The 121,851-nt window shown below is 45.3% G+C and overlaps 3 protein-coding genes across 4 annotated transcripts; 2 read left to right on the plus strand and 1 right to left on the minus strand.

Moving 5' to 3' along the window:
- The first annotated feature begins 6,392 nt into the window (after positions 1-6,392).
- pex13 (peroxisomal biogenesis factor 13) lies at positions 6,393-10,769 on the plus strand. Its single transcript, XM_056292096.1, has 4 exons — positions 6,393-6,532; positions 7,312-8,039; positions 8,529-8,651; positions 8,869-10,769. The coding sequence occupies exons 1-4, from the start codon at positions 6,459-6,461 to the stop codon at positions 9,240-9,242; spliced, it is 1,299 nt and encodes a 432-aa protein (XP_056148071.1). The 5' UTR covers positions 6,393-6,458; the 3' UTR covers positions 9,243-10,769.
- Positions 10,770-15,776: 5,007 nt separating this feature from the next.
- On the plus strand, positions 15,777-39,182 carry sanbr (SANT and BTB domain regulator of CSR). Its single transcript, XM_056291995.1, is given in 20 exon segments — positions 15,777-15,926; positions 16,083-16,269; positions 16,417-16,504; positions 16,679-16,917; positions 17,155-17,213; positions 17,912-18,072; positions 21,336-21,422; positions 21,995-22,105; positions 22,443-22,566; positions 22,776-22,928; positions 32,070-32,218; positions 33,059-33,155; positions 33,332-33,364; positions 33,654-33,753; positions 35,854-35,939; positions 36,228-36,256; positions 36,595-36,668; positions 36,838-36,926; positions 37,249-37,331; positions 37,651-39,182. Coding segments are annotated over 20 exon segments (2,136 nt in total). The 3' UTR covers positions 37,688-39,182.
- Positions 39,183-43,137: 3,955 nt separating this feature from the next.
- On the minus strand, positions 43,138-77,676 carry xpo1b (exportin 1 (CRM1 homolog, yeast) b). 2 transcript variants are annotated; one of them, XM_056291309.1, is made up of 25 exons: positions 77,312-77,676; positions 75,682-75,813; positions 75,081-75,182; positions 72,428-72,500; positions 71,061-71,122; positions 70,638-70,682; positions 69,494-69,675; positions 69,157-69,205; positions 68,937-69,056; positions 68,599-68,727; positions 68,329-68,487; positions 67,833-68,030; positions 66,425-66,563; positions 65,793-65,974; positions 64,267-64,423; positions 63,741-63,904; positions 63,418-63,552; positions 62,820-63,003; positions 62,197-62,303; positions 61,315-61,509; positions 58,240-58,408; positions 57,605-57,739; positions 51,914-52,073; positions 51,653-51,749; positions 43,138-44,548 (listed from the first exon to the last, which is right to left on the minus strand). In XM_056291309.1, the coding sequence occupies exons 2-25, from the start codon at positions 75,805-75,807 to the stop codon at positions 44,402-44,404; spliced, it is 3,216 nt and encodes a 1,071-aa protein (XP_056147284.1). In that variant the 5' UTR covers positions 75,808-75,813; positions 77,312-77,676; the 3' UTR covers positions 43,138-44,401. The 2 variants fall into 2 exon arrangements, with proteins under 2 accessions (XP_056147284.1, XP_056147285.1); XM_056291310.1 differs by having other exon boundaries at positions 77,601-77,650.
- Positions 77,677-121,851: the final 44,175 nt, after the last annotated feature.

Consider the following 121,851-nt stretch of genomic DNA (forward strand, 5'->3'; position numbering starts at 1 on the left):
CGCAGAGGAGCGTCCTGCCCGCATCGAGAGTAGACATCCTGTCCTGCGGATATGCCCCCCCCCCCCCATGGATGCCGCTAACGGCAGCCCCAACCGCACTTGTGGCACTAGGTACGTGGAGCTGTGTTTCGGAGGACAGCGGTCGGGACTTTGTCACGGCAAAAATGGCCGTCCCCCTGCTCGGCGCGGATTTCCTATGCGCCTGTGGGCTGCTGGTGGATGTCAAAAACCGCCGCTTGATCGATGCTGTCACTTTCAGTTCGTATGTGTGTATTTTCAGCGGAGCGGACGCCATCAGACTGTCTACTACTTCATCCTGAAGCCTTGCGGCGGGTGGCACCCGTGATGTGATTACCGCCGACTCAACAATACGACACCGGACTGCTGCCCAGTCCGACACATCCAGGATTTTTCCGCCCACCTGGCTGGAAAAGTCATCTTTTCCAAAGTGGACCTCGTCCGTGGATACCATCAGGTGCCTGTCCACCCACTGGATGTCCCCAAAACGGCGGTGATCACCCCATTTGGACTGTTCGAGTTCCTGCGCATGCCTTTCAGCCTCAAGAACGCCGCGCAGACATTCCAGCGCCTCATGGATTCGGTGCTACGGGACCTGCCTTTCGTTTTCGTCTATCTAGACGGCGTCCTCGTCGCCAGCACCTCCAAAGCGGAACATCTGTCCCATCTCCAGAGTTCAGACTCTTTCCGAGCAGCTCAGCCATCACGGGCTGATCATCAATCCAGCCAAGTGCCAGTTCAGGCTGACCACCATCGACTTCCTTGGACACTGAGTCAACAAAGATGGGGCGGTACCCCTCCTGTCAAAGGTGGATGCTGTCGTGAACTTGTCGCGACGGCTCGCAGTCAAGTCCCTACAGGAGTTTCTCGGCATGGTGAACTTTTACCACCGCTTTATCCCCCGAGCTGCTCAACTTATGCAACACCTGTATGAGGCCCTGAAAGGCAAGGCCACCAAACACACTGTGGACTGGTCTGCGGCGAGGGACAAGGCATTTGTGGACACTAATGCTGCTCTAGCTGACGCAACAATGCTTGCGCACCCGTCACCCAAGGCTCCAATCACCATTATTACAGACGCTTCGGACTATGCAGTCAGGGCGGTGCACAAGCAGTGGGTGAATGGCGCTTGGCAGCCGCTTGCTTTCTTCAGCCAACAGTTACGCCGCAGCAAACAATAGTATAGTGCATTTGATTGGGAGCTCCTCGCACTTTACCTTGCTGTTTGGCACTTCCATTCCCTGCTGGAGGCCCACCAGTTCATGGAGTTTGTGGACCACAAACCACTGACATTCGCCATGGCCAAAGTGGCTGAGCCGTGGTCCGCTGACAGCTCTCCTACATCTAGGAGTTCACCACGGATATACAGCATGTTGCTGGCAAAACCAACCTCATCGCCAACTGCCTCTCCCGGGCCAATACGGGGGCCGTCCACTTGGGTCTTGACTATGCCCACATTGGCAGCTGACCAGGCTGCCAACCCGGACGCGCAGGCTTTCAGGACGGCTGTCACAGGGCTGCAGTTAGAGGACATCACTTTCGACGACACTGGCACCATGCTCCTGTGCAACGTCTCCACAGGTCGGCCCCGTCCCATCATTCCCACTGGCTGGAGGCGAAGTGTTTTCAACACTGTCCATGGCCTCTCCCACCCTGGCTAAAATCCATCTCAAAGACTAGTGGCAGCCAAGTTTGTCTGACACGGGCTCAGAAAAAGATGTGAGAGACTGGGCAGACACCTGCATGGAGTGTCAGCACTCTAAAATGCACCGCCACACCAAAGCCCCCCTGGCACAGTTCCCAGTACCCGAAAGGAGGTTCGACCACGTAAACGTGGACCTAGTGGACCCCTGCCCCCTTCCCACAGTTTTACTTATCTCCTCACCATGGTGGACAGGACCACTTGATGGCCAGAAGCCATCCCACTGTCATCAACGACGTTCACCAATGTAGCCCGGGTGTTCATCGGGAACTGGATCGCCCGGTTCGGCACCCCATCTGACCTATCCTTGGACTCGGGCTCACAGTTTGCATCTAAGCTCTGGAATGCAATCGCAGAGAGTATAGGGGTGAAGCTCCACCGCACCACCGCGTACCACCCACAGGCAAATGGGTTGTGCGAGCGGTTTCATCGCTCTATAAAGGCCGCTCTTCGGACCAGCCTCAAGGATAGCAGCTAGGTCGACAGACAGGACCACCCCTAAAGAGGACCTCCAGTCCTCGTCCTCTGAACTGGTTCACGGACAGCCACTGCGGGTCCCAGGGGATTTCATCCCCGAAACCACAGCTCCATGGTCTGCAGCCCATCAGCAGACCACACTCCTGGATAACGCCAGAGCTTTCGCACCGGTCCCCACTTCGCAACATGGCCTCCCACAGTCTCACATCCCCGCAAGTCTGCAGAGGGCAGAATATGTTTTCATCTGCCACAACGCCCACCATGGACACCTGCAGCCTCCCTGCGACGGGCCGTTCTGCGTCCTCGGGACCAGAAACAAGCACTTTGTTGTGGAAGTCGGCAACAAGCCAGAGCGCATTTCAGTAGATCGCCTCAAACCGGCTCACCTGGACTTGGACCGACCGGTTGGACTTGCCCAGCCCCCACGGCAGGGCCGTCCTCTTATCCTGCCCCAACCCTCAAACAAGGCCCCTAAGGTTCTTCCACCACCCGCCCTACCCCCATGCCACTGCAGGGTCTTTAAGGCCCCTCCTGTAGGCACCTCGGCCCCCGCACCTGTTCAGCGAAGCTGTTGCATCCAGGCCATCTGCCCCCCCCCCTCCACACTGACTTTTTTTATTATGCTGAATTCTGGGGGGACGTATGTACCAGACTATATGGGCACAATTCACCATAATTGGTAAACACGGGCCCTTTAATAAAGGGTTTCCGGTTTGAGAGGGCAGAGCGAGGATGAGATTGGTTGGGGCAGTGCCATCTTGCTCGGGCCATGGGTTTGGTAAAAAGAAATTAAAAGACACACACATTCGTCTAGTCAACGAGAGAAATTGTCCGTCTCTACTTTCCTGCAATTCCTGCAAGTGAAAGTTTAGAGTTAAAGTGGGGTCTGCGTTATCTGATGAGTACAATGTAGTTAAAGGAAACCCTCAAGTGTCATTATTCCAATTATTTAACATTAAGATCAACGATATTTTTATGAATGTAGACAGGATATATTCATCACTATGTGCAGATGATGGTGCTATATGTAGTTATGGGGGGAGGTGATGCAAGTGTGCTGAGAAAGATTAAGGGGGCTGTTCTAAAGGTAGAACACTGGTCATACAATTGGGGATTTAAACTTTCAACCATTAAGTCTTGCTATATGTTCCTCACTAGGAAGAGAAAAATAAATTATCAGATTCTCCATTTATATAGACAACCGAAAGAACTTAAATATGTGGGAATTTGGCTTGATGAAAGATGGACATGGAAGAGACCTGCTGAAAAGCTAGAAACAAAATGTAAAAAGGCAATTAATGTAATGAGATCTAGTATATCTGGATAGTCAAGTCAATTTTATTTGTCTAGCCCAATATCACAAATTACAAATTTGCCTCAGGGGGCTTTACAGCAATACAACATCCTGTCATTAGACCCTCACATCGGATAAGGGAACAACTCCCTAAAAAGCCCTTTAACAGGGAGGGAAAAAACAGGGAGAAACCTCAGTGGGGAGCAACAGAGGAGGGATCTCTCTCCCAAGACGGACAGACATGCAATGGATGTTGTGTTTACATAATTTACAGAATACAACATTGAAAGTGGATAACAGAATTGCAATGGAATTATAAGTCAAGTCAAGTAGGTTTTATTTGTCCCCAGAGGGGCAGTTGTTGTGTAGCAGCAGCAACATTTAAACACACAAACACTCCACAGAACACATAAGGCAAATAAATACAAAGATATATGAAGAATATGATGAGGGGGATGCCAAGCAGTGTCCAGACACCACCGGAACAGCCCAGGACCTGAGCCACGCGACCACCATCACCATGTAGACAAACACACACACACACACACACACACACACACACACACACACACACACACACACACACACACACACACACACACACACACACACACACGTTAGTCACACATCTTGGTGGGAACATTGAAACAGGTTAACAAAATTATATGGATTTATAAGAGATATAAAAAGAAAATGTGATGAGGGGGATGCCAAGCAGTGTCCAGGTGGCGACCACTGTCACCATGGAGACCTGGGAGGAGGACAGAATACACATGCACACAAGGGGAGACTCGCGTCACACCATTCACACACACAGAAGAAGAGAAAGGAGAAGACGTCATTCAGAGAGGGAGGGAGAAAAGACGTGAGAGAAGAGAACAGTTTGCCATAGTCAATAATCTACACGCTATAGTCTCGTCGGCAGAACAGTGCTTGGAAAATTCATTGAGACAGAAACTGACCGCCATGCAGTACAGGTTGTGAAGTACTCAATTTAAAGGCAGCTAATTGTAGGTTAAGTCAAATAGATTTAAGTTTGGATTTAAAGGACTCAGCGGATACAACTGGGGAGCAGATAAGCAGGCACTGATATATATATATATATATATATATATATATATATATATATATATATATATATATATATATATATATATATATATATATATATCAGGGTGTCTCCCCACCTGCCGCCCAATGACTGCTGGGATAGTCTCCAGCGTCCCGCAACCCTGAGAGCAGGATAAGTGGTTTGGATAATGGATGGATATATATATAGGGGGGGGGGGGGTGAGAGAGAGAGAGCTTTGATGAGATCAGCAATTGATTATGGGTGTTTTGTTTATGTGGCATCAGCCAAATCTTACTTGTATAGAATTGATAGAATGCAAAATAAAGCCTTGAGACTTGGCACTGGTGCAATTAGATCAATGCCAAGTAATGCTGTGCTGGTAGAATCGGGAGAAATCCCATTGGAGCTCGGGAGACACCAACTGGCATTAGCTTACTGGACTCGTCTTAGAAGATGTGGCGATGAAGATACCACCAAAAGTGTCCTAAATGAATGCTGGGCATATAACAGATTTAAGGCAAATGGTTTTGGACGGAATATAAAAGATAAAGCAGAAGTATTTGACATTAAAGAAATTAGGTTTAATTCCCCTAATCTAATAAGTGATGTTCCCTCATGGCTGTCTCTTAAGGCTACAGTTGATTTTGGCATCATGGAACTAAGGAAAGAATGGGTGGAAAGCGAAATAGGACACTGTGCAAACCAGTAAATAAGGAATCATTTTCACAACTACCAACAGATATTTACTGACGGCTCAAAAGATCAAAATGGTCATGTAGGAACAGGAGTATAAATCCCACAACTTCAAATACATTTAGGGGGTAGATTGACAGATATCGGTTCATACAGCTGAGATGATGGTGGTGATCGTTGGTGATCAGTGGGTGGAGAAAGTGAGGCCAGACAGGGTGGTGGTGTGTGCTGACGGCAGCAGTGCTTTTAATTTTACAGAGTATGAAATCAGTCAGGGAAGATCTTGCGTTGGAAACTTTTCAATGTCTATTTAGAATTCAAAGATTGGGAATAGATGCAGAATTTTGCTGGATACCCGCTCATGTGGGAGTAAAGGGCAATGAATTTGCAGACAGGATGGCTAAAAGATTACTAAGTATGAGGCATCTAGTTATTGACATACCATCTGGAAAAGGGGAAGGTAAACCATTAATCAAAAAGAAAATATCTGAACTTTGGCAGAAAGAGTGGGACATGGTGTTAAAGGGAGAAGTGGGAGAGAGGGTGTAGTTTTGTCCAGGTTAAGGTTTGATCACACTAGTTTATATAAAACTCTATTTCTATTGGGAAAGGTAAATTCACAAGTGTACGTGTACTGTAATATGGACCGGCCTGTCCAGGGTGTCTCCCCGCCTGCTGCCCAATGACTGCTAGGATAGGCTCCAGCATTCCTGCGACCCTGACAGCAGGATAAGCGGTTTGGATAATGGATGGATGGATGGATGGATGGATGGATGGATGTTGAACACATAATAATGCACTGCGACAAATATAGTAAAGAAAGGGAAAGGTTGCGACAAAGGGTGAGAGAGGCCGGGCGAGGATGGGATTTGGGAGGGATATTAGGACCAAACGGAGATAATGTGTAGGAAACACAGAGAGGGGTAATCGGTTTTTTTTTTAATAAATACCGGGTAGTTTAATAGTTTTGTTTTGTTTTTTGTTCTTTTTGGACTAACGTACACTAGATCCCGTTCTACATACTGCTGTACGGTAGATGGCGATATGCGCCTAAAAGTTGGTATTGCAATCCGCCAAAAGAAACGCAAGGAAGAGGAAGTAGCGGCAGCAGTAGAAGAAGACGAAGAAGAAGACGAAGACGAAGAAGAAGACGAAGAAGAAGACGAAGAAGAATTGCGCAAGCCCTGTAAATATTTTCCACAATGGCTTCGCAGCCTCCACCTAAACCGTGGGAGAGACGGATTCCCGGTCCCCTTGGAGCGCCTGTTAGCTTTCGGTACAGAAACGTTATAGATGTGTTAGTGACCATTTTACTTGTTTATTTATTGCTTGTAACGTAACCCTCCGCGCCCAGGTTGGGCTTACCGACCAGAGCCGGGCAGGGGGTGCGTTTCAATACCCTTCGGTGCTCTTCGTTTGACAAGCTTACCTTGTTTACTTTCGCTTAAAAAGTCATGTACAGGTGCTGTTTTAATCGTTTGCTAACTGCGGTTAGCATGCTACGGAGGTTCACAGCAAGGCCCACTGCCCTGGCCAGCTAACGCCAGCGAACTACTGTCCCTACTTATTTATAGTTTGTTTTGTCGTTACTTACGAATGGGTTATTTGTAATTATATGACGAGCTTACAGATCTTCAGTATTTACTCCCACTGCTGGTTTTGATTTTATTTTTATTTATTTATTGCTGTGGACAGGTCACCTTTTGAGAGGAGGTCTCAGTGGGTTTTCCTGTATTAAAGGTTCATCAATCAATCAATCAAACGTTCATTACTTTGAGTAGGTTAATAGAGTAGGTTGAGATCATCACTACTCATGGTTCCTGATATTGCTGGATGAAATATTTCAAGCGTTGTTAGATGTTTTGCGAGAAGGACAGATTGGTAACAATGTATATGATGCCTACATTTTATCGTTTCATTCAAAGAGTAAGGCACTGTGTGGATTAAAAGCCATCCTATGCTATTCTGTGGCAAACATTTGTAAGCATAGACTTACTGCATGTGATTTGAGTCTGATTCTGTGATTTGACCTTCTCTCTAAATGCTTTTTACTAGATCTACAGATTATGGACCAACCACAGGTATAACCACCTCTTCAGGCCCTCCTGTCTTGACAAGGATGGTGCCTCCGGTGCCCCCTCGCCCTGTTCCGCAGCAGTCCTACCAACCAGCGTACAACTCTTTCACCTCCTCTTACAGCCCCTTTGGGAGCTCCATCTATGGCGGATACAGCCCATATAGAGGATACAACTATGGCGGATCCTATGGCCTCGGAGGATACAGTCGCTTCCCCGCCACAGAGGATGTTGCCCCCAGCCGTTTTGTACAGCAGGCAGAGGAGAGCAGTCGTGGGGCCTTCCAGTCTATTGAGAGCATAGTACAGGCCTTCACTTCAGTAAGCATGATGCTGGACGCTACATTCTCCGCCGTCTACAACAGCTTCCGTGCTGTCCTGGATGTAGCCAACCACTTGACACGACTACGAGCACATTTCACTCGGGTTCTGTCTGCATTTGCTCTGGTGCGCACCTTGCGCTACCTCTACAGACGAATCCAGAGGCTGCTGGGGCTGAGGTCAGACACTGAGGTTGAGGACCTGTGGACGGACAGTGCAAGTGACGCCTTAGCCACTAGTGCATCCAGAGGTTATGGAGCAGGGATGGACGATGGCAGTGCCAGACCAGTGAAGTCTTGGCCAATCTTCTTGTTTTTAGCAGTAGTGCTGGGGGGACCCTACCTGATTTGGAAACTGCTGAGCTCCAACACTGAGGCTGAAGAAAGTGGTGAGATGCTACATTTATGTTTGTGCCTAAGTGCACCTGCACTTGTTTCTTTGATTTAACAAAATTATATCCACTTTTTACCCTCCATCCACCATTAGGGCTCAGGATTTGTTCATGTTATAGAGTATCCATCCTTGAGTATCCAGTTTTTTCAGGCTCTTATTGTACTTGTGATATTGAACAGGACAAATAACTCTCTAAAAGTGCATTGTGCACATAGAAAGAGTAACGTTGGGGACCACATGGTTATAGATTATTTGTCAGAGAAATAACTTTTTGGTAGGAAAATAACCGTGAATGACAATATAACGGAATACTAACACCATCTAGTTTTGTTTTTTTAAAAACACATCGCAAAGTATTGCATTAAAAACTTCATCAAGATTTTGGTCCAAAAGCTCTTGGCTCTCAGAGCATTGGAACAAAGTAATTCTCTTCGTGAAAGAATAACCTGACTGTTGTAAACTTCTTATGTATATTTTTGTTTAGCCACCAATTGGGCCGGTGGCGAGGATGACCACGTCGTGGCAAGAGCAGAATATGACTTTACAGCTGCATCTGAGGAGGAGATTTCTCTGCGGGCAGGAGACATGATTAACCTAGCCCCTAAAGGTGAGAGCTCTTATTTGTCTATCGGTTATCACTCTTTTAAATGAAAACCAGATCATCCTGAACCATACATGGAATTCTGAGTCAAAAGTCTTCCTCTCAGAATTAGAGTTCTATTTGCATGAGTATGCAAGCGTTTTGCAATCATTTGTTTTGCCCCTTCCAAATTCAACCATTTTGACAGTACAAGGTCATGTTCCTTCCTCTCTCTTGTTTTTAGAGCAACAGCCTAGGGTGCGTGGCTGGCTGCTGGCCAGTGTTGATGGCCAGACCACAGGGCTTGTGCCAGCCAACTACGTAAAGGTCCTTGGAAAAAGGAGGGGCCGTAAGCATGCAGAGCTTAATAGGCTTGTCCAGGCCCAGCAAGGAAACCCACAGAACCCAAAGTCAGCCCTTGCTACTGGCCCACCGCCAAATCTAGCCCCAGGTTTCACTCCAGGTCTTGGTTCAGCGTCGGTGTCAACCACAGCTGCCTCAGAAGAACTTCTAGAGTCAGTCTACCGAGAAACACCAACATCATTGAGTCTGGACCCAACCAACTCCAGTATCCCATCCTGCACAGTTATAGATATTTCAGAGAAGATTGACCTTTGATGCCTGTGTGTTTGCACAACTGTATGCATATATATATGCAAGTTTGTGTGTTTGCATAATTAGTTTGTTTAGTCGATATGTGTTGTGACCTTTTAGCTATGAAGCTTGACTACTCAACAACTGACCCTACTTATTTGTCCAGCCATGCAAGCTAATTGTACCATGTATCACAAGATGTGGCTCACAACTACCCAGGGAAGAGAAAAACAACACAAGAAGCAGACTTTGGACCCTATGACAGAGTGAAGTAGGAGGGGGTCATAAATGGTTGTCATTATACTTGTGTTACCCTCTTTGAAATGAGTGTGTTTCAAATTGAATGTTTATTTCTTTAGTTTAAGACAGGGACTTATGTTTAGTTAGAAGAAACAATGTTTTTGTCAAGATCATGTCTGGTCGGCTTGGCTATCTGTAGATTGCAACAGTTTGATCAACAGATGTTATTTACTGTAAATGTGTACTGAAGTTCACTCTAGATAATGTGCTCAAGAATTTAGTGCAATATCACACAAACTGTACACTTGATTTTGGAAGGACAAAGCCAACCAATACAATGGTATTTCAAAAATTATTTACACCAGTTGAATGTAATAATCCCACAAAATCCTTGGCAGTCTGTTTTTGGTATGGGCCTTGGCTTGTAGACCACCTTGTTCACTGCATTTTCTTTACTTTTTTTTTTTAATTCAAACTGGGACGCTGTCATTCAAAACAGGGAGGGTTGACTGCACATTTTGACTATTACAGTTATAAAGCTGCAATTTTGTAAACACGTAAGTAAAATTATTTTGAAAATACAATTATTCCTAAACAGTCATTATTTGCCCCATAAATAAATCCTGTTGTAGATTTATGAAATAAAGACATGTGGCTCAATTATGATGGTACATCTCCACCTCGGGGTTCAAGTCCACTTCGCTGGAGTCCATGAAAGAATGGAAAACGAAAATCCTTTTCAACAAAAGAAAAGGCATCCATCTGCCAGGAAAAGAAGTGGATTTCAATTGTGTTCTAGTGGTCAGAGTTATTGATAATTACTCAAAAGGAAAGATTTAATTTTGTTAACCCCATTTTCCATGTAGAGACCTCAGTGCTGTCTACTGGGCTGGAAAACACTTGGCCAATAACGTGGTGTTGAATTTTGGTAATTTCAAACTGTTAATACAAATGATATTTTTGGAGAGAAAATTTGATCAGGAAAAAAAGCAATTTCATTCTAATATTTATATACTTATATTTGTAAGTATATTTCATATTTTTGACGAGCTGAAATGATGGAAGTGATACTCCTAACAGCAATATTTCTACTTAGATGAAAATAGTTTCATTTACTGACACCATATTTTTTGATAATTTGTGTCAGTAAAAAGTGAAATTATCAAAACAAAGGGTGCGAAATGTATTAGAACTATTTTCACACTGAACTGACTTCCACCCAGAGGTATATAATATATTTGATTTGATTTAATTTATTTTTATTTTGAACATGTAAAAAAGAAAAACGAAACAATAATAAAATGAAATGAACAATAAACCTATACAAAAAACTCAAAAATTCTCATAAACGCAAATGATAACATGTTCAAAAAAGGAGTAGAACTAAGTATACACTTATTTATTCCTCCCCTTCTCCACTACTCATCAATTAACTCATAATCTTTTATCTTATATGCAGTTTATAAACAATTATCCCAATTCTATGTACAACCCAAATATCCAGTGAATAATATAAAACTTAAAACAGTTATCACAGCCCTTCCTCATTCCTATACCTCTTAAAAATATTTTTTATAAATCTTTTTGAACTAAATGTTTGTACTTAGAGTTTCACATCCAAACTATTCCACAAATTCACCCCACAGATCAAAATACACATACTCTTCATAGTTGCACGAACACAATTTCTTTAAATTAAACTTTCCTCTCAAATTATAACTCCCCTCTCTGTCGAAGAACATTTTTGTATATTACCTGGTAGTAAATTGTTTCTTGCTTTATCCATTATTTGTGCTGCGTTAGATTCCACAAGGTCCATGGACTTCAAGGCATGTGACTTTAAAAACAGCATGTTAGTGTGTTTGTGAAATCCTATATCGTTAATGATCCTTATGACCCTTTTTTGCAGTATGCATAATGGATGTAGGTTGCTTTTGTGGGTGTTACACCATACCTCCACACAGTAATTCAATTATAGCAAGTGAACAATACAGTGTGTACAATGCTTTATGATCCAGAATGTGACTTGTTTTTCCCAGACTGCAATGCTCCTTGCCAGCATATTTTACACGAGGTTTCCAGCGGATTTTGTGGTCTATTAACACACCTAGAAATTTATTTGCATATATTCTTTCTATGTGACATTGTCATCATTATTTGTACTTGAGTGTTTATCTTACCATTTCCAAACAACATGATCTTTGTTTCTGTCAAATTTAATGATAATTTGTTTATGTCAAACCACCTTTTTAATTTTCTCATCTCTGTTAGGATCACCTCCAAAAGTTGCAGTAAATTCCACCAGAACAGAAAATATGTGTGTCGTCTGCAAATAGACCAAATTTCGATATTTTCGACACTCTGCATATATGATTTGTGTACAGAATAAAAAATGTTTGGGCCTAATACTGGCCCCTGAGGGAATCCACAATTAGTATGCGCACATGTTGATTTATGCTCACCTATCTTCACAAATTGTTGCCTGTTTCTTAAATAGCTTCTCAACCAATTCAACACAACTCCTCTGATACCATACCTTTCCAATTTATCAGTTAATATATTGTGATCAATGGTATGAACATATTTTTTAGATCTATAAATATTCTTTTTGCAAACTTTTTTGTCTATGCAGTTAGTTAGTTCTTCTATTAATTGTATTAATGCCATTGATGTTGATCTGTTTGTTCTGAATCCATACTGACTGTCAGTCAGCAATTTGTGCTTCTCAATGAATTTGTCTAATCTTTAAGCAAAGAGTTTTTTCCAATATCTTGGAGAACTGGGAAAGTAAAGAAACAGGCCTGTAATTTGTGACGTGTTGTTTATCCCCAGTTTTATATAATAGCATAACTTTTGCAGTTTTTATTTTGCTTGGAAATTTACCAGTTTTAAATGACAAGTTACACATATGAGTTAGTGGTTTTGAAATTACCATTGATGACTTTTTTGACTATCGTCATATCAATTTAATTACAGTCAGCAGAAGTTGTGTTCTTACATTTGCTTATAATATCCATGATTTCCTTTTCTTCTATTGCACTAAGAAAAAATGAGCTTGGATTTTTGGCACTACAGTCATCATCAGTCCCGTCTTTGGTTGTTTCTGGGTCATTGATTTTTTTTCTGCCAATTTTGGTCCCACACTTAGAAAGAATTTATTAAAACCACTCACCACATCATCCATATTATTAATGGTCTTATTGTTAGTGATAAAATACTGAAGGTAACTTGAGTCTCTAGATCAATTTTTAATAATGCTGTTTAATGCACTTCACATACCTTTAATGTTGTTTGTATTATTCCCTAAATATTTTATTATGACGTGATAATGATATTTTATAATCGATGAGGACAACCAACTGCAAAGTTTTCCTCAAGCTTAACTGAACACCAGAGGACGCAAAGGTGCTCTACATCAGAGAGATCGCAGAACTGGACCAGTACCAGTAAATACAAGTAAGCAAAGTAATTAACAAGTTTGACTATGTACTATGTTGCACAATTGGACACTAAAACTCATGAACCTTGAACAAGACATCGACCCTGACATTAACTTCTTCAATAATTTAAACGATAATTGTTGTTATCACACTGAAGAACTATTTAACACAAATATTAATTTGTCAATCATCCACTTTAAAAGTAGAAGTCTATATGCTGACTTTGAAAACATAAGAGAATAATGAAATCTATTCAAGAAACCGTTCAGTATCATAGCGATATCTGAGACCTGGCCCAACGATGAGAAAGGGGTGGATTTTGAGATGGATGGATAGGACTTAAATCACATAAATAGGACGAACAAGAAAGGAGGTGGTGTAGCTCAAGTGTCATTTTTTCTTTTATTTTGCATGTTCGAAATAAAGACATTTGAATTTGGGGACATTTGAAAATTACAGTATTCCTTCTTAAATATCCTCATAATATTAGTTACCTTATATTTATACTTTTTACATTTTTTCTGCCTCTTTAGTTCTATACTTTATGAATTCTCTGTATAGAGTATTTTTCTTTTTTCAAGCATTTTGTAATCCCATTGTGAGCCACGGACTATCTGTATATTTTTTATTTCCTACTGTATTGCTTTACTGGGCAATTTTTGCCATCTAATGATTTGAATACTTTTTAGAATGTGTCATATGCTTTGTTGATATCTTCTTCATCGTATATTATTCTCAAATCTTGTGTTAGTAATTCATTTCTAAACGCATTCATGGATTCGTTTGTCCTTCCATTTGTATTTCAAGTTATTGGCACCCTCATCCTTCTTGTAGTTACTATCAAAGACTTCAAAAATTGGTAAATGGTCACTGATGTCATTTATTGATAGCCCTCTCTATTGTCTTCCACACCATTTGTGAATATATGATCTACTAGAAGAACCCCGCTACAATGTAGCGGTTTGGTTATCCACCCGTCTAAATCTCCCTCCTCTTCATCCTGCCAGCTAACCGCCTTCCCCCTGCCCCTAAACCCCCCCCCCACTCCAACTCCCTCCCCCAAATGCTCAGAATCATCTGAAATGCCGAGAAAAGTGGTTTTTAGCCATTTTTAGAAAATGCATATTTTGCATAATTATGCATAATTATTATAATTATATTTTAATTTCTGCTATTTTTCTGGTCCTCTCTGGAACAATACCTACCACCTCCAAAAAAAAATGAGGATCATAAGTGCATTTTTGCAAAAATGCATATATTTTGCATAATGCCAAAACATTTCTAAGTCCCAGAAATTTTTTTTATATGGGTGAAAAAAATCAAAGATGCTCAGAATCACCCGAAATGCCGAGAAAAGTGTTGTTTTTTTAGCAATTTTTAGAAAAATGCATATTTTGCATATTTATGCATAATTTTAATTTTCTGGGATTTTTCCCTTACTCTCTGAGACAATACCTACCACCTCCAAAAAGAATTAGGATCATAAAGTGCTTTAGTTTTCGGTCCCGCTATCTACTAACACCCACTAACACCACACACACACACACACATTCCGAAAATATATGAGTAGATTAACGCGGCACCGTGTGACGTAATTCTGCCAGGTCTAGTGGTTTTTGGATATGAGCTCATGCTATACATTGCACTGATAAACTCGTCTGTCATTTTGTGCTTATTTGGATTGAACATATCTACATCGAAATAGAGCATGAAGAAACTGCCAGTGGCCATGCAACTATTTTGTTTCGACGAAATAGATTTTGAGCGGTCCGGCATCAGCTGCGAGGTACGCGTCGGTCCAAAACAGGAACGGACATCTGGAGGGGGCGGAACCTCTGTCCGACAGTCAAGGTTCACGGCAGAGATTAGAGCGGACGGCAGGCGTAACTAGGCAACCGAGACGCCCTTCCTCACCTGCTACTGCACTGCGACACAAGAACGGTTGTTGTCAATCATACCAACTCGGAACCCGATTGGCTGCCAAAAGGACACCAGGATGTTCCAGTTTAATGGCTAACTTCTGATCGTGTACTCCCGTCTGACCGGGTTTGCCCCCGCCACATAAGGCAGTTAAGCGTTTAACTTGAGTAACGTTAGCCACCGTCCCCCTTAAATCAAGGGCAACGCCAGTTTTGGTGGGCTAGTTGATTGAACGCTAAGTTAGCTAGCAGCGTTAGCCGAGGCTGTGTCCGCAGGTTGCTGATGAGAGGAACCCACCGGATCGTCCCAGTCCAGCAGGATGCCATAAAGGAGACGTCGTTTTGAGTTTCCCTGAGGACGGAGGGGGACATTTCTCCAACAATACGTAGGCATGTGGTCGTTTGATTGGTCTGGCTCTCTTTGTATGTGCGTGTTTTCGAAAATCGGCTAAGTTTACTTGACCCCACATCATGTTAGACTAGTGCAGTTGGCCAGGGCTCAGGCTAGTAGGACAGATGCTTTCGGCCTGGCGTGCTACCCTCACTGCTAGTATCCATCTATCAGACGTTATTTAAAATAGCACGGTTTTCACATTAAAATGTCATGCAGTGCTATTAGAGGAGTCTGATAGTACTTCTCATTTACTAGAATGTATCCTGTGCACTGCTATAAAAAAAAACCTCTATCCCATGTAACCGGTACTGCTATTGGCACTGTCTTTAACTGATTTACGTTTAAAAGAAACCTCCATACTTGGAACATTATTGGTTAAAATGAAAATTTCCTCTTAACTGTGTAGTAGGGTCGGTCTAGGTGATCAGGGTAAGTACTTGGTTGTCTTAGGTCAGACTCAAAGAGCATATCTATGTATTTTGCTGGGGGGGGGTTCTACCTTTATTTACCTTTCTGTCTCTTCCTCTCATATTCTTTATCTGTGCCTTTCCTGACCCTTTTAGAGATGAGTCGCTTCTGCTCAGACAACAACAACTTTCCATATGACAACAATGTCCTGGTTTTGGATATGGTGCTGAGTTCTCTGTGGGGAGTATCTCAACCCATAAACTGGGACAATGTAGCCAAACTTGTTCCTGGCTTCGGTCCCAATGAGGTAACCGTGATGTTTGGTTACATGTGAGGTCACCCATCCATTCTTTCATGAATATTTAGACTTCTGAAATGGGGCACTGTTTGTAGATATTTGAACTCACTGCTTTCAGACCACAATGTACTGCAGTACTGTTTTTGTCCCAATAACGATTTACAGTGTGCTCGTCGGTTCGAGGAGCTTAAGAACACAGGGAGTTTTCCACATTTGGACAACCAGTGCAACTCCCTGATGGCAGAAGGCTCCTCCCCGTCTGACAACCTGTCCTCCTATATTAAGTCAACGTTATTGGACACGGAAGAGACGGTGAAGTTAGAAACCAGTCAGAGTGCCAGCAAAGTTACCGGTCAGTTCATGCCACGTTGATTAGCACATGTAAAGTTCTATGATAACTAAAGGCCTGCTACATTAGCAGGGTTTTACTATGTCCCCACGTTCAGTATTGACTCTAAAAAGATCCTTCATCTTCCTGTTCTTCCTCTGGTATGAGCAGGCTTGAAGACGACCCCCTCCGGAAGGATTAGTGCTGCGGAGAAGAAGGTTCCAGCAGAAGAAGAAAATAAACCTCAGAAGCCAAGGGAGTAAGTTAGCAGAAATCCATCAAGTACTCTTTTAAGTCTAAGTCAAGTTAATTTGCAGCCCTAAGCTACAGTTACAATTTTAGAGGGCTCTGCATCCACACAACAAAATTTATTTTCAACAGTTTTCCTCAATCTGTAACGAAACACTTCACACCTTCTGTACATCCCATCCAGTCCCAACATGGTCATCCACGTATGTGATGAGGCCAAGAACCTGAAGCAGGACTTCACATGTCCGAGAGATTTACTCGTCAAAGAGATGTGATACTTCGCCGAGTATCTGTCTGTTGACCCCCAGAGGTGGGAGGAGGTGGACATCTCCGTTCACTGTGACGTGCAGATCTTTGACTGGCTCATGAACTATGTCAGAAGGAATACAGCCGGGGAGGGTCACAGAGAGAAGCCCAGGCTCGGTAAGATGTAAAGGAGAACTTTAGAACAACGTTGCATCTCACATTTATACACTTGTGAATGCCTGAGCTATGATATAATTAAGTTTGTGTATGTGTGTGTGTAAATCTGTGGATGTTGCCTTGATCTTTTTCTTTGGTCACTAAAGGTGGTATATGTTTGGTGGATCACTGGCTGTGTGTTCTGTGTTTGTTTGTTTGTTTGTTTGTTGGTGGGTTGTGGTGTTTTGTTGGTTGCAGAGCCCAGCAATGTGATCTCAATCCTGATCTCCTCCGAGTTCTTGAAGATGGATACGTTAGTAAGTGTTGTGGTGTGAGTTGGCTTTGCCACTGTGGTCACATGGTTTGGGTCCCTGTTTTTGTTTGTTTTGTTTGTGTTGTTTTTTTTTACTGGTGTAGTATGGAGAGGGTTTAAACTGGTGAAGGTGAACTGTGGAATTACATTTGAGCAGATCTTCTATTACATCCAAACCACACTGTAAGAACAGGGACACACCGGACAGTTTTGGGAAATGCAGGTGCACAACATGACCAGCAACAGGCAGCAAAGTGATACAGGATCAACAAACCATTCAAACATAGTCTGGCAACATCCTTTTTTTTGCACACAGAATATAAGATTTCCCTGAATACATGTGCATTGCTCTGGTAGTTTGCTAATTTCAGTTCTTTTGAAATTGATCAGTTTAAATGCTCTCCTCATCTTGGAAAAAACAAGGGGTCAGTATGCAGAGTTGATGTGGCATGTTTGTAATGAGTAAATGTTAGACAGTAAGTTTGCAGTAAACATTTCTATCACCACTGTACTCATTCTATCTCTGCAGGGAGGCATGACAGTAGAGTGAAAGTATCCGCTGCAGTGTTTGATTTGGCAGTTGTTTTAGGTTATTGTAGTGGTAAGACCTTTCAAATAGAAATAACATTTTAAATTATTCATTTTTAAAAGGGGTTGATGAGGTGTGTGTGTGTGTGTGTGTGTGTGTGTCCCCATTGCTAGGTAGAGGAGTGTATCCAGTACTGCCACAAACACATGAGTGCCATTGTGGCCACACCCTGCAACATGAACTGCATCAACAGCAACCTGGCCACCCGGATCGCTGAGCTCTTCAACCACAATGAGGCCGATGATGTTAGAGACAAAAAAGACAAGTTCAAAAGGTCTGTGGTTGGGAATACAAACAATTTGGGGGCGGGTTAACAGTTATTCGGTGTTAAATACAGTTGATTGTACACCAGAGGGCCAAAAGTATGTGGACACTCTCTCTAATTCGTGGGTTCAGCCACACCCATTGCTAACAGGTGCATAAAGTCAAGCACACAGCCATGCAGTCTCCATAGACAAACATTGGCGGTAGAATGGGTTGTACCGAAGAGCCAAGTGACTTTCAACATGGCTGTGTCATAGGATGCCACCTTTCCAAATTTCTGCCCTGCTAGATATGTCCTGGTCAACTGTAAATCTGTTACTGTGAAGTGGAAATGTCTCAGAGCGACAACAGCGCAGTTGTGAAGAGGTAGGACACACAAGACCACATAACGGGACCGCCGAGTGCTGAAGCGTAAAAATCGTCTGTCCTCGGTTGCAGCACTCACTACTGAGTTACAGACTACCTCTGGAAGCAACATCAGCACAGAAGCTGTTCATCGAGAGCTTCGTGAAATGGGTTTTCATGGTCCAGCAGCCGCACACAAGCCTAGGATCACCATGCGCAATACTACGCGTCAGCTGGAGGGGTGTAAAGCACACCACCTTTAGACTCTGGAGCAGTGGAAATGCATCCTCTGGAGTGATGGATCACACTTTACTATGTATCAGTTTGATGGACTAATCTGGGTTTGGCAGATACCAGGAGAACACTACCTGCTTGAATGCATAGTGCCAACTGTAAAGTTTGGTGGAGGAGAAATAATGGTCTGGGGCTGTTTTTAATGGTTTGGGCTAGGCCCCTTAGTTCCAGTGAAGGAAAATCTTAATACTACAGCAAGTCAAGTCGAGTTTGTGTAGCCCAAAAGCACAAGGTAGTCCAGAAGGGCTTTACAATCAGTGCAATGTACAACAATAAAGAACATATGACACCCTCTATCCTTGGACCCTAGACCCAAATGAGTGAAAACTCCACAGGAAAAACCTTATCAGGAAAATATGAGAGAAACCTCAGGAAGAGCAACAGAGGAGGGATCCCTCTTCCAGGATGGACAGACATACAATAGGTGTCAAATACACAAAAATAACAGAATTATAATGTATCATTATGGATAACACACAGAGCAAGGTTATGTAGAATGCATACAGTTAATGCATAAAATTGAGCAAATTCAAATGTGCTGGGTAATAAAATTGCAAAGAGAGAGTGTAAGAAAAATTTTGTGAATCTGTGACCATCCAAGACAACATCAGGAAACCCCACAGATGAAGTCAAGAGCTGGCGGAACCCTGCGCCACAAACCAGATCTGCCCAGTGTGGTCCTGCAGAGATGATAGACTTCACATGCACACAAGAGGCAGACTGACACAGCATTCACACAGAGGGAGGGAGAAGATGAGGGAAGTGATGAGAATGATGCTGAAGTTAACATAGCTAAAACAAACGGTATAAAAGCAACTTTAAATGGGAACAGCACAAACAATATTATACATCTCCAGCAGACAGAACGCAGTACAGTCAGGCTCCGGTCATCAGGAGGTCGAGAGAGAGAGGGGGAGAAAGATGATCCATGGTCATCAGAGAGTCCGTAAAAGAAGAAAACCGGTCCTGGAAAGAGAGAGAGACGGAGAGCAAGAAAAAGAAAGTGGGGTACAGGTGCACAACATGGGTACACATGAGCTCAGAGATACAAACAGGAGGTTAGGATGGTGCGATGGATTCAGAAAGTTTAGGAACATTCTCGTCGGCAGAAAAAGACCACGACATAACTGCTAATCCATACAGTCATAAATACATCAAGGCTGAGACTCACAGATTGAAATGGTTCGAAGTGCTTGTCGTTGGAAAGATAGGCTGAACGTTGATCAGCTACAACTCTTTCCAAAATGTTAGAAATGAAAGGTAGATTGGAGATTGGTCTATAGTTATTAAGAACCCCCAGATCATAATTTTGTTTCTTTAAGAAAGGTTTAACTAAGGCAGTTTTTTTTTCTTTTCCCTTTTTCTCCCCAATTGTATCTGGCCAATTACCCCACTCTTCTGAGCCATTCCAGTCGCTGCTCCACCCCTTCTGCCGATTCAGGGAGAGCTGCAGACTACCACATGTCTCCTCTGATACATGTGAAGTTGCCAGCCACTTCATTTCACCTGACAGTGAGGAGTTTCGCCAGGAGGACGTAGCGCGTGGGAGGATCACGCTATTCCTCCCAGTTCCCCCTCCCCCCCGAACAGGCGCCCTGACCGACCAGAGGAAGGGCTAGTGCAGTGACCAGGACACATACCCACATCCGGCTTCCCACCCGCAGACACGGCCAATTGTGTCTGTAGGGACGCCCGACCAAGCCGGAGGTAACACAGGATTCGATCCACGCGATCCCGTGTTGGTAGGCAACAGAACAGACTGCCATGCCACCCGGATGCCCCTAAGGCAGTTTTAAAAGTAGTAGGAACACTGCCAGAGGTAAGAGATGAATTTATATTAATTAGCATACAATGACATTCTAGAGAACTGTGTGCTTCCAACTTTTTTCAACAGTTTGGGGAAGGCACTTTTCTCTTTCAGCATGACAATGCCCCCATGCACAAAGCAAGGTCCATAAAGACCAAGTTTGGTGTGGAAGAACTTGACTGGCCTGCACAGAGCCCTGACCTCAACCCCATCCAACACCTTTGGGATGAAGTGGAACGCTGACTGTGAGCCAAGCCTTCTCCCCAATGTCAGTGTCCGACCTCACTCATGCTCGAATCGTCACAGCCATGTCCCAAAATCTAGTGGAAAGCCTTCCCAGAAGAGTGGGGGCTGTAAAAGCAGCAAAGGAGGACTAACTCTATTAATGCCCATGGTTTTGGAATGATATCTTCAACAAGCACACATGGGTTTGATGTTCGGTTGTCCACATACTTTTGGCCGTGTAGTGTATTTTAATTTGTACATTTGAAATTGTAGCCCTTTTTGAACAGACAAGGTAAATTTAGTGAATCTTACATAGGTAGTCGTGATGAACAATGACAGATTACAATGTAGTCATCAAGACGACAACTCGAAATATAAACCAATATTTGTCTTTGCAGTGGATTAAAATAGTAATTTTTCTCAAATAAGGCACTAATTTGGTTTTTATTAAATGAGCCGTCTGATTTAATTAATCAGATGAAACACATTTATACATGTATTACATGCACTTCAGGTACTTGACTATAGTGGCTGACATCATAAAAGCTGTTTAGTGTGTTTATGGTCTGGACGGAGGTGTGTTGTTTTTGTTCACACCACAGCAAACTGTTTCAGAAGAAGATCGAGCGTCTCTTTGATCCCAACTACCAGAACAAAGATTCACCCGGAAACGCTTCCACACTCTACAGGCAAGTACAATCAATGATGATGATAGTAATGTTATATGTGACATGGTGAAGTTGTGGTCGGCACTGTGCTCTCACTGCAAGAGGATCTTGGGTTTGACCCCAGCCTTTGTTAATTTAATGAAGCAGGTGTAGAGAATTATAAAGCAGTTCTTAAAGGGTGGGTTTTTAGCCCTGCAGATGAGGGGCATTAGCGAGAATCGCAGTCTCCTATTCGGAGGTGCAGGCTGTTGCTTGGCTGAAGGATGTGGATGGAGGGTATGGAGGTTACAAGAACATACTTAATTTAATCCTCAAGGAGATGAGCTGGAACAGAGAGTGAGAACCTTCTTCTGCCACGATGACTGTTTGCATCCTCCCAGTGGAACTCGGACCTCAGCATGGTTCTGGTTCAAAGTAATTCAACTTTTCATGCAAAATATCCACCAAAAGAGCAATGTCCTTCAAACAAGGTTTCGGTCGCTATGCAGCAACAGTAGTTACAGTTGTCGCATCCCACTTGCAGCTGTTTAACAACAACAGTGTTTCTGTCCTTGTCGAGTGTATTTATCTTATTTCCATGTCTCCTGACACAGATGTGGTCTGTGCCTTAAGATGCTGACCAAAGAGACGGAGAGGAGGATCTCTTGTGTTCCGGGGAAAATCAACATCGATGCACGAGGAGAGATTACTTACTCCCACACAAGGTATTACAGCAGTAACACCTCTTGTGCACTCTGATACGTTCTGTGAGTCAGCGTCAAAAAAGATTTTACTGTCATAAAAACGACGTCTTTACTCATTGCACCTGCATCTGTTTATCTCCTTTGTAATTACACACAACAAGAACACAAACATCTTCTACTTGGCACCTTGTAACATTGTTTAGAAAGGTACAATGTAAATAAAGATTATTATTATTACTTATTATTACTTACTGTTTTTCTTCCATAATTCCCAAAAGTTTGTGTTGCGAAAAATCCCTTTCTTCAAACATGTAGCTGTGTGTGTGTGTGTGTATGTGTTTTATTTGTCTATCTCCAGACAGAAGAGCTGGGATGTGCATGACTACATCACAGGTCTTTATGAAGAACTGAAGTCCTGGGTCTTGGTCTACTGGAGAATCTGGGGTACTGTCAACCACCTCACCTGCTTCCGCTGCCAGCAGGTTTGTGTGTCTACGTGTGTTTTTGTACATTGTTCATAGGCGTATGAGTGACTGTGATAGTGTCTACGTGTCTGCTGTTGTATTTTGTGACTATGTGCATGTGTGTGTGAGAGGAAAAAGAGAGATTGCTATTTACATATCACACCCAATTGTTAAATTCCACAGTTAACAGTGAGTGTGTGTGTTTGTGTGCGCCTGGATTTGGATAGGCATTTGTGTGCGCTGAGCTGACCCATTGCAAGTACCACCCCGAGGGTGTGTTGTACCCTGGCATGGGTGCAGAGAAAGGCTGGCATGGGTCAGGCATCTATCCCTGCTGCAATCAGAGAGTGCTCCGCTTTGATCCCACCGGCATGTCCAAGGTAGACACACACACACACACACTATGCAACAAAAGTGTGAATGATGTCAAAAATCAGCATTACTGTTTGGGCACGTCATGTTAACAACTTTGTTACTGTTATTTGTTGAAGACCAGGTCAAAACCTAACATATGCCTGGACCGTGCATGTTCAATGTTCAAAATTGTGGCCAGTTTGTTACAGGGATAGTCAGTGGTCGTCTTTAATGTGAATTTCTGGATATTAAATGTTCATCTGCAATTTTCTGTAGTGGTCCTAGTAATATTTGTTGTTTAATTGTAGTAGCATATCAAATGACATGGTTAAGCTACGTTCGAGTAAAAAAAAAAAAAGAGGTTATAAATACAGTTGCAAGAACAATACTCTCGATTCATAGCTTGGGATGTTTGATTTCAAATAGAACTTAATGTAATTATTATAATTATTTTAATTATCTGTTAACTCCCCCTCTTTCTTCTGTTTCTGTCTGCGGGATGTATGGTTTTTCTAAGACTCACTGTATTGACAGGCAAATTCACAAAGAATGGATTGCAGCAGCTGATAGCACCATGAATTGCGCATCACTTGCATTCGCTATCAGCCTTGTCTCAAGGTCCGATTCAGAAAAGATATTGATCAAATGATATTACAGCGCAACACACCCATAAAGTTTTGCAGCTTAGCGTAAATTGCCCTTGTTTTGCATCTGATTACAATTATCCATGTGGCAAAGAATAAATGGTGGCTTTGTGCCAAGAACACAGTAGGCTGGGTCAGTGTCACCCTTGATGTCATCAAGTATAGCAAGAATTGTTTGACCTGGCAACCTCTATCAGTGAGGGATTTTGGTCTCAGTTAAGTCAAAAAGGGACATTCTCCTGCGATATATCTTTGGGTTACTTAATGTAATCCCTGGTACTCTGATAACAGAATGAAATGTTTCACTATGAGAATCGCCTCGGCATGACCAACTACGGAAGCTCCAATGACACCACGTCTGTCAATGACAGACAGGTTGAATTGTGTTTGGGGCACGCCATCTCATATTACCACAGTTGGCCATGTCTATGCAAGTAGGGCAGTGATGGTGAAACACGTCACTCTGTTATCAAAGAACCGGGGATTACGTTAAGCAACCTAAAGTTCTTTTTGTAACGTTGTTCGGTGTTTCACTATGGGAAATATAGACCTCTTGTGGATTGCATAAGTTACGCAAAAAGCCACAAGCAATGTTGAGCCGGGTAGTGTTTATCACATGGACCCTGGCACGTTTGCCTCTAGCACTGCTTGTGCCAAGGATAGCCCCAAGACATTCAGCCTGTAAAACCTTACAAAAGTGTGAGGCGTAGCCTGGCTCACCTCAGCACAAATGTCCTGTATAGAAACTCCCCTGAACAGGGCCAATGAAGTGGCCGCGACCCCTCATGGAATGAGCCCCCAAACCCTGAGGCGGCCACAAACCCTTACAGCTATAGGCCAGTGATATAGCCTCCACAATCCACTTGGACAGCCTTTTGCAAGACAATGGCTTGCCTTTATGGGGAATGGCCCATAACGTAAATGGCTGCTTCTGTTTCCTGAACCCTGCTGTCCTGCTCGCATACATATGCAGAGCCTGCACCAGGCATAACGTGTCAAGCCTCTGCTCCTCCACTGTGGAGAATGAAGGTGGGTGAAAAGCCAAAAGCTCCACTGTGGGACATTTGTAGGCTGATTCAACCGCCTTAGGCACAAAGGCTGGATTGGGCCATAAGCAGACCTTGGGACAAACTACACGTAGAAAGGGCAGATGGACAAAGCCTGTAAGTCGCTCACCTGCTTTGCTATGGGTAAAGTTAAGGGTAATACTCTTTTCAGTGAAATAAACTTCATCAAGATCGTGCCGGGGATGGCAGCCTCGGTACAGTGATATAACAAGAGCCTCTACCAGGAGTTGTGCTGCATGCTCAAACAGGTAGGGGCTAATTTTCGTGATGTTGTACAGGGCAAATCGGCATGACTGAGCAATTGAGGCCACGTGAATCTTAAAGGTTAGTTGGTCATCAATCATGACACCCAGCTTTCGGGTAGACTTTGTGGGCATGAGTTGGGTTGATCCAAGCTGGATATTGATCTTTTGTTGTAAGGATGGACTGACTGGGTGGGATGACAAGGAGCTCAGTCTTAAATAGAACCTTTCATCCATGCAGAGATATCAGCAAGGCATGACGATATCCGTGCTGAGACTGTGAGGTCATCTGGCGGGAATGATAGGAAGAGCTGGGTACCATCAGCATAGCAATGGTATGAGAAACCATGGGAGCAGATGATTGCACCAAGTGAGGTGGTGTATATTGAGAAGATAAGGGGACAGGTGTCCGGGTAGCATAGTGGTCTATTCCATTGCCTACCAACAGGGGGATTGCCAGTTCGAATCCCCGTGTTACCTCCGGCTTGGTCGGGCATCCCTACAGACACAATTGGCCGTGTCTGCGGGTGGGAAGCCAGATGTGGGTATGTGTCCTGGTCGCTTCACTAGTTCTTCCTGTGGTCGGTTGGGCCGCCTGTTTGGGAAGGAGGGGGAACTGGGGAGAATAGCGTGATCCTCCCACCTGCTGTGTCCCCCTGGTGAAATTCCTCACTGTCAGGTGAAAAGAAGCGGCTAGCGACTCCACATGTATTGGAGGAAGCATGTGGTAGTCTGCAGCCCTCCCTGGCTTGGCAGAGGGGGTGGAACAGTGACCAGGAAGACTCAGAAAGTAGGGTTATTGGCCAAGTACAATTGGGGGGGGGGGGATTAAAAACAAAAAAAAGAGAGAGAAGAGAAAGGGACCGAGCACTGACCCATGAGGGGTACCCCTGGGGATAAGCCATGAGGTTTGGACACTTCTCCCCTCCAAGATACTCTAAAAGATTTCCCAGGGAGGTAGGACATGAACCAGCGGAGGGCAGATCCTGAAATACCAAGCTCAGTGAGTGTGGAGAGGAGGATTTGGTGGTTAACCGTGTCAAAGGCAGCTGACAGATCTAGCAGCAATAGAGCTGAGGACTGACCAGCAGCTCTAGCCAAACACAGTGATTCTATTACCAACAGAAGTGCAGTCTCGGTAGTGACCCTGCTTAAAGCCAGACTGATTCGGGTCATACAGATTGTTCTCAGACAGGAATTCAGCTGCCTGGTTAAAGACCATGCGCGCAAGTATTTTTGAAAGAAAGGGTAAGAGTGAAGCTGGTCTGTAGTTTTCAATCTGGGCTGGGTTGAATGTAGCTTTTGAGCAGCGGGGTGACCCGAGCTTGCTTAAATGTGGTAGGGAACACGACCGTTGTAAGCAAGGAGATGATGTTGTGTGTGATTGCAGGGTTAAGTGTGGGGGATGTATTCTATGATGTACACTACCTCTTTAAACCAGATGTGTGATACAATGTTTGTGCAATACAAATGTACAATTGTAAATACTTATTGAATTGCTGTATACTGGTTACAATTATTGCTGTTATTGTTGTGGTTGTAACATAGGTACAGTATGTAGTTGTGAAGTGGATGGTAGGTGAACATATGGTGTATACTTCTGGTACGTAAGGTAATATAGTGTAATATAGTGGGAGTATATAGCATTGTATATGGGCATGATGGGTTGTAGAGTCGTGGTATGGTTTAAAGTATAGTGTATGGGCAATATAGTATATAAGCAATATGATATAATATATGAGCATAGGTTGTTGATTGCTCAACCATAATAAAACTCTGTATAGTAGCGACATACCTGTTGTGCATACAAGCTTGCCTCCAGTGTCCTTTTGTTCCATTTATTTTTTCTGTTTTTTTGTTTGGTTTTTTTTTTTTCTTCTTTTTTGTGTGAGTCTGCAAGTGTTAGAAGCTGCTGTGTACCGGAGTCAAATTCCTCATGTGCATAGGCACACTTGGCCAATAAAGCTAATTCTTATTCTGATTCTGATCCCTACCGCCTCTGTAAGCTCAAATGGATGATGAGAGAGGGTGTCCAACATGACTAACAGGTCCCTCAGCAATCTTGGAACCCAGAGGCTAAATCGTCTAATGGTGATTTATCATTGGGGACAATGGTCATATTTTGGGGCTTCCAGTGTAGCCGCTGGCTGCTTGCTTCCATTTCCTGTGACGACTTCCTCTTCCGTGCACCCGTCATTGTTTACAGTCGGATTAGCAAATTGATACACGAGAATGGAGTTGAGAGACAATGTCTACTTTGTTCTTTGATACACCATGTGGTACAACCTGGACACCTCATCAGTAATGAACCCGGGGTCAGTTGGTGTTTCAGGTCTTAACATCAGACACCCTCGCCTGAGTTATCCAGCTGGGGGGGATCAAGTCCCGATTTATGTCCAGGTAGCGCATTATGCCACACATCACTCCTCTTCACCCACAGCCAGTGGGAAGCCTTTTCCACAGCTTCCAAGGTGTTCCTAATGGCTCGTCTTCGTTGCAGTCCACAAATCCCCAAGAGTCCCAGGACCTGGTGTAGAGACTGGTCTGTAAAGCCCCTGCAGCTCACTTCAACTGGCTCACAGTGGGCCTTCCAACCATTCCTCCGACACTCAGCTACCAGATCTGTATACCTGGCACCCTTCCTTTCTTGCACCTCCTCCATTCAATCTTCCCAAGGGACAGTTAGTTCTAGCAAAACCACTTGCTTGGTTGCCATGGACATTAGGACCATGTCTGGCCTGAGTGTGGAAGCTGTCTGGGAATCTCAGTTGTCTCCCGAGGTAGACCAGGAACTGCCAGTCCCTTGCTGTTGCAAGCAGCCCACCCTGGGCCTTTGGCTGGGGCTGGGGCTGGGGCTTCGCCCCTGCTCGGACAAAGGCAATGGTGCGTTTTGTTGAGTGTTGCTGCTTGCTGTAACTGATCCCAGTGCAGATGGTGTCTGCTACTACTCACAGAACTTGGTCATGGCACCAACGATACCACCCCTCTTCCAAGGCCTTTGGACAGCAGCTCAGGATGTGCTCCAAGGATCCCCTTTTCTGGCAGAGTTGGCAAGCAGGTGAGTCCACCAGGCCCCAGCTGAACAGGTTGGAAGGGCTCAGGAGGACATCATACACTGACTGGACCAAAAACTTGAATCGGTGTGATTTCGCCTTCCAGAGTTCTGCCCAGGTGATCTTTGGATTGGTTGTATGCTCCCACTTGGTCCAGGCCCCCTGCTTACACATACCCACCATTCTGCTGTAGCAAGCTTCCTCCACCTCTGCGCATACCTCCTCCTGGATCAGCTTTCACCTCTCCTTTCTTCAGGCTTTACTGTAGCCAGGTCTTGAGTTGATCCTGAGCCTGGCATGACTAGTTGCCACAGTGCCCATCAGGATGCTGTGCCGCAACCTTGCCTCAGCCCACTCAACTGCCTCCGCGTACCACTTCCTTTCTGTTCTGACCTCAATACCCACATAGGAGACCTTGGTGTCGGTGGAATCTCGGTAGAGCAGGACTTCTCTGGCTTGGGTGACCTTGAACTCTTCCAGACTGCTGAGAGGAAGTTGTAGCTTGGTTTTATGCCCATAAAGGCCGATGCTGCTTAGGCTCCATGGCAGGCCCAGTCACCTGTGCAGGAACTGGCTGATCTTCCTTTCAAAGCCCTCCACGATGGTAATTGGGACTTCATCGATTAGCAGTGGCCAGAGGAGTCGAGGCAGGATTACCTGTTGATATATCCAGGTCTTGAATTTTCTGGGAAGCCCTAACTTGTCCACTGTGGAGAGCCAAGTGTTGAGGTCGTCACTGGTTTCCTGGCATGCCGCTATGTCCTTCAGATTGCTGGTGAAGATCTTACGCAGGCTCTTGACTGGCCTTTCAGTCACAGATGGAATTTGGGTGCCTCCCAAAGAGAAGCTGAACTGATCGGTTATTCCTCCTTTCCTGAGGACCAGAGACCTGGATTTTGTGGGTTTGAAGCTCATTCTTGCCCATGTAATGAGCCGTTCAAGTCCTTGAAGGAGCCACCTGCATCTGGGCACTGATGTAGTTGTAACCGTTAGTTCATTCATGAACATTCTGATCGGGGGTTGTCGGGTGCCAGATTTGGACTGGGGACCTCTGCACTCCACTTCCGCAGACTTCACAAGCATATTCATGGCCAGTGCAAATAGGGACACAGAAATTGTGCACCCAGTGATGATACCCTTTTCTAGTCGATGTCACACTGATGTCGAGGTCCCAGCGGACACCCTCAGGCTAAAGTTGTTGTAATAGTCAAGGATGAGGTTTTGGATCTTCTCTGGGATGTGGTGTCTGATCGGGGCCAATTCTACCAGCTTATGTGGGATCGATTCGTAGGCATTAGCAAGGTCCAACCACAACACTGCCATATCCTGTGAGGCGATTGGCAACAATCTTGAAGATCTTACATTCCACACTGAGGAGCCAAATCGTCCTACATTACTAAATATTGCTTGTGTTCTCCTCCTAATGAATCCTCACGCCTTCTGCGTATCTCCACTGCTGCAGCACCTTTCCCCTCCTCCAGATCACCCTGTAGATCCTCCAAAAGCGTTCCAGAAGCCTGGGGCACCTTTTGCTGTGATTGCAACCATTCTCAAATCCTCTATGAATAATACACATTGCCGTTGAAACTCTAGTTAATGGTCAGGGCAGTTTGCATATGATTGTTTTCGGTCCTTATGCCACTATATTGTTTATAAGAGCGGGGATACCTGCAGTCAGTTGAGACTGAAGAGGTATGAGTGTCTGTGAATGTTCTCATTCATCCAGGTCATGGTTATCCAAAGGAGTTGAATCAAGTGCAACTGGACTTGGTATATATCCATGAAGATGTTTCGCCTCTCATCCAAGAGGCTTCCTCAGATGGTATCCAAACCATGGTATCCTACGACGTGACCTCGTTATTCACCTGCATTCCAACCATGGAGGCTTTGGAAACTGTGAGGCAACGTTTGCTACGGGACGACACCTTCCACAATAGGACCAACCTCAGCCCAGACCAGATTTGCCAACTACTGGACCTTTGCCTGAACACTACATATTTCCAATTCAGGGGCCAGTTTTACAGACAGAAACACGGCTGTGCAATGGGCTCACCAGTATCTCCCATTGTGGCCAACTTATATATGGAAGAGGTAGAACACAGGGCCCTGAACTCCTTCAGAGGAACACCTCCGAGCCACTGGTTCAGATATGTGGACGACACATGGGTCAAAATCCAAACACAAGAGGTGCAAGCGTTTACCAAACACATCAACTCAGTGGACAAGAATATTAAGTTCACAAGGGAAGACGTAAAGAACAACAGTTTGCCCTTCTTGGACTGTGACGTCCACATTGGGGGAGACAGGAGCCTCCACATTGGGGTTTACAGGAAACCTACACATACAGACCAATATCTACTTTTCGACTCACACCACCCACTGGAACACAAACTGGGCGTCATCAGAACTCTGCAACACAGAGCTGACAATGTGCCAAGCAGCACTCAGGCCCAACGAGAAGAACACAAACACCTGAGGGGAGTTTTAAAAACCTGCGGCTACCCCAGTTGGACCTTTGTGAAAACTGCAACACGTTCCAAAAAGACCAACCAGGTGAGCGACGAGGAGAAAAGGAACAGAAGGAATAGCACAGTCATCCTGTATGTTTCTGGGGTCTCCGAGAAACTCAGGAGAATTTTCAACAAACACCACATCCCGGTATACTTCAAACCCAGCAACACATTCCGACAAAGACTGGTTCATCCCAAAGACCGTGTACCACACACCCAAAAAAAGCAATCTGGTGTATGCTGTACAATGCAATGAGGATTGCACTGAAGGAAGCCATCTATGCGAAACTGGAAAAATCATCCCTCAAAAGAGGAGGAGGTCTGCGACACCACCTATCTCCCACTTACAGTGCCGTCCTTTCATCTCTACCCAGGAGACTCAAGAAGCCTAGCCTCCAAGAACAACAGTTGGTCACTAACGGCTCCGACGACTCTCATGACCACTGAATAATGAAGTCGAAACTAACACCCCCAACGACCGTCGCTGCTAAACAAATGCAAATCAATAGCTCCAATGTCGACGGGCGCGGCTGGACATCGGAGTACAGGAGAGCCACACATATCAATAGCTCCGATAACGACGGGCGCGGCCAAACATCGATACACAAAAGAGCCACTCATATCTATGGCTCTGTTAGCGAAGGGTGTTGGTAAACATCGGGACACAAAGAGCCATGGACATTTATAGCCCTGACAGCGACTCCAAGAGGATAAATGCTGAGTCTCATCACCAGCCAGTCAGACTAGCTTGGTCTAGTCAGAAAGGCACGAACTGAGGAAGCCTCTTGGATGAGAGGCGAAACGTCTTCACGGATATATACCAAGTCCAGTTGCACTTGATTCAACTCCTTTGGATGAAGAGGTATGAGTTTAAATACTTGGGGTCAGCTGTTCAAAGTAACAGGGAGTGCGGAAGACAGTTGAAGAAGAGAGTGCAGGCAGGGTGGAATGGGTGGAGAAGAGTGTCAGGAGTGATTTGCAACAGAAGGATACCAGCAAGAGTTAAAGGGAAGGTTTACCAGATGGTAGTGAGACCAGCTATGTTATGTGGTTTGAAGACAGTGGCCCTGATGAAAAGACAGGAGGCGGAGCTGGAGGTGGCAAAGATGAAGATGCTAAGATTTTTGTTGAAGGTGATGAAGGAAGACAAAATTAGGAATGAGTATATTAGAGGGACAGCTCAGGTTGGACGGTTTGGAGACAAAGCAAGAGAGACAAGATTGAGATGGTTTGGACATGTGTGGAGGTGAGATGCTGGGTATATTGGGAGAAGGATGATGAATATGGAGCTGCCAGGGAAGAGGAAAAGAGGAAGGCCAAAGAGGAGGTTTACGGATGTGCTGAGGGAGGACATGCAGAGGACAGGAAGAGATGGTAACGGATGATTAATACAATGACAACAATATAAATTGTTGTTCTTTTAAATTACAGCCCTTCTTTCAAGAAGCACATGTAGGGAAGCGTCTTTTCTCTTTGACAAATGTAGATGGCAGGTAAACGGCAAGTTGGCTAGACAATCAGGGAATATTCCGGACATTATGGCTTTTGAGGAAAGTGTCCATTTTCTGTCTTGCCTAAGATTTTATTATGGGAAACAATAATGTGTGTGTGTGTGTGTGTGTGTGTGTGTGCGTACGCGATCTGTGCTTAGGGCTGTAAGATGCGGGACCACATAGTGAGTGTACCTGAGGAGGAAAAATGTGCTGGGGACCAGGTGATCTCAGCCCAGACCAGAATCCTCAATGACCTCCTCCTGCACAGGGATGCAGTCTGTTTGCCTAACACACCACCACAAGAGGGGTAAGTGTGTGTGTGTGTGTGTGTGTGTGTGTGTGTGTGTGTGTGTGTGTGTGTGTGTGTGTGTGTGTGTGTGTGTGTGTGTGTGTGTGTGTGTGTGTGTGTGTGTGTGTGTCTGTTAGAGAACCACAGTTCAATGCCACAGTGTCAAGGGTACATCGGTCGGTCGGCATCATCGGCTATGGCATTGTCCGCCGAAAAACATGCTCAACAGCTGTACACCGTTGCTGTCTCTTCTCACATGCTCTGATGGCTTGCGTTGTACCCATTTTCGTCCAGTTCAAGAGGTCTTCCATGTACGAGATTGCTGGTCTGCCTCGTCGCCTTTTGCCTTCAGCTTTGCCTTGCAGCATATTTTTCATAATACTGCAGGTCTTATGACGCATAGCATGGCCGAAATATTGTAGTTTTTGTCTCTGAATGGTCGACAGAAGAATCATATTTGTTCCAAGTTGCTGTAGCACACTTTCATTTGTACGTTTTTCTATCCAACCTATTCTAAGCAAACGGCGGTAAAACCACATTTCGGCAGCATTGATTTTCTTTTCATCTATTTTACGCAGAGTCCATCTTCCACTTCTGTAAATCATGACCGGCCACACGACTGTTTGTAGTATCTTCATTGTCAGATTGGTTGAGATGGAGCGATCTGTCCATAAGCTACTCAGTTGGATCATTCGTTGCTTTGCTGTCCCAATTCTCATTTTGATGGCGGTAGTACACGAACCGTTTGCCGTTTTGATCGAGCCCAGATACTTGAAATTTTCTACGCTTTCTAAAGTCTCACCTTCAATACATACAAGGGTACATATTCTTCTTGTAATGTGTGTGTGTGTGCATCAGGACTGCCGAGTCTCCATCCATCGGAGAGAAGATTCTGGAGAGTGACGTTCTGATGGAACCAATGCTTATTGGACCCCTCAGAGGAGACGGTAGTGCTGTAAGTTATACTTTTTGATATTTTTTTTCTCTTTTCTACCGTCTGCCCGAGTCCCTCTTCCTGTCTGACTCTTCCGCTTCATGTACCTCTGCCTTTCACACTCTGTTGCTGTCTAACTCTCGTAGCCCATCACATTTCCTTGTGCTAACTTTGCCTTCTCTCTGTCCTTCGACTAGTTTTCCCTTTTGAAAAACTGGAGTCTGCAACTGGTAGGATTTTATTTTCCTTCATTTTCAGACAATTTTAAAACGACATCTGCTTTCGACACTCACACACTTGCAACCTTTGAAAGCTCACCTATCTTTCTTAGGGAAAATAAGGAAATATAACTTAACAGAGTGAAACAATACCATGGGCTATACAGCTGAAATATTAATGAAATTAACAGTGTTTTGTGCTTTTGTTAGACTTTAATGAATTTAAAATGTGGCTTTTATACGGGCATCACACACTCCGGCCCACTCCTCCGTCATGTTTGAAACCTGTGTCCTTTGCCAGAGACAGCAGTCTCTATTATCGGAGGATGAGGAGTACACCACGGGATCAGAGGTCACTGAGGATGAGGTGGGGGATGAAGAGGAGCTGTCCAAGAAACAAGGTGGGGTACAAGTGTGGAATATGCTAGTTTCAGACCCGGTTTGAATGGTATATGAAAATATTTGTTATGCAAACACTGGATTTTTGCCACTGGACGGTACAGTGAGCGGCAGACCAAAGTGAAGTTCTAACTGTTGTAAATGAATTCAATATTCCTCTCTGCAGTTGACTTACATTAACCACAGTTCAGTGCACTCTTGTATTTGCTGTATGGTCCTGATAGGGTAACTGCCAAACAGTTTAAAAATAAATTTTATATTATTATTATTGTTTGAGCTGGTCTAGATTGTGTAGCATTGTACACCGATGAGTCAGAACATTATGACCACCTGCCTAAAATGCTGTTGGTCCTCCGTGTGCTGCCAAAACAGTGTTGACCCGTCAAGGCATGGACTCTACAAGACCCCTGAAGGTGTCCTATGGTACCTGGCAACAAAACATTAGCAGCAGATCCTTCAAGTCCTGTAAGATGCGAAGTGGCGCTGCCGTGGATCGGATTTGTCGGTCCAGCACATCCCACAGATGCTCAATGGGCTTGAGATCGAGAACTTGGAGGCCAGGGCAACGTCTTGATCACTTCAGATGGCGGTGCGAATTCACGTTTGCAGCGTCCTCACCCAGTACCAGTGTGGGAAGATGGCAGCTTGAATTCACGTTTGTGGTGGCCTCACCCAGTACCATTCATGCAGTGTCTTTGTCCATGTCTGTGTCTAAGTTTTGTCTTCATTTGATGGCTGGGAGAGCTGCCGCTGGATTGGCTGGGACACAAATAAAGTGTTCCTGATTCCGTTCCTGATTCCTGTTCCTCAAACCATTCCCGAACAATGTATGCAGTGTGGCAGGGCCCATTATCCTGCTGAAAGGCCACTGCCATTAGGGAATACCATTACCATGAAGGGGTGTACCTGGTCTGCATGATGTTTAGGTAGTTGGCACATGTCAAATTGACATCCAAGTGAGTGGCTGGACCCAGGGTCCCCCAGCAGAACATTGCCCAGAGCGTCACACTCCTTCCATCGGCTTGTTGTCTTCCCACAGTGCATCTTGGTGTCATCACTTCCCCGGGTAAACGGCGCACACGTACACAGCCATCCACATGATCGAAAAGAAAACGGGATTCATCAGATCAGGCAACCTTCTTCCACTCCTCCAAGGTCCAGTTCAGACGCTCACGTGCCCATTGTTGGCACTTTCGACGGTGGGCTGGGGTCATCATGGGCACTCTAACCAGTCTGCGGCTACGCAGCCCCATATGCAGCAGGGTGTGATGCACTGTGTTGTGACACGTTTCTCCCTTAACCATCATTAAAATTTTTGCGACTTGTGCCACAGTACACCTTCTGTCGGTTCAGACCAGATGGGATAGCCTTTGTTGCCCTTGCACTTTAATGAGCCTTGGGCACCCAATACCCTGTAGTTTGTCCCTCCTCGGACCACTGTCGGTAGGTACTCACCACTGCTGACCTGGAACACCCCACAAGCCTTGCTGTTTTAGAGATGCTCTGACCCAGTCATCTGGCCCTAACAATTTGGCCCTTGTCAAAGTCGCTCAGGTCTTTACTCCGGCCCATTTCTTCTGCATCCAACACGTTGACTATGAGAACTGATTGTTCGCTTGCCATCTAATCTACCCAGACCTTGACACGTGCCCTTGTTTGGAGACGATCAACGTTAATCAGTTCACCTGTGAGTGGTCATAATGTTGTGGCTCATCAGAGATAAGTGTTGTGTCCAGGTCTTGGTTCTAACAACCACAGCACACCCGTTCCAGTGGTCGGGATGTAAAATTATTTTTAATTGAAGTTAATTAATTAAGTTTTAATTGAAGTTAATGACTTATGGGTCCTACGTAATTCATTCTGTTCAGCTTCTGACATAAAAGCATTCATCACAGAGATGAGTTATATCACGTATATCACGGATCAATAAAATATCTCAAAAAAAATTTTAAATTAAAAAAAAACATTTAATCAATCATTTCTACTGTTGATAATCTTAGAAGAATTACATTCACGTAAATAAGATTTTTTCACCTAACAGACGATGTTAGATGGAGTGTCACACAGGCTTTTGCATCACGCCAGTGTCTCTCTGTTCCCAGCTGCAAAGAAGGCCAAGAAGTCCAGCAGACCACTTAAGAGACAGGTGTCCTCACCCAACGTTCAACGCAAAGAAAAGCTGGAGAAGGTGAGCTCCTTTTCCTCATTCTGATATTTATTTTTCTCTCGTTCGACATTGTGGACATTGGAGAAAACCTAATTGTCCGGAAGGTGATAAATGCTCTTCTGGTGGCGTAGTGGTCCACTGTTCAGTGCTGTCACTGAACCACATAGTGTGTCTGTCATGGCTCACACAGCTGTGGTACAACAACACTTCATGCCTCACTTTTGTTGGTGTCTCACTTTGAGGACACAGACCGACTTTCTAAATGCCGTGTTCTTTTTTTTTGGCCCTAAATCTATCATATCTTCACAGGCACTGTCGAGGGACAACACACCCTTCACGTAAGTTAATGTGTGTGCACTGCATCAACTGACTCACACAAGTAGAGCTCTCTTGTTGTGTTTTCATCTGAGCTCATAGTTCTGTTTGATTTTAGCCTATCTCAGTGACGGGCGGGTTTGGTTTACTCTCCCGGTAAAGGGAATAAAAGCCAGAAAAAAGCAGTACAATTGTAAAAGACTGTTTGAAAGTACGTTTGAATTACACTTGGTCCTAACCCTGGTTAACCCCGTCCGCCCGGTATTCCAAGCATGTCGAGACACGGGCTAAAGTATTATTTGTGAATGGTGTCTGGCTTGCGTTCGGCTGACTCTGGCGGTTTGTGTGGTTTGTTTTGCAGGGTGAGCGCTCAGAAGAGTAAATGGGACAGCTCTCGCTCCATGCGTTACAACCAGGATGCCCAGCGGGAAGAAGGTAACAAAGGACTCGGTGACATGATTGTTTTTCCACCCGTGAAAATTAAGCGTTTGTTTTCAAAAGTCTGTCGTGATGTGGAGCAGGGGGTAAGTGCGTGCAAGGATGTTCTAATGTGTCAACTTCCTGTTCATGTCTGCCTTTTTGTCTAATGCTCTCTGGGTCCCAGACCAGCGTCGTATGGTGGAGATCATCGGCCACCTGACTAAGATGAGGTTTGGAGACCAGGAGCAGAGCAAATCTAAGGACACAAAAGAGGTGGGTATTTTCCTCCCCCAGCAGGTTCAGGCCTCGTGTTTCTCCATAGGTATTATGGACCATATATTATGACACCCGTCGATTTATATAATGTCATAGCTTGGGTTTATGAAGCTGTAAATACCAGACTTGCCATGATCTATGAACTGAATTTAAATTTGTGGTCGTGTTTTGTGTACGCTGTAGTTAAAGCTTACAGCTATTGAAAATTACAGCCTGGACAGCATGAAGCAAGGCTTAGCATTGGTAGCTTTGTGGTTGCATAATGCTGGATTTTGTGTGTGTGTTTGTGTTTGTGTGTGTGTGTTTGTGTTTGCTGCAGGCTGCAGGAGGAATTTACTCCAGGCTGGAGGCTCAGTTTAAGAGCGTCTCTCAAGCCAAACAGAGTTCTGAAAAAACACCCAGGTACCACTTTATTTGCATAAGGCACAAGGGTGGGCAAGTTTATCCAGAAAGGGCCGGTGTGGGTGCAGGTCTTTGTTCCAACCAAGCAGTTACACACCTGTCTCCTAATCAAGTTCCTGAGCAAAGACTCTGGTTGGTTAATGGGATCAGGTGTGCAACTGCTTGGTTGGAACAAAAACCTGCACCCACACCGGCCCTATCTGGATAAGATTGCCCATCCCTGAATAGCATGTAGCATAGCATACGCATCATCTCCATCCCCTCCAACGCAAAATTTTCCCATTCCACTGCTGAGCCTCTCTATATTTTCCTTCTGTAGGTCAAAAGCACGCTATGGTCAGATCCGGACAACGTAAGAGGATGTGATGAGGAGATGAACAAAAAGAGGAGTGGGAAAGGTTTTGATGGACGACTGATAAACTTGAGAAAGGAGAAGAAACCTCACCGAGCACTCAATATGACAAAATAACGTTGATAGAGCAAGCCAACACCAACCCCAACCCCATAGCTCCCGTTATCCCTCAGCTACTGCTCCTTCCGTGCCACTGTTTCTGCTAGCTCCTCGATGTGCTTTGGCCTGCTGAAACCCAAACAGCGATAATCTCAATCTTTAAACCCAGTTCCCTCCCTATCTTATTGTCATTTACAACATGACTCACCTTCCTAAGATGCCTACGGTTGCTCAGCTAGCTGTTGGACAGTGCAGTGGCTCAGCAGCCAGTGTCCTTGGTCATATTCAACAACACACATGCTCCCGTTCCAACTCCACTTTACCACTAATCCAGCTCTCTGTGAGCTGTTTAGTGGATATGCATGTTAGAACCAAACCTAGTACAATCGGTATTTGCAAATACTTTTTTTGTGTTGTTCGGTCTGACCCTCTTTAAAAAGTCACTTATTTATTACCACTATTTAACCTAGTCTGATCAGAAGAGCCTGTGAATCTTGAAGCTCCGCAGGATCAAGACTGGTGACCTGTGCGACAGATCAGCCAGTATATATAAAATGTCCATCCATTGTCTGTACCCACCTAATCCAATTCAGGGCCATGGAGCCTGTCTCAGCAGACATTTGGTGAAACGCAGGGAGAAACCCTGGACAAGCTGCTGGTCCATCACATGGCTAAACACAGTTACTCATGCACCCACAACCATTCAAGCCATTGGCCAGTTTCAGAGGCTACAATTCACCTGACATGCATGGCTATGAACTGTGGGAGGAAACCAGAGTGCAAACTCAATACAGACGGACTGGAATTGAACCCACAAAGTGCTGACCACTAAGCTGCCTTCCTTGGAAATTGCATCAAGTAGAACAACAAGATCAGAACTCATATGAGGTCAAATAATAGTATTTAATAATTTTTATCGTTCTATTTATTTATTTTTGCTTGTTTTCAAGCTGTGGCGACCCCTGAGAAACAGGGAACAAGCTGAAAGAAGAGATAGAAGTTTTCAAACCTAGTTGAGACACCAGAGAAGGGATCTAGGTTCTACCTGGACAGGACAGCTTGGTTTTCAAGCTTCCCATTATAGAAAACTGGGCTTTTGTTCATACCTGAGCCCACCCATCTCCAACAGACGTGTAGAAACCACAAGTACTCTCACCTGTACCACCTGTACACCACCGGGACCAATAATAAAATATCAATGAACCCAAGACATCACAATAAAACTAATTTCAACTATGCAGTAGTTTTGTTCTATTTGGTTAAGTTTGAACACGTTCTGAAATCAATGAGTTGTTGCACGTCAACACAAAGCTTGACCCGGCACGGAGATTTGCTATTTCTTCCCCACCTAACAACATCATCTCTAAGACGGCGAGGGAAAGTATTTTAAACAACAAAGAAGAAATGCTGGGGTTATCCACAGCATTTAAAGATGAAACTTACTTCCTGTCCCTGAAAGTGACTGAGCTGGAAAGACATGAATGTATCAGGGACGATGTGAAGGTGATGGGCAGGGGTGTGCATATGTGCAAGTGGGCAGTAATTAAGCTGCTGCAGAAACGGCTTTCTCTGCAACTTAGGGGTATTAATAGTCTTTCACCCAATGTGTAGCTAGAGAGGGAGGCAGAAAACTGGGTATTGGTGTTGTGTGTGTGTGTCTGTGCACACACGCATCTGGCCCTGTTCCCAGCAGTGCTATGGGACATCCAGCTTTTACCTCCTCTGCTCAACAGTGGATGCCTCGGATAGCTGAGGTTCTCTGGATTTGGCTCCGGAGAGATAGGGGGGGCTCCAGTTACGCCTCCATCCACCGCTCTCTTGAACGGCCCTCAATGTCGAGGGATTTCTGTCCACAACAACTCCAATATCAAACCAAGTGCTCGTGATAATAACTATGTTCGAGCATCACTTCTTTTTGTAAGCAGTTTAACAAAAAGGGGGAAAAAAAATCAGTGGTTGTAATAAGAGTTCCTCTGTTGAACCCCACAGGTTGTGGAGGATTCGGCAGAATATTGGAGCCGTACAGGATGTCTGTAATCATAACAAAAAAGCATAATCACAACATTGAGTCATCAGTTCGATGGATTACAGACACTCACGCTCTAGCAAGAAAACAGAAATAAATAGAAGATAAAATACACAGAAACAAGATCAAAATATATAAATATATGTGCATCATGCTCCAGCATACAACACCCTATCTACACTGCAGCACGCAACAAACAGCACGACTGAAACCAACCATCAGTTTCATATGCAAATATGGACGTGACCATTAACTAAGTTTACATGGCCATTGAAACTTTAAGTTAATGGTCACGCCCATATTTGCATATGAAACTGGTCGTTGGTTTCAGTCGTTATGCCACTGTATTGTTTATAAGGGTGGGGATACCTGCAGTCAGTTTAGAATGAAGAGGTCACTTAGTTTCTGTCAGTAAACTTTGTATCCAGATGAACTGATTCAACCCTCTTTGATATTAACCACAAAGGGCTTTCTCCATGGGTGTATAAGATAGGCCGTTGGATGGGTGACATGGGAGTACTCAGCTCCCACTGGGGGTGTTATGCCTCCCTTTGATAGCCGTCATCATGACCTTTAAAGGAATACCAGTACATTAACAGGGATTAGTGGCTGGGTTGTCTTTCCCAGACTGAGCCTTGATGAAACACAACTGAATGGCAGGAAGAGGTGCCATAAGAATAAAGTGTGCATTGGTGAAAGGCGAGACAGTCACAACAGAAGTTCTGGTGACGGTACGTCTTAGTGTGTTTAGGTGTCGGGTTAGAAGCCGAAAGGAAGTGGGCTGGATTCTGAGCATGTCAGGTCGCACAAGGACAGGGACTCCCTATTTGTGTGCCATTTCACCCAGGGGATAACATTAGATTAAGATGAGGGTTAAATTTAGGTCAAGATTAGGGTTGAGGTTTAACGTTACAGTTAGAGCCAGGATTGTGGTGGGAGTTAGAGTTAAAATTGATAAGGGCAGAAATGGTTAAAGTGGGCTCAACCAGGTGAAATGGTGTACAAATTAAGGGAGTCCCCATAAGGAGCCAATTCCTTGTGGTTTCTAAGGACTGTTGCGTCGGTAGTATTCAGGCCCAGTTTGATGCTGGCTGGAATAATGATGGTGCGGGGGATGGTTTCTCAGTCCGGGAGTCTATTCTGGGTTCATTCATCATCAGCCGCTTCTCTGGGGTTGGGTCGCGGTGGCAGCAAGCTAAGTAGGGCACTCCAGACGTCCCTCTCCCCAGTAACACCCTCCAGCTCCTCCTGGGGGATCCCAAGGCATTCCCAGGCGAGATTGGACATTTAGTCCCTCCAGCAAGTTCTGAGTCTACCCCGGGGTCTCCTCCCAGTTGGCTGTGCCTGGTTAACCTCCAAAGGAAGGTGCCCAGGAGGCATCCTAATCAGATGCCCAAACCACCTCAACTGGCTCTTTGTGACGTGAAGGAGCAGCGGCTCTACTCCAAGCTCCCTCCGCATGTCCGAGCTCCTCACCCTATCTCTAAGGCTGAGCCCAGACACCCTACAGAGGAAACTCATTTCAGTCGCCTGTATCCGCGATCTCACCCTTTTGGTCACTACCAAAGCTCATGACCACAGGTGAGGGTTGGAACGAAGACTGACTGGTAAATTGAGAACTTTGCCTTCTGACTCAGCTCCCTCTTCACCACAACCGTCCGGTACAACGTCCGCATTACTGCTGATGCTGCACCAAGCCGCCAGTCAATCTCCCGCTCCATACTTCACTCGTGAACAAGACCCCGAGATACTTGAACTCTTTCACTTGAGGCAACAACCCATCCCCAATCCGGAGGGAGCAATCCACCATTTCCGGTAGAGAACCATGGCCTCTGACTTGAAGGTGGTGACTCTCATCCCAGCCATTTCACACTCAGCTGCAAACCACCCCAGTGCACGCTGGAGGTCGCGTTCTGATGAAGCCAACAAAAGCCCGTCATCTGCGAAGAGCAGAGATGCAATTCTGAGGTTCCCAAAACAGACACACTCCTCACCTTGGCTGTGCCTTGAGATCCTGTCCATGAATATCACAAACAGAATCGGAGACAAGGGACAACCTTGGCGGAGTCCGACACCCACCGAAAACGTGTTTGACTTTGTGCCAAGAATACGGACACAGCTCTCACTTTGGTTAGACAAGGACTGAATGGCTTGTAGCAACTGCCCCGGTACCCCATACTCCCGCAGTACCCACCAAGAGTTCCCCGGGGTACATGGTCGTAAGCCTTCTCCAAGTCCACAAAACACATGCAGACTAGCTGGTCAAACTCCCATTCCCCCCTCAGCACTTCCACAAGGGTAAAGAGTTGGTCCGTTCCACAGCCAAGACGGAATCCGCATTGTTCCTCCTGGATCCGAGGTTCGACAATCGGTCGGAGCCTCCTTTCAAGAGCACCCTAGAGTAGACTTTCCCAGGGAGGCTGAGCAATGTGATGTTCCGATAATTGGAGCACACCCTCCGATCCCCCTTTTGAATATTCTGAGTAGTTTGTGATTTTTATTGTGCTGTTGCATCATTTCAATAGACTCAGCCGCCTGCCAACTGGTACAGCTCATCCTAAACCCAGACAAGAACAAAACCCCAATATTTCTGGAGGACTACATGTTCTTAAGTGGCACTTTAAAGGTCCATCATTAGTTTACGCCAACTTTTAACCTGAAAAAAATTGGAGTTAACCTCATCTCCCAGCTCAGTTGACTTGCAGATTTGCACTCGTGCTTTGCCTTCATGCTCGAGCCAACGATTACCCACCGCCACCACTGACATGTAGTGTTGGTGATCTGGGGGCTGAAGCATTTCTACTTTTACAATTTATTTTGGGTCACCGTGGCAATTTAACACCTTAAGTATGAATTTTACTGTAAATTGAATTTTAATGTGTGTCCAGACAGCAAAATGAAACTGGGCCAGATGCATCACAGCAACTGGCGTGGATCCACAAAGTGTCCTTTTGCACAACGGGCCAATACTGGCCCGGAGCCGGCTTATGGATCGGTAGAGATCAGTGGTATGCATGGGTTGGTCTAGCTAGGAGCGGATGTGATGATCTGCCGGAATCGGCGCAGAGGTGGGGGGCGGTCTATGGGCGGTTCCTATGCGGATCTGCCGGACTGTGGGCAGATTCCAGCCCAGTGTCAGGTGCTATGAGGTAACAGGAAACTCAGTGAAGGAAGAACAACCGAAGCAGTAGGCCCAATTTTCACACCATTGACTCAGCTCAAACACTGCAGACCTGCCATCGGACAGCGAGTTACTCCAGATTATGACAAACCTCCCAGACTGAACGGATCTCGTGTCTAAATGAAGAAATGGGAGCAAAAGGCAGGGTTATAAAATTCTCAACTTTAATCAGTTCAAAAAGTTCACAACAAATGTAACACTTTGAGAAGGGAAATTTGCCATTAGATTGGGTACTTATTTGGATTTATACATTCTTTGCCTAATTAAAACTCACTGGCAATATATTCATTTTATGGAAAAAAGCAATTTGATTATTTGGATAATCTAAAACAGAAACAAATGAAAAATGCAAAAATACAAAATTAAATGTAAACCCGGTTTTATTTTGCTTTGCTCTAAAAGGTAGTGTCTTGAGTCACTACAGCATGGTAAACAATGTAAATTAGTACAGTTCAAAATCTCGAAAGCCGTCCAAGTTAAACAGGGGTTTTTTAAAAAGATGCAACCAACTATAAGAACCCATAAATATCTCCGCCTCTTCCTTGAAACATCCCATTAATGAAGGCTCACAAATGAGCAACAATCCTCTTAGAGGAAAACGAAACGCTGATGTCGGCCAAGCGACAGCACACACACGCACACCCACAATAAATGAAAATAATAGAATTAAAGAAAAAAAAAAACCAATTATGTTCCCATGGTATTAAAGATGCTATACAATTGGGATGATATGCACATAATCTGTTTTGCTTTCCCTAATAATAAGAAAACCTCCTGCCTGGCAGTGGCCAAACACTTTTTTTTTAGTCAAGCGCAACTCGAGCGGCGGACGCTGATCCTGACGCATGAAGCAGCATCTCTCAGACCTTCATTCAAAATCTGTTTGATTCACCTTCTCCCACAATGAAGAAGGCGCCACGCTAACGACTCAACACGCACGCAGTTCACCAACACTCTGTTCAGACTGTATATATAATACATATATAAACAAATATGTGAGGAATTAAGGAAGGGTGGGGAAATCAAAACAAGGGAGGAGGTGAGGAAGGGAAAAAAAAAAAAAAAAAAGAGAACTCGTCCTAATCGTGACCACCTCATCATGCATCTCTTGGGATGGGCCTTTGACCAAACAAAATGTAAGCTCTGACTAACAGTTCTGGAAAGGTATTACACAAAAAAGTCTCGATAGAAAATGTATATCATGTAAAAAGGGCCACAGGGTGACGCGGTTATCATGGTTGGCATTGTTTTGGTCAACGTACATCCAGTGGGACTGCCCGCTCTGCCACTACAGATGGGGTGGAGGGGCCTCCCACTGCTCAAGCGCCTTTCTCTTGGGTTATGTTGTGTTTGCTGTGGTTAGGGGTGGATTTGTGTGTTTGGAGGACTATACGGTTTGGCTGAACCGGCGCTCAGTCACACATCTCCTCAGGGATTTCGTGGGGGTTGAGGATCCCTGGCACCGACATCTGGATCTTGTGTTTCTCCTCCTGGGCCTGACGGAGAGATGCCTCCCGCTCCTCTAGGAATAGGTCTGTGGTGTCCTCCCCTGCAAACTCCTGGAGGGAGTATACGGAGACATAGCGGTTAACAGGGTAGTGTGGGGTAGTTTTCACTAAGAAAGGTTCCTATACCCAATTTATGACATCCCAACTTGTTTCATTCACACAAGGGGTCTTATCCCAACAATCAGCTGGCATTCACCGCATCAGCCGTTGGTGTACTTGAAGGATCTGGCTAGCCAGTAGGACAATGTTATTAATAGAAACACGGGCTAAGCAGTAAACTATGAAGCTGCTGATAACCCAGCATCTCCTGACAAAGATAGCCTATCACAGACAATAGATAAAAAAACAGGCACGCGTGAAGGGCCACTGGATTATCAGCATGGTAAAACTATTATGGGCAAGACAAAGTATAGCGGAGTTAAGAGTAATTTGTAGGGTGGGGGGCTTGAAAAGATAATGTAGATCATTTGAAACGTATTTAAATGGGCCTTATCAATGAAATCAAACTTTTTCTTTGTGTATCTTGCACACTGCAGCATCTGTGCTGCATTGTTGTTCACAGAAAACAATTTATCAGCCCAGACAAGTGCAATCCAGATCCCACCGACTCATTCATTCATTATCCACGCATGTATGGTTCAATTCAGAGTCAATGGGGTCTAGAGCAGGGGTCTCAAGCTACCGGCCCGCGAGGCATTTTTTTGCAAACCACGCTATGTTTTAGATTTATCAAGTGATCCAGGTCGCGTATCCATTTTGCATACTACTTTTGTGTTGTTGTTCTTTCTTTTCTTTTTTTTTTTGCTAAACATTTCTGTGTTTCTACTTCGAAGTACTTGGTTAAGAGGCCGGTTGCAGATCACGTAGCCTAATGTCAGTTTTGCATCACACACGCATGCACCCGCGCACACACAGACACACAAACCCACTAATCCCGTAGCCTAATGTCAGTTTTGCATCGTGCACGCGCACGCACACACACACACACACACACACACAAGCCAGGCAATGTGAGTACATAGTACACCCAGTAGGCTAGCCCACTGCTAAATAGCTCACTTGAGCTTGCTAACGTAAACTGTTGTCGCTGCTTGCAGATGTTTTGTAAAAATGTCACTTTCGAAAACCAAGAGACAGTTGACCAACAGCACTGACAGTTCCAAGAGAAATGGACATTAGACTACTTCAGTGAATTTAATACGTCTGCGATCTGTCTAATTTGCAACGAAGAAGTTGCTGTCCTGAAGGATCTCAATCTGAGGCGACATTACACCTCTAAACATGCGGAGGAGTACAATCGTTCAAGGGCGAGGAGAGGGAGAGAAAGGCAGCCCTTTCAAAAAGGTCCGTCCTATCAGCAGAACTTTTTCACAAAGCCAGACAAGACTGTGACACAGCTGTCGAAGCTAGCCATGTGGTAAGCGAGGCAATAGCGAAGGCTGGCAAGCCATTTACAGAGGGCCAGCTACTGCGTTATTAAGCATGCATAAAGACATTTTGACTCATTTCGGCAACAATGGCCTTAAACTTGTGAGTATGAGCAAACAGCGCTTAAGACGGCAAACTACTGGAACCACCTGAGATTCAACCTCAGGTGTCGACAGAGTGCGATTACGCCTAAGAGCCTGTAAATTAAATCTTCGGTCAAGGTCCACCAAGCTGACAAGACGCTCTAGAAGGCACAGAGCCAGCGGTTGAACGAACAGGTGAGACACTAATTTTACCATTGACGCTTTGAAAGCCAAAGAAGAGCGGATCCAACAGACTCACGTTACATCTAGATGAGACCACTTTCCAACATGTGATTACCTTCACGGATAAAGCTCGTCTAGCACAACACGGGAAAGTCGAAAACCAGGCAGCAAAAGAAACTCGACCTACTTGCTGCACGCCAGAGACATCAGCGGACAATGGACGGTGCCCTCAACGGCAGACAGAGACGGACACCAGACACGCCGACAATGCGGACAAGTGGGCGAAGAATCTGTCCAACAGACAACTCAACCGGGCGGAGAAAGATATCCTTGCTAAGGGGCTGAATTTTGCTGTCGCACCAAGGCAAATCCCACTAGTGGAACTGACCACAGCCAACGGAATCAGCGAGCCGTAAAAACATCGTCACATACCGGGAAGCGGAGCAACTGCGGATGAAAGTTTCAGCCCGCCTCAGCAATACGAAGCCGCCGTCGTCCAACATCAGTCAAGATGAGAGTAATGCACCAACGAGTCTCAGTAAAGACAATAACATCACCACTCCGGCGGACAAAGGTAGATGCACTGTTGTATTAAACCAGACTGACTTATCATGAGAAAGTTATGCATTACTTAGCGACATGAATGCTTATGAGCCCCTGAAACGAGATCCAGGCAGTGGTTCCAAGAAAAAGGTGAAAGACTGTCTGAAGCTGTTAGAACAGGACAATGCTATTGATAGAATTTGTACCATAGATTATGCCCAAGGGCAGCTACACCTAGTCTGTAATGATGATTATCATTATTACCGAAGATAAATAAACAGGATGTGCCATTACACCCTATCGTTTGTATGATTAACTCAGTGACCCATAAGATCTCTACGTAGGCAGTAATGAACGCCACATTCAGAACACTATGGATTTTGTGGGTAAGGTGAGGGACATCATTATGGAGGGAGATGAAACAATGGTCTCTTATGACATTAAGTCTCTCTTCACGTGCATTCCTGTTGATGAAGCAGTAGAGGTAGTCTGTATCTGTATGAAATTACAAAACGACCCCAACCTTAACACTGACCAAGTGTGTCTGCTCCTGTACTTCACATACAGGGAGCAGTACTATAGGCTGAAGCCATGGGTGCGCTATGGGTTCCCCAGTTTTACCTATAAAGGCCAACTTGTATATGGAGGAAGCAGAAAAGAGGGCTCTGATGTCCTATTCAGGGACACAATGTAGCCATTGGTTCAGATTTGTGCATGACACCTGGGCTAAATTTAAATCTCAGGACGTACCACATTTCACTGACCACATTAACTCTGTGGACAAAACATCAAGTTCTCCAGGGAGGATGTGAAAAAATGACAAATCAGCCTTCTTTGACTGTGAAACTGCAATTGGTGATGGTGACATTTGAATGTTGATGTTTACCATAAACCAACACATACTGATCAGTACTTAAGGTTTGACTCCCATCATCCACTGGAGCACAAACTAGGAGTCATCAGGACGCTGTACCACCGAGCTGACAACATCCCCACCGACACAGCAGCCGGGGAAGAGGAGAAATACCACATTAAACAGACTCTGGTTAAGTGTGGTTATCCTAACTGAGTGTTTGTCAAAGCCAGGAAGACGCCCAAACAGTGCACCAGCCAATCGAAGAGAGAAGGACAACAGCTGCCTAAGCTTAAACCAGTGGTGATTCTGTATGTGGCGGAGCAGTTGAGATACGTACTTTCCATACACCGCATTTCAGTTGCTTTCAAACCCCAAAACACTCTGCGCCAAAAATTGGTCCACCCCAAGAATCGGGTCTCCCGGCACAAACAGGGCAATATAGTGTATGCTGTTAAGTGCCGGGAGGACTGCTGTGACTTGTACATCGAGGAAACCAAACAGACACTGGCCAAGAGGATGACACAGCACAGAAGAGCTAACACATCAGGCTAGTGGCCAGTCTTTCAAGGACAAGGATGTGCACATCCTTGATAGGGAGGAACGCTGGTTTGAACGGGGAGTCAAAGAGGCCATCATGTGAAGAGGGAACAACCATCCTTGAACCGGGGGTGTCACCATCTTATGATACTGTGACTGCAACTATTTCCAAATCCTCTGTGAATGGTACACATAGCCATTTTAACTCTAGTTAATGGTCACGGAAATTTGCATATAACCCGTTCGTTGTTTTCAGCCGTTATGCAAATGTATTGTTTATAAGGGCAGGGATATCTGCAGTCAGTTGAGACCAAAGAGGTCACTTAGACGAGTGATGAAACATTTCTCTCAAACGTGTTCAGATTAACTGATTCAAGTTCACAATTGCTGATGGACATTACGCAATGTACACTCACTGCCTCCTGTACAGTTAACACCAGTCAGCTTTTCTTTCCTCCCCAATTTATGTGCAGCCACCCAGCACTTCGGCTCTTGTCTAAGCCCACCAAATATTCTGAAAAGCTTGCACCTTGGATCAATGACCACATGTTAGCCATGTGGGACATGTAGGTGTGCTGCGCACTAACTCAGTTTGATTTAACTTAATTTGATTTTATGAAAGATGCTTAAGACTTTTAACAAGGTGGGTAAAGGCAAGAGAGCACATTTTTCACAATCCAAACCAGATCCAGTTACTTTCCTGAACTATAGATTGTAATGTTTGGCCTAGTTTTAAAATGACTTGTTAAAATTAATCAAGTAATAAGCAAAGTGGGGGATATTTGAGCGCAGCATTTTCCCTTAATACAGGATATCATGGGCTACAATAGAAACACTGGTTTGTAGTTCCTCCGAGTCCATTTCCCTGGCTGACCTTGAAGCGGTTGCACAGATTTTAATCACCTGACATTTTAATGATTATTAATAGCACATTGGTCACAGGACTGTTGCCTCACTCTTAGCAGGCCATTGTCCAGCCCATTCTCAAAAAGCCCTCTTGAATTAATACTCTCAGAAGTGTTTTGTTTGAAACAGAGGACTGGAAGTCTGTTAACTTTTTGCCAAGTGATAATAATAATAATAATAATTATAATAATAATAATAATTAAAAAAAAGTTATGTGGATCCAAAATAAACAGATGATGTGAGGGCCACTTTACATCCATTATAACCAGAGTAAATTACAGGATTACAGGAGATATCTAGAGCTGATGTTTGATTCTGGCCTTAAATGGCTAACATGCAGAGTAAAATCAACAGGAAAGTATTTTAATAAACTGAGAAAAACTGAAATTCAGATAATTTCTTCCACGGCCTGATGTTAAAAAAAAAAAAAGAGTTGTGCATGCCTTTGTCTAAGACAACGCAGATGATAGCATGAGATCTTTGGACCAGGCCCCTGTTGTTGCCCCAAACACCAGACTGGGGACAAGGTGATCATACCTTTGCCATTAGGGAGCTCTGGTTTAAAATAGCATCGCCACAGAATTCATGGAAGCCTTGTTGATATCTTTTCCTCCTGAACGCTTGAAGCTCTGTTGATATCTTTTCCTCCTGAATGTTTGCATTTCATTTTATTCAATCTTAGTTTGCTGTCAACCGTTGAAGCACACACAAATTCATCATTCTGACCTGTGCTACAGAGAGGCTGTTTACACCTGGCATTAACATGCCTCTTGGGGGATCTGATCACAAGTGGACAGCTCTAAACACGCCAGTTGAAACCTGGCATCAGACTGCGTCTCCACATGCGTTTCGAGTGACCACTTGTGATCGGATCGCACGTCCCCGCTCTATATGCAAAGAAACACGTGCATCACTGTGGTAGGGGCCGTGGTTTAGCCTCGGCTGCAAGCAGAGAGGGAGCGTGGTTTGTGGAAGAGCAGATATGACAGGGAGGCTGGTTAGTGTCAGGGGTGTCTAAACAACAACCTGTCCTTATATACTGCAGTGAAGCTGGGTCCTGGGGCAAACACAGGGCTGGGGGGAGACAGAGAAAAGGGGAGCCACACGCTCTGAAACAGCAAAGAAACGGCTCTGGCAACAGAGCGAACCAGTCTGTGCGAGTGAACAAATGAAAGCCATTATTAAATAAAGCCCGTGTTAATTGCCTAAAACCATGTCCACCTTCATCTCAAAACCTCCCCGCGGCATAGATGTGTCACCATCACGTACATAAACAATAACCACGTAAACACATAGTACAGAAACGTGAGGAGGGAGGAGTCGAACAGGCGTTTAACTAAGTGAGACATCCTTGCTCATTCGAGCCTCATTTCAATGCGTTGTCATTAAAAGGCAGTCATTTTGACTCTTTCGGATTTTCAAAGTTTATTTGTAGGAGAGAAAAAAAGACACAGACCTGCCGCTCCCTGAAAGCTCCTAAAAGTGCGTATATTTGCATTAAAATGAGTTTTAGATCAACTCCACAAAAATGTTATGATAAGATCTACCTAAAACCACCACGAAGGAAAATTAACTGAGTGAATTAGGAGCATCAGGCTCCGATTGTTTGCCTTCTTACATTTTGTGCTCAAAATACACAGTAAAAGTTGAAACTCATACTTAAAACTCGTAAATTTCTGAACACCAGAATTTGTAATTCTCAACCCGAACTCAGTCAAGCTCGACCCAATCACATCGGTTCAGATCGTTTAATTATTCCAGCGCATTTGAGAGGGTCGGGCTCTGCGCTGGATGAATGAACTTGAATGTGCAAGTGAGTGGGGGCTCTTCTTGTTGTGTGGATCTCATGTGTTTCAAATTACAGAGGAGGTAAAAAAAAAAACTAAACCCAGAGGCGGCTTTGGTGACCGCCTGGTTGGCGGTCCTTCAATGCAGCCTGGAACACGTGTGTTTACACTTCAAATGCGATGGAGACACAGACATCCCAGGCCACCTCTGAACATGGCCTGAGCAACTGCATCTCAAGAAGCACTGAGTGCATTCACACCTGTACTTAGTTAGAGCTGTCCACTTGTGATCGGATCACCCAGGACGTATGCTATTCCCACGCTCCGAAGAGACTTATGAGGATCTGTATACTTCCGGACACTTCCGGATCCCACCGCTGCAACCACTGTAACTGAGCATATTTTCCGCCCGCTGCAGGATTCGACCCAGGGTTGTACTGCACCACGAGGCGACATCGCTAACCGTCGACTAAAAGGGGGCCAACCCCTCAAGACGCATGTTAATGCCAGGTGTAAATAGCCTGATAAAGTTAAGACAACTATTCCAGACATATAAAGTGCAAAAAAAAATATCTGCCAGCCTTGTTTTGGGTATGAAAGTTGTATTCTACATAAGACATTTCAGTTGCAAGTAATTTCCAATCTCAATACACTATCGCGTGGCTGATGGCGTTCATGTGTTACACAGTGAGCTGATGCTTTTAGCCGGAGAGATTCTGCTATCATCACAACAGGAGAGACCGTTGCCAGAGTACACAATCTGAAATTAAAACTAAATGGCGAGTCAGGAAAACACATCCTTGCAGAATTTTTGTTTGTCTGAAAGGCTCACCTTGATTTGAACTAGGAAGTCCCTAAGGTGTTCCTTGAAGGCAGGAATATCCTGGTTTAAGCTGAACAGCCCAGTCACAAACACCTTAACCTGGGCACTGAACAAAACAGACACACAACCAAGCTGTTAGGGAACCGTTCTTTGGTTATAATGATTGATCAATCAATGGATGTATATTGCAATTTAAGAGACAGACAACCTATGTATGTGATTGGTGATGTACAAGTATTGAATCTGGTGTGTGTGCACGGCAATACTCACTCCTGCAGATGAGGGAAAGCCGTCTTGAGCAAGTTGGCCACATACTCTTGGATGAAGACTTGATTACTGGTGGGACTGGCCGGGCTGAGGCCTGTTGTAATCTTTCCTTCCTCCACCAGGTTGAACATGTAGGCCAGAATGGATGCATGCATTGTCAGGCCTACAGGAGGGAAATGGATACAAACCGATGTAGTAGGGCTGCACAATATTAACCAATCACTGCTATTTTTTTATTATTATTTTTGTCAGATCTTGTTATGGCCAAAAAAAAAAAAAAAAAAACTTATGAAAAATGTGTAAGAGAATAGGAAACTGGTGCTCCGATTTATTTATCCGAGTTGCTCCAGACATTTTTGTGACAAGACACTTTCCAAAGTACTTGTTTTACAAGTGCTCTGACTCTTACGAGCCCTACGAACCTGTCAGCCAATGCATACATTAACTCATTATTTCAATTAAGTTAATCAAGGAAATCACAAAAAGTTGAATAAGATTATCTGAACACAACGTTTATTGAGATAAACATTTCATCACTCATCCAAGTAACCTCTTCAGTCTCAACTGACAGCAGGTATCCCCACCCTTATAAATAATACAGTGGCAAAACGACCGAAAACAATGATCGGTTCATATGCAAATTGCCGTGACCATTGGCAATGTGTACTATTCAGAGGATTGGGGAATAGTTGCTATCACAGTATGGTATGATGGCGACAGATGTACTCTTAGGGTTAGGGTTAGGGTTAGGGCACTCCAGATAGCCTTAGCCCCGGGCCTGACAGCAGACCTGCTATTGTTAGCACTAGCTAAGCATCGTCGGCAGATGCGGCGGAGTTTGTCTCCGTTTACCGGCGTGGGAAGGCTCAAAAGAGCAAGCTATCGGTCGTGTGGCCTGGTCTGCAGTCACCTCTCCCGACTGCAAACCAGTTCACTCCACTCACCAGCCCTGTTGGTAGGCCTACCGGCCATCGTGCTTCTCCCCCTCCTGTCCAGAGTAAAGCAACGCACGCTAGTGATAGGAGACTCCATTACCCGCAATGTTAGATTAGCTTCGCCAGCCTTGGCTCACTGTTTACCCGGGGCCAGAGTCTCCGACATAGAGGATAATCTTAGGGTGCTGGCATCACGGAGGGAGAGTCAGGGAACCCAGGCACACAGCACCACTACTTTCAGCAACATTGTTATTCACGTCCGCACCAATAATGCTAGGATGAAGCAATCAGAGATCACAAAAGCCAGCCTAGTCAGAATGCTTGAGTTTGCCAGAAAGATGTGTAGGCATCGATTAATTGTCTCTGGTCCCTTACCTGTGAGGGGTAATGATGAGATGCACAGTAGGCTCACCTCAATGAACTGCTGGCTGGCGCGTTACTGTAATAAGCAGGGATTCGGCTTTGTTGATAACTGGCTTTCTTTCTGGGGCCGCCCTTACCTGCTGAAAGCGGACAGCATTCACCGTACTGGGGACGGCGCCGCTCTTTTGTCTAGCAATATAGATAGCCGTTTACGTTTAGTTTGACACTAGGGACTTATCATTCAGCAGGTTGCAGGTGATTAGAGAGCCTGCTAGGTTTAAATCTAGCGCGGATGTGGAGTCAAGTAGTTTAATTAATATGATTAGTCAGGGAATTTCCCATAGTGTAGATTATCAGTCTGATAGCTTGGTCTATAACATTGAGACTGTCTCCCTACCCTGCTGTATTGCTCCCAAGCTCTCCTCTCCTAAATGTGTGAATCACAATAATCTAGTAATTATTCCTACCACTGGTAGTGATGAGATGTGCAACAAAGTACCTAACAATCTACAAAACCAAACAGCTAATGTTATCAAGAATGTGACCTCATATCGTCCAAAGCGTTGGTGGCCGATCCAGGGTCTCTTAATAACTATCGACCAGTCTCTAATCTTCCATTCTTCTCTAAAGTACTAGAGAGAGTTGTGTATCAACAACTTTCGACACATATAAAAGAAAACCATCTATATGAACCTTTTCAGTCGGCTTTCAGGCCCTGTCACTCCACTGAAACTGCTCTGACCAGAGTGGTGAATGATCTTTTACTGGCTATCGACTCTGATTCCACTTCTGTGCTTCTACTACTGGACCTCAGTGCAGCCTTTGACACCATCGATCACTGTATACTATTAGATAGATTAAATTGTAATTTTGGTGTCTCTGGCTTAGCTCTCTCTTGGCTTAAGTCCTACTTATATGGAAGAACATATTGTGTCTGCTATAGTAATATTATATCAAAATTTTCTGACATTAAATATGGTGTGCCTCAGGGCTCAGTTCTTGGCCCTCTACTTTTCTCTCTTTACATTACACCTCTTGGCCAAATTATACGCAGTTATGGAATAAATTTCCATTGCTATGCTAATGATACTCAGCTGTATGTGCCTATAAGGGCTGATGATTATACTCAAATCACTAACTTAGAGGCCTGCTTGGCTACTGTGAAAAACTGGATGTCACTTAACTTTCTGCTTTTAAATTCGGATAAACCGAGATACTGGTCATTGGCCCTGCTAGACACAGACACCAATTTGATCAAGTAAAGATAACAATCGACAACTCTGTGGTTTCACCAAGTGTGGCAGCCAAAAATCTTGGTGTTAGGTTTGATCCCAGCCTTTCCTTTTTCTTCTTATAAATTTATTTCTAGTTTTTCCCCTTATCCCACCCAATTAACCCAATGGCATATGGCCGGAACTCTTGTCGAATAACTCCCCTGGCTCACATTTCCACAGGAAGGAGATAGGCGTAACACCAGCTTCCTTCAAACTCGTGTCGGCTGCTCTCGCTATTTTACACGATTGAAGCCTCGCATGGATTGCATCACCTTCAAGCCGCGAAGGAGGCGTAGGGAGAATGCTTTCAGTTGCTTGGCTGCAGGCGCCCGGGTGGGCCAGAGGGGTCGTTGGAGAACGACGAGTCCCCGAACACTACACCGATCTACACCCACTATCCCTCGGGTAAGGGTGGCCTAATGAATGCCTTACCCCATGGACGCTCTGGTCGTGACCGGTTACGGCGAGTCTGGGATACGAACCTCCCAGCCACATGACGAGCGGATTGCAAGAACGGCGGTTTATTCCACTCGGCCACTAGAGCAGCCCCCAGCCTTTCCTTTGATAAGCACATTAAAGAAATCACCAAGACTGCCTTTTTTCACTTACGTAACATAGCTAAAATTCGGTCTTTTCTCTCCATGGCTGACGCAGAGACTCTAATACATGCATTTGTTTCATCCAGACTTGATTACTGTAATGTTCTGTTCTCAGGTCTGCCACATTCTAGTACTAAAATTCTTCAGATGGTTCAGAATGCTGCTGCTAGAATCCTAACTAAAACTAGGAAATTTGACCATATTACACCAATTCCTGTCTCCCTTCACTGGCATCCTATCCATGTTAGATCAGAATACAAGGTGCTTCTGCTGACTTATAAAATCCTTAATGGGCTTGCCCCATCTTACCTGTCTGATCTCCTTAAACCGTACATGCCATCTCGAGCTCTTCGTTCTCAAAATACAGGGCTCCTGTGTGTACCCAAAGTTAAAAGAAGTCAGCTGGTGGCAGGGCCTTTTCCTATCGGCCTCCATTGTTGTGGAATAACCTGCCTGCTGCCATCAGACATCAAGAGTTTGTTGAGTCCTTTAAATCCAAACTTAAAACTCATCTGTTTGCCTTAGTTTACAATTAGTTGCCTTTAAGTTTAGTGCTTCACAACCTGTACTGGATGGCGGGTTGGTTTTCTGTCTCAATGAATTTACCAACCACTGTTCTGCCGACAAGATTATCGAGTATAGATTATGACTAATTGATGACTTAATTGATTATGGCTAATGACTATTGCATTTGTTCTCTTCTCTAACATGTCTTTTCTCTCTCTCTGAATGATGTCTTCTCCTTTCTCTTTTTCTGTGTTTGAATGGTGTCATGTGAGTCTCTCTTGCATGCATGTGCAGTCAGTTCTCCTCCCAGGTCTCCGTGGTGATGGTGGTCGCCATTTGGATGCTGCCTGCCCTTCCACTCCTCACCTAAGTTTTTCTCATTACATGATGATGCTGGTCGCATGGCTTGGGTCCTGGACTGTTCCGTTGGCATCTGGACACTGCTTGGCATCCTGTGCATCATATTCTTCATAAATTTTATGTCCATTATAATTCTGTGATCCTCTTTCAATGTTGTATTATGTAAAATGCGTGAACACAACATCTATTGCACGCTGTCTGTCTTGGGAGAGAGATCCCTCCTCTGTTGCTCTCCCTGAGGTTTCTTCCTATTTTTTCTCCCTGTTAAAGGTTTTTTTTTTTTAGGGAGTTGTTCCTTATCCGAGGAGAGGGTCTAAGGACGGGATGTTGTGTTGCTGTTTAGCCCACTGAGGCAAATTTGTAATTTGTGATATTGGGCTATACAAATAAAATTGAATTGAATTAACAGTTACCAAAATGCCGGTACTTTCCACTAATGGAGCCCGTACCATGTAGTGGAAAAGGGGAATTTGACTCTCCGTTCAAACCAGCGTTGCTCCCTATCAAGGATGTGCACATCCTCACCCTTGAAACAGTGGTCACTGGTCTGTAGATGGTGTAGACTGTGGAGTCCTGGCCTGACGTGTTAGCTCTTGTGTTGTGCCATCCTCTTGGCCACCGTCTGTTTGGTTTCCCTGATGTACAAGTCATGGCAGTCCTCCTGGCACCTAACAGCATCCACTATATAGCTCTGTTTGTGCCAGGGGACTTGATCCTTGGGGTGGACCAATTTTTGGCATAGCGTGTTTTGGGGTTTGAAAGCAACTGAGAGGTGGTGTTTGGACTGCAAGCGTCTCAACTGTTCTGACCCTCCTGCCACATATGGAATCACCACTGGTTTAAGCTTAGGCAGCTGTTGTCCTTCTCCGCAAACTTCGATTGGCTGGTGCACTGCTTGGGCATCTTCATGCTTTGACAAATTCCCAGTTAGGATAACCACACTTTACCAGGGCCTGTTTAATGTGGGATTTCTCCCCTTCCCCGGCTGCTGTGTCGGTGGAGACATCATCAGCTCGGGGTACAGCGTCCTGATGACTACTACTTTGTGTTTCACTGGGTGATGAGTCAGACCTTAAGTACTGATCAGTTTGTTTTGGTTTAGGGTAAACATCAACAATCAAATGTCCCCATCACCAATTGCAATTTTACAGTCCAAGAAGGCTAAGCTGTCATCTTTCACATCCTCTCTGGTGAACTTGATATGGTTGTCCATGTGATCGGTGAAATGTGGTACGTCTTGGGATTTTCAGGTGGTGTCCCTGGATAGTACATCAGAGCCCTCTTTTCCACTTCCTCCATATAAAAGTTGGCCACTACAGTACACATGGCCATTGTAACTCTAGTTAATGGTCACAGCAATTTGCATATGAACCCAATCATTGTTTTTGGTTGTGATGCCACTTTATTGTTTATAAGGGTGGGGATACCTGCAGTCAGTTGAGACTGAAGAAGTCACTTAGATGAGTGATGAAACCTTTCCCTCAATAAACACTGTGTCCAGATGAACTGATTCAACTCTCTGTAATTTCCTTACCAGGATTATTGAGTATGCATAAAGTCTTCTCGACAACATATCACTCGAGAACACCTCTGCAGTAATATTTTACTCTCATAAATCCCAGAGTAGTTTAATGGGTCCAAACAGCATTAACTCACCAGCAGTGTGTGAAGTATCTGTGACCACTGAGAAGATGTGTTGTAAGATGTCACAGAAATATGTCTGGTAGAAACTTTGTGCTGCTGCTTCTTCCTGGGCCACATTCTGAAGTAGCGTGTAGAGAATCTGAAGACCTAGGGACAAACAGAGATATTCAGCTCCCAACACAATGGACAAAGTATAGAATCTTAAAATATGACCTGAATTTTAGGGATTTAGGGGACCTTGGCCACCCCTACTCCCCCACACAAAAAAGATATTCTGTACAAGAAGTCACAATTCACAACTAATAAGACTTAGTTGTGTTATCAATACTGATCCATTTTATATACACGTGTGAGATAAATTTAATTTTCTGACCAAAAATGCTGACAATTGGCCAAAGATTGTCAAGACCAGTAATATATAAAGACCTTGATATGAATATTACATAGTGCAACGGTACTGCCAAGTTATACCCCACACCAACATCTGTAAACATTTCATAACCACTGCTGATTTAACTTGCCAAATTCCACATGGAGGAAACGTAAAACAATGTATTGTCAGTAAATAAAGATGTAATTTTATCTTTTGACTTGCCCATAGATGGACAAGTTCTCTTTATGTGAATGTGGGTCCCCGTCAGTCTCACCAGTGTCAGCCACATTCCTCATAGTGTGTTTGAAGGCCCAGATAATGGAGTCCAACACAAGTTTGAACTGGGCAGGTGGGATAGCGAGGAATGCAGGGAAGCAGTGGGAGTTAACCGCTTGAAGTAGGTAGAAGAAATGGGTTCTGTGTTCTGGATACTCCTCAAAGTTCTGTGAAATAATAAAACCCCTCAGTATTTTAAAATATCAAAAATAAAATAATGAAAAAGTTTCTTTCTGTGGGCTGTCATTCAAATGAATGCTTAACATTGTCAATAAATCCAACCATTTTGTATATACTGTACTGTACATATATTGGTATGCTCTGTGATGTCCATCTACCTTAGGCATGTATTTAAGTAACCTACCAACATCTATTTCAGCATCTCTGATATATTCTCCGCACCATTGCACCGTATCACCTCTTATTTCGTCTGTATATAATATAGTCAATCCTTGTGTATATACACTATATGTACAAAAGTATTGGGACACCTGGCCGTTGCACCTATAGGAGCTTTTATGACATCCCACTCTAAATCCATAGGCATTAATATCTAGTTGGTCCCCCCTTTGCAGCTATAAAAGCTTCCACTCTTCTGGGAAGGCTTTCCACAAGATTTTGGAGTGCGTTTGTGGGAATTTTTGCCCATTCATCCAGAAGAGCATTTGTGAGGTCAGGGACTGATGCTGGATGAGAAGACCTGGCTCGCAATCTCCGTTCTAGTTCATCCCAAGGTGTTCGATGGGGTTGAGGTCAGGGCTCTGTGCGGGCCAGTCAAGTTCTTCTACACCAAACTCACCCAACCATGTCTTAATGGACCTTGCTTTGTGCATTGTCATGCTGGAACAGAAAAGGGCCCTCCCCAAACTGTTCCCACAAAGTTGGAAGCATAGAATTGTCCAAAATGTCTTGGCATGCTGAAACATTAAGATTTCCCTTCACTGGAACTAAGGGGCGTAGCCCAACCCCTGAAAAACAACCCCATACCGTTAGCCCTCCTCCACCAAACTTTACAGTTGGCACAATGCAGTCAGGCAGGTAACGTTCTCCTGGCATCCGCTAAACCCAGACTCGTCCATCAGACTGCCAGACAGAGAAGCGTGATTAGTCATTCCACAGAACACATTTCCACTACTCCAGAGTCCAGTGGCAGCGTGCTTTACACCATTCCATCCAACACTTGGCATTGTGCTTGGTGATGTAAGGCTTGCACGCAGCTGCTCGGCCATGGAAACCCATTCCATGAAGCTCCCGGCGCACAGTTTTTGTGCTGATGTTAATGCCAGAGGAAGTTTGGAACTCTGCAGTTATTGAGTCAACAGAGTGTTGGGAGACTTTTACGCACTATGCACCTCAGCACTCATTGACCCCGCTGTGTGACTTTATGCAGTCTGCCACTTCGTGGCTGTGTTGCTGTTGTTCCTAAACACTTCCACTTTTCAATAATACCACTTACAGTTGACCGTGGAATATCTAGCAGGGAAGAAATTTTATGGACTGACTTATTGCAAAGGTGGCATCCTATGACAGTACCACACTTGAATTCACTGAGCTCTTCAGAACGACCCATTCTTTCACAAATGTTTGTAAATGCAGACTGCATGGCTAGCTGCTGGATTTTATACACCTGTGGCAATGGGTCTGACTGAAACACCTGAATTCAGTGATTAAGAGGTGTGTCCCAATACTTTCGTACATATAGTGTATAGCTGAAGATTGTTGTGTTGTAATTCTATGTTAAGTACACAGAGAGCCACAAAACCGGAGTAAAATTCCATGTTTGTGCAAACCTATATGCCCAATAAACATGATTCCGATTCTGAAAAAAGTGTAAATACTTATAATGCATTATTCAAAAACAATTTTTCCCCGGGAAAAAAATATTTTAACTTTTTGGGGCATTCTCATTCATAACACATTTTTACAGAGAAAAACACATATCACTATCAAAATCAATTAAATACACAATGTAAATAAAATCCAAGAATAATAAATTAATATGTAACCTGGTGGTGGGGGCTTGTATTTTTGTACACTGAAAAAGGGTCAGTGATGTTGAGGTTTTATCTCAAGCCAACTTTCATGTGTGAAAGAGATCAAGAGAAAGCTATTTAGGTTCGATTTCTCCCCTGAAAGACTGTTTATAACCAATACCCCGATTATGTTGAGCAATCAATTGTATCATCAGTTAAAGTGTTGACATGGTTTGGAATAACGTGATTTCTCTAACACATTGATGCTTTTAATGATCAGTCTAAGGTAAGTCGGCTCTTCCAATACTTCCCATTATCACTGTCCAATCATCTGTCTTCTGTCTTTGTATTTTCTATCATTCTTTATGCTTCATTTCAAATTATAACATGAGCGCCCCTATAAGTTTTCCATCCTTGATGACAATAAGCTTTTAGTCTGCTAACTGGCTAATAGCCGTTTCATGTTTGCACATTTGGGTAAAGAAGGTAAAACAAAAATAAAAGTAAGGCTTTAAAATATTGCAATGTCTTTAAAGCGTCATTGTGTAAATTTGTTTTATTAAATTACCAAATGAGACGTGACTGTTTCTTTGAAATGACACTTGCTACGAGGCATGATAAAAATGAACGCAGGATTTTAGATTTTTTTTTTCTTCAGGAACAGACTGCAACCTCTACCACCAACAAGCCACTGCTGAAGAACAAAAAACACTCAAGATCCTGCGTTCATTTTTAATCACGCCTTTTAGCGAGCGTCATTTCCTGTGCGGGAATAAAGGATCACGTCTCCTTCGCTGGTATGCAACTATACTGCCCTACACCTCACCAGACTGTTTGAGTCAATAGCAGTAAATAAAATGGTGCAATGAAGCACCAGAGGTCTCAATTTGTTGTTTGTACACACTCCAAGTCTCAATAAATTAATAAAAACTATATATATATATATATATATATATATATATATATGTATATACACACACACACACACACACATATATATATATATAAAACCCCTGTTTTAAAACGTCACCACAATGTTTTCTTTTAACCCACGAATAGATAACTTATTGAAAGTGGCATACAGGTCACAGCAGCCCCACCTTGTTGATCATGTTGAGGGTGCACTCGAAGACAGCATCGAAGATCTGGGGGATTTCAGTGGTTATGTGTCCTCCCAGCTTGTTGACAATGGTCGCCATGGTGCTGAGGACCTCAGGCTCACGCGCAGCGGGAACATTGCGCTGGTAGTCAATGAGGACGGCATCCAGCAGTGGTGGTACAAAGTTCTCCCCCACCTGATGCGTGTAAGCGCAAATTAGAAGAAATCAGTCTGTGCATACCAAAAACCCAGGCAGGTAGGATAAAGATTCAGGTCATCATAAGAGAACCTAAAGAACCCCAAGTCTTCAAAATTTGCTCTAAGACTATCATTTGTGTTTGTTTAGGAATGGTTTTTGATCTCCTCTCAGTTCAAACAGAATCAGAAATGATATTTTGCATGTTGATTTCTTCCATTTTGCTTTCAATGTTTCGGTTTTTTTTTTGGCTATTGTAGCTCAAACATTTCTCATACATGTTTCAAAACACTAGAAAATCACCAGTCCTGGATTCAACAACTGAAACTATGAATTTGAATTGTCACGCTGAACAAAAACATGCAGCTGAACCAGCAAACGGCCTAGTTGGGATTTGCTGAAATGAAGGCGCTGATCTAAAAATACCAGCTGGATGAGTCGATCATCTTTTCTACTGTCAATCGTTGTTGGCTAAAGAGCGGGGTCTCTTTTAAGGACAAAGTGAATAAAATTATGCATCTCTGCCAATGCCTGAGAAAAATCAATCCCAGTCTTATCAATGTCCTCTGTACGAAGGGGAAAATCTATGAATCCAGCATTCACAGAAATAAATCAAAACCTTTTCATTAACCATCTTACAGCAGGGATGTGTTGCCACATCCCAGGCATTTTACAGCTGTATCTCACCATCTGTGGGTCGTTTGATCGGCTAACCCAGCCTGAGATCAGCTTCAGCGTCTCTCGTTTCACAGTCCTCATACTCCGGATCAAGGGCTGTTTGGTGACCATCTCACCTGCAATCCCAAGCAGAGAAGCATAAGGACGTCTGAGTGCAAGTTATAGACAACAGTACAAATGCTTGCCTAAACGTGAGCATTGGGACAGCAGTGTTTTTCCTGAGTTATCTACTGGAATCAGAGAACCAGGGTCGCATGAAATTCAGTGAAGGCTGTATCACATCAATGGTTTTAAAGGAACTTTACAAAAAGCACTAAATGATGGCTTGTGCGTTGCATACCTACCTTCATTTATTCTACATTTCTAAACATTTTCCAGTTTACATTTCTACATCAGCAGGCCATAGTATACGTAACAGAGAATTTCACCATCCAAATAAATTTTCCAAGCAACAAAAATATTTTTATTACCGCAGGAATGAACATGGGCAAGCTCCCTGTCAAAAGGGTGATTTTAATAGACAAAACCACTTGCATGTATCAATTTTTACCTGCTTATGGCTGGCAGCTTGTGTTGATTTCGAGGCCTACAAACACTCCCATACCCACACAGAGCTCCCTCCCCATGCTTACCATTTGTCTGGATGGCAGCAGAGATATTTTCACTGAGGCACTTGTAGACGTTGAGCATGTCCAGGTAGATCCGTCCTAGCTGGATGACAAATGGGTGCCCGACAGCCTTACAGGCCCTGACATTGGTCTTCAGGATGCTGCCCAGCTGTTTCACCGTCTCTGGATCCTTCAAGATGTCCACATTCTGGAGGCCAAGCAATGGACAGCAGGAAGAGGAATGGAGAGGGTTAAAAATCAACACTGATGTTTTCTTCTGGTGTTTTTCTCCTCTCGACGTGTTCTCCCTTTGGGTAGGTGTGGAAACGCAGGTGAGGGGCTTCTGTTGCTAAAGCTTAAAAATCATTCCTTTGAAATTTAAGTTGGTTGAAACTTAAAATAAAAAGTCTTTTTGCTTTAAAAATGACAGGGTGCAGTTGTTGGTAATATTTTGCAGAGAAAACAGATTGTAAAAGCACAGAACTTGTCATCTCCACCATATTGAAAAACTTAATGACCTCAATAGAGATAAGAACAGCCATTGGGTAACAATGGTGTCAAATTATATGGTTAAAAAGAAAGCATCTGTTTCATTAGTCATAGCAGAAGATCTGTCTCTTACCTTAGTGGCCTGCTGGATAATGCTGTCCCACACCTGATTGGGTAGTAGCATGTATTTCTCAATTAGGTGCTCTTGAACAGCCTGGTCTGTCTGAGCCCCTATCATATAGCCCACTGCCTCATAGAACGTGTGTACCTGGAGACACCCCAAAAAATAAATAATTGTCAGCATGTAACCCTTATTAAGTAACAGCAAACGAGATAATTGTGCAAATTTATAAGAAAAAAAATAGTGTTTCTCTGTAAATTAAGTAAGGCTGTGCAAAAAAGAAAAAGAAAAAAGGAAAAAAAAGTAATTGAAAGTATGCGGGTCCATGTTCTAACCTGCTGTGGCTGAAGGTCACAGATGATGGTGTTGATGTTGTTGAGTATCTCATCGATGAACGGCATCACCTCGCCCACCTGAACCTGGACAAAGTGGCGCCGACACTTCTGGGCTATCTTAATGAAGGTGTCACATGCCATGTCCTGTACACCATCGTGGGTCTCTGGTTGGAGTCAGAAGAGAAAATGGTGAGTCAATAACGCGCGCACACGCACACAATTTGTGTCATACTGGCAAAATATGAGATGCCATTTTTATTTTGCTCAAAACTGAATGATACATGAATGAGACAGAAAGAACAATAACAAACTAATCTTTATATCTTTAGTTTATGGTTATTTATGTTAAAATATTTTTTTTTACCAAAACCAAAATTCCTAAGCTCACATCTCTTCAAAAAATACTTTTGTTTAGGAGCTTGAGGCTTTCTAAAATAGATTTCAACTACAAGATATTTTATGACTTAACTGCAGTTATGCAAAAGCGTAGTATCCCCTCCCCATTCTTTCTCTTTCCGACACTCACCATGCATGAACTCAAAGAGCTTGTTAACCACGGTCTTGAGGAACTTCCAGTGGGCTCTGAGAAACCGTGGATACTGGCCTACGATGTACATGATGTTGGAGGCGATGATGGCCTTGTTGTCTTTTCCTCTTTTCTGCTCGCAGAGACCCAGCAGATCCTGAGACACGTACACACAGTCTGAGGGACATGCTAGCAAGAGTACAGTGCATGAAATGTATTGTCATTCAAATATGTCACCAAGTTATGTTACTAGCTCTGAGCTACTAGCACATGCTCTTTTAGCTCAACTTAGACTTGAACTTGGAACAAGGCTCATGTAACATTCCTCTTTAATTCTTTCGTGAACATGAGAAACAGTGGTACTAATCACTCTTAACAGACTTGTATGCATGTCAATCTGATCGTTTCTCCTGTCAAAAAAAACAAACAAAAAACAAACGGGAAATTTGCAATTCTTTTGATTCATACTGACTGACCACTGACCAAGTGTCAATACCAAATTCTTTTAAGGGAAACTGTCAACAGCCTTCAGTTGGCATCTTTTAGCGGTACTAATTGAAGTCAGTGGGATTCAGAATTATTCTCTAATCCAGTTTCAAACCACTAAATGGGCAACTAGAAGGTACGCTGTTTGACATTACTTGTTTACAACTCTGAAGGCCTTAAGGAAAATATTGCTTAATTGAGGTTTTTAAAAACAAAGATTTTTTAAAAGAAATACAAGATTATTAAAGCAAAGAAGGCTGAATTAGTTAATCTGGATACAATGTTTACTGACAGATACAAGCTGATTCGACCTTCTTTGATATTACCTGGATTATTGAGCATGTGTCAAGGCAAAGATTATTAAAGTTTGTCTGTCAAACTAGTAACTCAATAACTGCCAGGGCTCAACAAATCAGCTACGCAGGCAACTGCGACAAGCAGCTTGTCCCAGGCTGAGGCAACCAAACCTCAACCACACTAAATCCAGAAGACACTCAAAAATGTTCGCCTTGGTTCATTTTTAAGTGCTGTGTTCACTCGGTAATGAACCATGGTGGTAACAAATGGAAATATTACTTGCCGTAAACTAATTATTAGGGATTTTAATAGGCTCCCGCTTCAGTAGGTGGGATGGCACATTTCACTGAACTGTTGTCGACATACTAGCTCATGTGTAATGCAATATAACACAACAAAAATTACATTGATATAAAAAGGTGAGAAATCAGGAATCAGGTATAACTAGTATGTAGGATTTGCACTACAATCGCCCTTCACGTTCCAAATGTTGTAGCAATGTTACAGAATGTTAAGATAAATTTGTCATCAAGGAGTCAAACAACAGTCGATGCAGAGCTTAGCATTAGCAGCTAATCCTAAACAACCAGGAAGGTGCCTGGTTGCTAAATATTGGGTTGCTTGGTTGCCCAGAGGACAACCAAATGTACTCAGCATTTGCCCATCCACACCTGACTGCAATATCAGTCTAAACTGCTCCAGATATGAGTCTAGGACTGGCACGGTAAGTCCAGTGCTCCTACCTTAATGACTGTGACCAGGAACCTCTTTTCATCCTCTTCGTGCATGGCCCCACTGATGGAGCCGATAGCCCAGCACAATGTATTGAGGTTCTTCCAGGACCATTCAGTTCCGTTCACCTGGTTGTGGAGCTTCTCTGTCATGATGCGCTCCGTGTCCGCATAGTCCAAATGTGTCAAGTAAACTGCAGGGCGACAAGAGTAATTAGTTCCATTACAGCTTTTGTTTTCCCCACAATGACTTACAATGAGTGCAATTGTAGAATTGTCTTAGAATAATCAACATTACAAGGAACTAAAAAGAGGACTCACAAAGGATGAACCCTCTGCTCCTTAACAGAAGCTTCAACATAAATCCCTATCCCTCCAATTGTGTGATATGTTGTTGTTCAGTAGGTTGTTTTTGAGTGTAATACGTTTTTTGAGTGTGTGCATTTCAAATGAACAACTGACTGGGAACAGACACAAGTTAAAAGAACAAGGAAATTAGAGAAAAAAATGCATTTTAAAGGGTTGTTGTCGCATTTGTTCATTTGAGCACTGTTGCTCGGTGGGTATTACTGGGTACAAAAAGGGAAAATGTTGACAATTAGCAGTGGGTAAGGGCCCTAGGCTACCCCAACACCAAGCCTTACCCAGGGTTTCCCTCATGTTCTTGTAGAGGTTGATGGAATCTGTGTCCTTCATGAACTCTCTGACTACCTCCCCCTGGTCATTCTCTACCACTAACACTTCCTCTGGCTTTGCCATCCGACTCACCATCAGTAGACGCACCTGCCACAGAGGATAAACACTTGTCAGTATGCACAAATGAAGCTAATGACGCGCGCGCGCGCGCGCACACACACACACACACACACACACACACACACACACACACACACACACACACACACACACACACACACACACACACACACACACACACACACACCAAGTAGTTCACTGAATGTATTCAAACAGCCAGACTCTCTAAGCTATGATCAAAAATGCAGCAAATGAGTCACTAAGTGTTCAGATTTTGACATTACAATGCACAGGTCACCTAAGTATCAGGGATGCACATTATGGCCAGTAACGCATGAAGGGCTATTGAGAGTTATGCAATGATTAAAAAAAGTCAGCACTGTTAATTTTCTTTCAGTGTCTAAAGTTAGATGTCCTTTGATGACTGCCGATTGTCATCAAGAGGGTCCTTCTGTAACTAATAACTTTCTTGGCAGCAACTCGAAAACCACCTGTCACTTGACTGGTGCCAGCTTCTTATGTGTCTTGTAGACCAAATGCTTTGTGGGTTTCCCAAACTGAATAAATGCTGCCCATTTTGACACCACAAGTCTTAAGTCTCACTGTCTCGTTGTAATACAATATTTCCAGTTCATTAGAATAAAGTGCATGGATATAAATCTAGCGCTAGTAATGCCGATAGTCTGATAGAGCATTAGTCTCAGTTGTCTCATTTGTCTCTGATGGGTACTACCACAAACAGATGATACGCTGTGACGACCCCTAACGGGAGCAGCCGAAAGTAGTAGTAGTAGTAGTCGTCGCAGTAGGGTACTACCACAACTATCAGTTCAATAAAAACATTGATTTTCAAAGCCTTGCTAGTGCCAGTTGACCATCCATGTTCAAGATCGCTGAATAAAGGTGTGACAATCTCTCTTTAAAGAGATACTCTGGTCACATGGTATTTCTGAGTTTCTTTGTTAAATTACCTTTTCTGCTCTTCTGGGGATTTGTGATGTATGGAGTTTCTTAGCATAAAAAGTTAGTTGAGGTGATTATAAACTGGGGCTTGAATGTCAGGTCTGTTTCTGATTTGGTCTACTTGTCACTGAAAACGCAGTCTGCCCCTAATTTAGCAGTGATTGGTTGAAGCACATGCACCGCAGTTGCATGACATCATCGCCACGTGACCGCAGTATCTCTTTTAAATGTATGTAGCCCAGGAGTGATGTTTAAAAAAAAATCAATTACTTCTTGTAAATCATATTTATTAAACAATAAACTGACAACAATATACAATTATGTCTGCTGTACCTTAGAGAGCACAGGAAGGTATAGCTGTCTGCGAGGTGGCACGTCAAAGTGCTGGTTGCCGGAGAGCAGAGGGGAAGTGGAGGTGGAGAAGGGGCTCTCCCTGTAGAGCTCGGCTGCCAGATGGTTCCAGTACTCCAAGCAAATTTTGAAGATCTCCGTCTCCTCCACCTCTGACACCAGAAGCATGTAGTGGAGTGCCTGGAAGAAGACAAAAGGAAAGAACAAGGCCATGGATGGGACAAATTAGAAAATGGGGTATCCATGGCACAAAATAAAAACGCCTGTCTTAAAAAAATAATCCAAGGACAACAGATGAGATTAAGTGACCAGATGTTTGAATGAACCACGCCATGTATAAGAACAATTTTATTTGCGATTGTCCAGTAGCCAAACTAAATACAAGGATATTATGGAAAAGCATATTATGCCATGCTTACCAGAAGGATCCTACTAGGCCGTAACACTAACGTAACAGAATAACAGCATTCTCTCTTACCTCCATTAATGTTTCTCTGAGGTTGAGCCGCTTCTCAATGAGCTGACCATGCTCCTTGAGGAAGGTGCAAAGGAAGAGACTGAGGTTCTGGATGAAGTTCTGCTCGTCATCCTTCCCGTTGGCATAGGCCAGCCGAATGTTGGTGTTAAGAGGAAGCATCTACAAAGAGATAAACAAGACTGAAATTCTGCCAAAACTGTTCAACTATGAGTGCACGATAAAAGGAAAATATCACTGTTACAATGATTTTGACAACTGTTGGTACCCCACCTGTTTGAGCTGACACATGGTCAGAGTGAAGAGGGTGACAAACTGTTCCTCATATTGGCTAACACTCACACCGGCAATTTCTGTCAGGCACTTCAGTGTCACATTGCGGAACATGGGGACGTTCAAGAACTGATGAACAGCAGATATAGAGGTTGAGTAAGAGACTGTTGGAACAAATTGTTTCAATGTTTGGTCAAGATTACTTTAGTTATCGTTTCATGTTGCTTTTTTCAGCATGGCTAAGAAAGCCAATGTAAGAAAATTTATATTCAAACAATCTTGATTCTCACAAGTAACATGATTTAGACCAACATGTCACATGAACTGCATCTACACACCTTATATACCAATGTGCTGATGAGTTTTGTTTCAAAAATGTACCCCAGAGGAATCCAGTTAAGAAACCGTAGAAGAGTCTCTAGTGTAGCATGTACCAAGGGGGCATTCTGGGAATTCTCCTAGGATGCAACCAAATACAAGACAAATTAACTGATGACCAGATATGAGCAGATCAGATATTGCAGAATGGTGAAAATAAATGAAGTAGACTCCACATACCATAACAAACTGGCAAAGCTGAAATATCTGGGAGAATTCATTGCACATGCTGGGGGAAAAAAAGCAAACAATAAATAAAAACATAACAGGACAGAAGACTTTTGTTTTTATTCATCTCCAGACTCAAGAAAGATTTGAAGCGCGTCTTTGACCATTCCCTCAAACTATAGTAATGTGCTGTAGTCTTTCCACTGTGTCGGTAGATAACATTTTTCATAGCGGCAATGATGTCGTCTGAAACAATGTCACCGAGATAAATTCCTAAACATTTCAAATGCTAAAAAATTAAAATAACTTAAAAGTAATACCGAGACCCAGTAGAATGTAGTAAACTAACCTGTCTTTGAGATGTTTGGCCTTGACCTGGGTCATCTGACCACTGGAGAAGTCAAAGACCTCTTCACTGAGCAACTTGAGGATGATCATGTTGTTCTGACAAAGGCTTTCACTGGTGCGGCTCGCCCCTACAATGTCACTGATAAAGGTTGGCCAGTGCTTGGGCCACTCCTGCTTCAGGATCTACAGAGAGAGGAGTACACACATTTGTTTAACAAGGCTCATTGTCCGAGTCACAACTGCCTCAAAAACGATGCCCCTATAAACGGGGGGACCAGGAGAAAGAGCGAAGACGGATCTGTGACAAACTTTCTAAAATTTTAAATGGCACATGTGAGCCTTCCTCTGTTTTCTAGGTAGAATGACTAAGCATACATTACCAGTAAAATTGTGGCAAAATACAACACTGTGATGAACAAGTAGGCCAGATATGCTAGTTACATAAGCACCGAGGAACTCACAAATATGGTGTACATGTACACATACACATTAACATTTTGCATGCATACAATGCTGGGCAGGATAGGATAGGGGAGGAGTGTGGAATCTGAGGAACCACAGTGGCTGATCCCTGAAGGCCAGAACAATGTTAGCTCAGCTGACACAGGCACTGACTCATTCTCATTGGCATTAATGCAAAGTCACTCATGCAACTGTAATCAGTCAGGCAGTATCTCTTGCACTCCTAATCTCAAGATCCCTTGCGTTTTCCTCAAGAACTACAACAGGGTTGGAGGTCGAGCTGCTTCTTATAGATCAAGTTGAGAAAATTCTAAATTTAGAAATAATCTACTGTAACACAGTTCTTGGATTGAGCAATGGGTCTGTGAATCTTAGCACTTAGTGAATTGCCCAGGACTGAAACAAACCCATACAAATCAATACCTATTTAAAGGCACTCCAATTCAACAAATATCTTAAAAGTTTTAATCCTCAACACGATTTTCCCCCTTCATTGTTTCTAAGTACCTCTAAAAATGAGATGTTACCATGTCTTCAGTCAAGGACCTGTGACACCTACTATCCTTTTTGTAAGTTTGTTTCAGTTGTGCTAGCTATCATCTTAAAAGGGTCATTTTAACTGTGGATTGCTCATTTTGAAACAAGACCTACGTATCCACTGGTCCAAGTCAAGAAAGTCTTACCTGAACAAGAATCATGTTCAATTTTCCAATGTACACCTTTTCTTTCTGAAATAAAAACAAGCCAAGAAATAATTGTTAAACAACAAACCAAAATGGTGTACCTACCCTTGCACTGGTTAGCTAGTGCAAGAAAATGCACGAATACTCCCAGCGTTTGGAGTTTGATTCCCACTGCGACCACCCATACTGTAAAGTGATGTGGCCATGTCATTGTAAAGCACTTTGTGTCCCAGAACTAGAAAAGCACACGCTGTCATTCATTCACAAATGGTTGAATTCTTACCAAATTTGTTATATAGCTTCATTATTGACCAAACACACTTCCACCATTATCAGTTTTCAATGTGTCAACATTAATATATTGGCATTATAAATTCCAGTAACTCAATTCAGTTTCGACTTAAAATCAAAATTTCATCTTACCTCAACATTTGATGCATCTGATGAAGTCTTGATAATAAGTCCAACAACATACTTTTTAATTCCTGCATACAAACAAAGGAACCAGGGAAATGACGCCGTTAACCTGCACTGAAAAATGTAATCGATGCTGACATGACGAGTTCCCTGCAGCAGGTTACTCAGTGACACAAACAGTCAAAAAGCTTAAAACTAGCTACCTCTTCCAAACCTATTCAATCAGAGTTCTGCTTTTAAAAAAAAGGGTCTTTTCATATTTAAATATCCTCACAATTCCAGTTGGTAAATACATTGATGTGGATTGCAAATGCCACTGAGATTCTGCAGGACAGAACAAGGATACAGGCAGGATCTCAGACAGTTAAGTGTAAAGTTACATTTCCCCATACATTTTCAATTTCAAGCACCTCAAAGTGTGCAGAGCACTTTAAAAATTGCGTTTCTTCCTACTTTTCCCTGGCCTTAATGCTTTCCATTCTGACCTCTGACAGCACTGTATGTGGTAGGATGTAACGGGCGGAGCCGGAAGCAATACTCTTGACACAAGGGGGGAAAAGACATACTTGCCGGTCGCCCTGCACTGGGTTTGCCACTTGAACAAAAGTCAGGCATCTACGGTCAGAAGTGGGTAAGTCTTAGGTCAATAAGGAAAAGAAATTTGGAACAGAATTAAAAAAAAAATAAAAAAATTGAGGGGGGATAGTCAACCGATCTGAAAAATCTTATTGTTTACTGCATAAATTGATATCTTAACTGATAAATGACTAATAATCAAGAACTTGAATAAGAGCTGTGAATTATATTGTTCCATCTTGTTAAAAAATGCAAAGCAAGTCTTAAGCAGTAGGTGGCAACAAAGGACATATTTACGTGAAAAAGGGGCATGTTGCACTTGTTCCAGAAAATAGAATTTAGAAAAAGTATCACAGTCCCGTTAAATGAATGAATGGGTGAGTTTACTTTTTAAATAACTTGGCACAAAGTTCATTTTAGTTATCATGATAGTCCTCTTTTCTATTTTCTTCTTTTACACAGAAACTCGATTTCTCTGTGTAAAGCAGAGGGACAGCAACCACAGCCAGTGTTCCTCCATTTCCTTTAAGATGCCATTCAGACAGCTTTAAAGGCCAACAGTATTGGCTTGTTTTGGCAATTTCCTCTCTTAGAAAACTGCCTCAGTGCAGAATCCATCCATTCTGCAGTGGCCAGTGGGAGCCAGCAGAGCAGAAAACAAACCAGCATGCTTAGTGGGGGAATACTGCTCAACTTGGAAACCGCACGTCACAACAGTTAAAAGGCGTGGGTATCAAGCCACAATGCACGTATCTTGTGATGACTGAAGCACAAATATGTCATGATTGAAACATTACCTTCACACTGATTCCTGGGCAGAATCTTCCATCTTGTTTTGATAACCGTTTCCAGAATCTGAAGAGCATAGTACTGTAATGGGCAAGGAGAGAGAGGCGTCAGGAACAAACCGTCACAATGAGTAACAAAGCTTTTGTGCATCTTAAATACAAACCTACAACAGTTTGACTATGAACTGTACCAGCCAGACAACTTCTTTAAAATGTCTAGATTGGACAGGACTCAACCACATTCTTCATGCAGATTTTTTTAAGCATACGAAGCATTCGCTTTTTATCCTTTTTTTGAAAAAAAATCTCTACAACTAATAAACTCGAACCCTGCAGAAGTCCTGCTGTTTCTCCCAGCATCACACCAGAAGGTAAACAACAGCAGACATAGCAAAAAAAAAAAAAAAAAACACAAAAAACACAAAAACAAACAAAAAAAAAAAAAAAACTAAACACGTAGCCTTGGAGCAATCTGAACATAATAAGCAGGTTGAGTCTAATTGTCTTAGGAGATACAATAGATATACAAATCATTTTAAAATGATCCTAAGCAAAGTATTAAGAGAAAAAATAAATAAAATCAACCCAATTTTCATTGCCATCAACGAAGATTACGATTTAATCTAAATCAGCCACAACACAGGCCTTGATGAGATTAAGACCTGTTGTCCCCTTTAACTGGTGTGTCTCATAAGGAACAGCAAGACCAACCACAGGTTAAGCCCTATATTATTTCCTTGGTGCTCTATAGTCAAGCATGAAAACAAAGAACTTCTTTACAAGTTAGTGTACTTATTTATCTACTGTTATTTCGGTTGACAGTGTTTCAACTGTAGGGATCATTGATCAAGAGTACAATGACTTTAAAACAATGAATGTGATGCATTAGAGAGTGTTGTTAATGCAAGGGTGGGGTATGGAAGGGAGTAAATTATGTGCTGCAGACAATGGATGCTGGGAAGATTAAAGGTGAAATCCCCTGATGGGCAGACTGACTGCATATCAATACCAGGTGTCGCTTGTAGCCATGAAAATGCTTCAGGAATCTTTCCATTTCACCTTTAACTGTCGAACAGTGCTCAAAGAAAACGTCACAAGTAGTAAGAGTGAAGCTATCAGCAGGAAAATTGCCAAATGCCTTGCAACTTTTCTTTGCTGCCAGAAGCACATCATTAAAAGGTTCCTGGGGGAAGTGTTGAGGGGATCAGAGAGGAGGGGGAGCGATGGGGGTGCACTATAAAAAAAGGAGGGAGGGGGCGGAGCCATGATCCCTACAGGTGAAATAAGAGTCGTCAATTAATGTTTCTACAATGGATCCTACTGACTGCAGCCTGCACCCTCCCTCTGTCCAGTGAAACAGATGCAATAGAAACGGATGAACAGAATTCAGTCAAAGGGAATTTAAAAAGGGTAGACCTTGTGGAGGCCTGCCGTCAAAGCCTAGCTGTGTCAAGATGCACAGGAAGACACACCCCTTTTCTTCCTATTACAAGCCATAAACATAATGGAACATTGTGATTAATATCAAAAAGTCACAACTTGAATTCATTACATTTCTTCAAAAATCATCATTACTTAAGTTATTTTCAAAAAAGCCAAATGTTTTTGAGTGCTTTTAAAATTTTGCACCGTTTAAAAAAACAAAAACAACTGGAAACTGAATGCAGAATTCAAGAGGTGTTTACCTTTTGTTTCCTCTTTTCCTCTAATGCCCTGATTTTTGGCAATTAACAATTTTGAAACTACAACAAATACTGTTGATAGATCAACTCAGACATTAGTAATGCATGTCAGTGTTAAGAGCAATCTTACAGGCAAGCAAAAAGAAAAAGGTAAATGTTTCCATCGCTTTGAGGAAGTCTTAGATGCTCTGCACTTACATGATTTCAAACTTAAGTATATAAAGCATTACTTTCCACTATGGTACATCTATTAGAATAAGGCTTGTTTGCTCTAAATCTTCCAAGAAATGAGAATCCACATCTGCTATTCAAAACTAGATTACTGGGTAGACTATTCAAAGGTGGCTCCCTTTATCAGTTGTGCGAGTGAAAGAAGTTTAACTGCTGTCAGAGGACAGGGCCATACGTTGAGATCATTTTCATAATAAAAGCTGGACAGAGAAGGAAAACAGATGTTCTTTGTTAATATTTCTTTAGAAACTCAAACTGGGCCCAATTTTCATTTCGGCAATGATATTGGTGAGTGTTGAAAAAAAAACAAAAAAACAAAAAACAAACAGGTGAAATGGAAAGAATTTCACCAGACTCAACAGGCAAAACCTTAATATGCCCATTTGGAACTCAGATTATAGCAATATTTAAGGGGCAAAGTCCACTGTCCCTCTGGCAGGTTCAGATCCAGCAGAATTTGTTTGGGGGAGAAAAAAAAAGACAACAGTTCCTGTTCAACTCAGTGGGTGAAACATGGCACTAGGACTACCAAGATTAGGGGGATTGATTTCTACCAGGGCCATCCACACTCAAAATGTATACACACACTAATGTAAGGGGGTCTAAACAATACATCCACCAAATGGCCTTCAATATATTCAATAGGCCTTTTCAAATTGTTGTTTAGAAATCCAAATAGCATACAGCTCTTCCTCAAAGCAGAGACGTGAGCCCCTTCACAAATGTTTCATGGCCTAGACCAGCCATACCTTTGTGTTCATATTCTGGGAAAACTCCAGTATGGTGTCCACTCTGGTCCAGGCATCCGGGTGCTCTTTCAAGTGTGTCAGCACTTCTTGTGCCATTCTTTGCTTTAATGAAGGAATGAGATAAGGCATTAGACAAGCCATGTAACACAAAAACTGTATCCTTATGGGGTTCGAATTAGAAAAATAAATGTGACATAAACAAAAACAAAAGCAAATTTTAGTATCATCTTAGTTTCAGTGTTAATCAGTAAACTGACAAAAAGAACAGCTCCTCTGTGAATGTGTCACTGCCAAAAAAATTCAAGTAATAGGTGCCTGGTGAAATGCAGCGTACAAATAGCTACTTTTACACCAGGCATTCAAATACATTTAAAGTAAAATCTGGGGGGGTTGAACAATAAATTGGTGTGGTTGAAGTGACCAATAAGAGACTGCACTCTTTAATTTAGTGTAACATTAGTCCATTTGTTTACTAAGGTATTGTGGTTAAATCAAGGTTAAAAATCAAGGTTGAACTCTTTTAAACCAGAATTTTACATGACAGACCTGGAAAAATTAAGCAAGCAATAGTTTTAAAATGTTCATTTCCTGCAATACCTACCTGTGGTCCCACCCCATGATATAGACAGTTCACTACATTATCCAGCAGGTTAATATCCAGTTTCTGGTTGAAGTCCAGCAGCTGCTGTGCTGCATGGTCTGCTAACATTGTCATAATTGCTGGCATAGAGCTCTGTAAAAGAAGCGGAGGGTGGGATTGAGAGCACGGGAAACACTCAACAGGCAGTCATGTGGACAGCCTGTTTAGAAGCAATTCTATACAACGACCTACTTTTTACACACCGCTGTGCCCCACCCATGCTCAGTGATCCTATACATTATGCCCATGTTATAACAAGCCTCGCAGATTGTTCAACACGCACAATACCGGTGTTATTTGCTCTGCCGGGCCCTGTTGTACTACTCAGTTTGGACGCAAATCACTCGTGCAGCTTGCAAACACTTTGTATCAGTCAGGGTTTGCACCTGTCACTTCTGCTAAGCAGACAAATGACACAGATCAATCCCCCTGAGACTACAATTGTCTGAAGGCGCATTATGGTCTGACGTACTTATGCCAAACCATATCACCAACAATTCGGCAATTCCGTTACCCACAAAACTTCCTCCCTAGCCAAACGAGAGGGTATACTTGGCAAGCCAGGCACCGTTTGTTGACTCAAAATGAAGAGACGCGGTTTTCGCACACGCCACTTTCTGACTACTGTTTAGCTACCGGGGCGCAATCAATCATCCATAATCAATGAGTCACGCATAATAATGAATGAATCATACGCAATCAAAATCGAGCGTCTAACCACACCACGTGGTGGACATGCCGGTCGACGTCACGATGTTTAGGTCCGCAGATGAGAAGCGCAATCTTCAAAAATGACCACAATTGGGCCCAGACCGCGTCGGCTATAGAAACATAGCCGATATGTGTTCGACGCCTCCGCGCTGTCGACCCCCCTGCTTTCGTCGATCACCTCGCGTGTACGCGAACACCCTCCCAGAGACTGTCGAGGTCGGACAGCCTAGTCGGTCCGTCCACCGCGACCTGCCGAAACGCTTTACGGCATCACAGGTAAGCCCTTCCCTCGCGAGCTTCCACCGTCACCGTGACAACCAGGCCACGCTCCAGCCACTCCCGCCAAGGAGATGGCGCTACGCCGGGGGGGGGGGGATCAACACCATTCAATACGGTCAGCGGAATGTAGATCTCCGCCGGAGCCGTCGTGGTAATCCTGCACCTCCCGATAATCATCCTCATAATACAAACAAGGCAGGCTGATGAGGAACTTTCTCCGCTGCGGCGGAGAGCCCGGTAATAACGCCGCGCACCGGGCTCCAGTCCAGCCCGTGTGCGTTACGACCCGTGATGGGGGTTTGTGCGGCAAGATGCAACAGCTCATCCTCCGCCAGCTTTGACCCCCCTCGAAGTGCAACTCGCGTTATCGCGGTGCTAAAACGCCAACGAGCGACTCGTTAAGAGCGGATTTGCATACGGCACTGCGATGCCACCGTCGGCGCTCCGAATGACCGTTTTCCGAAAAAAGACATAATGAAAAGGCTTCAACGGCCCCCCCAAGTAGCCAAGCGGGAATATTCCCCACACCTTTTAAAGTTACGTCGGCATTAGCAACATAATTACAGCACGACCATTTGCATTGTGCAGCCCGTTTACCTACCTAAAAGTCCGAGGCTCTGACTGAAAAAAAAGGAGAGGCTTTTCGCCCGAGAAGCTAGAGAGGGGGGGGGGGGTACCGTCGGCTCCTCTGCCGCTTTGGGTTTAAAAAGAGATGTCCTATCTCTGCGCCGTTGACTATCTCGAAATCCAGAAACGGGTGATGACTAGTAGCTGATAATAACCACCGATGCGGACTCCGAAAAATCACAATCACGGCAAGTTTAGGAATGAGCCATTCCGACACGTTTCACGAAACAAAATAAAGCTTGATTCATAAATTAGTTCTTTACTTAAATAATTTTTTGCGGCGGGGCGGTAATGGAAACGATGTTTGCCTGCGCCTCCTCTCCCCCTCTCAAGCAACTAACTCGTAACCGGTTGAAACCGGTTCAGACTGGGAGATTCCATCTCGGTTTAGTTTTCAGCCGATGGCGCCGCGGAAAGTTTGGACTGGGGTCACGCCCACCCCGCGCTGTGATTGGCGGCGCGCGTGCCGGGGGCCTCCTCGGCCGGCGCCCTATTGGATAAGCTCGGCTGTCACTCTATTTCAATTCACTCAAGCGCCCCCCACACGAGCGCTCCGCCCGTGGAGAAAAAGGAGGACAGACTTCCATGCAGAATGGAGCTGTCGACTAGCTGCCCCCGGTCAGAATGGCGGAGAGCACCTATTTACTCCGCTTCTGTCACCGTTTGGCACACTTGCACATGTGCTGCCTCCGCAAACGAGTGTCCGTAATGTGTTTTTGCTTGTAACGCGTAAAATGCGGCACGGCGAAACGCTGCGCAGTGCCCCTTACGTGTAAACGCAACAAAAGTGGATTTCGTGCAGTGTTTACGGAAAGCGTATAAGCGCTTTTCGGCTGCTTAAAGCGGGTGGGTTTAAAAAGAGCCCAGGGATGAAACGCAAAAGCGTCGGCCGTGTTGCCTGTTGCCTGTAAAGCTGGTAATTTTCCACCAGCCACGAGTGGGCGTGGTTTACATGAGCATGAACGTACGAGGTTACAACAGCGACCCGGGGAGAGAGAATTGATCCCGAAACATTTAAATAAAAGTGAGCCCGTCGGCCTCGCAGCAATACTGTGTTGTTAAACGACAGGCAGTGGCGCAACACCGTGACATAGTCCGAGTTCACTTTTCTTTTTTTTTCTTTTTTTTTTCCCAGAGTAAATCCTCCCTTAACACCGCTGTCAATGGGGATGCAAACATGACAGCGTTTTTTTTTTGCCCCTGTCATCACGTGACCCAGCGCGCTACTTGATGGAAAAATACTGGATTCGGTGTGCGGCGGAGACAGCAGGCAAACCCGGTAAAGTCACTCAGCCAGCATTTCCAAGGGCGGTACACGCTTTACCCAGCAACACCCTCCTCTATAATCATATGCGTTCGGAAGCGACGCCGCATCTGTATGTACACGTTAAGAAGCGGCCCTGACACCGAACTTCCGGCGGGACACGCGTTTTGGGTCGGAGGGCACGCTGACCGTCGCTTTTTGAAACGCTGGAGATTTTCTGTTCAAAAATCACGAGTCAGTGCACCACGTTATATTGATACACGGGGGGGGGGGGGTTCATTTGCGTGCATTCTGGGGGATTTATGCATGCACTACCCTTAAAATAGAAAAAATAAAATAAAATAAAAACAACAAACGTTTATTCTTTCTCCAAAATGGGTCAGCCTACTTTTCAGGAATGCAAGTCTTGCAGTGACCTCTATTCGGGTTCGAGTGCACAGAGGTATAACGTTTGTGTATCATATCTTTACAGGTCTATAGCCATTCCAATATTTATGAGTGTTATGATCAGTCAACGCCGGCGGTGGTCTTAATTATATATACATTGTAGCGAATTCGGGGGACAACGCAGCCACAGGAACTGCCCCGGCCGGGAAGCGAACCCGTATCGCCCGCACCGCAGGAGACATCGCTAACAGCTAGACTAAAGGGCCAGACCCGCCAGCCAGCGGCCAGCGTGTCTTCTTATCCATGCACGTTACAATATATATATATATATATATATATATATATATATATATATATATATATATATATATATATATATATATATATATATTTTTTTTTCCTTGTCCTCACCTGTATTCAGTGTGAATTCTGATAGGACGGCGCTAAATGTGTTTTAATTTCACCCTTGTGTCGTTTTTTTCCCCCAATTCCAAATCCACTGAATGCATCAATTACTGTCTTCAACTCAATAGTCTCTTCCACTTGCGAAGCTCACATGAAATTGTCAAGAACACGTGTAGGTCAATATGATCAGAGGGTTGCAGTGGACTTGTCCAGTAGATTTGACCCCCAGCAACAACTAAAGGACATTATCATCCTGCATTTTTATTTTATTTTTTTTAATGCATACGAACCCTACCAAACAATTTTGGTATTCCTTATTTGGATGAGGCATGAATTCAAATATATATATGGACTTGATTCCATTCAGATTCTGAAAATTACATCGATGGCTTAAAATAATTGTACGGCTCATTTATGAAAAGTTCCCCGGCTCTGGCGCTCACAGCTGAGGTTCCGAATAAAGCCCTAGTGTCTGAAGTTATTGTTACATATGAGTGGGGGTTCGGAAATGGGCGACCTGGCTCAGGATTTGACTGGTCCGATCTCGTTCTTACTGGTCGGGGACAGTCATTTGCATACATTATAATTATACCATGTGGGGGGGGGGAGTCTGAACCTCGTGTGCCAATCAACGCAAACTTTACGACCTTCGGCAGCAATCTCAGCCTTGAAGCGTGCCGAGATTTTGCGCCGATAAAACGCCCAAGTGCGTGTTGATTGATACGCCTTTAAATGACAAGAGTGCAGTTTCTTATAAATCGACGGGTCGGAGAGGCCGTGTGAGCTGCGCGGTGCACCTTGCGCAATACCAAATAAGCGATACAACAACCTGTCAATCAAAGGGCAAACTTGTCCCACGCGCCTTCACTGTCATGTCGTCGCGCCGCAAGATCAGCTGCGCTTACCTGGGGCATTATCATAATCTCACGCTCTTGCAGGAATAAACACGACGGCTACACGATATGTGCGCCCGCTACTCCGGGGTTTTACTATGTAAACAATTAACAGTGCCATCTTGTGTCATTCAAACGTGAATGAGTTTGCAAAACTGAGGCGCGAGACGGGAGCGCCACCCACTGTCGGCGTCTGGTTTGGAGCAACGGCCGCGCCGATCCGAGGTGACGGCAACACCGCCACCTGCTGGGCTTCATGCGAAATCTTTTTTATTTACCTGTTCTCCGGTGACTTAATAGTGTGGATGGCTTTGTTCCGACCACATAGGCTGCACCAGGGTGCTCTGAATGCGCTCGTGCCTCAATGCATCCGCTCGCACGTCCCTTGAGTCGAGTCAAGTCCATTTTATTTGCATAGCCCAATATCGCGAGTTACAAATTTGCCTTTACAGCAACACAACATCCTGTCCGTAGACCCTCTCATTGGATAAGGAACAACTCCCTAAACAAAAAAAAGTATACTTGAAGTTCATTTTATTAAGTAAACTTAAGCAAAGTTCAAGTACACTTCCCAAGTGTATCAATGTACTACTAGTAGTATACTTGTAAGTATAAACAAAGTATACTTAGTATAACTTTGGTTATTATATCTCTGATAAGTACTTAAACAGCAAACTGAAAGTATACTCACTGATTTTTAGTTTCAAATAAGTATACTAATAGCACACTTGAATAAACTACTTGCACCTCTTATTATATTTATCCATCCATCCATCCGTTATCCAAGCTGCTTATCCCAATCGGGATAAGCTGGAGCCTATCCCAGCAGTCATTGGGCGGGAGGCGGAGAGACACCCCGGACAGGCCGCCAGACAATCAGGTGAATCAGCCATAGTACGGCGAACCGGCCATGCCATGGCCGATTCACCTGACCTACATGTCTGGACTGTGGGAGGAAACCGGAGCACCCGGAGGAAACCCACGCAGACACGGGGAGAACATGCAAACTCCACACAGAGGAAGAACTGGGATGACCCCCAAGGTTGGACTACCCCGGGGTTCAAACCCAGGACCTTCTTGCTGGGAGGCGACTACGCTAACCACTGCACCATCGTGCCGCCCTATTATCTTTATATTGAGCCTTATTGCATTTTCATTGTGTTACTTTAAAACGTATGACTTCTAAGGGTCTAATGTTTGTTGATGTTGTGTTTTATACTGTTATTAATTGTTGGTATAAACTTTTCTTTGCACTTTGGCACCGTCTGGGCGGTTTTAGTCCACTTGTTGCTGTATGGTAAAAATAAAACTGAACTGGATTGTATTGAATGCGTTCGTACTTGTTGGATGCAAACATAACGCCGTCCTTCTTACAGAAAGAGATCACGTTTGTTCCTGTTTCTACTGCACCAAACTGGCTGCTCTTTGTTTGGGATCCGACTGTATGTTAGTTCCTCCCCTGAAGCTCTCTCCCATGGAGCCCCAAGCACTTTTGATAAACATTCAAGTTCATCCAGTTCAGCAGAGGAGAGGTGTAAGTTGTGAGAAGAGCTGATGAGAAGCGTACGGTCAGAAGACTACCTCCCAAACGGTCTCGGACAACGCAAGGGCCACAACTAAACCTCAGCTATGACAGCACGAGGGAACACTCACACTATCAGACCACCTAAATAATTTACCTCGGGTTTTACCCCTCTTGATAACATGCATAAAAGGAATTTCAACATTGAATTGTAAACTCTAGTTCACAAATGAAAAAGAGTGATCTGAGTTACAGATGACTTACCTCCCATTACATCACACGCAGAAATGAACTTTAAGTAATTACTACTGGAGATACAGGTAAATCTCTCAATCCATCCATCCATCCATATCTGAACCGCTTATCCAGGCGGCAGGCGGGGAGACACCCTGGACAGGCTGCCAGACCATCACAGGGCTGACACACACACATTCATACCTAGGGGCAATTTAGTACGGCTGATTCACCTGACCTGCATGTCTTTGGACTGTGGGAGGAAACCGGAGCACCCAGAGGAAACCCACACAGACACGGGGAGAACATGCAACCTCCACACAGAGGACGACCCGGGACGACCTCCAAGGTTGGACTACCCCGGGGCTCGAACCCAGGACCTTATTGCTGTGAGGTGACCACGCTAGCCACTGTACCGCCATGCCACCCATGTATTATGATGTATTTATTTGTCGCCCCGGGTCCTCCTCTGTGTGGAGTTTGCATGTTCTCCCCGTGTCTGCGTGGGTTTCCTCCGGGGGGTCCGGTTTCCTCCCACAGTCCAAAGACATGTAGGTCAAGTGAATCGGCCCTACTAAATTGTCCCTAGGTGCAAATGTGTCGGCCCTGTGATGGACTGGGGGCCTGTCCAGGGTCCCCAACTGCCGCCCAATGGGATAGGCTGCAGCATCCTGCGACTCGATTTCGGGTAAGCGGCTTGGAAAATGGATGAGTGGATGGATGGATGGATTTACAAGACCTCACGATAATCATTGGTGAGATGATTGCTATCACACCGTTATCACATTTCACAAATTACTGAAAGAAAGCACAGATGAAGGCAGAAATGTTGTTTATATACATCCGGGGTCCTCGGTAAAGGTCTTATGAACTCAGATTGATAACGCAAAGGCGTAAATACAACATTAAAATCAACAGAAACATCAAAACCCTCAGTTGTCGCCACCGCTGCTAGCTTGGCCGAGCAGATGACAGATCCTTATTTGCCTCTTCAGTTTTTTCCCACGCTCATAAATCCAGTGACAGCTTCATCACTTTTAAGGTTGACCAAAGACAAATAAATACAGAAAGTTTTACTGGGTTGAAGTAAATGTCAAGGCACACGTAACACTGTGTGGTGTGTTGATTTAACTTAATGAAAACAACTTGAGGGATTATTTGAGTCAGGACAACATAAGATCCACCTGCATACCGCTCCAGTACATGAAGGCCTCAAACATTAAAATAACAAAAAACAAAACGGTACCACCCGTAAGCAGTAAATGCACAGCAAAACCCATTAAAATAAACATCCATCTATCCATCCGTCCATTATCCGAACCGCTCATCCTGCTCTCAGGAGCCTATCCCAGCAGTCATTGGGCGGCAGGCGGGGAGACACCCTGGACAGGCTGCCAGACCATCACACAGGGACGACATACACACACACATTCACACCTAGGAGCAATTTAGTATGGCTGATTCACCTGACCTACATGTCTTTGGACTGTGGGAGGAAACCAGAGCACTCGAAGGAAAACCCACGCAGACACGGAGAGAACATGCAAACTCCACACAGAGGATGACCCGGGACGACCCCCAAGGTTGGACTACCCCGGGGCTCGAACCCAGGACCTTCTTGCTGTGAGGCGACCGCGCTAACCACTGCGCCACCGTGCCGCCCATATAAGGACACAGATTCATATTTTTCTTTTAAGACAATATCGCCCCATTACCCCCTTAGTCCCCAGCAATCCCCTCCCTGCTCGTATAAACAAGATAGTGATAAATAAAATAGCTGAGTAACAGCAATAGTTATTGAATAAATGAACTAAATACAGATAACAAAACAACTGTACAGCTAAAAAAGAGGAAGGAAAAAAAAGCAATGGGGAACTGGTATGATACAAAATCATCATGTCAACCGGACCTTAAGCACGGCCTGCGCCCTACAAGGTCACAGTCCAAGTTGTACGTACCCGTACAATCAAATAAGGTTGAATGAGTTCATGTGGATACAATGTTTATCGACAGATACATTTCATCCAAATAAACATTGTATCCAGATGAACTGATTCAACTTTCTTTGATTTTCTTACCTGGATTTTTGAGCATGCATCAAGACATACCCGTACAGTGTTGCATCTGCACACATATTTACACACTCATACATACACTTAATGTACCTATGTACACACAACTATATGCATATGTGTGCATACACCCCCCCCCTTCCCAGAACAATCCAGTTATCTACATCCAATCTTATTTCCAACCCTCTAGACCAGTGGGATAGATTGCATCGTTTCAAACTGAGAGATGAGAGGCTGCCAGTGTTGGTAAACATTTTCAGCTGAGCCGCGGGCAGCAAATTTGATCTTTTCCAATTTCAGAAATGACATTAAGCCCCGCCGCCAGAATGTGTTTGAGGGGGGTGAGCGATTTTTCCATAAGAGGAGAAGTCAACGACGGGCAATTAAAGAGGCGAAGGAGATTACGTTAGTTTGTCTGACAGTTATTCTAACACCCTCCTCAGGGACACCAAAGATAGCAATCTGAGGCGATGGGGCCAGAGTCAGTTCCAATATAAAGTTAAAAAAAAAAGGACCTCCAATATTCCACCAAGCTCGGGCATGACCAGAACATATGAGTCGAGTCTGCTGGTGTCTAAGAGCATCTGTCACAAATATCAGAGGGGTTTGGATAGACCTTCGATAATCTAGCTTTACTAAAATGGATCCTATGAAATACTTTGAGCTGAATGAGGCTAAGCCTCGCACAAGAGGAGGATGAGTTTATTGCATTTAACGCAATGTCCCACCATTCATCTGAAAAAGTGATATCCAGTTCAGTCTCCCAAACTGTCTTGATTATGTGCAGAGCAGGCGGAGTCACTGCTGGTAAAAAAAAATCATATATAAAAGAAACGTGGACTTTTTACAAGTCAGTCACTGCAAGAAGCTGGTCAATACCTGAGGCTGGTGGAGCCTCTGGAAATGCTAAGCTGTTGGATTTATAAAGTTATGAATTTGGTCGCCTAGGTCAGTGGTTCTCAACCTTTTTGGGGTCCTGGACCCCCTGCGTATTTTTGATCTACCCTGAGGACCCCTCCACCTGATCTTGGGGGAGGGGGGTTGCAATTTGATAGAAACAGTAGAAACTGCATTTTAAATTGCATTATAGCATTTATTCACTCTTTGGGGCAAAAATAAGAGCTTTCAGTTGTAATTTAGATATAGTTAACAAAACAGAATATGTATTCAGTAACTTTCAGATATATGTAACAAAACAGAATTCTTATGCAGTAACTTTCAGATATATGTAACAAAACAGAATATGTATTCAGTAACTTTCAGATATATGTAACAAAACAGAATATGTATTCAGTAACTTTCAGATATATGTAACAAAACAGAATTCTTATGCAGTAACTTTTAACAATGCAAACGGGAGCGAGATCGCTTATTAAAATACAATAAATTACACTTGTGAAACAGATGTAATTAGAGAAAAAAGTCCTGTTACCCTTTATAGTTTAGGTAGATAAAGGTCTCAGTCACATTTGAGTAAAATAATCCTATTTCTATAAATGTCATAGGATCTTTTTTTTAAAGATATTTTATTTTCACGGACCCCTTGCAATTACACCACGGACCACTAGGGGTCCACGGACCCCCGGTTGAGAAACACTGGCCTAGGTCACACCAAGGGATTATATTTGGACTGCCTACTCGACGGCCGATCCTGCAGGGACCTGGTGGACATGGGGTCTACCGTTTCCTTGGTGTGGCAGGTGTCCTCCCGGGCACCACCAGCCCACTCTCTGTAGCACGGTCCCCAACCAACACCCAGCTGATGACGGTGACTGGGAAAAAGGCTGGGATGAGAGGGAGGAAATCACTGCAAGTCCGGGCCGGAGATCAGGAGCTGACACACAAGTTCTGGCTCGCCAATATCCAGGACCCGTGTATCATCGGCCTGGACCTGTTGACCCGCTGGGGAGCCCATAACGTGTCGGAGGCAACCATCACCCTCAGCACGAAGACCACGGCACTCCGGTACAGCTGGAGGAGGAGAGGGCTCAGGGGCCAGCGAGCCAGTCAGCGAACAGCCGCCGCTCAGCAGGCTCAGTGTGGCATTGGAGTGCTGCTGCTGCCAGCAGCAGGAGGAGTGCAATCAGATGACGCCGATGGTGGCAGCCGTCCAGACCGCCAGCAACGAGGAGAGGTTGTTCCCGTTGACCACACAGCAGCAGGAGGCAGATGTGGCCCTTGTGCTGGTGAAGGGCTGGCTGGAGACAGTGTGGATTGGTTGTCAGTGAACCTAAATGATTGGTTATTTGAAAAATTTGTTGAGAGGCCACCCTGCCCTTCAACTGATGTGCAAGAAGGCGCCCTGCCTCCCCCCCCCCCCCCCCCATGTTCATACAATGTTCCCCGTGCTTTAAGCAGCATCTTTTCTGCATCCCTAGTGGACAAAAGATTGAGCTCCGTCTGGAGACCAAGTCTCTCCTTGAACAGCTCAGGAGACTCCAACATGGAACATCGGCGGTCCAGATCAGCTCTCGCTTCTATGAGCTCATGTTATCGTCTCTTTCGTGCCTTGAGAGTATCTTGAGAGTATCTCACCCCTAAGGAATGCCTTAAGGGTTTCCCCATAACAAAGATGGACTGGTGTCTTCAGTTTTGTTAGTCTCCAGAAAGAGCCCAATAGATTGAATGACAAGATTACAAAATTTGGTGGAGTGGAATCCAGTCTCTAGGAACGACTACGTTGTGCTTGAAAATATAAGTCAAATATCACAGGGGAGTGGTCAGAGAGGAGTATTTAACCGAGGCCAGTTTGTTTGTGCTCTAATGTTTTAGAACAGTCTGATCCTTCTTCCAACTGCCACGGATTTGTAGCGGATTGTGCCCCCCTGGCTGAACTACATTCCAAATGAAAACCTAAAACAAAAATATTGCCCAAGTGTATAAGTACCTTTTTCTTGTTTTATGTGATTTTTGATAGGCGTGAAATGATAAGTAACGCCATTGCATCTCTAAAGCCCAAAAATGTCCCCAGTTCCATTTTGGCAGACATACTGCAGCAGTGCAACAGATAGCCGCGCTTTGTTGGTCGCGTCATCGACTTGTACGGACACGAGAGGGGGCTGCATTTAACTCATCTTCAACCAGGGGCGGATCTACAGGGTGGCAACAGAGGTGGCAGCTGCCACCTCTGGGACACAGTCTTGCCACCCCTGTTGCCACCCCATTTATAAATCAGATAATATGTTTTTTAAAGTATATTTTATGTACATGCATGGTGAAGGTCAATGAGACCCGCACCAAACTCATCTCAAACAGAAGTCGCCGATTTAGAATCCCCCCTCCCCCTCACAGGCGCGGATCTACAGGGTGGCAAGGGGTGGCAGCTGCCACCTCTGGGACACAGTCTTGCCACCCCAGGAAAAAATCTCTAGATCCACTACTGTCTTCAATGTTCTGTTGAAGAGTGCCACCTACTGCCAAGATAAGGTTGTTTTGAATACGGTTCGATGTTCCGGAAAACACTGGGGAAACTTCTCGATGCGTCGCCAACTGCTGGTCTTTCTCCGCGATGTTTAAGAGCTCCACACTTTGATGAGCCGGGGCCTTCCTCGTTTCCCCTGAAGGCTAAATTCTTGTTTCCCTAATTGGCACGAATCAAGTCCTTCAGAATCTCGTGATTTCCCCCTCATCTTCGCGTTGCGCACGGAGACTTGCAGTTTGTTAGCCTCGTTTAAATCTAGGTTGATCGGAGTGCAGTCTCCAAAGGTTTTCAATGCTATTTGTGTCACCCCGGGAGCAGGAAGAGAGGACCCAAATGCAGACAGCGGAGACGGGCCGGGCTAGAACAATGATTTATTAAAGCAAACGGACTTACATAAACAGGAACAGTGGCTACAGACAGCAAGGAAGGCTCGGGACAAGGCATGAAGCATCCGGCTATCCAAAAGTCAATCTGACGATCTGACGATGCGCCAGGGCAACCGGGGGGGGGAATAGGTAAATGCTGGAGAGCCAATCAGGGAGATGGGGAACAGGTGAGCAAAGCAGGGGCAGAAATGGCAAGCCAGATCAGCGAATGGGAAACGAGTGAGCCTAGATGACCCAGACCACACAACCATGACAGGACCGCCCACCCCTCAAGGGAGATTCCAGACGAATGGACCAGGAGCACCAAGCAGTGTGGGCGGAGGGGGTGTGGGGGAGGGCTCCAGGACCAAGTGATCTGGGGGTAGATGAATGGCGCCACAGATTTCAGGCGGATGGTTCGAGGGCTGGGTCGACGGATGCAACCGATATGGAGGGCGACAAGGACGCAGGACTGAAGGGCGGAGTAGCCCTTGCGGACGGGCAGGTGGAAGACGCCTCGCCACTTCCGTGACAAGGCGAATCCAGGCTGAACCACTGCTTTTTCCCCCCGACACACACAGAGACGCGTTCATGTGACGAACACAAGCCGACTTCGCCCCCCTCCCGAAGACAGCGTTTCCAATGACTGCTGCTTCATCGAGTCCGGCCATAGTCGGATCTGACGAGACTGAGGCGCCAACCCCGATCCCCAGTGGCCCAGTTTTCTCTTTAATTGGGCGCACACCCTCGGCATCAATTACGTGCCCGGGGTAGGCCACACTGTTCTAAAAGAAGGCGCATTTCTCTTTGTTAAGCCTAAGCCCATGTTCTTCCCGTCTCTGTAACACTTGTTTAAGATTACGCAGATGTGAGGTGGTATCTGTTCCTGTTGTAAACTACTAATAAGACACGTTAGCCCCTGGCTAACGGGTCTGACCCTTTAGCCGGGCGGTTAGTGATGTCGCCTTGTGGTGCAGTGCACCCCGTATCGAATCCCGCACCGGGCAAGAAAATAACTGGTTACATTGGTGGCAGCGGTGGGATCCGGAAGTGTGCAGATCCTCAGAAGTCTCTTCGGAGCGCGGGAATAACAAAGCGCGAGGGCGCGCTTCCGGGGAGAGTGAAGACTCTAAACTACTAATAAGACACGTTAGCCCCTGGCTAACGGGTCTGACCCTTTAGCCGAGCGGTTAGTGATGTCGCCTTGTGGTGCAGTACATCCCGCATCGAATCCCGCACCGGGCAAGAAAATAACCGGTTACACTGTTATCAAAATATCGTCTAAGTAGCACACCACACCATCAAGGCCTTGTAATACTTCCTCAATAGTGTGCTGGAAAATAGCGGGCGCGCTAGCGACCCCATATGGCAAGTGGTTGCATACATAGAGGCCTCTGTGTGTACTGATGATGAGAAACGGCTTACTTTTCTCATCCATGTCGAGCGGGGTGTAGGCCTGCGTCGAGTCAGGTTTAGTGAAATGCTTCCCCACCTGCTAAAGTGGAGAATAAATCCTGCGGTTTTGGAAGCAGGTGCTGATCTACATCAAGCTACTGTTTTACCGTCACCTTATAATCTCTGCCAATGCGCACGAATCCATCTTTTTTCAGAATGCACACTAACGGCGCAACCCATTCACTATGCTGCACAGGAGAGATAATTCCCTGTTGTTCGAGTTCGATTCACTTTTTATCCACGACCCAGTGCATAAGGCCCTGGCCTCGCTTTGCAAAATGTTGGTATAGCATCCGGTGATACACGCAAGGATGCAGTGAGGCCTTTTGCACGGCCTAGCTCTGCGCTGGAAACTGCTCTGTGCTCTGAGCACACTTGCTCCACCGGGTCAGATGCGGCAACGCGATTCACTTTTGACCAATCTAAGTTCAGCACTCGAATCCAATCCCGCCCCATCAGCGCCGGTGCTTTACCATGGGCCGCTAGCAAGGGCGGCTGTAAATGCTGCTTCCCACATTGCACATTCACTAGGATTTTACCCAACAAAGCTAACGGTTGGTCTGTGTATGTTCTCAATGTAACGTCACATGAATGCAATTTTGACCCTTTCAGTCTCGAGTTCTACAGGCTCTCTGAGATAGCTGACATTGCTGCCCCGGTATCTACCGCCATGTACATCCTACCACCATTGCATTTTACCATCGCTTTAAGAGGTTTCACATACTCACACTCAGTCTTTACCGAATACAGTCTCATATCAGTTCGCTGTTCAGAATCAGTCCCTGAGTCCGGTTCGCGAGTTGCATCTGCCTGGTCCAGAAGGTTAACCTCCGGGGGGAGCATGCCTATGTTCCCACAGCCCTATGTTACCACATTTCTAAGATTTTTTTTCAAAATTAGGCCCTATGTTCCCACAGCCCTTTGTTCCCACAGCCCCATGTTCCCACAGTTCTAAGATTTTTTTCAAAATTAGGCCCTATGTTCCCACAGTCCTATGTTCCCACATTTCTACCCCTGAGTTGAGGGTTCGCCACTCAATCCCGCGGCTGGCGATTTGAAGGAGAGAGCTAGCTAACCCTAACCCTAACCCTAACTAACCCAAATGTAGGAACACAAGACCTCATTTTGAAAATGTCCTAGAAATGTGGGAACATAGGGTTTCATTTTGAGAAAAACCTTAGAAATAAGAAAAATCTTAGAAATGTGGGAACATAGGACTGTGGGAACAGAGGGCTCCCATCCTCGTCCTCAAAACCTGTCGTGTATCTACAGGATAACTGAATTATAAAACGATCAAGGGGTATTTTGGTCTTCCTCTTTTATTTGCTAGACCGTAGTAACATTACAAAACGACTGCGTTAAGCAGGCGCGAAAACACATGAGTGACCCTCTTGCTCTGTCTTCATCCAAGGCGCGCGCACCATTTATACAACATACACAACCAATAGACATCGAGGGTCAGAGGTCAAACATAAAATACATATTACTGCAAATAAAAACATTTGCTTTCGTGTGTATCACCATACACTACATTTATGTCGTTCAACACGAGATATTGAAGATGAAGACGCTGAATGGAGTCCAAATTAAAAGCCCGGGACGAATATGAAGCGGTAAGTGGAGTTCCCTTAGATATCAGTCTGGAAGAACTCAGGAAAGAAATTCAGGGGGGGGGGTATCAGTAGTGAGGCGTCTTCCAACTAGATATCAGGGTAAACTGGTCGATAGTTTGTCAGTTCTCCTTCAGTTTGAGGGAAAGATATCACAGAAGGTAATGACTGGGCGCACGAGTTTCCCTGTCAGAGAATATGTTCCCAAGCCATTGAGATGCTTTAAGTGTCAGAGAATAGGACATGTAGCAGATCGGTGTAAAGCAAAATCAAGATGTGTTAGATGGTGGCACGGTGGCACAGTGGTTAGCGCGGTCGCCTCACAACAAGAAGGTCCTGGGTTTGAGCCCCAGAGTAGTCCAAGCTTGCTGGGTCGTCCTCTGTGTAGAGTGTGCATGTTCTCCCCGTGTCTGCGTAGGTTTCCTCCGGGGGCTCCAGTTTCCTCCCACAGTCCAAAGACATGTAAGTCAGGTGAATCGGCCATACTAAATTGTTCCTAGGTATGAATGTGTGTGGGCCCTGTGATGGCCTGGCGGTCTGTCCAAGGTGTCTCCCCACCTGCCGCCCAATGACTGCTGGAATAGGCTCCAGCATCCCCGCGACCCTCAGAGCAGGATAAGCGGTTCAGATAATGGATGGCTCATGGAAGATGATTTAGATGTGCTGGATGTGCAACTGATGCCAAGCTAAAATGCTGTAATTGTTGTGGCAAGCATAGTGCAGCTTTTCAAGGGTGTGAGGTACAAAAAAAAAGAGCGATACACAGTGCAGAAGAAAGTGTCACATGCTGGAGCAGCAAAGCACGTATCGCAAAGCATGGCAGTAAATTCACAGCTAACTACGAACATAGTCTCCACAAGAGATTTTCCAAAACTACCACCGGTGCAGAAGGCAAGTCCCATGACATGTTCACATAAGTGTGCAGTAAACGATTATACGTTGATTGTGGATAAGTACAAGTTTGTGGCCTTTATTGGGAAGGCTGTAAAGGTCACTTTGCAACAGAACAACAAAATTGCTGTGGCCCGGACCCGTCCCACACCCGACACTTTCATCCGGCCCACATACCGCGTGGAATGATGGCACTTGGGCGGTCCACTCCTGTTTGCCAGATCTGGGCCAGAACCAAGCCATAGCAATGCTGCGTGTGCCACATATTTGCCAAAGGTGGCCCATATTTGTTTTGTGATATTTGGACCATATTCACCATTTACCACACGGGCCACTTCAGGGTCACATCCAGATCACATGTTGCAGAGAGCACCGGATCTTTGCCAAAAAAGGCCCACATTTGACTTGGCATATTTGGGCCATATTTGCTATTATACATGTGGGCCACTTCACGCTCACATCCACTTTGTCAGGACCAGAAGAAGGCCATCAGTGCTGCATCATTGCCTGAAGTGGCCCACATCCGGATGCTATGGGAAAAGAGGTCAAGGCTGAAGACTATAGTGGAAGCAGCAGATGAATATTTGGGTGTAAAGGATTTAACTGTAGAAATGTTACATGATATGCTAGCTTCCAATGATGGCTCTGCACAACTTGGTGACTAGTGTAATGGTTTTCCTTATTCTACAATTAAATGCTAGAAGCCTTATTGCGAATGACCAGGAATTTGGTATGTTCTTTCCCGAGTAGCTTTATTGACAGCTGATGATCGCTTGTGGCATGAAACAGGCTTGTACCTTTTACTGCCTTGTCATGCACATCACGTGCACAACATCCAACGGGGTAGGGAGAGGTGTGACATTTAAAAATTTAAAAACACGTGATCGCTAACGGTCCAATGGGGATGGGGGGGGGGGTTGATAATTGTCTATTGTCATGATTTATTTATAAGTACAAAAAGGTGCTTATATCTTACGTCTGCAACTGCTGGCCAATTCATTCCTGTTATTCAATGTGGACATTTCTGATTTGCAAATGATTAAATATTTTTCAGTTAGACATAGATTGCACATTTTACTGCTGGTTGAATATGCTTTGTTCTTTGAGAGGATTTTCCAGGTGGTTGAATAATTAATGTTTCTGTCCAACAATGACCAAATATAACTGCTTAAAGGTGTTACGTTCTTTAAACGGTTGTTTCTAAAGCTACACATGTGTGCATTAAACCTCTTTTTGAATACATCCTCTGTTAGACCAACGTATGTCTCTATTTTGCCGTTGTCATTTCTCGTCACCGTAGGCTGGTAGATAATTCTATATCTGCCCTACTGTGCCCTGTGTACATGGACACTTTGCATAAGCCCTCACTAACCTGTAAATAACTCTTATTCTACAATAACTTATCATTCTGTAAATAACATCTTATTTAAAAATTCGCATTCAACATTTTGTAAATAGAGTACTTGCCATATTCCCAGTGTTTCCACATTATTGCACCTTATTTCACCTATTTTTGTCTTGTATGTATATTTTATTGTATTTTATTATTCTTGTAACTTTTACCTTACTGTTGCTGTTAATTTTTCCCTCATGCACCAACATACAAAGTCAAATTCTTCATATGCTCGTGAACTACTTGGCAAGAAATATGAGTCTGATTCTGATGTGCTCTGTTTCTAAGTAGGTAGAACATTCTGTTTTCGAAGGAATTTATTCTCAAAAAGAGAGGCAGGGAATGTTGGTTGGTGAGTCCCTGACAGGGGCGGATCTAGGAGGGTTGCCACCCCACCTTCAGAAGATAAATACAAAGCTGATTTTGTCAATACCATGCCATAGAGTTGTGTGAAAATACTGTACTACCCGCCAGATATCACTGGCCCCTCTTTAGCCAGCCCATTCAAACAGTTCTGCTGGTGCCACTGGCCCCTGATTTAAATAATAAATAACAGAAGAAGCCAGTTTGAGTTTTCTATCTGTCAGATTGGGCTGTTTTTGTATTGTCAAGTATGAGTATGGTGGAAGTAGAAATGGACTCCATCATAGAATTTAAACAGCATCTTTGCAATGTTATGCTGTTGGGCTTCCTCTGGTATCTAAGGTGCCACTGAACAGTTCCCTGTAAAAGACCCCCCCCCCATTCCTGAAAGGCTGCCAGTAGGCTTCTGAAACCAGCTCATATGCCTTTATTATTATCATTATTATCAACATAATAATGAGTGCTAACTACTGGCCACTGTGGCGCAGTGGTTAGCCCTGTCGCCTCACAGCAAGAAGGCCCTGGGTTCGAACTCTGGGGTTGTCCAGCCTTGGGGGTCATCCCAGGTTGTCCTCTGTGGGGAGTTTGCATGTTCTCCCCCGTGCCTGCAGTGGGTTTTCTCCGGGTGCTCCGGTTTCCTCCCACCATCAAATAACAGTCTGGACAGTCAGTCCTAAAGATCAGATCTGAGAAACAAATCAGATTTGCCTGCAGTCTAAACGGGACCAAAAAGACATGCATGTTAGGGTTAAAACTCCTGTCTGTGCCCCTGACCGAGGCAATGGAAAGAACTGGAGTTGGTCCCCGGGTGCTGCACGGCAGCAACCAACTGCTCCTAGCTACACAGCTAGGATGGGTTAAAAGTAGAGAAAGAATTTCCCCACGAGGATAAATAGAGTAAAACAAAACCTTATCATTGTTGTTGTTGTACAAGAGAACATGCCGTTGCTCTCAGGGTAGTGCACATTCTGGTGATGTAAGTGAAAAACAGTTGCATGGAGGCATTATGTGTTACAAATACTACTGTTAATACCTCTAATACTAATGATGTAGCTAATACATTACGTTATTTACTTGGTGCAGGTAGAGCAGATCAAGCAATCAGTCGAGCTCAAACACGCGTAAGCCCCTTGCAATACAAAGTCAACACAGGTCCATATCTAGAATCAGCCGAACGAGGAGAAAAAGTTCACTGGGTCCATTTCATTGAATCTGGCCAAGAGAAAAGTTGCTCATTAAAAGACAGAGAGAAAAATCACTGGGGGGGGGGGGGGGAATTATAGAGTATGGATTGATTATTGCAAACCTGTTCTCTTCTCTCACGTCTTTTCTCTCTCTCTGAGTGATGTCTTCTCCTTTCTCTTCTCCTGTGTGTGTGAATGGTGTGATATGAGTCTCCCCTGTGTGCACATGTAGTCTGTCCTCCTCCCAGGTCTCCATGGTGACGATGGTCGCCACCTGGACGCTGCTTGACATCCCTCTCGTCACATTTTCTTTTTAACATATCTCATAAATCCATATAATGTTGTTATCCTGTTTTAACGTTATATCCCTCTCTCACTGTGATGGCCTGGCGGCCTGTCCAGGGTGTCTCGCCGCCTGCTGCCCAATGACTGCTGGGATAGGCTCCAGCGTCCCGCAACCCCAATTGGAGTAAGCGGCTTGGATAATGGATAGATGGATGGATCCTTCTCTCATCAAGATGTGTGACTATTTTTTTTTTTTTTTTACGTGGTGATGCTGGTCGCGTGGCTCGGGTCCTGGTTCCGGCGGCGTCTGGACACTGCTTGGCATCCTGCTCGTCATATCCTTCATATATTTTATAATCCCATTATAATCCTGCTATCCTCTTTCAATGTTGTATTGTGTAAATTGTGTACACACAACATCCATTGTATGCCTGTCCATCTTGGGAGAGAGATCCCTCCTCTGTTGCTCTCCCTGAGGTTTCTTCCTGTTTTTCCTTCCCTGTTAAAAGTTGTTTTTTTTTTAGGGTGTCGTTCCTTATCCGATGTGAGGGTCTCAGGACAGGATGTTGTGTTGCCGTAAGGCCCCGCTGAGGCAAATTTGTAATGTGTGATACTGGGCTATACAAGTAAAATTGACTTGACTAGCCACACAGCCAATATATACATACAACTGCTTCGTCTCTGCTGTTTATGAAAACACAACTTCCCCCCCAGAGAAATTACACCTTAAACGTCTTCATCAACAAATGCTGCTGAAGATTTGTGTTACCTCCGCCACTTATCACCTCTCGGCGGAAGGCTGGTTTTCATCGTTGTGAAACCGGCGTGAGAAAAGCAGCTTTATTTGGCAGGCGCGTCAGTTTAAGAGGTGTTAGGGTTTTCCCGTCCCGCTGAGAAGACGATTAAAACCGGTCCGGTTCAGCTCCTCAGGCCTCATCTCTGATTCAGAGCACCCTGACTGGCTCTCTGCCTGAAGGTGGCGCCTCCCCTCTGGAAATCGGAGAATGACAAACGTGTCATCGAAAACTGAAGAATAGAAACAAAAACAAAAAAAGATTTGTTTCTCCAAAGGTTACGGTCATTGGGTCACACACCGACATGTGGAACGGAAGAAAAGCCCGTCTGGTCCGAAACAAGTTCTGCATTTCAAACACGACGTGGATTTCAGTCATTTCCCAGAATACAGGGTTGTGACTTGTTTGTGTCAAACATGGTATGTTGAACTTGTTTCTATTTGCAATTCTTCTTCTTTCAGCTTGTTCCCTGTTCCTCAGGGGTCGCCACGGCAGATTGTACGGTCTTCCTCGCTACCCCGCGAGGGCACAGTACCAATGGCGGCTGTTGTTAACCAGGGCCTCGGCCAACCCTGTATGGGGCCTATTGTCCCTATTTGTGTCAGTGCTGAACCACAGGCTTGGACTCAAAACGCAGACTCAGTTCACAAAAATCAGTCCTTTTAATAAGAATGAGGTCGGTACACAGGTGATCAGATAACAAGGCAACAGTGTCCAAATCGGCAGGGTCAAAAAGGCAAAAAACAGGTCAGGAAACTATGGGGCTCAAGAAACTCACACGAGGGAAGAAATGCTGGAACGCTGTCACAGGGAACACTAAGCCTATATACCCTGGAGGAGGGGAGACAGTGAGACACTGGTGCAACACATTAGGGCAGGGGCAGGTAATCACACATGAGGGAGACACATGAGGGCAGGAAGTAAAGGACCCGAAACGAGACAAGAGGTGAGTATCAAAATGAAACAGGAAGTACAAGACAAAGAACACTGGGCGAAACAAAAAGATAACTTAACTATCCAGACGGGGCGTGACAGTCTGTAATAAGTGGTGAAAATTCATTTATAATGTTCCTCTTCATGTATTGCGGTGGCATGGTGGTGCAGTGGTTAGCGCGGTCGCCTCACAGCAAGAAGGTCCTGGGTTCGAGCCCCGGGGTAGTCCAGCCTTAGGGGCCGTCCCGGGTCGTCCTCTGTGTGGAGTTTGCGTGTTCTCTCCGTGTCTGGTGAATCGGCCATATTAAATTGTCCCTAGGAGTGAATGTGTTGGTCCTGTGTGATGGCCTGGTGGCCTGTCCAGGGTGTCTCCCCGCCCAATGACTGCTGGGATAGGCTCCAGCAGTCCTGAGAGCAAGATAAGCGGTTCAGATAATGGATGGATGGATGGATGCTCATGTATTGAAAACTTCTAAAAATTTCTGAAATGAGTGCATTCAAGACCACGAGCAGCTTAACTTTTGTTAATCGGCTGGTAATTGCTACAGCCATTTTGAATAAAGGCCTCGTTTGTCACTCCACCTGGTGTCATTACATCCTGCTGAACATCTCGCTGGTCAGGTAAAATGGGTACGACAAGGTCACTAGTGCTCTCTGCTGTGACCATACTCAACAATAAACTGCTGGGGGGAAAAAAACCCCCCAAAAAAACCTCTTTTTCTCAAAACCACAGACTAGATCTGACGCATGGTGTGACTTCTCAACAGCTTGTGGCAAGACACAAAACCTCCTCCCACATGATTAGTAACCAGTTACCAAGAACTGATGAACTCAGTCGAACAACATCACATGGTGAAGCAGGACACGAGGGAACATATTCCTGCCATTTCATTGGAGGAAGCAAAGAAACCTCTTACCTAGTATGGTGAAATCAAGCACCCATATAGATGTAAACATCCCCTGACTTCATTTCCCCATCATCTCCTACACTTTCTTTTCTCATACACTACTACGACTACCACTTCCGGCTGCTCCCGTTAGGGGTCGCCACAGCGGATCATCCGTTTCCATCTCTTCCCGTCTTCTGCATCTATCTCTGTCACACCAGCCCCCTGCATGTCCTCCCTCACCACATCCATAAACCTCCTCTTTGGCCTTCCTCTTCTCCTCTTCCCTGGCAGCTCCATATTCAGCATCCTTCTCCCAATATACCCAGCATCTCTCCTCCACACATGTCCAAACCATCTCAATCTTGCCTCTCTTGCTTTGTCTCCAAACCGTCCAACCTGAGCTGTCCCTCTAATGTACTCGTTCCTAATCCTGTCCTTCTTCATCACTCCCAGTGAAAATCTTAGCATGTTCAACTCTGCCACCTCCAGCTCCACCTCCTGTCTTTTCGTCAGTGCCACTGTCTCCAAACCATACAAAATAGCTGGTCTCACAACCATCTTGTAAACCTTCCCTTTAACTCTTGCTGGTACCCTTCTGTCACAAATCACTCCTGACACTCTTCTTCACCCACTCCACCCTGCCTGCACCCTCTTCTTCACCTCTCTCCTGCACTCCCCATAACTTTGGACACTTGACCCCAGGTATTTAAACTCATATGCCTTCGTCAGCTCTACTCTTGCATCCTCACCACTCCGCCGTCCTCCCTCTCATTCACGCATTTCCTCATACACTGCAGTGTGACATGCGGCCTTTTCCATAGGAGAGTCTTGGAGGCATATATATATATATCTGTTATGTGAGCATTTCTCAACCATAAACCGTTGAAGCCAAATGTTATGCAACTCCTGGATTCAACCAAAGCTATTTTCCCTGGTTAGCTCCTCTGTAATGCCAGGCCCTCTTAAAGGCCGTGCATTTCAGCTTCACTTGGAAGGTGGAGGCCACGCCTCACAAAACAGAAGCTCCTGCAGAGGGATCCAGGCGTATAAAGGCGTTGTTGTCTGCAAACCTGTACGACTGTTTTTTCTAGTCGGAGAACATTTGTCAAGATGTCAGAGTTTGTGAGCGTGTAGAAGCATTTTGGAGGCTCCGCCCTGTTAGGCGATACCCTGATGTCAGTGGACAGGATCTGTCTGGGCCTCGGGGGAAACCTTAACAGAAAGCATCGTGGAGCCATTTCCAATTCAGCGTACCTTATGTTTAATGATACGTTTTGTTTTGGGGTTTTTTTTGGGGGGGGGGGGATTTTTTTCCCTACTTTTTGTCCCCCATTGCATCTGACCAGGACGTCCCGGTCACTGCTCCACCCCTTCTGCGGATCCGGGGAGGGCTGCAGACTACCACATGCCTCCTCCGATACACGTGGAGTCACTAGCCGCTTCTTTTCACCTGACAGTGAGGAGTTTCACCGGGAGGACGTAGCGCGTGGGAGGACCACGCTATTCCCCCCAGTTCCCCCTCCCCTCCGAACAGGCGCCACGACTGACCAGAGGAGGCGCTAGTGCAGCGATCAGGACACATTACCCACATCCGGCTTCCCACCCACAGACATGGCCAACTGTGTCTGTAGGGACACCCGACTAAGCCGGAGGTAACATGGGGATTCGAACCGGCGATCCCCGTGTTGGTAGGCAACGGAATAGACCGCTACACTACCCGGACGCCTAATGATAGGTTTGACCCACAATAGCTTACAAACACACAGCTAAACAAGCATGGGCATGCAAACATAGCTTTTCTTTAATGCAAACCAAAACTGCTCAACTTTGATCAGCCGTAATCTGAGGAGGTGCGAAACAACTGGTACATGTGATCTGTGGAAATAATTCAACAGATACACTTCCACATTTATAGTATAACATTCAACAAGTTATAGCTTGGTGCAGGGTACAGAGTTGAAACTATCGTGTGCCTTACTTCACTGATGCCTACAGATTTTGGAGACAGACTTTCAGTTTAACGTGGAGCTCAAAAATATGCACGGTGCCTTGGAATAAACATCACCATGCAGAGATATGATTTCCTGTGCACATGTTCGAAGAGATTTATGCATTTCAAAGAATTTGTGTGCCAAAGGTTTTGTAAATGTTCTTGTTAATATCAATAATAATAATAATAATAATAATAATAAGGGCGGCACCTTGGTGCAGTGGTTAGCATGGTCGCCTCACAGCAAGAAGGTCCTGGGTTCGAGCCCCGGGGTAGTCCAACCTTGGGAGGCGTCCTCTGTGTGGAGTTTGCATGTTCTCCCCGTGTCTGTGTGGGTTTCCTCCGGGGGCTCCGGTTTCCTCCCACAGTCCAACAACATGTAGGTCAGGTGAATCGGCCATACTAAAATTGCCCCTAGATGTGAATGTGTGTGTGTGTGTGTGTGTGTGTGTGTGTGTGTGTGTGTGTGTGTGTATGTTGGCCCCGTGTGATGGTCTGGCGGCCTGTCCAGGGTGTCTCCCCGTCTGCCTCCCTATGACTGCTGGGATAGGCTCCAGCATCCCCGCGACCCTGAGGCGGATAAGCGGCTTGGCTGATGGGAGTGGAATTTTCCTGGATTGCATAATGGTGTGTGATGTAGACTACCGCAGGGTCACGGCCCCACACTTCTCCTTGTTCCTCCTGTTCTCCGAGGATTTGCTGATGTCTCTGGCTGTAATTGCAAGGCCCAACCACACCCACGCTCTCCGAGCCTCAACAATAGCAGGCATTCCGTAAACACACACACACCCACCCACACACCCACCCACCCACACACACACCAGGTAGTTTCGGGTGTGGCAGGCAGATATTTCGATGCTAATTAAAAGCTTACAGGTTCTGCCCTCAGGAAGTCTTATTTTTAGTCCAAGTGTCTTCAGATTTCCTCCTTTCAGCAGGATTCGTTGCCACCTCACCTACCCACAGCTTTATTTCACAAAATACCCCCAAATGTCTACTGTGAAAACACAATTCCTACACCCTAAGACTGTTTTTGTTAGTGTGTATTCACCGTGTATTCACCGCTGTCTTCCATAGCTTGAAACACACTGTAAAAAATTAGGGTTTTCCTGTGTCGGTGGATATTTTTTCATTGCAGTCCGACGTTTGTTCAGACTGAGCGGTTTGCCTCGTCTCACTCCTCCCCTCTCCCCTCCTCCTCTCCTCTTCTCCGCTCACTTTAAGTCTTCACATGTCTGTTCCTCCGCTCTTCCGGCCACCATTTGCTTTTTTCCCCCTTTTCTCAGTTACGCTTTCCTCCCTCCGGGCCGATCGAAAACCTCACCCCATCTCCTAATTTTCACCCAGCTTTCCCCTTTTCCCCCTCCATCCCCACAAAGTCCTTACATCCACCATCTTGCTGCTCTCCCAGTGCCTTATCCACCTTTGTGTGTGTGTGTGTGTGTGTGTGTGTGTGTGTGTGTGTGTGTGTGTGTGTGTGTGTGTGTGTGTGTCACATTACCTCTTTCCATTTCTCCATCTATCTCTCTCTACGCTCACCTCCCTCCTCTTCATTTGAATCTGTCTTCCTCCACCCATCTCCACCCCTTCTCCGTCCCCGAGGCGGTGAAAAAAAGACTCTTTCCTCAGCAGAAGCTTTGGGGGCCTGACACACACACGCACAACACGAAACTGAGAAAGAAAGAGGAACCTGGGTTCAGATTGTGATACGGCGCCTCAGCGGTCATATGAATTCTCGGCATATCAGATGTCGTCCTGCTTTCTTCCGCCTCTCACTCACACACACACACACACACACACACACACACACACACACACACACACACACACACACACACACACACACACACACACACACACACAATTTAGTGCGCAGACACGGGGAGAACATGCAAACTCCACACAGAGGACGACCTGGGATGACTCCCAAGGCTCGAACCCAGGACCTTCTTGCTGTGAGGCGACTGCGCTAACCACTGTGCCACCTAGTATATAAATAATATATTAACTATATTATATATGTAATATATATTACATATACGTATAGTATATTGTGGGAGTGCAGGAATGAGGAGACGGAGGGATCGAGTCGAGTCAATTCCGTTTACTCGCCACACAAAACGACACCGATACAGCACAATCTCTCGTGGCAACCAGCTAACCGCTAGGCTGCTGCAAACATGGCTCCCCCCGGAAACCCTAAGCAGTGCCTACGTCAGCACTCTGAATGTCTGCCTTAAAGGAGCAGCAGCCCCTGGTGAATCTACCCTCATTTGTGTATCACCGCACAGGCCCCCCCCCCAGAATTCACCATCACGAAAAAATGCAACGCAAAAGTACTCAGCGAAACACAACGTCTCGGGGCCGGACCAGGCAGCCAAAATGGCTGCGCTGAATGGGTATGGGGGTGGGGGCAGGGGACAGAGCCGGAGCCCGGGCAGGGGCCGAGGCTGGGCCAGGGGCCCGAGAAGGGGGGCGTCCACGCCACGAGGGCAGGGCCAGTTCGACCGGCCCACCCAGGTCCAAATGGGCAGGCTTGAGACGGTCCACTGAGACCCGCTCCGGCTTGCCCCCCATGTCCACCACAAAGTTCTTAGGCCCCGCTTCCAGGACGCGGAAGGGCCCGTCGTAGGGGGGGGATGCAGGGGGGTACAGTGGCTGTCGTGGCGGATGAAGACGTACCTGGCCGACAGCAGATCCTTGGGGACGTAGGACTGAGGGAGGCAGTGGTGAGATGTAGGGATCGCAGCGAAAGCGTTGGCACTGTCCCGGGCCACAGCCCGATGAGAAGCTGCTGACCAGGGGGCCACAGCGTCCGGGAGAAACTCACCCAGGACACGCAGAAGCTGGCCGTAAACCAGCTCGGCAGACGAGGACTGGAGGTCTTCCTTGGGGGCAGAGCCTCCCATGACCCACGGGAGGCGATTGACCTAGGTGCTGTCCGTGCAGCTGGCATGAAGAGCGGCCTTCATAGACAGATGAAACCGCTCACAAAGTCCGTTGCCCTGCGGGTTGTACGCTGTGGTGCGGTGGAGCTTCACCCCCAGCCCCTCCGCGACTGCAGTCCAGAGCTCCGACGTGAACTGCGGGCCCCTGTCAGAGGTGAGGTCAGCTGGCGTGCCAGAACGGGCCACCCAGGACCCGATGACAGGGGAACAGCTTCCGGCCACCTGGTGGTCCTGTCCACCATGTTGAGAAGGTGAGTGAACCCGTGGGAGGGGGGCAGGGGGCCCACCAGGTCTACATTCACATGGTCAAAATGCCTCTCGGGCACCAGTAATGGCGCCAAGGGGGCTTTGGTATGACGGTGTACTTTGGAATGCTGGCACGCCACGCAGGAGTCAGCCCAGGCCTTGACGTCCTTCCTGAGGCCGGGCCAGACGAACGTGGCCCCCACCAGCTTAGTGGACGCCTTCACACCCGGGTGGGAAAAGCCATGGATAATGTCAAAAACACGGCGCCGCCAGCCGGTGGGCACCATGGGGCGGGGCGGGACTGGCCTGTGGAAACGTCGCAGAGGAGCGTGGCGTTGGCGCTGTCAAACACCACATCCTCCAACCGCAGCCCCGTAGCGGTCGTTCGATAGGCCTGGATGTCCGCGTCAGCGGCTTGGTCTGCAGCCATGGCAGCATAATCGAGTCCCAAGTGAACGGACCCTGGCACCACCCGGGAGAGGCAGTCAGCGACCAAGTTGTCCTTGCCAGCCATGTGCCGGATGTCCGTGGTAAACTCCGAGATGGCAAAGAGCTGACGCTCTTGGCGCCCAGACCACAGCTCGGAGGTCTTGGCCATGGCAAAAGTCAGCGGCTTGTGGTCGATGAAGGCAGTGAAACGGCGGCCTTCCAACAGGAACCTGAAGTGTCGGGAGGCGAGGAAGAGACCCAGGAGCTCCCGGTCGAAGGTGCTGTACTTCCGCTCATTGTCCTTAAGCTGTTTGCTAAAGAAGGCAAGGGGCTGCCAGCTGCCGCCCACCCACTGCTTGCACACCACCCCGACCGCATAGTCAGAGGCGTCGGTCGTGAGGGCAATTGGGGCAGTGGGGGACGGGTGCGCCAGCAAAGCAGCATTGGCCAGCGCAGCCTTGGCATTGTTGAAAGCTTCGTCCATCCCCGGGGACCAGTCTACCTCGCCCTTGGCTTCCTTGCCCCACAGGGCCTCGTACGAGGGCCGCATGCGGTGAGCTGCGTGGGGAATGAACCTGTTATAAAAGTTCACCATGCCCAAGAACTCCTGCAGGGACTTCACAGTGCGGGGGCGTGGAAAACTGGCAACGGCGTCCACTCTGGCAGGAAGCGGGATGGCTACTTGCGGGGAGATGCGGTGGCCGAGGAAGTCGATGGACAACAGGCCAAACTGGCATTTGGCTGGGTTTACTATGAGTCCATGCGCACTGAGCCGCTCGAACAACCGCCAGAGCTGCGTCAGGTGCTCCTCCGCGGACGCGCTGGCCACGAGAATGTCATCCAAGTAAACAAACAAGAACGGCATATCACGTAGCACATAGTCCATCAGCCGCTGGAATGTCTGCGCTGCCCCCTTGAGACTGAAGGGCATCCGCAGGAACTCAAAGAGTCCAAATGGCGTGATGACCGCTGTCTTGGGCACGTCCCGAGGGTGGACCGGTACCTGGTGGTAGCCCCGCACCAAATCTACTTTGGAAAAGATGGTGGGCCCCGCCAGGTGGGCGGAGAAGTCCTGTATGTGTGGGACGGGGTACCGGTCAGGGATTGTGGCGTTGTTCAGGCGACGAAAATCGCCGCAGGGGCGCCAACCGCCGTCAGCCTTCGAAACCATGTGCAGGGGGGAGGCCCACGGGCTGTCCGAGCGGCGCACAATGCCGAGCGTTCCATGGCGGCAAACTCCTCCCTGGCGATTGCGAGCTTAGCAGAGTCGAGGCGACGAGCACGTGCGTAGACCGGGGGGCCGTCGGTGGCAATATATGGTGCTCCACGTCGTGCTTGGCCACCGCTGACGAGAACGTAGGTGTGGTTAGGTCAAGGAACTCTGCGAGCAATCGTTAATACGAGCATGTTTGACAGGCCGAGCGTCCCTGCATCTCCCAGTGTGCACGGGTATGTAGCAAAAGAGACGGCATCGATCAAGCGACAGTTTGTAACATCCACCAGCAGCCTGAAGGCGCACAGGAAGTCCGTGCCCAGGAGGTGAACCGACACCGCGGCCATAACGAAGTCCCAGCCGAAACGCCGCCTGCCGAAACACACCTCCACATACCTGGTGCCGTAGGTACGTATGGGCGTGCCATTCGCGGCATCCATCCGGGGGCCTTGACCGCCGACCACGGTGTTCGCTGCAGGCAGGATGCTATGCTGAGCGCCCGAATCGACCAGCAGCCGCCGGCCAGACACTGGCATAAATAGAGGTGGTGCAGCCGGTGCAGTGGCACCAGGGCCCGTCGCTAGGTGGGGGCCCGTCAATATTTCTGCATGCATTTTCCTAGAGTGCAGGGAGTGAGGAGACGGAGAGATCGAGTCGAGTCGAGTCGATTCCGTTTACTCGCCACACAAAACGACACCGATACAGCGCAATCTCTCCTGGCAACCAGCTCACCGCTAGGCTGCTGCAAACATGGCTCCACCCCCCCCCCCGGAAACCCTAAGCAGTGCCTACGTCAGAACTCTGAATGTCTGCCTTAAAGGAGCAGCAGCCCCTGGTGAATCTACCCTCATTTGTGTATCACCACAATGCAATATATTTTATATATCTGCTACTACTTTCGGCTGCTCCCGTTAGGGGGCGCCACAGCGGATCATCCGTTTCCATTTCTTCCTGTCTTCTGCGTCTTCCTCTGTCGCACCAGCCACCTGCATGTCCTCCCTCACCACATCCATAAACCTCCTCTTTTCCTCTTTCCTTGCAGCTCCATATTCATTATCCTTCTCCCAATATTCCCAGCATCTCTCCTCCACACATGTCCAAGCCATCTCAATCTTGCCTCTCTTGCTTTGTCTCCAAACCGTCCAACTTGAGCGGTCCCTCTAATATACTCTTTCCTAATCCTGTCCTTCTTCGTTGCTCCCAGTGAAAATCTTAGCATCTTCAACTCTGCCACCTCCTTGTCTTTTCGTCAGTGCCACTGTCTCCAAACCATATAACATAGCTGGTCTCACAACCATCTTGTAAACCTTCCCTTTAACTCTTGCTGGTACCCTTCTGTCGCAAATCACTCCTGACACTCTTCTCTACCCACTCCTGGCATGAAACCATACTGCTGCTAGCTATTCATCACCTCTCTTCTTAACCTAGCTTCTATTACTCTTTCCTAAATCTTCATGCTGTGGCTGATCAACTTTATACCTCTGTAGCTGCTACAGTTCTGCACATCGCCCTTGTTCTTGAAAATCAGTACCAGTATGCTTCTTCTCCACTCCTCAGGCGTCCTCTCACTTTCCAAGATTGTGTTAAACAATCTAGTTAAAAACCCCACAGCCATCTCTCCTAAACATCCCCATGCCTCCACAGGTGTGTCATCAGGACCAACTGCCTTTCCACTCTTCATCCTCTTCATAGCTGCCCTCACTTCCTCCTTGCTAATCCACTGAACTTCCTGATTCACTATCCCCACATCATCCAACCTTCTCTCTCTCTCATTTTCTTCATTCATCAGCCCCTCAAAGTACTCCTTCAACCTTCTCAGCACACTCTCCTCACTTGTCAGCACATTTCCATCTCTATCCTTGATCGCCCTAACTTGCTGCACATCCTTCGCAGCTCAGTCCCTCTGTCTGGCCAATCGGTGCAAGTCCTTTTCTCCTTCCTTAGTGTCTAACCTGTCATACAACTCATCATACGCCTTTTCCTTTGCCTTTGCCACCTCTCTCTTCGCTTTACACTGCATCCCCTTGTACTCCTGTCTACTTTCTTCATCTCTCTGACTATCCCACTTCTTCTTTGCCAACCTCTTCCTCTGTATACTTTGCTGTACTTCCTCATTCCACCACCAAGTCTCCTTGTCTTCTTTCCTCTGTCCTGATGACACAAAGTACCTTCCTAGCTGTCTCCCTCACTATTTCTGCAGTGGTTGCCCAGCCATCTGGCAACTCTTCACTACCACCCGGTGCCTGCCTTAACTCCTCCCTGAACTCCACACAGCAGTCTTCCTTCTTCAACTTCCATCATTTGATCCTTGGCTCTGTCTTCACTCTCTTCCTCTTCTTGGTCTCCAAAGTCATCCTACAGACCACCATCAGATGTTGCCTAGCTACGTTCTCCCCTGTCACCACCTTGCAGTCTCCAATCCCTTTCAGATTGCGCCTCCTACATAAGATATAGTCTACCTGTGTGCGCTTTCCTCTACTCTTGTACATCACCCTGTGTTCCTCCCTCTTCTTGAAATATGTATTCACCACAGCCATTTCCATCCTTTTCGCAAAATCCACCACCATCTGTCCTTCCACATTCCTCTCATTGACACCATACCTTCCCTTCACCAACATGTCCATTGAAGTCCGCTCCAATCACCACTCTCTCCTCCTTGGGTACCCTCTCCACCATGTCGTCCAACTCACTCCAGAATTCTTCTTTCTCGTCCATCTCTCACCCAACTTGCGGGGCATATGCGCTGATAACATTCAGCAATACACCTTCGATTTCCAGCTTCATACTCATCACTCTGTCTGACACTCTCTTCACCTCCAGCACACTCTTGACATACTCTTCTCTCAGAATTACCCCTACCCCATTTCTCCTCCCATTCTCACCATGGTAGAAGAGTTTGAACCCACCTCCAATACTCCTGGCCTTACTCCCCTTCCACCTGGTCTCTTGCACACACAATATGGCTACCTTTCTTCTTTCCATTATATCAGCCAGCTCTGTCCCTTTATCAGTCATAGTGCCAACATTCAAAGTTCCGACTCTCACCTCCACATGCCTACCCTTCCTCCTCTCTAGCTGCCTCTGGACATGCCTTCCCCTCTCCTTCTCCTTTGCCCAACAGTAGCATAGTTTCCACCGGCACCCTGCTGGTTAACAGTACCGGTGGCAGTCGTTGGTAACCCGGCCTCGACCGATCCGGTATGGAAATCTTATTTACTTATATATTCGATTTGGCAAAGATTTTACGCCGGATGCCCTTCCTGACGCAACTCTCCCTATTTGCCCGGGCTTGGGACCAGCACAAAGAATGCACTGGCTTGTGGATCCTCAGCGGCAGGGTTATATTTTATATTTTAAATATAATTATAGATAATAAGAATAACAATTAAAAGAATATATCATATATCATATACATTTTATATAATATATTTTATATATAAGTATGTATAATAATAATAATAACAATAAAAATAATATGGCAAATGTTGACAATTTTATGTAACAGCCAGCACCCCTAGCTATGTTACTGAGCACAGATATATGGGTAACAAGCAGTTCTTATCAATCCTCTCTCTATTGCAAATAAGAGAAGAATAAATAATTTCAACGTGGACCAGATTCTCAGAAATTCTAGGTCGCTTGGGAGAAAATGGGTACTGTCAGCAAAAGTGAAACTAAAGGGAAACTCAGCAATCACGCTTGAAGGAAAGAAAAAAAAGTATTTTCTGTTCTCTTTTTGTTCTCTTTTCCTCTTTTTTTTTTTAAACTCAGCTCAAACCAAATAAACATACATTCAAGAATAACTCAATTTATGCTGTATGTGTCTTCAAGCATCTCTCTCTTTCTTTCAATCCAACTCATGGGTTCGGCTCACCACTCCAGCACCAACTGCGCTTCTCTCCAGCAGAAGCAGGCCGGGCTGCAGAAGAAGAAGAAGAAGAAGAAGAAGAAGAAGAAGAAGAAGAAGAAGAAGAAGAAGAAGAAGAAGAAGAAGAAGAAGAAGAAGAAGAAGAAGAAGAAGTTTTTTTTATTATTATATTAAAGGTAAGCACATAGGTCCGCGGTGGTGTAGCGGTCTAAGCATCGGCTTTGTGTCGACGCAGTTGCCCGCTGGGGACCGGGGTTCGCTCCCCGGTCTCGTCAGATCCGGCTATGGCCGGACTCGATGAAGCAGCGATAATTGGCGACGCTGTCTTCGGGAGGGGGGCGGAGTCGGCTTGTGTTCGTCACATGAATGCGTCTCTGTATGTGTGTGTGGGGGGGGGGGAAGCAGCGGCTCGGCCTGGAGTCGCCTTGTCACGGCAGTGGGGAGGCGTCTCCTTCCAGACTGCCGGCCGGAGAGATGCGGTTGGCGAACGCATGTTGTACGAGGATGGGTGTTTGTGTTAAAATAGGGTTTGATTGGCCATTAAATTGGGAGAAAAAGGGAAAAATCAGAAAATAAATTTAAGAAGTAAAATAGAGGAAAAAAAAAAAAGTTAAATACATAATTTCTCCAAAAAATAAGGCCAAGATTCCATTCTGTTTCGAATTTCATTAAATTCAGTTGTATGAAATTCATGCAGTGTCGGCTGTGTTACAGGAAGTGATCATTCTTGCAGCATTTCTCTCTTTTTCACTTTTCCCTCTGTTTCTAAGTCTAAGTCTACGTTGGTTTCTAAGTTCCCCCTGTTTCTAAGTTGGTACCAACTGGTATGCTCAACTGGTACGGTATATAACCAACTGGTATAAGCCAACCATTCTGTATATACTGTAATGTACAGTACAGTACAGTATATACAAAATGGTTGGCTTTATTGACAGTGTTAAGCGTTCATTTGAAGGATAGCCCACAGAAAGAAACAGTTTTTATATCTGGTTGTTTTGGGGTACAGTGCTCTGTAGCGCCTACCAGAGGGGAGGAGTTGGAACAGGTTGTGACCAGGGTGTGATGGGTCTGCAGTGATGTTGCCTGCCCGTTTCCTGACTCTGGAGGTGTATAAGTCCTGAATGGAGGGCAGGTTGACACCAATGATTTTCTCTACAGACCTAACTGTGTTGTAGTCTGTCCCTGTCCTGTTTGGTGGCCGATCCAAACCAGACAGTGATGGGTGTGCAGAGGACAGACTGGATTATTGCAGTGTAGAACTGAATCAGCAGATCCTGAGGCAGGTTGAACTTCCTGAGCTGGCAGAGAAAGTACATCCTCTGCTGGGCCTTTTTGATGGTTGTGTCTATGTTGGATGCCCACCTTAGGTCCTGGGAGATTGTGGAGCCCAGAAATCTGTAGGTTTTCACTGTAGACACCGAGCTGTTTAGTATTGTGGGGGGGGGGCAGTGTTGGGGGACTCCTCCTGGAGTCCATTGTCATCTCCACTGTTTTGCGCGTGTTCAGCTCCAGGTTGTTATGGCCACACCAGAGGGTCAGCTGATCAACCTCCCGTCTATATGCAGACTCGTCACCATCCCGGTTAAGACCAATGATGAATGTGTCACCCGCAAACTTCAGGAGTTTAACAGACGGGTCACCTGAGGTGCAGTCATTTGTGCAGAGAGAACAATAGAATCCACTGGCAAATGGGGCTGGTACAGTGAGCTGGGTAAGTTTGGAGTGGAGGATATCTTGGACAATGGAGTTGAATGCTGAGCCGAAGTCCACAAAGAGGACCCTGTTGTATGTACCTGGGGAGTCGAGGTGTTGGAAGATGTAGTGCAATCCCATGTTGACTGCATCCTCCACTGACCTGTTTGCTTGGTAGGCAAACTGCAGGGGGTCGAGCAGGGGGCCCGGGATTTCCTTCAGGTGGGCCAACACCAGTCTGTCAAGGATTTCATGACCACAGATGTTAGGACAATGGGCCTGTAGTCATTTAATCCTGTGATACAGGATTTCTTGGGGACTGGGATGACAGTGGAGCTCTTGAAGCAGGAGGGGACTTCACACAGCTCCAGTGATCTGTTGAAGATCAGTGGGAAAATGGAGGCCAGCTGGCCAGCAAAGACTTTCAGACAGGAGGGTGACAGGGCCCGGTGCCTCCCTGGTCTTGTGTCTCTGGAAATGCTGGCGCACGTCCTCAGCACAGATCCTGAGTGCGGGTGGGGGTTCGGTGGGGGGGGGTGGCTGACAGGGAATGCAGCTGGATGTGTGTTGTGGCCAGAGAGGGGAAGGGGTGTGAATGTTTGCGTTTCAAACCTGCAGTAAAACCCATTTAGGTCGTCAGCCAGTTGCTGGTTCCCTGGGGGGGGATGGTCTCCTGTAGTAGTTAGCGTCTTTCAATCCGCTCCAGACTGATGCTGGGTCGTTGGCAGAAAACCTGTTTTTCAACTTTTCAGAGTAGCACCTTTTTGCCTCACTGATCTCCTCTTGTGAGTGTATTTCTGGCTTTGTTATACCAGATCCTATCTCCACTCCTGTAGGCTTCCTCTTTGGCCTGGCGAAGCTGCCTGAGTTTAGCTGAGAACCAGGGCTTATTGTTGTTGAAGGTCCAGAAGATTTTGATGGGCACACACACGTCTTCACAAAAGCTGATGTAAGATGTCAGTGTGGGTAAGTTTGTCCAGGTCTGTAGATGCAGCCTTAAAAACACTCCAAGTTGGTGCAGTCAGGGCAGGACTGGAGCTCCAGTTTTGACTCGCTGGTTCATTTCCTCACAGTTTTAACCACAGGCTTTGCAGATTTTAGTCCCTGCCTGTAGGTTGGGATGGGATGAATCAGATAGCGATCAGAGAGGCCCGGGGCCTCTATCCACCGTGGCATTGATGAAATGCTTTCAAGAGAAAAGACAAAAGGTAAATCAACCGGTACATTATGGATGAAATTACTGGTAAAAACAGCTACATAACACACACGACTGTTTCTTTTAAGGCAAACTGTAATGTAAAAAAAACATTCCTAATACTTCCGCCTTCTGTTTTGTATAAAGGCAACGGTCAGTATGATAACACCAAAGTGTGAACCTCCTACATGTTAAAATGTGAAACATCACCGTGGCAAGGTTCAGGCACTCCTGCAAGGAAGGGCACAGTTGAAGAAACGTCTCAGTTAAAATATTTATTAGACACAACAGTTCCTCTGAAGCCAAGCACTCCCTCAATTCAATAGCTCTTCCAAGGCCGGTGGTCCGCTGTCTTTAAAATGAGCCCTTTTTGCCGAGATACAGCCACCCACTCTCTTGAATCAAACAACCCCCCCTCCCACACACACACACACAAATAAGCAGAAGTTAACTGTCTAATTCTGCCCGCAAACTAATGCTCAAATCACACCTCTGCCACAGTTGCACACCTGCACATTCCCAGAATTATGGATAGAGAAATACTGCATAAAGAAATAAAGCATTTCATTAGACATTTTCGGTGGACATGAATCAGAGATAGCACTGCGTAACCCTCTGATGACAGATTGCACCATGGGTATTATTGCGCGAATAAAGCTGAATACACAGTGTGATCAACAGATAACACGGCTTCGGCCCAACGAGGATGTTTTTCGTCCTTCTAGTAAGACATGTTTCTTGTAAAAGAAAGCGATCCTTCATTAAGCCAAGGGATTCGAAGGTCAGAAGAACGATGAGCCCTGATTTGGAGAAAAGTGCCAAGCCATTTCAGACAAAAAACAAAAAAAAACCCAAAAAACTGTAATCTGATCACACTGCAAAAAGTAGAAAAATGAAGGAAGTATTACCTGGGTTTTCCTTGAGCTGCGGTTCTCAATCAGGTCCTCAGGTAACACCTGCACATCTGGTTTTCTATTCTGCCAGGTGTGAAACCTACCTGGTTGCCGGCTGGAACCACACGTGAATGAGATGAACTGCCTGGAAGAACAGAGAACCAGCAGCGATGGTGGTGCTTGAGGACCTGATTGAGAACTACTGTCCCAAACAAAGCATTCAATGTGTTCCCCTCTGAACTGGCAATAAAGGACATACAGTTTAAAATGCTTAGCACTCTCTCACTGGGAAAAGGACAGAAAGAAAGAAAGAGAAAGAATCAAAGTAAGAGAGAGAAAGAAAGAGAAAGAAAGAAAGAAAGAAAGAAAGAAAGAAAGAAAGAAAGAAAGAAAGAAAGAAGAAAGAAAGGAGAAAGAATCAAAGAAAGAATCAAAGAAAGAAAGAAAGAGAGAAAGAAAGAGAGAAAGAATGAAAGAAAGAAAGAAAGAAAGAAAGAAAGGAGAAAGAATCAAAGAAAGAATCAAAGAAAGAAAGAAAGAGAGAAAGAATGAAAGAAAGAAAGAAAGGAGAAAGAATCAAAGAATCAAAGAAAGAAAGAAAGAAAGAAAGAAAGAAAGAAAGAGAAAGAATCAAAGAATCAAAGAATCAAAGAAAGAAAGAAAGAAAGAAAGAAAGGAGAAAGAATCAAAGAATCAAAGAAAGAAAGAAAGAGAAAGAATCAAAGAATCAAAGAAAGAAAGAAAGAAAGAAAGAAAGAAAGAAAGAAAGAAAGAAAGAAAGAAAGAAAGAAAGAGAAAGAAAGAAAGAAAGAAAAACTAAAGAGAACGTGAGAGAGAGAAAAAGAAAGAAAGACTTGATTTTAAACGGCTGTTGATTGTCGGCGCCACCTGCCCTGCAGCAGATAATACTGGACTTTGGAGAAGGCCGTAATACATCTGTTGTGCTAGTCTGTGGTGGGGTAGGGTGGAGGAGGGGTGGAGCAGGCGGTATTACTCATCAGCACTAAAACAAGGTCTGTTTTGATATTAAACAGTGTTATGAGCACAAACAGCTTGTGTGACATTTAACATAGCACTTCATCAAAACAGAAATCTGCAAGCGCAGGTCATCTGCTGCTGTCTGTCTCCCCTCACACGTGCATGTGCAACTGCAAGCGCATGAAAACCTAACAGTTTACCTCAGTTAGTCCGCCTGAAGACCGGTCAGATTTGAATCTTCCTGACCGGCTGCCTTAACGGGGCTGATCTGTACCGAGTGCAGGTGACTGTGCACATTCAGAAATTCAGTTTTCCCAAGTCAGAACGTGCATTTTTGACGTCAGAAACTGAATTAAAAATGGTGATAGTTAAGTTTTGATTTGATAAAATGCCAGTTGCAGATGTGAGAAATTCAAATTTCGACATCCAAAAGTTCATTTTAACTAGTGAGAATTACGACTTCTTCCCCCGTTCATTTCAATGTAAGATGGAAGTGTATGTAGTAAAAATGCCAATTGTTGATTTAGGAAATCTAATGGTTGAAACCAGGAATTCAATTGTTGATATCGGAAAATGAATTTTGACTATTTAAAACCCTTGGTGTTGATATCAGAAAGAGTATTTTTTTTTTATATCGACAACCGGAATTGTAATGCTTGATATCCAAAATGGATCTCGATCTTGAATCTTGATATCAAGATTTGAATTTCTGATACCAACAACTGGCATTTCAACTATGCTGTGTTATATAGCTAAACCGAATTATAACTATAGCTGTCATTCAATTTCCGATATCAAAACGGGGCAAACATCCCATGACCCACCCGGCCCTCTGCTGTGACCCACTTGTGGGCCGCAACCCGTAGTTTGGAAACCACAGTGAGAACCCCCCCCCCAAAAAAAGAAAACCACTGCTCTAGTTAATTGATCACTGATAGCATTGTTTTTTTCAGGTGGATACAAAAAAATAAATTTTTAAAACAGGACTCAAAGTATACCTTGACCGAAGCCTATGCGCATGGGAGACATCGCTGAGTATCTGGTGTTCTTGGTAGCAGTATACTTTACGACTACATCACTGCATATAGTCAGTATAGCGATTATATCTTGTTCCTGGTGAGCAAGAGGAAAGCATAGAGTAGAGAGATGGACCATCACAGAACACTTTCTCTATCGGTCTTCTTGCTTATCTTTCTCTTGTGATCTAACTCCCCACCACCACCACCACCCCCCCCTTCCCCTTTTCCCATCCCTCCCTCTGTCTCTATGGCTTTGTTACCATAAAGATTTGATGGGGGCTAAAAGCCTCGCATGGCCCGATGATGGGCTTTTAACAGGAAGTCCGCTGTAATTGGCTGATGGCGGCACTATTTTTCTATACGGATAGACACACAAACAGCCTGCACTTATTAACCATGTGCACTACCACCGACAGAGATTTAGGGAAGGACACCAGAACGCTGTATACTATACTGCTGTGTACTGTAGCACACAGTGTTTCCTGTAACCCGAGGCTGTGGATGCAGCCATCTCCATTACTGCAGAATCAGAGGAGAGCTGAGTAAGACACTCATCGCTCTCTCTTCCGATCAGATGATTGTTGTAATTCATGCACACAAAGGGGGGGGGGGCTTGTCTCGCTATTTAGACGTACACTTTACAGTTTTGATGAGGCATGGGCGCGTCTAACTGCCCGGCAGCTGTCTGCGTTAGGACATGTACCGTGTTCGATGTGATCGCCAGAGTGCGGAGATGTCAGTGGAAGTGGATGGGGTCGGGGTCAAAGGTTGGTTTTTTTTTGGGGGGGGGGTATCACCGAAGCCCATCCAATGAGTTCGTTCGTCTGATGAATAAGGCCCTTTATGAAATCTCCGGGAGGCTCTGAAATACTTGCACCTCTGTTCATGAAACAAATAATAATCGAGCATTACAGCACGGTGGCCCAGTGGTAAGCACCGTCGCCTCACAGCAAGAAGGTCCCGGGTTCGAACCCCGGGGTTGTCCGACCTTGAGGGGTCATCCCAGGTCGTCCTCTGTGTGGCGTTTGCGGCGGGTTTTCTCCGGGTGCTCCGGTTTCCCCCCCCACCATCCAAAAAAGACATGCATGCTAGGGTTCATACTCCTGTCTGTGCCCCTGACCGAGGCGTGGCGAGAGGAACTGGAGTTTGTCCCCGGGTGCTGCACGGCGGCTGCCCGCTGCTCCTAGCTGCACAGCTAGGAGGGGTTAAATGCAGAGGAAGAATTTCCCCACAGGGATCCGTAGAGTATCTCAAAATCAAAATTAAATTTGTGCACATTCAACCATCCTTTTTATTGCGTCGTTTTTGGTTTGATTCAAAAATCTCCCTGTGGTTGCCTTGTCTTCACTGTTTTAAATGTGTAACCTAGCCTGAATACTGCTGAGGCCACGCAGCGGTATCAAAACAACGGACATGCCAATAAAGCGATGAAAAGCGTAACTGAATGAGTCGTTTTTATTGCAACTTCTGTCTGTTTCTCTTTCTGTGTGTACACACACAGTGTTGTCTGATGAGTCATGTTGTGCCGATAACCTTGTGAACTTTGGCCCAGGTCTACGCCTCTCCCTTCCCTCTACTCCCAGCTTCCCCCTCCACCAGAACACATGCTACTTCCCAGCTCTCTCTCTCTCTCTCTCTCTCTCTCTCTCTCTCTCTCTCTCTCTCTCTCTCTCTCTCTCTCTCTCTCTCTCTCTCTCTCTCTCTCTCTCAGACCTCCCACCAGCTCTGCAACCGCACGAACAAAGCTGTACATAAATAATTCAACCCTGGCTTTGCGGCCGGTCAGGTTGGGACACAGCCTCGAGCCATTATAACCTGTAATGTGTTGGTGCTTCTAATGCATACAGTACGTTATGTGTTTTTTCTTCATTTGCAGCTCTTATACATGCATATTTTGCAAATGAACGCGTCCCGATGACGCATATTACACATCTATCTATGAGTGACTTCATGGGCGAGGGAACAGAGTCTCCGTCTGATGAGTGCAAACTTGACAACCAGTAATTGTACACTTTTGAGTGCCGGAGTTTCTCGGTAAATCTCTCAGTTGAAACCTGGCATCCACATAATGTTGAACACGGCACCAGCTTGTGTTTCTCTGCGACGGTTGATACCAGATTCTTTAAACATTGACAGCTTGGTTACTGATTGACAGAATCCCCCCCCCCCCCTCAGTGACAGTTACCTCACTGGTAAAACACGCACTCGTGTTTGGACAGAGGAACGAGACCTTCACAAGGAATCCGGTGTTACAAAGGAACCACACACGTTATTGAGATGTTTGAGAGCGATATCTGCCCAGTAAAAGAAATATCTTCTACGGCCATGTGGCAAGTCTCACAGCACAGAGACTAAACCACAGCGAGATCCCCACAACAACCTCGCTCTTCCTCTCTCCGTCTTTATCTCTGTTCCTGTCTACTTACATACATCTGTCTGTTCCTGTTTACTTACATACATCTCTGATGAGAGCAGGAATCAACCCTGACTTTATGCCATATGAAGTGGAGTGTCCCAAGATTATTTTCCTTGTGCCTTTGTTTTTCAGGGGGAATGAATTTGTTCATCAGTTGAAGTCTTTTCGGGTTTTCTCCCATTTAACTCTCACTCTTACCCCGCAGCATTCTCATTGCACCACCGAACACCGTGGCATTTGCAGGTCTTTTCTATGCACATTGTTTACAACCCAGTAGCTGTCAAGAGTTTTGTTTGTGGCAGATACTTTCTTCTCATTTGCATGTCCAACGTGTCATTGTTGTGTTCCTGCTCCTGCTTTGCTCACCTGTTCCCCATTCCCTGATTGGCTTGCCATTTCTGTTCCTGCCCCTGCTTTGCTCACCTGTTCCCCAGTCCCTGATTGGTTTGCCCTTTCTGTTCCTGCACCTGCTTTGCTCACCTGTTCCCCAGTCCCTGATTGGTTTGCCATTTCTGTTCCTGTCCCTGCTTTGCTCACCTGTTCCCCATTCCCTGATTGGCTTGCCATTTCTGTTCCTGCACCTGCTTTGCTCACCTGTTCCCCATTCCCTGATTGGCTTGCCATTTCTGTTCCTGCACCTGCTTTGCTCACCTGGTCCCCATTCCCTGATTGGCTTGCCATTTCTGTTCCTGCACCTGCTTTGCTCACCTGTTCCCCATTCCCTGATTGGCTTGCCATTTCTGTTCCTGCACCTGCTTTGCTCACCTGGTCCCCAGTCCCTGATTGGTTTGCCATTTATGTTCCTGCACCTGCTTTGCTCACCTGTTCCCCATTCCCTGATTGGCTTGCCATTTCTATTCCTGTCCGTGCTTTGCTCACCTGTTCCCCATTCCCTGATTGGTTTGCCATTTCTGTTCCTGCTCCTGCTTTGCTCACCTGTTCCCCATTCCCTGATTGGCTTGCCATTTATGTTCCTGCACCTGCTTTGCTCACCTGTTCCCCATTCCCTGATTGGTTTGCCATTTCTGTTCCTGCCCCTGCTTTGCTCACCTGTTCCCCATTCCCTGATTGGCTTGCCATTTCTATTCCTGTCCGTGCTTTGCTCACCTGTTCCCCATTCCCTGATTGGCTTGCCATTTCTATTCCTGCTCCCACTTTGCTTACCCGTTCCCCATTCCCTGATTGGCTTGCCATTTCTATTCCTGTCCGTGCTTTGCTCACCTGTTCCCCATTCCCTGATTGGTTTGCCATTTCTGTTCCTGCTCCTGCTTTGCTCACCTGTTTCCCATTCCCTGATTGGCTTGCCATTTCTGTTCCTGCCCCTGCTTTGCTCACCCGTTCCCCATTCCCTGATTGGCTTGCCATTTTTGTTCCTGCCCCTGCTTTGCTCACCTGTTCCCCATTCCCTGATCGGCTTGCCATTTTTGTTCCTGCCCCTGCCTTGCTCACCTGTTCCCCATTTCCCTGATTGGCTCCCCAACAGTTATATTCCCCCCAGGTTGCCCCGGCTCTTGGTCAGATCACTTCGTTAAGTTTTGGTAGCCCGGATGCCTCACACCTTGTGTCAAGCCCTCCTTGCTGTCCATATCTACTGTTCCTGGTTTTGTAAGTTCGTTTGCTTTATTAAAGCATCATTCTAGCCCAGCCTGTCTCCGCTGTCTGCATTTGGGTCCTCAGTTCCTGCTCCTGGTGTGACAAACTGGAGATCCTCATGAACCTACAGGGCTTGGATGGAAAACTGTCTACGAAAACACAGCAAGTTTAAACCTCAGATTTGGTTGGCTGATTGTTAATAGCGTACATGTAGCAACATGTTATGAAAATAAGTTTCCGGGTAAAGGTTTAAAGCAAAATATTTGAGTCTGAGAACGAGCAACTGAAGTTTAAAAAAAAATTTCTTGGGACCAGCCAGAATGAACCAATAGATTTCTTTCCAAGGACGTCTGTGCAGCCAGTGTCATCACAATGGAAGCAATAGAACTGGGGGGGGGGGGGTTCAAACAGGCCCTTCCTTCTTTCCTCCCACCCTGATTCGGATAAGAATGATAGCGTTGCCTGTAGATAAGTCACAGTCCGGAGGCAAATGGCCTGGATCAAGGTTTCTGTGAGAAAACTGTCTACGAAAACCAAAGACGCGGCATTTAGCAAACAGTGGTCGTCTTAATTTGCAGACAAGCGGCTTTATGGAAGAAAGTAAAGCAAACATCACTCGGCTCCACTCTCTTCCCTCCTTGATAAGGAAAAAACGGGTTATCGACTTCAGTGAGGATATCAACTTGTAAAACTGAAGTTAATGGTTAATAACGGGGCAGAGTGCACAACTCTGAATGCAAATCAAGTACTTGGGTAGATGAATCCGCTGCACGACGAGGCGACGCAGAGACCTGCAGGGCCTATTTCTTTGCAGCTTTGACACCGGAAACACTGCATTTTCTCTTGTGGGCTATTTGTCTTCACAAACTATGACCTGCCACTACTATAGGAGGATATGTAAAAGACAAACGGGTATTTATGACGTATGTTTGAGACGAGCGCGTGGAGCGATAAACGATCCTCAAGTCACACCGAATGGAAAGGGAAACTGAGCACCGAAATATGGGCAACGTGTGAATTCAAAATACGTTCATGTCTGAAACATGCAGGTTTACACACACACAAAGAGCTTTGCAGGGAAAAAAATAAGATATTCACAACCGTTGTCTCAAAGGGGCACATCCAGTTGCGCTCGATTCAACACCTTTGGATAACCGTGACCTGGGTGAATGAGAACATTGACAGACGTCTCAAAGGGACACGATGCAGGCGATGTGATAACGTCTACTGACACGCCGTGTCCTCGGCCAGAAGACTGGCCATAGTGGGCACGGTGAGGACGAGCAAGACAGCACCGCAGGGAAGGGAAGTCGTCTCACTGAGTTTCGCCTTGGCCTACACCGGCCCACCACCGTCTCACTGTCCTAGCAGTGGAAGAGCTTGGTCTAAATGAGGATTCTACTGGAGGATGCAGCAGAGAAGACAGGAAACTATTTATTATTATTAGTAACAACAACAGGGGGGAGGAGACACGGAGTCAACACTGACCCAGGAAGACGACTGTAGCAACTTAAACGGGGGGGGGGGGCAAAGGAGAGCTTGAAATATTCCAGGCTGCTCCTCTCAACACTACGGCTGAAGAATTGATGATAATGTGCCTGAAGCACAAGAGCAGGAAAAAACGACAATGGTAATTTTGGTACAGCCACGCTGGAGCAAGACTCCTCTTCTCTGAGCAGAACCGTGCTGCCACCTCTCACTGGTTTAAATTCAAGTGTGCACTCGGGTTTCAATTCTGCAGGGTGAAGCAAGCTAGCTGCACGGCCAACGCACACGTAGCCCGTCAGCGCTGGTGCTGTGGGGCCCGCATCGGGCCTGCAGTCAGTGGAAAACCTTGGGTGTCCCTCTGGGACTCAGCGATTTTAAACAACATGAGCGGAAACCGGGGAGAAGAAGCGGCACAGTTGAGGTTTTGCCAGTTTAGACCACAAAACGGCAATATTTTTAGAGTGCTGAAAAAGTGTTTGTGGGGGGGGGGGGCCAACAACCCAGCAACTTTGAAAGAACTTTCTGAACCCAGCCACGAAACCGGAGTCAAATTCCACCTGTGTGCAAACCTACATGGCCAATAAACATGATCTGATTGTTCTGAAAGCTAAAAAAAAACATATTATGCTACTCTTTCACGTATGTTGTCATAGTCACAAATGAGCAACCTTTCGTGACTCAGCACAGACACGGCAGATGCATGCATATCAGCTTCAGTCGTCCTCTTTTCAACCAGTGCCCTCGTTCCTCCCATACCATCCACTGACACACGCAATGGAAGAGGGTTAGCTGGTTAGCGGGCCACATTGGACTCCACCTGGCGTCTCGGTACCGCTGGCAGTTACAATCAGAACGAAATGATGTTCTGTGCTACATGGTTTCTAAAACCAGATTGCTGAATTCTTTAATTCTGAGGAAAATTCGCCATAATTTCACCAAATTAGGCGTGAACTGAACCAAGTCCCAAATTCCTCTCTCTTATTAAACATTGCAGCGAATTCAGGGGGCAGCTCGGGATGCCGCATCCGGGACGCGAACCCGCGGCTTCCACACCGCAAGCGACTACATTCGACTAAAGCGCCTGACCCGTTAGCCAAGGGCTAACGTGTCTACTTATCCATGCACCTTACACTACCCCCTTCCTTCGGGAAGCACGTCCCCGCGCTTAAGTGTAAACTACTAATAAGACACGTTAGCCCCTAGCTAACGGGTCTGACCCTTTAGCCGAGCGGTTAGTGATGTCGCCTTGTGGTGCAGTACACCCCGTATCGAATCCCGCACCGGGCAAGAAAATAACCGGTTACATTGGTGGCGGCGGTGGGATCCGGAAGTGTGCAGATCCTCAGAAGTCTCTTCGGAGCACGGGAATAACAAAGCGCGAGGGCGCGCTTCCGGGGAGGGTGACGACTGTAAACTACTAATAAGACACGTTAGTCCCTAGCTAACAGGTCTGGCCCTTTAGCCGAGCGGTTAGTGATGTCGCCTTGTGGTGCAGTACACCCCGTATCGAATCCCGCACCGGGCAAGAAAATAACCGGTTACATAAGCATATCAGCTCCTCTGGTTGCATACGCCTCCGATGGCCTTACAGTCTCACCGTCCCACTTCTGACACCAATGTAGCGAATTCGGGGGGCAACCACAGGATTCGCGCCCCGGCTGTGCGGCGGTTCCCTCCATCGGATGCGCTTCCCGAAGGAGGGAGGTAGTGTAACGTACATGAATAAGTAGACACGTTGGCCCTTGGCTAACGGGTCAGACCCTTTAGTCGAATGTAGTCGCTTGCGGTGTGGAAGCCGCGGGTTCGCGTCCCGGATGCGGCATCCCGAGCTGCCCCCTGAATTCGCTACAATATACTCATAATTTATGACCCTTATGGCGTTGATTGTTCACGGACCTCTCAAGCACACCCTGGTGTTTTTCACTGTGTGTACGTCATGACAGTGAGCAGTCCTACGTTCTGTATTAATCATGCTTTTTAGATTTTGTACAAATGTAGGTTACAGAAACGACACGGTGGGCGAAAACGCTCCATCACACAGGCTCGTAGTCACTGAAAGAATGGGAGTCACTCGTGCAAACTATCAAACCCACCAGATAAGGGTAAAAATGCCCCCCTCCCCTTTTCCTTTCCCACTCTCCTCTTTTCTTTTTCCCTCCTACCCTTTATTCAGAGGTTAAACGAT

The sequence above is a fragment of the Lampris incognitus genome, chromosome 13 (genome assembly GCF_029633865.1).
Source record: "Lampris incognitus isolate fLamInc1 chromosome 13, fLamInc1.hap2, whole genome shotgun sequence".
NCBI lineage: Eukaryota > Metazoa > Chordata > Actinopteri > Lampriformes > Lampridae > Lampris > Lampris incognitus.

Excerpts from the sequence above, each read along its gene's own strand:
- pex13 (XM_056292096.1), top strand. The coding sequence starts at position 6,459 with ATGGCTTCGCAGCCTCCACCTAAACCGTGGGAGAGACGGATTCCCGGT. Across the intron at positions 6,533-7,311 it reads GGAGCGCCTGTTAGCTTTCG|ATCTACAGATTATGGACCAA; the intron begins GTACAGAAACGT and ends GCTTTTTACTAG. Across the intron at positions 8,040-8,528 it reads CACTGAGGCTGAAGAAAGTG|CCACCAATTGGGCCGGTGGC; the intron begins GTGAGATGCTAC and ends ATTTTTGTTTAG.
- xpo1b (XM_056291309.1), bottom strand. The coding sequence starts at position 75,807 with ATGCCAGCAATTATGACAATGTTAGCAGACCATGCAGCACAGCAGCTG. Across the intron at positions 66,564-67,832 it reads ACCTTCCTGTGCTCTCTAAG|GTGCGTCTACTGATGGTGAG; the intron begins GTACAGCAGACA and ends CCTCTGTGGCAG. Across the intron at positions 58,409-61,314 it reads CCCTCAACATGATCAACAAG|AACTTTGAGGAGTATCCAGA; the intron begins GTGGGGCTGCTG and ends ATTATTTCACAG.